General features: G+C 43.9%; 2 protein-coding genes across 6 annotated transcripts in view; both read left to right on the forward strand.

Annotated features, from left to right (window-relative positions):
* The first annotated feature begins 310 nt into the window (after window positions 1-310).
* Window positions 311-69740, forward strand: CEP135 (centrosomal protein 135). The gene is made up of 26 exons (XM_055138301.1): window positions 311-444; window positions 2942-3099; window positions 8395-8585; window positions 10502-10669; window positions 13237-13378; window positions 15090-15174; window positions 20724-20852; window positions 22140-22355; window positions 27005-27070; window positions 31071-31209; window positions 34518-34741; window positions 36970-37122; window positions 38320-38469; window positions 41643-41720; window positions 45994-46142; window positions 47149-47264; window positions 47340-47494; window positions 50213-50268; window positions 51167-51335; window positions 54152-54262; window positions 54519-54704; window positions 57085-57294; window positions 58526-58728; window positions 59835-59939; window positions 63111-63232; window positions 67446-69740. Exons 2-25 carry the CDS (start codon window positions 2987-2989, stop codon window positions 63211-63213), a joined length of 3417 nt encoding a protein of 1138 aa, XP_054994276.1. The 5' UTR covers window positions 311-444; window positions 2942-2986; the 3' UTR covers window positions 63214-63232; window positions 67446-69740.
* Window positions 69741-80829: 11089 nt separating this feature from the next.
* The window catches only part of CRACD (capping protein inhibiting regulator of actin dynamics), a 230367-nt gene continuing 167017 nt past the window's right edge, over window positions 80830-144179 (forward strand). For 2 of the 5 annotated variants that reach the window (XM_055137662.1, XM_055137667.1), the window contains exon 1: window positions 81063-81183. The gene's annotated coding sequence lies outside the window, so the exon portion shown is untranslated. Of the gene's footprint in view, window positions 80983-81062; window positions 81184-81381; window positions 81778-144179 lie in introns of those variants that run through there. The other 3 variants (XM_055137664.1, XM_055137665.1, XM_055137663.1) reach the window with 3 other exon arrangements.

Consider the following 144179-nt stretch of genomic DNA (forward strand, 5'->3'; position numbering starts at 1 on the left):
ACAGTCTTATGGGTGTCGGAGTCGGTGAGATGCACCGAGAGGCTGTCGGGGAGCGCTGCAAAGGCAGGTGCAAGGATTCGGGAGGCAACTTTCAGCCGGGCCCAGGGCCTCGCGCCGGGCTCTCGCAGAGCCCCAGGGCCGGCCGCCTCCAGGGGGCGCTCTGGCCTCGCGCCGCCCGCGGGCCGCGGCGTTTCCGGGCACCGGGACTCAGCGTCGCCCTGGCCGCCGCCATCGTCTCCGGGCGCGCTCCCGCCGCGCTGCGCGCCGGCCTCGCTCGCCGCTCCCGTTACCGGGGCAACGGCGGCGCCTCCTCCGCGCCACTCGCGGTCGTCTCTCCGCGCCATTTTCAAACTGCCCTTGCGCCGGAGCCTGTGCCGGGCGGGGCCGGAAGGAGCCGGCGAGGGGCCGAGGCCCGGGGCGATGCGGCGGCGGCCGGAGCTGCGGGTGAGCGCGGCGGCGGGCGGGGGCGGGCGGCCGGGCGGGCACCGGCGGGGCCGCGGGTCGCGGGAGGCAGCGGAGGCCGACGGGGCGGACGGGGCGCACGGGGCGGGCGCGCCGGCCCCCTGCAGGCCCCGCAGCTCCCGACACCCCCGCTGCCCGGACCCCCGCACCCCCGCGGGGCCCCGACGGAGGAGCCCCGCGGGCCAGTCCCGGGCTCCCGGCGCGCGCGGGCGCGCGGAGACGTCAGCGCTCCCGGGGCGGGGCGTTACGGACGCGTTTGTCCGGGCGGGGGGACTCCGGGGCCCGCCCGGCCGCTGCTCCTGCTGGAACCCGGCGCGCCGGCCCCCGCGTTTCGGTGAGGGAGGTGGGGGCCGGACGGCGCCCGCGGGGTGGGGCCGGCCGCGTCCGTGACGTTTTGTGCGGGGTGCGGGGGGGGAGCATTTTCACGGGTGTTGGGGCGCGGGCCACATGGGACGCTGCAGGGATCACTCCCGGCAGGGCCCCGGGGGCCGTCTCTGCGCACGGGCCTCCGTCCTGAGCCAGCCGCTTGCAGGACCAGCGTCCTCCCCGCCCAGTCTTTTAGTTTTATGTTATTATTAGTCTTTTGCGAACAGTTTTTTTTTTAAGCCAGTGGTTAACAGCGATAGCGTCCAGCAGCTTCATGTCTCTGAAAGTTGGTAAACCTCGCCACAGCCGCCACGCAGGTTCCTTCACACTGTCCACTGGACGCTCCTCCCACTGCTCCTCACCCCCCTCCCCAACACACACCCCTCTCCCTCCTCCTCCTTTCCCTCGGGTACCCACCACGTCTTCCAGTCGAGTTGCTCTAAAGCAAGTGCTTTCCCGTAGTTATCCATACTCTGCAGGGCATTGACACCGCCCCGAGATTGTTGCACTGCCTGACTTACTGCATCCTGTGTGATCACCTTCAAGTCCTGGTCATGTTGTCCCCCAAGGCACGATGATGAATTGTGGAGATGGAATTTCGCCGCTTGCACGGCGCGCACCGTATATATGTCCAATACTAGCTCTCCAGCCGGCCGGGAAATTTACACGGTGAAATGTCACTGTTCCTGTCACTGTCATTCCCTTGCTCATCCATTTGCTCCAGCGGGCACCAGTAACATCTTCAGCGTGAGACTTGTTACTTTTTTTGGCATATGGAAGAATACACCACCAGGAGCTTGCCAGGCTCTGCCGTGCGGGCGGGATACTCTTGGTAGCTTGCCGGGCTTCCCGAGAGGGACGAAGGAATCGAACCCGGGTCAGCTGCGTGCAAGGCAAACACCCTACCCGCTGTGCTACCGCTCCAGCCCACGGTGAAATGTACATACCGTCACTGTACAGTTGATCCCTGGTCACCAGAGACAGTTGACTCGAAATCCTTCGGTGACTGTTCTCATTTCTGTCCGTGTTTGATTTTTTTCCTGTTCTTGAACTTTACATAAAAATTCACCGTACAGGGGTTGTGTCTGGCTTTGAGCTGCTCAAATAACATTCTTGAAATTCATCCATGTGGTTGACATGTATCAGTAGCTTCTTCCCTTGTATTTGGAAGTAGTATTACATTGTATAAATATCTTGTAGTTGATTTTGCTGCTGTAGATGGATACTTAGGTGTTTGCAGTGTAGGGCCATTGTGGATATATTTTTGTGGGTTCTGGATATTTATTTTCATTTCTTTGAATAACTACTCAGGAATAGAATTACAGAGTTATAGGTAGAGGTGTTTTTTTTTGTTGTTGTTTTGTTTTGTTTTTATGAAGCCGCCAAGCATTTTTCAAGGTGATTTTACACTGTCAGCAGCATATAAAGATTCCATTTCCTCCAAGTCCTGGAAAACATTTGATATGGTCAGCCCTTTGATTTTTGACCACTTCTAGTATGAGTGAAATATTGCATCTCACTGAATTTCATTGCAGTTTTAATATGTCTTCCTGATAACTGACTGATGGTGTTGAGTACTTTTTATTATCATTATTTCCCTCATATCTGCCAGTTGTATTTTTGGGTCTTTTAGTCCCATTTTGTAACTGGGTTGTTCATCTTATTAGTGAATTAGAAGAGCTCTTTATATTCCATGGATAATCCTGTGAATATTTTCTTTCCTCTTGGTGAGGGTGTCTCTTGGAAGGCATAGCACAGGGAGTGGACCATGCAGTGCCAAGGATAAAACCAAGGGCTTCTGCGTACCAAGCTGTGCCCCAGGTTTTGAGCCATTTCGCTGCTTCTCTAAAAATATCCTGACTCCCTCAGATATGGGGAAATATTCCTGTGTTTCCAGAGCTTATTGGAGCTTTTTTCATATAGGTTTATGAAGAGATACTTATTTTAATGTTGCAGTATGAATATATTAAACATTGGACTGAAATATTTTAAATGTTACAAAAGTCTTAACTACTGTAGAAAAAATATTATTGCTTCATATTAGCAGAATCTTCTTAGCATAACAATAATAATAGCTACAATGATGTAATGGCATTATGCTCTTTTCTTTTAGGACTTTAATTTTTTAAAGTAGACCAAACTGGTTTTGGAAGTCAAGATGACTACAGCTGCAGAAAGAAAGTATATTAATATTAGAAAAAGATTGGATCAGTTGGGATATCGCCAGACTCTTACAGTGGACTGTTTGCCTTTGGTAGAAAAACTTTTCAGGTAAAGAAAATGCAGTACTAACAACCTGTGTGATTCTTAATTTGATTTATCTCATTTCGTTCCTTTTTTTTTTTTCTTTTTGGGTCACACCTGACTATGCACGGGGATCACTCCTGGCTCTGCACTCAGGAATTACTCCTGACGGTGCTCAGGGGACCATATGGGATGCTGGGAATCGAACCCGGGTCGGCCGAGTGCAAGACAAAGCCCTACCCTCTGTGCTATCACTCCAGCTCCAATTTATCTCATTTCTGATGGAACTTCTTACTTCAGTAGTCAGTGGGTTTTAAATGCTTTATTCGGCTGGAGAGATAGTATAACTGGTAGGGAGCTTGCCTTGCACGCACTGGCCCAGGTTCAATCCCCAGTACCACGTTTGGTCCCTCAGTCCCTCCAGGAGTGATCCCTGAGTACAGGGCCAGGAGTAAGCCCTGGGCATCACTTGTGCATCCTGACTCGTGCTGTTTGTTCTGTGTCCCAGTAAGAGATCTGCCCTAGAGAATGTCCCTTGTGTACCATCAACAAATGTGACTTCAGCTTCTCAGGTGTGAGGAACCCTGCCAGTGCCCACTAAGCTCAGCTCTTTATTTAGGCTGTTGTTTCCTTACTGACTTTCTTTTTATCCAGATGATCTGTCTGTGGCGAGAAGGTGATGTTCGAGTCTTCTACTACTTTTGTGATGCTGTAGGTCTCCCTTCAGGCCTACTAGTAGTAGTTTTATAAATTTTGCTGCTCCTTTGTGTGGTACATATATGTTAATAAGAATTATGTCTTCTTGATGTATTAAAGCCTCAATCATGATGCCTGTCTCTATCTCTTATTGTGTTTTTTACTTGAAATCTGTTTTGTCTGCCTTAAGAATGGCTGTCTCTTTTTAGGCTATGATTTGCCTGTGATTATTTTCTGACATTTTACTTTGAGCTTTTTTTGTTTGTTTGTTTGTTTGTTTAGTTTTGGGGTCATGCCTAGCAGTGCTCAGGGATTACTCCTGGCTCTGTGCTCAAGAATTACTCCTGGCCGGCTGGGGAGACTATAATATAGGGAGGCTGGGGGTCAACCCTGATTGGTCACATACAAGGCAAGCACTCTCCTCGAGGTACTATTGCTCTGGCCCCATCGTGCCTGTTTTTACCATGGAAGTTGAAGTGGACCTCCTGCAAGCAGAAGAAGGTTGGATTGTGTTTCAGGTCCACCTGTCCAATCTGTACCTTTTGGTTGATGAATTCGGGCTACTGATATATATATATGTATATATATACATAATATATAACACATATATAATATATATACATATATATACATATATACATATATAATTGTTTTTATATATGAGAGATTATTGCTATATAGGGAAGTATTGATACATATTGTTGCTTTTCTACATGGAGTTTCAGAGTTATTGTTGCATTTTTTCCCCTTTCTTTCTTGGTCTTATTTTCTCCCCTCGTACCCTGATATTTGCCTCTTAGATGGTGGTCTATTCACTGCTAACAGCTATTGCTTGTTTCTTTCTTCTAAGTATATTTTCATCCTCAGGTACCCATGGAGTTTCATTTAACTTTCCTAACTTTATTTTTTAAATTTAAAGTCAGAAGGCCTTGAGTTCATTCTCAGAGATTCCATTATTTTCTTTTCCCACATTTTATGTTATTAAGGATTTTACTGTTTCCAAGTTAGTTCCCCCCTCCCGCCCCCTTTTTCACTTTTATAAAAGACCATTTCATATTTACTTCAGGCCTGGTTTAGTTGCTATGCATTCCTTTTACTTGTGTGTTGGGAAACATGTCTCCTTAGAATCTGGATAATAGTCTAGCTGGATATAGTAGTCTTGGCTTAAGGTTATTACTTTCAAAAGTTTGGCTACATCATACCATTCCCTTTTGGCCTACAGTTTCAGTCTATAGATTTGTTAGTTTTATGGGAAGTCCTTTATATATATTTTATTTTCTCTTCTGTACTAGCTCTATCTTTGGCTTTTCCATTTTAATTACACTGCGTCTTGATGTTTGTTTGGATTTATTTTGTTTAAAACTATGAGCTTTCAGGATCTCGGTATTTGTCTCCTTCCTCAGATTGGGGAAGTTCTTGTCTTTTGTCTTCAGCGTTTCTTTCTTTCCTCAGAACCTGTAAGATGCAGATCTTGTTCCTCTTTATACTCTACTGTAAATGTCTTGGGTTTTCTGTACCCTTTTTTTTTTTTGATGGTTTCTTAAGCTTTAATTTAGTCTTTGCTCTTTTCTGTTCTGTTTTTGCCGCCTCCCCCATTGTGTTTCTTTGTTCAATTATAGTATTTAGCTCAGTGATTTCTTTTTAGATTTTTCTCTCACTTGTTAAACTTAAAAAAATTCTCTTTTGTTGATTTCCTTAGGATTGTAGCTTTGAAGTTTTCCTCAGAGAATTTAGAAAGATATGATGTTGGCATCTTTCTTAGGCTTTTATCTTGTCCTATTGATGTCAGGGATTGCTTTGTTTCTTCATTATTGCTAGTGGTCTGTGAGGGTTAAGGGTGAGCATCTGCATTTGTACAGACCTGCTTGACAATCTGGGCTCCAGTCACATTAGATGGTGACTGTGCCTCTGAGTTGTGTGGACTTGGAATTCGTGGCACAATGCCTGCCACAGCTACTGCAACCAAGTCTGACAGGCCTCAGCTGTAGCCAGGCTACTTGAGGCCTTGCAGTGTCATCCTCATAGTGACAGGGCGGGTCTCATTCATGAGTACCCAGTAGCAGCTGTCACACTAAGCTGACCTGCGGGGCTACTGGGGACTTTGCATTAGCAGTGCCTCTCAGCAACTGGCACCAGAGGTCAGATAGACGTGGGTCATTTTCTGTGATGTGACGTTGCATTTGGCAAGGCCTGTGGCACCAAGTCAGAGGGAGCTACCAGGACTTCCAGTCTGTTTGAACAGAACCTGGAGAGCGATCAGAAAGTGTGACCATCATTGCCCAGTGGCAGGCTAGTGCCAGGCTTGAGCAGGCTGGGCGCAACCTGGTAAGGTGTCATGGGGCCCCTTTATGCCTCCTGCCACAGGCCTGTGCAGCAGTGACAAGGAATTGGGGCTGTGAGTGCCCAAGGGCAGCTGAGTTCCATGTTCATGCAGACTTGGGTATCCTGGGCTTCAAGGCTTTGAGTCCTTCGGAGCCTTGAGTTGCCAGTACTGAGAGGGAGGGAGGGCTGGAGGGAGGGTCTTGGTGGCAGCAGGGGGTTCAAGGTCCCAGGCTGCCCTGCTGTGGTCACAAAGGTCTGTGTGTGGCTGACTAGCCTGTGGAGGGGTAGGAGCTGGCAGGCCTCAGCGCGGAGCATGCCAGCCGGAGCTGAATGGAGTGGAGCAGGTAGGGGTCCTGTTTCAAGACCTCCACGTTGTCAGATTCAGAGTCACCACCAGACCGGACTGTTCAGAGAGAAAACCAGCTCGTGGTTTTCTTGGTGAATAGAATCACCAGTTTTACTGGGGTAATTTCATGCAGTGGAGAGTTCTGTATCCGTGCTAGCTGTGCTCCGGGAGGCCCGCAAGGTGCGCTCCCTGCTCGCTCAGTCGGCTGTGGACCCAGAAGAGCCCCTTGGTGCCCTGGTGGCTCTGCTGTCCCCCTGGCATGAGCAGGCACTCAGGGTTCTGAGGGAGGAGGTTGCCAGGGCAGTGCTGGCACAGGCCGCTGGGAGGGTGCCTGCTGCAGCGGCTGATGCTACCCTCTGGGTGCACCTTCGCTTGCCTCCCATTTGAGGGGGTGTTGTGTGAGAATAGGACTGTAAATTGGGGGGGCCAGTGTTAGGGGTTCCCCTCCACCCCCAGGGCAGTGGAAGTCTCTCCTGAGTGCGGCTGCTTCCCAGCGCAGGGTCCCACGCTGTGCATGCCCTTCCAGCCCTGGCTTCTGGTTCCAGTGAGGCTCTTCCCGGTGGGAGACTTGGCTTCCCCGGGACAGCACCCCGGTCCTCATCAGTAGGACCAGCGGGATTCTGGGATTCATCTACATTTCTGGTGGAAAAATACCATGGGAGAATTCTAACCGAGGATCTGCCTACATGGCCATTTTGACCAGTAGTTGCTTTTTTGAAAATCTCTTAATCATCGGAAGCTCTTGTATTCTTAGATTGATGTCCCATCCGTGGTTTCAGGAGCTCCACATTGTAAAATTAGGAGTCATCGCTGGACTGGACTGTTCTAAAATTTGTCTGTTTGAACAGAATTACAAGCTTTAATGTGGTTATTTTCATGTAGTTGAGAGTTCTATCTGTCTTCCTCCCTGTCCCCTAGTGATAATTGCGTTAATAATGGCTCACTTTTGTGGCTGGGCTCTAGCCGTCACACATCACTTTAACTGGAATCCTCTTTGTAATGTCCGTTCTTTGCAACATGAACTCATTACTGGGGTTTCAAACTGGAAGTTGGAAAATTAGCTGGGAAACTTTTGGCGTGGGCCTCCAAACAATTATGATGGGAAGCAAAGAGTGGATAAAAATGCTTCTGTGGTCTTTTTTAATGACCTTCCCAAAGTGTCCGTCTTCCAGTGCACACAGCTGTTTGCCTCATGTGTCGAGTCACTTGTAGCTCCCTCAACACATACACTCTCATCTGTCTCTTTATCTGCGCACCTCTGCCTGTGAGGTCCTTGCTCTCCTTCCTCCCTTTCGCCTTGCATGGTTAGTTGTAGGGCCTGCAGGACTGTCACGTGTCACATGCTACCTAAACATGCCCAGCAGAGCATCTTTAGACTTTATTTTTCCCTCTAGAATGCAAAGCATGAGGCTATAGAGACTATGAGCCCAGGCACTGACTTTATCACAGCTCCACTGAGGACAGACTGACCCGTCATTCATTGGTCCTAAAAGTTTTGTTGGGATTGTCACATAGTAATAGATCTTTCTGACAGTCCGTAGCTTATGAGCTCCATGTCATTAAACTCTTGATTGTGTTTCTGGCTTGATTGTGTTTCACATTGATGAAGTCACTATGCCAGGTCTGTGTTCTCAGAGATAAGGATATTAGGCATTCAGTAAGGATTTGCTAAATGAACAAATAATTTTCTATAGGGTCAAATGACTAATTGGATGTGCGTGAGTGAGGAAGGAAATCCAAAGATGACTTTGTTATTTAACTTTTAACTTTTAATTTATTATGAGAAAAATTTTGAATATTTCCTGGCACCTTGAAAAACTTCTTGTTGGTTTTACTTTTATGTTTGAGCTCATTTTAATATATCTATATTTTTAATACTTTGTAGAAATATATTTTCAGTTATCAGGAAGTTAATAAAATGTTTCCTTCTATTTGTATTTTTTATTCTTTAACTTTAGTGACTTAGTTCATACAACAGAAAGTCTTCGGAAGTCAAAACTAAGTGCTGCGAAAGCTGAAAAAGAAAGTGCCAATTTTGATTTTGTTTTGGAACCTTACAAACATGAAAATGCAAAACTGCTCAGAGAAAATAATGAATTATACCTGGAACTAATGAAACTGAAAGAACAATCAGACCAGCACATTAAAGGTAAAATTCTGTGGCTTCATTTTGGATATCATCTAACGTAATAAATATTGATTAGAATAGTGTTCAGGTCTTAGTGATAGTACGGTGGGTAGGGCACTTGAGTGCAGAGCCAGGATTAATCCCCAAGCGTCACCTAGCGTGTACCAAAAGCAAAACAAAAAACAAAATAAAATGTGATAGTTTTCCCGCTAATCATGGTTAAGATACTATGGGGTATGTGTAACAGTTTCTGGAAAGGAAAATAAATTTGCATTCCATAGTTACCTAAGATTGATCCTTCACTGAAAATGAATTTTCATTTCATCAAAATGAAAATTTCTGTAGAAAATATTAAATGCTGGAACTGAAGACATGTTTTCTTTTTTTTCTTTCTATTTTTTTCTCTTTAAAATTTTTATTATTTTTTTTAATTGAATCAACGTGAGATACTCAGTTCACAAAGCTTTCATGATCGGGTTTCAGTCATACAGTATTCCAACACCCATCCTTCCACCAGTGTACATTTCCCACCACCAATCTCCCCTGTTTCCCTCCCCCATTACTACCCTCTGCCCCTCCAGTTCGCCTCTATGGTGGACACCTCTCTCTCTCTCTCTCTCTCCCTCTCTCTTTCTCTCTCTCTTTCTCTCTCTCTCTCTCTCTCTCTCTCCCTCCCTCCCTCCCTCGCTTCCTACCTCCCTGCTATCGTCCCTCCCTCCACTTTTGGGCATTATGGTTTGTAATATAGATACTTAGACACCATCATGTTTGGTCCTTTTCCCACTTTCAGCACACATCTCCCATTAGAGATCATTTCCAACCATCCGTTATCATAGTGGTCCCTTCTCTACCCCAACTGCCCTTTCCCCAGCCCTTGAGGCAGGTGAAGACATGTTTGTAAAGTGAAGTATATGTAAAGTGAATTAAGATTAAAATGAAGCCAGAGATCATTTTGCTGCTTTAATATTTCATTTTTCTGCTGGAAGTTCCTCTAGAATGATGCAAAAGTACTGGGCAAAGAATAATGGTATGTCTATCTTATAATTTCTTATTGTAAATTCTTCAAGAGTAGAAATTGTTATATGATCCCTGGCAATTCATAATCCCATAACTTCATACCCAGTTTACTGCATCAGAAATCTTGATTTATACTAGTTACACATCAGAAGGAAATATTATTCCCTTATGTATTTAGTGATCGATTTTCAATTTTATTAACAGTGGTGAGAAAGGTAATGCCCTTTTCTAGCATGCACAAGAGTCAGATGGAGCCTTTCATTTGTTTTCTTTTAAAGAGATTAATTGGTTAAGGGACTAAGGTTACGGTATCATATTGTGGCTTTCAATCTATTTTTGAAGATTTCAACCATTGACTGTTCAGTGGGCCAGTGGTTTTGACCACTGTTAAAAATGCATTATTATACTTCAATGTATTTTTATATTAAAATGTATGTATTTATATGGAAGAGTAAATATTTTTTCTTTCTTTCATTTTCTTTCTCTTTCTTTTCTTTTTAATATTTTCTGGGCCTGTCTATCAGTGCTTAGGGGACCTACAGCTCACTGCTGGCAGCGTTCAGCTTGCTGGGCTGCTGGCTTTGTACTCGGACCTGAGGATGTGGTACTGCTCTTTCCTGTGGTGCTGGGGACCATCAGGGCCTCCCAGTCAGTGTGTGTGGGGGGCGGGGGGTGCAGGGCCACAGGCAGTGATGTTTGGGAGGCCCCAGTGCTGCACTTGGTGATGCTCAGGGAGCAGTGTGGTGCCGGGGATTGAACCTGAGTCAGGCGCCCTAACCGCCATACCATTTTCCTGGTCCTTTCTTTTTTTTTGTTTTTTAAGAGTTAAGTTAATGTCACATTTTTACATTTTTTGAAATGGAGGAGGTTCTTAGCTTTCTTGAGCTGTATGATAATGTCTTGATTGTTCTCATTTCAAGAGCTGAAAACGGCACTGAAGAAGAGTGCCTGTGAAGCCTCAGATCTGAAATTTTTAAATAACCAATATGTTCACAAACTCAAGCTTATGGAGAAAGAAAGCAAGGCTAAAAATGAAAAAATTCAACAGCTTCAAGAAAAGAATTTACACGCTGTAGTACAAACTCCAGGTTAGTCTCTTCCTTCTCAAAATCAGTTTTATGAATCTAATGTTTTAAAGATATTAAAAGAGGCTGGAGCGATAGCATAACGGGTAGGGTGATTGCCTTGCACGCGGCCAACCCGGGTTCGAATCCCAGCATCCCATATGGTCCCCTGAGCACCTCCAGGGGTAATTCCTGAGTGCAAAACCAGGAGTAAACCCTGTGCATCGCTGGGTATGACCCAAAAAGCAACCAAAAAAAAAAAAAAAAAAAGAAAAGAAAAAAAGAAAACTGTTGAAAGAGGACTCTGAAATTTGTACTTTGACTTTAGTATTTAGAAAAATGCATTTGGACTGGAAGTTAGTACTGGGATTAGGGTGTGAGGTCCAAGAATGAACCCTGACCCTGCAGTGGCCTCTGGGCATTGCACAGGTGGCCCTGGAGGCCCCGCCATTGCCAGGTGTTACCCAAGAGGCCCTTAAGCGCAGTCAGTGGACCAAGTAGCATCACCGTACTGCAGGGCCCTAGCCCTGAGCTGAGTATTCCCGGGAGTATTATCTGGTTGCCTGGGTACCGCTTTGGAGAAACTCCTCAAAATTAGCCATGCAAACTTTATTTCTAAAAATCCACATATTTTATAGAATTAGAAACAATAGCTTTTAGAAATTAGAAACAAAGCAGTAATTTCTTTAGTCATTACCCTATGGAGGAGCCCCCTAAGCAGTGCCCGGTGGGCCCTGGGCTACTCCACTCAATACTTGACCAACTGAGCCACACCATCCGAGGCAAGAGCTTAGTGCTGCAGTGCTGGCCCCGCATACTGGACACCTCCAGGCCCGCACTCAGCAGCCTGGGGGCCGGGGGGCCTGAGGGCTGAGTAAACTTGGGTCTTTGTGCGTGTGAGACATGTCTCTGACCCCTGATCTATCTCCCCAGCACTTTGTCATTTTCAGTTACTTTTTCACTTTTAAGTTATCCATCCTAATATAATTTGGAAATGATGCACTTAGTTTATTTGTAGCTCAGTAGTTCTTAAGCAAGGCCCAAGAAATGATGGTTGTCTGGGCATGAAGTCAGTATAAGAGTCTCCCGTGCTAGTGACTTTGAGACGATCTTTGACATATTTGAATTTTGGGATCAGGATGTGGACAAAAGTGAAACAGGATGGACTGAATTATGAGACTAGGTAGAGCCCAAGGGATTAAGGAGTTTGGTAAGGCCAGAACTAATTCGGTCAGAAATAGAGGAGGAGAGCGTCAGGGGCATCAGTGTCCTTCCTTTCCTCTTTGGCTCTCCATTCTGGAGTGGCCCACATGCCTGCTCGCAGTGTATATTCCTTTTACTTTATGGAGTTCTCGGTAATCTCCCTTCTCTCCTGTTTCCTACATAAAGCTACTTTAGTTATTAATTGTCAGGCTTGTTTTGTGGGGTTTTTTTGTTTGTTTGGTTTTTGCTTTTTGATTTTCTCCACACCCAGAGATGCTCAGATGCTACTCCTATCTCTGCACTCAGGAGTTACTCCTGGTGGGCCAGTGGAAAGCTGGGGATCGAACCCAGGTTGACTGCGTGCACAGCCAGTGTTCTACCTTCTGTACTGTCTCTCTGACCCCCGTTGTCAGCTTTTTGTAAAGAAATATAGGTGATGATCAGAAAGGAGTTGAAGATGGTGGGGATTGTCCATTGAGATTCTGTAGAATGGGAAGAGAGGAGAACCACAGACATACTCTAGGGAAGTTTGCATTTAAGGGATTATTGAAAGGATGAAGGTGCCGAAAGAAATTGAGGAGCAATCCAGGAAGATGATCAAGACCTAAGGGAAGAACCTGGTGTGCTTTGTATAGGTGTGCAACTAGAACCAAATTAGTTCATTATTTTTAATTCAGTTTTTTATCATCATAACGTTGAAATGTCCTCAATATATAATTTGTTAAATTCAAATGATAAAGGAGTTGTGGCTTGGTTTTTTTTTCCTTAAATTTTTTGAAGTACAAATCTTAATCCCAGGCAGAAGTTCAAGCAGACACTGTTACCCATGTGGTTTGGACCAAGACAGCATGAATCTAATAAGAGGAAATTTATACTGGTTTTGAAGCTAATTAAAAAAACATTTATTAATTCAGGTTACAGCATGGTTTTAGTACAGACATCATTGTTTTAAGTATATTAATTTTGCATCTTAAGGTTGCAGTTTTCTACTCTTTGGCATTGCTTAATATGTGTATTTTAGTTTTCACTGCCGTAGGCAACTTGGCAGTTTTCTGTTAGCTAACTTCTGGGTTCATAGCAGTAAACCCCACGAAGGCACACTCAACTTTCATTATGCTAAGCTTTGGGCCCTGTTTAATTAAGGAATAAATTAAATCTGGATTCATGTGCCCACGTGTGCAAAAAAAATTTGATTTATGACTATGTCTCACTGAAATTTTCCAGAATGTATTGTTTAAAGATCAGCATATATGAGGAAGAAAGTATTTTATCAATATGTTATGTGAGCTAGAGACGCACTTTATAACAAAGGCTAACCTTGTGGAATATTAAATTCTATGACAATGTTTGGTTTTTAAATTTTTTTAAATACGGGTTTTTTTTTTAAGGTGGCAAGAAAAGAAATATTGCTTTCAGGCGGCAGCGTATGCAGATCGACGAGCCAGTCCCTCCCTCTGAAGTCAGTTCATACCCTGTGCCTCAGCCAGATGACCCCTACATCGCAGACCTGCTGCAAGTGGCTGACAATCGGTGCAACAGCAGTACTCTCTCTTTGTTGGCTTTAGCTAAGTGGCTTTCGTGCTAGCACTGCGTTTCTTAATAAGAGGCTCCTGTTTTCTTCACTGCCCTTCAGTGCCTCACACAGAACTTTGTACATTCTCTTTAAACTTTGTGACTCTGCTTCGAAAAAGCAATGCTTTCACTTGTTTTGAAACTTTGATTTCAAAATAGATGATAAATTTGTTGTTTCTGTTTGTTTCAAAATTATTGACTACCTAGCCCCTTATTTCATGGGAGTTGATGAATGTTTAGTTTCACTTGCCAAGTGATTTTTTGGGGGGGGGTGGGGGCACTCTATTATATCAGATTTATGTGTAGTGCCAGTGCTGAAGGTCATGAACACTTATAACTAGTTTTGAAATTCTTCCTTTGTGATTCTCTAGCTCTATATTTTTACTTCCCTAGATTGGAATCAGTTCTAAATTCTATTTTAATTCTTTATTGCATTCCCTGGATAAGGAACTCTCTTTTTTAAAAAAAAAAAATCATCTTTAGCTTGAAGTGGCTGTGATTTGCAGTACTGCTGATGATGGTTTCATGTGTACAAGATTCCAGCACCGCACCCACCACCCACTCCCCTCACCCCTCCCTTACAAGCTCCTCCCCTCCTGAACACTCAGTTCCTTGGACCACCTCTCCAGTAGTTTTTAAGGCTCCACTGATATCATTTCCTCTCTTTGTCTTTTTTTTCTTCTTTGAGTTTTTCTTTTCTATCAAGTTGTCATCGGTGGTATTTGTCTGAGTTATCTTGTTTGTACATGTACAGTTGGTTTGTAATCAGTCGTCCATGTACATATCTGAGTAGAGTTGATGCTTTTCCTAAACTAGATTAAGAGAAAATGTTTGTCCTTGTAGTAGCGGGGTGGGCTGTGTCCAGACTATTTATTCTACCCTGTGGAATGGCTCTCTGAAAGCAGACCTGGCTTTTATCATTTAAAGATAAAAGTGGTTGTTAATGCTTTGCAGAGATTGATGTAACATAAATACATTTGGGCAGTTTGAGAGTTCAGATAATTTAGACAAATTTTAATTCTGTTAGAATAACAAGTTCCAAAAAGTAATAGGTTCTGTGCTATATTGCTTGGAAAATTTTACTCTTTCTCAGTATTTTTCTTCTCTAAAGGATTGTAGGGGTTGGTTATTAGAAAAGGAAAGGTCAGGATCAGAAAACATTTATTTTTGATTAGTTTTGGCCATACCCATGTACTCACTCCTGACTCTGCACTTGGGGGACCATATGTAGTGCCAGGGATCAAACCTGGGTTGGCTGTTCGCAACGCAAACCCCCTACCTGCTTTCCTGTCTCTCCAGCCCAGAAAACATTTTAATCCTTTATTTTACATAATACTAGTGTGAATTTTGTACCAGACCCCCAATTTCCTGAACCATAGAATTGTTAGCATTACCTCAAAGGCAACTTAAAATCAGAATGATCAAAATAAAATAATAGATGTTTTATTGTGTAATGTTTGGGTTTCGTATTGTTTATCATTTTCAGAACGTAACTCTATGAAATTAAATCTCCATTAGAATGTGTTCTATTTATGTATTTGTTTTGGAACCAACCTGGCAGCTGGTACCTCATGGAGAAATAGGAAGTATAGAACATGAAAAAATGCATTTTGTTATTTTATATTTTGTAATAAAGGCATATAATGCATTAGCTATTAATGTGTTTCAGAATTCAAGAACTTCAAGAGGAAGTCTTCCAGTTACAAGAAAAGCTACTAATGATGGAAAGTGGACTAAGAGATTATAACACGCAGGTAGGATTCTCAGTTACTTGCATCATAAGGATTGAGAATAGGATGCTGGGATTTTATATGGATTGGTTTATATTTGATATCAATAAGTTTCTATACAATTTTTATCTTTTTCATCAAATTTCTGAAGAGTTGATAATGGAAATGGCTCAGATGACGTTAGAGCACTCGGGTCCTTCCCTCTGATCAGTTATTGAAGTGCACAGTAGTTCTTTGTTTCTGTTTTTCATTTAGGTGAATCATCTAGCTCCCCAAATGCCATCTTATAACCATATTCCTGTTTCTGTCTCACAAGGTACTTTATGGAAGTGTGTTTGCTGTGCTTTATTTTATATAGTTTTTACTCCAGATTTTTGTCATTTCTTTGAACCTGAATTTCAGTGAAAATTACTCTCCACTCTACCCTGTTCATTGCATGTTTCCTCTGCAGGCTCCACGACCCCTCAGGGCCCTTTCTGAAGGAGGAAGATGGATTACTCAGAGTTAGATCACAGGAAGCTTTGTCCCTTTATAGGTTTTGTGGTTTTCTTTGCTAAATTCTGATTTGAATAATTATAGGCTGTCTTTCTTAAATGCTAACTGAAGTTTAAGTGGGGTAATGTGTTTTTCATTTCCTGAAAAACTGCCTTTTTTTTTTTTTCTCGAGTAAAGTGATCTGCATGTGGAATTTGGGTGATAGTCCAGTGGGGAGGGAATTTGCCTTGCCCATGGCTGACCCAGGTTCGATGCCCAACATCCCATATGATCCCCTGAGCATTGCCAGGAGTAATTTCTGAGTGCAGAGCCAGGAGTAACCCCTGAGCATTGCCGGGTGTGACCCAAAACTCAAGGAAAAAAAAGTGATCTGCATGTACAAATATCGATGTAACGTATTGGTTGGTGTGATGTCAGCTTGTAAAGTGCTTTGAAGATTATTTTGGTAAAAATGGCATTTAAAAGACGTTTTAATACTATCAGTCATAAAGCTTACTTTATGGAGAAATGATCAATAACGAGTTCATGAATTGAATTTCATTGCTATTTTTCAATTTACTGTCATTTTTTATCACATTTTTCTCCAAGCAGTTAGAACATGCACTGACCATCTTGATCCTCTCAGATCAAGTATCTGATCTTAGGTGTTTGGTGGAAATAGCCTCATAGGTTCTGCCTGAAACTATCACTTTATTATGCTTATTAATCTTAGTTGGACAGTTCTGCTGCCTCTCAGTTTCTCTTTTGCATTTTTGCTCGAGTTAATTTTTTTCTCAGCATATCTTCCCATTTCTACTGTTTCCAACTTATAAGACCCTCTTTCACATACTACCTTATCTCAACTTCCTGTCTGCTTTAATATTAGCAGTATATACCCTCAGACTGTCTTTGAGATTTAATGCTAGGATTTGACCCCAGGTCCTCCTGTCTTCCAAGGGAGCTTGCTTTAATCAATTACCTTTTTTCTTTAATAAGTAATTTGTATGGCCACTTTACTTATCTTTTTAAATTTAATTATTTATTTGTTTATTTATTTTGCTTTTGGGGTCATACCCGACGATGCTCAGGGGTTACTCCTGGCTTATGCACTCAGGAATCATTCCTGGCAGTGCTCAGGGGACCATGTGGGATGCTGGGAATCGAACCCAGGTCAGCCTCGTGCAAAGCAAATGCCCTACCCACTGTACTATCGCTCCAGCCCCTTAATTTAATTTTTTTATTGGATCACCATGAGATACAGTTACAAAGCTTTCATGTTTGAGTTTCAATCATACAATGATCAAACACCCATCCCTCCAACAGTGCACATTCCCCACCACCAGTATACCCCCCATTTCAATCCTCCCCTGCCTCCATGGCAGACAATTTCCCCCATACTCTCTCTCTCCTTTTGGGCATTGTGGTTTGCAATACAGATACTGAGAGATTATCACGTTTGGTCCTTTATAGCCAGTAGTTCTTCTCATCCTTTGAGCAAGTCCTACAAAGAGATGCTATTAGCATCACTGGAGGCCCTAAGCAAGTCCTCTCTTAGCAGCCTTTCCCCCTCCATGCAAACTCCTTCGAACAGTGCCTTGCTCATGTGTGGCCCTTTCTTCACTTTCAGCTCACTCCGTGCTCTCGTGGCAGTCTGCCTTCTGCACACCCCCTATTGATCTATTAGTAATACCAGTGACATTAATCACTTGTACAAAAGTATCCCTGTAGTCTTTATTTTCTTGACCCACTTTATCGTTTTTGTCATTATTGATCATTTCTTTTAGAAATGCGTCCTTGACTTCACTTTCTTTTAAGCTTTCCTTTTATAATCTTTTAATCATTTCCTCTTTTCTTTTTCCCTCAACTTGATCTTTGAAATATTCCTATTTTCCAGAAGTCTGTCTTTGGCCCCTTTCCCTGCATGTTCTTGGTGTGAAATATTGCTGTAGATGACTAACTCAAACCTCTGCTGAGCTCCAGATCCTTATCCCTAACTTCTCACTGAACTTGATACCTTTTTTTCACAAATCTGTTTTCATTCTTCTGACTTATCTATTACTTTGGTTGGTAGCGTATATTCTGTAGTGTTTTGTTGTTGTTATATTTTTTTGGGGGGGCTATAGCCAGCTGTGCTCAAGGTTTACTCCTGGCTCAGTGCTCAGGGATCAACTCCTAGTGGGGCTCAGGACATATGGTATGCCAGGGATCAAACCCAGGATGGCCACATGCAAGGCAAATGCCCTGCCCACTGTACCATTGCTTCAGTACCACCCACTGTTTTATTTTAGGGTCCAGTCATTTCTTATCATTTTTTATCCTGCTTATGATTTTTTAAAAATTTTATTTGCCTATACTTTTATCTGTATTATTTTTATTTATTGTTCATTCATTATGTCGACATAAAAACACACCTAAAAGTACTTCCTCCATCCCCCACAATGACAACAAAGGGAAGAAAAGGGGGAAGACAAACATAAATATCTTCAATATGCATTGTGTGTATACCTCTTCTACGGACTCTAAACTCAAAACACCAGGGTTTCTTTTTTTTTTTTTTAAACCTCTACTGTTTTTTATTTATTTATTTATTTTAAATTTATCTATTATTTTTTTAATTAATGAATCACCATGGGGGTACAGATACAGATTTACATATTCTCGTGCTTGTATTTCAGTCACACACAGCTTGAGTATCCATCCCTCTACCAGTGCCCGTTCTCCCCTGATGACCCCATCATCCTTCCCACCCCCCCCCACCCTCCACCCCACCTCTGTGGCAGGGCATTTTCTTTTGTTCTTTCTCTCCTTTTAGGTATTGTGGTTAGAAATGGAGGTATTGGGTGGCCATCATATTCGGTCTATAGTCTGCTTTAAGCACATTTTTACTTGGTTACTGAACTCTTTTTTTTTTCTTTTTTTTTTTTTTTGCGGGGGAGAATATCGGGTGATGCTCGGGTGATGCATGGAGGTACTTAAAGGCTACTCCTGACTTAGGGGTCTCATCCTGCAATACTCAGGGCAACATGCAGTGCTAGGGTTGGAACTGAGGCTTCCTGGTGCAAAGTATGGTCTTAGCCCATTCAACAATTTCCCTAGTCCCCAATTTTACTCAACAACCCTGCTTATGATTTTATTTATTTCTCTGTCAATTTCTCCCTTTAGTTTAGAGTACTATTTCTCTGTAACAAAGTGCTCATTGTTAATCATCATTAGTTCCTTCCTAATTAATTTTTCAGGTTCTTCTCCATCCATGAATATCCTTGTATTTTATAGGAGGAAGTCGCGTGAGCCATTCCTGCTCTTGCAGAAGTGCCATGCTTTTCACCTCTGTGTCACTTTCTAACCCATCCCTCCTTTCTTTTCTTCGTGGGATGACTGATGAGGGTTTTTTGGCCTACTAGTTTTCACTTAACCAATTCCCACAGTCATGAATATATCTTGAAGAATAAATCAGTATTTCCTTATTTACTTTGTTACCATCTGCTATTCCTGTATTTTATCATTAAATAACATCAAACAAACTATTGGTTTACTGCTAGTTCTTCCTAAAAAGTTCCTAAAAAAATGATTTTTTTGAAAGTTCAAGATCATATTCATTGTAGTATATATATAGAACTTTGCTGAATGTTTATTGAACTGGGTGCTTGATTTTTGTTTTTAATGGGAGTGTGCACTTGCTGAAATTCTTGCATGTAGATTATGTGAAGTCACATAATTGAGAGTGATTTTTCATGACTACTATTTTCTACATAGTACATAATTAAATTCACCCTGACTATCTGTTCTTTTAAGTAATGGATTTCAGTAGCAGTTTACTCTTTTCTTTGTGTTTTACATTCATTCATTTATTCCACTTGTCTCTGAAGTAGGTCAGACTTCATTTAAAAGCTCAGTGTAGGTTTTTTTTTCTTTTCCATTCCTTCATCAGTGTTGTAATCACTGGGGATAACACACACACACACACACACACACACACACATCCTGCTGTGTGCTCCTACATTTTTCTGCTGGAGCTACTTTCTGTGGGTCACATATCTGGTTGTGGCATTCACACACTTACCTGCAGTTGTGCACTTTAATTGTGCTTGCATTTGTGCTCGGTGGATTTATGCTCCTTTATTTCTGGTGCTTCCTCACATTCTAGTTGTGCTGTTTACAGGTGGGAGTATATATTTTATCCGGAGCTCACAACGGTAGGGTGGGGGTGTCCCAATCCTTGCACGGTGGCTCTGCTCCTATATCCCTTGAGATGATACTTACCAGGGGTCCCTCCCTTTGGTTACAGTGCTCGCTCGCACACAGCTGGCTGTGGGAGGCTGGAGGTCATGTATTCTAGTCTGGGACCTTGCTCAGCACGTATGCACATCACTAGGGATTGCATTCATGACCTCATCCTTGGAGGCAGCTGCATTTTGCCAGTCATCATTCCTTGGATCCCTAATGGTTTTTATATAAACATTGCCCAACCTTGATTGTAAATTAAACAAATCTATTGAGTTGCGATATAGTAACAAAAATTATGTTGATAATTCTTCTTTGTTGTATTTTGACTTTGGGGTCACACCTAGTGGTGTTCCCTGGCTATTCTTGGCTCTTTGCCCAAAATTCACTTCCAGCAGTGCTTAAGGGAACATGAAGTGCCAGGGATTAAAACCAGGCCTCCTGCAGGGAAAGCAAAGCATGCACTTAATCTTAATCTCTAGCTCTATATTGACAGTTTTTTTTGCTTTGGTTTTTGGTCCACAACTGGTGGTGCTCAGGACTTACTCTGCACTCAGGCATAACACCTGCTGGTGCTGGGGGACCATATGAGGTGCTAGGGATTGAACCTGGGTTGGCTTTGTGCAAGGCAAGTGCCCTGCCTACCAGACTATCCCTCCAGCCCCTATATTGACAATTCTTACACTGACATTTCTTTGTTACATTTTGCTCTGCATAAATGTATTTTAAATAGTGGGTACATATTTAAATGTTAAGTTTTTATACACATTGTAAGAAACAAAATAATGAGAGTATATTTAAATTAATATGTCTGGTATTAATTATTTTGATTGAAACTGTGATTTTTTTTTAATGATAACACAACTGTATGTCTTCAGATTGAGCTAAGAGAACGAGAGATAGAACGACTGTCTGTTGCATTGGATGGTGGTCGCTCCCCTGATATCCTCTCTCTGGAATCTAGAAATAAAAGCAATGAAAAACTTATTGCCCAATTAAATGTTCAGGTAACTATTTCTGTAATTATTTCATTGACTTAAAAATTTTACGATCCAAGCTTTTATAAAAAGAACAGGGTTATTCACTGAAAGTCTTATTTACGATGGGAAAATTTGATAGTACCAGAATATACAGGAGAAATTACATATATTGTAGAATCATGCTTTTAAGGAATGCTTAAAAGGCAGGAAAATACACACTATAATGTCATGTACTTAAAAGAAGAGACTAAACTGTAAGTACAATGTAATCTTCAATTTGCTCTTTTAAAATGTGTATGGAAAAGAACTCAGTAGGCTGAGTTCTTGCTCAGCTTTCCGGAAGCCCAGGTTTGATCTTAATCCTCTGAGCACTGCAAGAACCTCATTATACCCAAAGTACTATATCCAAAATGCAACCATTTTAGCATATAATAAGTATTGTGAAAATGCCATTGAGATATTTTCATTCCCTTTCTTGTACACAGTCTTTGAAATCCTACATGGGTCACTGTCATCTCATTATTCATTGATTTGTTCGAGCGGGCACCAGTAACGTCTCTCATTGAGAGACTTATTGTTACTGTTTTTGGCATATCCAATACGCACAGGTAGCTTGCCAGGCTCTGCCGCGCGGGCTTGATACTCTCAGCAGCTTGCCGGGCTCTCCGAGAGGGGCGGAGGAATCAAACTCGGGTGGGCTGCGTGAAAGGCGAACGCCCAACCGCTGTGCTATCCCTCCAGCCCTACATGGGTATCATCTTTATATTTCAGTTTGGACTGACTGGCCTTATTTTAGATGCTCAGCCAAATATGATACCTAAAGGTTTAGAACAATATCATTATCATAGAGACTTTCTTGACCTAATTGTGGAATTATTCTCAATTCTCCCCTAGTGAGATTGGGGAGAATTTCACAAATTTCTGATTCCCTTTCATGGTTGAAAATTGTAGTCCATTAATATATATATATATATATATATATATATATATATATATATATATATATTTTCAACCATGTAGTGTTAGGTTTCCAAATCAAAACAACATAAGTTTGCAGCTGTGGATATGGCTCGGTGTGAGAGCACATGCCTTGCGTGTGTGAACCCCAAGTTTTAACCCCATGTATTACCGAGCATCACGGAGTCTGATCCATAACTTTGCAATGTCTTTGAAGCAATGCATGTTTGCAAAGGTGAATTAGTTGTGGTTCTAATTTTTCGTACTTAAAATACAGTATTTTGAAATATTTTTGATGTTTCTTATTTAGGGTAATTTTCTTGATTCTTAATCTTGTGAATTATAAATTCAATTTAGGTTGACTTTCTTCAGCAAGCTAATAAAGACCTGGAGAAACATATACAAGAGCTTATGGAAACGAAGGAAACAGTAACTAGTGAAGTTGTTAATTTAAGTAACAAAAATGAAAAACTCTGCCAAGAATTAACTGAAATCGACCAGTTAGCACAGCAGTTGGAAAGGCATAAAGAAGAGGTGCTTGAGACGGCTGATAAAGAGCTTGGGGAAGCTAAGGTAGGCAGGGATGTGGGATTGTTCATTGATGTTCTCAAGACCTAGTGAACCTGAGTATCTGCATTCAGGGTTTTTGCTGTGTTTGTTTTGTCATTCTAGATTTTCTAAGATGTTGTTACACTTTTAGATGTTTCATGTCTTTTCCAAGCTCACTTGTGCATAGGATAGCTCTCCAGATTCAGTCCCGACTTCCCTCAGAGATTTATCTCAGTTTTTCTCTGCATTGAGGAGAGCAATGTGTGGAGTTTGTCCTCTCTGTTTGAACCTATGATTCCCTGTATGTTGGTTTTTGGGGTGGCAGTGTTCAGGGGGAGCAATGTAGGTGCTGTCAAACCTAGTGGTGCTGTTTCGGGCAATTGGGACTCAGAAGACCGAGGATCAGATTCGGGGCCTCCACATGCCAGGCGAACTCTCTAGACCTTTCACTAATTAATTCCCAGTCTCCCCTCCAAGTATTTTTTCAGATTATTGTGTGTCTTTCACACTTGAAATTGGTTATAGCATTTTTGAACTTCAAGATGTGAAGGATATAATTTCTAGTCTAGTGTAAATAATTTTTTAAAAATAAAATTCACATCATTCTGTGAACTGTAGCCAGTGGGGGATCAAGGGATATGGCTTAAGTAGTGGGAGCATATGCCTAGCATAGACCCCGAGTTTGATCCCTAGCACTGCATGTACCCCTAATAGTCTATCAAGTAGACAAGATAGATAAGATGAGATAAAGGCCTGAGCACTTTTCTCTAATTGTAACATAGAGATGGGATAGAGAGCTACTTGGATCCAGATGATCCTTCTCCATGAACTCCCCACAAAATGTTATTCTGAATATCTCTTCAATAAAAAAATACATTAATTGAAGTGACTATATGGTTCAAAGTATTAGCAGTTTACTGTGAATAGTGTAAACATTACAGTAATTAGTGATCACAATGACAGATATATGCAGATGTTGATCCTTATTAAACAAAAAAGTGAAATTGTGGGCTGGAGTCATAGTTCAGCAGATCAGACATTTGTGACCAACCTGTGTTCTATTTATTCCTGGCATCTCATGTAGTCCCCCGAGCTCCTTGAGTGCATAGCCCAGAGTAACCCCTGAGCATTGCCAGGTGGGATCCAAAAAGAAAAGAAAAAGAAAAAAAAGAAAAACTATTAGATATACCCTTTTAGAAAAAAAATTGTGAGAGAAAACAGAAATTGTGAGAGAAATGCCTTTTGCCAGTCCCAGCATTTCAGTTTCTCTTTTTGTCTACTTCAGTTACTCCCCCTGCCCCCCACCTTGGTCCATACCCAGCAATGCTCAGGGCTTACTGCCGGCTGTGTATTCAGGAACCAGTAGGACCATATAAGATGCCAGGGATTGAATCTGGGTCCACTGCATGCACATGCAAGGCAGTCACCCTACCTGCTCTACTGTCTCTCTGGCCCCTAAAAATATTTTTATATCATGAGACATTGTGCCATTGGATATATTCCTTTTCTTCTGAAAAAGAGCAAAAGGCTGTTGTTCCAGGGAAAGGGAAAAAAGTTACCTTTTACCCACTCCACAAAGAGTTCCTTAAGTAGATAACTTTTATTTATTTCTGTGTTTTGGGCACATCCAGCTGTGCTTATGACTTATTCTGGCTCTGTGATCAGGGATCATTCCTGGCGGTGCTAAGGCACTATAGGCAGTACCAGGGATCAGACTGGGGTTGGCCACATACAAGGCACGCACCTGAACCTCTATCTCTCTTTGCCCTAATTTTAAGAATTTTATGTAAATTTCAGGTCACAACTGGGTGAATACTATCAGAGTTTTACATACTCTGGAAAAACTTTATGTTCTTCCAAGAGTCGGTATCTAGTTTGAAAACTGCTACTCTATATAACTAAATTAATTTTCTACATGTCATCTCCACTAATTTTTTTTAATTTTTTAATTAAAAATTAAAATAAAAATTTTGTCATTTTTGAATTTTTTTTATCTTTATAAAGTTGGACTGGAGTGATAGCACAGCGGATAGGGCGTTTGCCTTGCACGCGGCTGACCCAGATTTGATTCCTCCGTCTCTCCTGGAGAGCCCGGCAAGCTACCAAGAGTATCCCGCCCGCACGGCAGAGCCTAGCAAGCTACCTGTGGCATATTCGATATGCCAAAAACAGTAACAAGTCTCATAATGGAGACGTTACTGGTGCCCACTCGAGCAAATCGATAAACCATGGGACAACAGTGCTATAGTGCTTTATAAAGTTGTTTACAATAGTTTATTACATTTGATTTTCCAAAACCAATCCCACCACCATTATACCTTCCCAAACCTTATCGTATTTATCATATTTATCTTTAGAAATGTTTCCACCCCAACTTCCAAACCCTTCCCCCAAAGTGGGACCTAAATAGTTTATTTTGTATTGTTTGTTATGAATAATCCACTAAAAATGATCCCAAAAAAGTTTCTTTAGAGGAAAGTAGGTGAATTATTATATCTCACCCTGGAGCCATTAAGCCTTTGTGTAAGAGATTACTAACATGTTGTTAAAGGTTGAGCTTTGTGTGCTTATGTGAGTGTGTGTGTCTGTGTGTGCACACGCACACACATATATTTGCTCCCCAACATTGATTGCCTTCAACTTTACACTCCCATCAAATGCTACTCTTGGTATATTAGTGGTGTAGAGTATGAGATGTCACATGGCCGCATTTGCAGCCACATGCTCCAGGAATTCTAAAATTTTAAATATGATGATACAGCTGAGGTTAGTTAATTTTTTTCTTTAACTGGATGGTGACTTTGAGGTCCAGAGACATCTCTCTGGATATCAGCTGTGAGCATGGCGGCAATTGAGTTTTGGAGGTTTTTAGCTGCCAGGTCTCTGTCGGGGTGAGGAAGGGAACTCACCCATCCCCCTCCAGTTGCCCTGGATTAGACAGCCTGGCGTTAGGTCCGGAGGTATTCCTGTGACGTGTCGCCCCACTCATTTCTTGAATAGAAGAAAACTGGGTCAGCATAATAAAAAGTCATACATGCGATGTCCACAGCTATTTTGTGGTGAAAGACTGGAGCATTTCCTCATAGGTCAGGAACAGGCAAGGGTGTACTGTCTCACTACTTCTGCTCAACAGAGTACTACAAGTGCTTGTCAGAGCAGGCAGTCAAGAGAAAAAAGGGTATGCAAATTAGAAAGTAAATTTATATTTCTAGATATCATAATCTCATATATAGAAAATCTTAAAGATACAACAAAACACACATAGGAATTAACAAGCGCATTCAGCAAAATTGCCAGATATAAAAATAAATAAAAATTAGGTACATTTCTGTACATTAGTAATTAACAGTCCAGAAAGGAAATTTATATAAGTAGATCTATTTACGGTGGTAACAAAAAGAATGAAAAACAGCCATAAACTTAGTCAAAAGATGTTGCATACACACTTGAAACTAAAAAATGTTGTGGAAAGAATTAAAGACAAATAAAATGAATTTCATATGGAACCTTTGAGAGATCCAAGATTTTTTATGACTACTGACAACACTATTTCAAATGGAGTTCATATAGGTGTGTGGTATTGGAATCATGTGCATGGGAAACCGACCTTAGCAGTATTATAAATCACAGAACCAATCAATTAAAAAAGGCTAAAACAAAAGGAATATAAACACATTGGTATCATTTTAATTCTTCTTTTGTGACTTGAGTTTCATTGTAACACTGTATCTTTTTCTTTCCTTTGATTCTTGTATGCTCATGCACGTAGCATCCAAAACAAGATTTCTTTTTTGTCGTTGGCAGTGCTCAGGCTTGACAGCTTGTTTCAACAGAAACTTTTTTTTTTTTGGCTTTTTGGGTCACACCCAGCGATGCTCAGGGGTTACTCCTGGCTCTGCACTCAGGAATCACTCCTGGTGGTGCTTGGGGGACCATATAGGATGCCGGGGATCGAACCCAGGTCAGCAGTGTGCAGGGCAAACGTCCTACCCGCTGTGCTATTGCTCCGGCCCTCAACAGAAACATTTTTATCTTGGCATTCAGTATTCTTAGTATGGAGGATCTTGGTTGGTAACATTAGGCTGGGAGATAGCAAGTAGGGTAGGAGAATCCAAAATGACAGTGACATAAAGTGAGTTTAAAAACCAAGACACAAGAAAGTTATGTAAGTGTATAGGAAAAATGTATTTCCAAGAGCCCTTCTTTTTTTATTTTTTTTTCTATTTACAGACATAAGTGTAAGCAAACACTGTAATCACTAATTTTATGTAAAATTTTTAAAAAACATTTTATTGAATATTCAAAGCTGTTCATGACAGGGTTTCAGACATACAATGATCTAACTCGACACATCCCTCCACCACTGTACATTTCCCACCACCAATGTCCCCCGTTTCCCTCTCACCATCCCCCAACACTCCTGGCCTGCCTTTAAGCCCTTCTTGTTTCAGATAGTATAAATAGGTTCTTGGAAGTGTTTTAGGGTACAAAGAAATTGAAGAAAAGCCCTACTGCTGTTGCTGCTTCACTGAAGTTGAGACTCAGGGCTGAAACTTCACTAAGAAATGGGAATATAAACATGAAGCGTGACCTTGTCTCATTTGCTTATTTGAGAGACAGTGATAAGTCTTCTTGACTTTTAGGTGTTTACCTAATAGCTTTTTTATTCCTAGAAAGAGATTAAAAAGAAACTCTCTGAAATGCGGAGTCTTGAAGAAACAATGGGAAAACTTGAACTGGTAAGTGAATGTCATATAGAATAGCTCCAGAATTAATGATAAATTGTTATTTTTTTTTGCCATATCTGTAACAGATTATGTACACAGTACAGTAGTTATTTAAGTCTATGGCTTATTTTGATATAGTCTCAAAATAGCACAACTGTAGTTGTTAACTAATCCCAGAATTTCTGGGTTAGAGGCTCCCCAGTGGGCTTAAGGGGCCTGCTGCTCGCCTGTTGATTCTCAGCTGATTGGGCCTGCAGAACAAACTTGTGGATCTGGGACCACAGAGTTGCCCCAGTGGTGCAGGGACTGGGGGGTCACCAGGACCACGCCAGGCCCAGATGCCACACCTCCCAGGTATTATCCTCTGCCTGGCCTTTAGCAACTGTTAATTGGCTTTCTGTTCTGCATTTGCTAGTGGCAGTCAATCTAAATGGAGTCATACACTGTAAGGCCTTTCGTGTCTCTTTCTTCACTGGGACATTATCTTTAAAATCCATGCTTATTGTATATCTCTCAGTATTTCCTTTATTTGGCTGAATCATAGTCCCTAGTATGGCTCTATTCACTTATATTTTTATAATTCTTTAATATGTACAAATCAAAGTTAAAATTGGAAAACGTATTAGGAATTTTGTGTTCTGACTACTTTACAAATTGTCAGTTTACAAATAGTAAAACTTAAAATTGATAATTACTTGGGAAGGTTGTTGACTTCAATTGAAAGCCTCAGTTCTGGGGGCCAGGGTGATTGTACAGCCTGTAGGGTGTTTGCCTTGCACATGGCTAATCCAGTTTCAATCCTTGGCATCCCATATGGTCTCTGAATACCACGAGGAGTGATCTCCTGAACACAGAGCCAGGAGTTAATCCTGAGCGTTGCTGGGTGTGGCCCAAACACATACGTACCAAAACAAATAAAACAAGCATCCACCTCAGTAGGCTGAAAAGATAGTACAGTGGTAGGGCACTTGCTTTGCACATGGCTGAGCTGGGTTCAATTTTCAGCACCCTGTATCATCCTCCCTGTACCACCACAATTAATTCCTGAATATAGAACTTAGAGTAACCCCTGAGCATCACCAAGTATGGCACAGTATCACTGTATCACTGTTATCCCATTGCTCATCGATTTGTTCGAGCAGGCACCAGTAATGTCTCCATTGTGAGACTTGTTACTGTGTTTGGCATATCGAATACTCCACAGGTAGCTTGCCAGGCTCTGCCATGCAGGATGGCACAAAAAACAAAAAGCCTCTGTTCTTGAGATGGAGAGATAGCTCAGCTGGCTGGTTCTGGACCACATACTTTGTGTGCAGAAGGCCTGGGTGCTATCTCCAGCACAACATGGTCCCTGAGCCCACTGGCAGTGATCCGCAAATACCCAGCTGGGGGTAACCCCTCAACATTGCTGCCTATGTCCCAAAAACCGAATAGTAATAATTTTGATTGGTACTACAAACCTTTTTCCTAATCATATTGTTGTTTTGTGATTATCTTCAAATGAAAAGACTAGTAACTATTGTAGCATAAACCTAGAGGTAGCCACGATCTAGAGTTGTTGGGGTCTTTTTTATGATTTTTTAACCAGTCCCTTAATATTTGGGAAGGTGGACTTGCAGGCCACCTGGGTTACACCTAACAGTGTTGTGGGAGGGCATGTGGTGCTGGGGTGGACTTAGGGCCTCCCACATGAAAGGCTTGAGGTCAAGCCCCGAGCCGCTCTCGGTCCCTGTCGTCTCCCCCAGAGTCTAGGATTGGTAAAAAGAAAGTCTCCTTCAGTAGAAACTTCCTGGAAGTTATCCCCAAAATTATTATGTATATAATAGCCTGTGAAATGAGTTTTTGCTAAGATTGGAAACCAAGACTAATACTCCCCACCACCCCCAAGTTTTCTAGTTACATATACTCTTTTTTGTTTGTTTTTTTGGGAGCCACTCCTGACTCTGTGCTCAGAGGTCACTGTAGGTGGTGCTCAGATGTGGTTCCGGGGATCAAACCCTGAGTTGGCTATGTGGAAGGCAAGTGTGTTACCCACAGTACTAGCTTTCCAACTTTGTACATACTCATACTCTCTAGCTACAGTGGCATAAGGCAGAATATACAACAAATCCATTGTAATGTGTGTGCAGGTCAATGCTCAAATAATTGTTGAATTTTGTGTGCTTACACTGAACAACATATCATCATCATCATCATCATCATCATCATCCCGTTGATTGTCGAATTTCTCGAGCAGTCTCAGTAACGTCTCCATTCATCCTAGCCCTGAGATTTTAGAAGCCTCTCTTTACTCGTCCTTTCCAATGGTGCCACATTGGAGGCTCTTTCAGGGTCAGGGGAATGAGACCCAGAAACCAAATAAAATAAACCAAATAAAATAAACCTTTTTATTCATCCATTTTTGCAGGTATTCAGTTCAGGCGATTGGACAATTGCCTCAGCAGCCTGAGTAAATCTTACCTTCTCTCTTTTTATTGTTCTGAGCTATGCCCCCTGCTGTGCTCGGCGACCAGGGCCACCCTGACCATATCGTTTTGGAGGATGGACCTGAAGGCTGCACACATGCAAGGCATTATTTTACCATTTGAGCTACATCACTGGGCCCTAAGTGTTGCCTTCTTTTTTGTTTGTTTCATTGGTTGGTCATTCGGTTGGTTGGTTTGGGCCACACGTGGCAGTGCTCAGGGCTTACTCCTGGTTATTCACTCAGTGGTCACTTGTGACAGGCTTGGGGGACCATCTGGAGTGCTGGGGAGGGGATCAAAACTAGGTCAGCTGCATGCAAGGCCAGCTTCCTCTACTTCCTCTACTTCCTACTTCCACTACTATAGCTTCAGCCCAAATATTGTAGCACCCTTCCGTGGAGTCAGGAAACAGGTAAATGTTTTGATCATGTTTCACTGCAATGTGAGCTCAAGCTCCTTAAGGCCAGGGAATTTTGCTGTTTGTATGGAATATGATTCATAATGCTTGTCTTACATGGGAACTGAGTTTCAGTAATGCTGACAGGCAATAAGATACTGCTGTGACCTTTCTAATTTTTCCATTAGGGTTATATTTTATGTATTATTATTAAGATAGATACTAATGATACCAATAGCTAACACTTACTGGGCATTTTCCATGTGCTTGATGCTGAAGAGCGTTTTGCATTCATAGATTCATTCTTACCAGTGAATGAATTCTCCACCTTTGGGTACTGGTCTTATCCCCATCATGCAGGTGCGCCTGAGAGAATAATCATGTCCTGGGTACCTGTGGCAGTCTGAACATACTTTGCCTTACTGTTGCTCTCCTTTAAACATAAGAAAGCTTGTAGGACTTTGACTGTGCGGGTACATACTTATTTTTTAAAACAGGACAAATATAAAAAGAAATTCGGATGATACAATTCAGCAAGGAGACTGTTGACTTCTGAGTTATATACTATTTTAAGCACAGTGATTTTAGTTGAAGCTAAAAGTTTGTGTGTATATATTGTGTGTATATAAATAACTTTTAAATAAATGTGCTTGGGAATGATGACAAACCCTGGCCATTGATTGCACAACCTAATTTACCAAGCAGTGGGAGTGGGGGAGGAGATGGGGAGATGGAATGAAGAAGAGGGGAGAATCTTGGGCACTATCGTGGTCATGAAGGGGCAGTTACTTTGAATATCAAGACCGTGAAGATTAACACTATTATAAGCATAACTAGCACCCAAACTATAGTAAAGTGAATAAATAAATGTGTGTAGGCCAGGGAGGTAGCCCAAAGAACTGGAAATCATATCTTGTGTGCGTGAGACCCCAAGTTTGGTCCCTGGACTTCATGGCCCTCTGAGCACTGCTGGGGGTAGCAGTGGCGGCTTCTAGGGGCACTGAGAATGGCCATAGACCCCCAAACACTGCTGGGGAGATGCTCCAAAATCCCCCCAAGTAAAAATAAATGTGCTTACAAAAATATGTCTTTTAAGGGCTATAATTTTTTACAAAGTTAGAAATCTTAATTATGGTATAAAAATTTGCAGGAATTAAGTTTATGTCATAAAGAAAAGGAGAGACTGAATGATGAGCTCCTAATAAAATCAGACCTAGAAACTGTTGTTCATCAGCTTGAACAGGAGAAGCAAAGACTTTTAAAAAAAGTTGAAAATTTCACAACAACAGGTACGTTTGAAAACACGGATAACTTAAAAGTGATAGCATTTTCCTTGTGGTGTGCTGTTGTTCTTGTTATTAGATGATCTTTCATTCTCTTACCTGGTAATTACATGTTGAATGGTTGCTGTGTGCCAGAAACCTAAGTAGCCATTGAGATGAAGCAGAAAGTCTCTTCCTCAAGTCCCTTATAGGATCATTTATATTCTGAAGGTTTGGGGCAGGGAACCCCGCTTGAATCTTTTCCTGTAGAAATATATGCTTATTTTGCAACAGACTGATAATAGACTAAGAGGAAGATGAAAATAAAGCTGTGGGGAATTGAAGTACAGAATCTGAGGAGCTGCATTTTGTATCACCTTAAAGTGGGGGCATGTGCGCACACACAAACACAGTTGAAGAAACCTCCCTTTCTGCCAGGTGCTAATGTAGAATGAATTCGTTTAAGGAACATGTAAGAATTTACTTGTTACTCATTTGACAGGTAAGTTCCATCTGTGGTGTCTCAAAAGGCACAATTCTACTTTGTTGTAGTAGAATTCTGTTGTCTGTGCTATTGAGTATATGTACATCTTTGTCCAGTCATCTCTCTGGGTAGTTACCATGGACCTTTAGATTGTTTCCGTGTCACAGTGTATGGAGAGGTTGCGGGGGCAGCGGGGGAAGTGCTTGGAGGGTGTGGTGGGACACATCCAGTATGCTTTTTAGGAGCTATTCCCAGCTCTGTGCCCAGGGGTTATTTGTAGACCATATGTCCATATGTGGTGCCAGGGATCAGATCCAGCCTCCCTCATGCAGAGCATGCATTCAGCCCCTGAAGCTCTTTCTCCTTTTCTGTTGACTGTTGCAGATAATGCTGTTTTGATGTCTTGACTTGCCATGTGCTATTGTGTGCATATGGATACCTAGATCTTTTTGAATTAGCAATCTCATGTCCTCTGGATAAATGCCAAGGAGTGATAATGCAAAAATTCAACGCTTCAAGTTTTATTTTCTTAAGGAATCTTTATACAGTTATCCCTAGAGGTTAGATTGATATTTGTATGTCTTCTGTTTTTGTTTTTGGGCCACTTTTTTTTTTCTTTTTGGGTCACACTCAGCGATGCACAGGGGTTACTCCTGGCTTTGCACTCAGGAATTACTCCTGGTGGTGCTCAGGGGACCATATAGGATGCTGGGAATAGAACCAGGGTCGGCTACATGCAAGGCAAACGCCCTACGTGCTGTGCTATTGCTCCAGCCCCATTTTTGGGCCGCTTCTGGTGGTTGTCAAGAGCTACTCCTGGCTCTGTGCTCAGGGATCACTGTCAGCAGGCTGGGGGGGTATATGGGCTGCTGGGGATCGAACCTGGGTTGGCTGCATGGAAGGCAAGTGCCCCACCAGCTGTACTAACTTTCTGGCCCCTGATTTACATTTCTAAAAGAGTAAAGCAGATTTAATTTGAGACAACTAGTGATACTAAAATCAAAGGGGAGCAGGCCAGAGAGAAAGCCCGACAGGCTGGAGTATGCACGTCATGTGCCAGAGGCCCAGTCCGGGTTTGATCCCTGGTACCCCGTGGTCCCAAGGTAGGGAGTAGTTCCTGAGCACTGAGAGGTGCGTACCGAAACAAACAGAAATAGAAGAAAATGGGTTGGTGTGCTGATGTAAAGGCTCACAGTGACAAGTCCTCAGCCACATGGAAATCTGTTGACCACATTTTCCAGGCAGAGGAATGTAAGTGCAAAAGCATGGTGCTGTCAGGCTCCATGTGTCACGGGTTGAAAGGAAGCCAGTGTGCTGTTTTGTTGATGTTGTTGTTCTTGTTGTGGGGGCCACACCTGGCAGTGCATGGGGTCTATACGGTTCCAGGGACCAACCCTAGGGCCTCATACATGCAAGTCCCCAGCCCCTTAGTCTGCTGTTACATGAAGGGACTACATATAACCGGGGCTTTTCAGCATCCCTCTTCTGTATTGGAGCTCTACTTCATTTTCTTTGTTTTTGTTTGGGGTGACGTTCAGCACTGCCCAGGGCTTACCCTGGTTCTGTGCTCAGAATCACTCCTGGCAGTGCTCAGTGGACCATATGAGGTGCTGGGGATTAAACCCAGGTCAGCCACATGCAAGGCAAGCACCCTGCCTGCTATACTGCCTTCAGCTCCATTACTTCACTTACTAGCTGTCTGATTTGAACTGACTTGAACGTGTTACTAGACCTCTGCCTCTGTTTCCCTCTCGGTAGGGTTAATGATGCACCTAACCAGAAGGTTAAGATTAAGTACTTAGACCAAAGTATGAAACTTTGTAATTTACTTTGAGAAGGTCGGGGTATTTTAATGTCTTTTTTTGCATTTACAGTATTTAAGTTTAATGTTAAAATTGTGCATCTCATTATCATTTGTAGATAATGTTGCTTTTAGTGCATTTGCAAATCACCAGGAAGTACCATGTGGTAATTTATTGCTTCATTCTGTTGTGCTTGTGATCAGATAGAAACAAGAGGACTTACTGGATGTTTTTCTTTCTTTTGAGGGCCGGTCTCCCTGGGTGCTTAAGTGGCCTGGTGCCCCCTTCCAGCCATGCTCAGCCACTGGGCAGCAGTCCAGTGCAGGGGTCTATGGATACAGTGTGGGGCTTCCTGGGGGTGCTCAGGGATTACTGGGCCACCCAGCTGTACTCAGGGGCCTCCAGGGCCACAGCCAGCAGAGCTTGGGACGCCATTAGGTGCCAGGGATTGAACCTAAATTGGGCATAGTTACCTTTGTACCGTCTCTCTGGCCTCCTGAAAAATTCTTGATTTTTGTAGGACCGAGAAGATAGTATAGGGAGTTAAGATTCATGCCTTGAATGCAACCAACCTTTCTTAGATCTCCTATACCACTGGGCCTTGAAAGTATTATAGCATACCACCACCACCACCACCACCACCACCACCACCACCACACACACACACACACACACACACACACACACACACACACACACACACACACACACACACACACACGTCCCTTGAATGTGCCACTGCAGGATTGTGAATGTGGCATGCTCTTGACATGTCCACTGGATGGACTTTCAGGGCATCGCTTGGGGGAACTTCTCCCCCCAACCCCCAGTATTTGTTTTGTTATTTTCCTCTCTCTTTTCCACTCAGCATAAGTATGTACCTCTTGATATGTAGTAATAGGCAATACACAAATAGTGAATAGTTTTGATAGCTTTTTGTTTTATTTATTTTTAGTAGCTTTTTTTAATTCCAAAATCAGTGAATATAACTTGTTTGGCTATGTTTTTACATGAATATTGTTCTAAGATTTAATTACCTTAATTTTCAGAAAGAGAACTTACTTTGGAAGTTGAGAGAATGAGGCTAGAACATGGAATAAAACGTCGAGACAAGTCACCTTCCCGTTTAGATACATTTCTGAAAGGTATAGAAGAAGAACGAGATTTTTATAAGAAGGAGCTTGAAAGACTACAACATTTAATACAGCGAAGAGCTTGCTCTGTAAATTATTTTGCACGTGAAAAATTTTCAACATATAAAACACCAGAAAAGGTAATACCTCTGTGTGAGTAATTAATATGGCAAGATAGTTTCTTTATGAGCAAACATTTCTGTTTTTCCACTGTATATAGTGTAACCGTTTTTATGCTTCCTTTTAAAAAAGTCTTAATTTGTTTTCTCCAATGACCCTGCTATAGGAAACTGCATTAATTCAGAAAATACTTAAGAATAAAGTATAACATACTAATTCTTGAATGAAAATATAACATTACTGACATTAAGGAATGATGTCATCATTCATTATATGTATGGTAGAATTGCGTGCCCTTCCAATAATTGAAATTAGGAGTGCATGCTTATATAAATATTCTCCCTCTTCCTGGCCTTTAGGTTTCAGCTGCATTTTTTTCTCTCAAAGTCGCTTTTCCACATATTGCCTGGCTTCATGCCATTCCCTGTCTCTCACCATTCAGAAAGCCGAGTGTCACATGGGACAGCTGGATCACATTGAGTGCACGGTTGCCTCCCGTTTTTATCTTGCAGCAGGTGCCGTAGACATTGGAACGTGGGTACTGGGCGGGTCCATTTGTCCAATATACCACATTTACAAGTTGATAATCTAAAGAAAGATGTAGGTATGTCAGTTCTCCAGGGTTTATGAGAGATTAAAATCGGTGTATATAATTTAGGTCTTGATTGTTTTTAGTTTTACAAGTATCATTTCCATTTCTTAGATTTTCCTTTATTTTCAGCTTGGAGTGTTGGAATCCTGAAGGGTGTTGTGACCCTAACATTATTTGCAACTAGATAAAATTGGGGGATGTAGCAGTAAAGTCTTCTTTGATTTCAGACTTGTTTGAATTTGCCAGTTCTGTCTTAGAAGCACCTAGCTGCTGGTCTAGAGATTAATCATACTTTAGATTCGGCCAGTCCCAGCAATGCCAGGAGAGTGACATGGAAGCCAGAAGAGTGACAGTAGTTGTATCTCGAGCAGCCATGTCCCTTCCTCTGAAGGGAAGGCTGGAAAATTTGCCCCAGTCCAGACACCACTCTCCTCTGCTGTCACTGGGAACCAAAGTTGCGTTCCTTAATTACATAAAAAGGACGTGTGTTCTTTTTGTTTGTTGGCATCTTTCAGCCTCATCATCGACATCCATATGACAACCATGTGGTGATAATTATAACAAATGATAATGTCTGTTTTAAAATTATGCTTCAGGGTAATTGCAATTCAGAAATTCATCTTATAAAAGGGAGAGATGAACTTCAGCATATGCTTACAGAGATGTGAAAAATGTGGAGGACATGTAGCCTGAAGTTTAATTCTTATTTCAGTGTGGGCACAACTGTGGTTAATAAATAAGAAAGGTCTAGTTTTTTCTAGCAGGGCAGTAAGATTGTTTAGCAATAAACAGTAAGATTGTTTACCAGGTCACTGTCAGTGCTCACGAGAAGCTGGGTGGTGTCAGTCAGATCACAGGAAAGATCCAAGTTTAGCTCGTAGGACTCAGTTCACTTGTAACTCAGTTTTTGCTTCTTATCCCTGAGTCCTTACCATAAATCCCTGTCAAGTGGTCACTCAGTCAGTGGGGGCACATTTCTCACAGTGTAGTTGCAGTGCCTCGGGTTATGTAACTTGCTTGTCCAAAACATGGATTCCTTGATTACATCCTGGCTCCAGAATGCCTGGGATGGTCCCAGAAATCAGCCCCTTCTCTCTTTTCTTTTTAATTGACTTATGACATGCTAGTTTTAGATAGACTACATATCATATTTGTATGTATTGTGAATGATTACCATGGTAAGTCAGATTAGCGTCCATCACTGTACCTAGTAATGAGAGAGAGAGAGGGGAAGAAAGAGAGAAAGAGAGTGTGTATAACTTTTAGGATTTATGCTCAGCAACTTTCAAATACAAAACATAGTATTATGGGGGCTGAAGAGCCTGGGTTTGATCCAGTTTGTTACTGCCAGAGCAACCCCTGAGCACCGCTGAGTATGGACTCCTCCCTCCTCCCAAAATAAAATGTATTATTATTACTGATAGATCACATGCTACACGTGGATTGCCACCACAGCTTATACCTGGAAGTTTCACGCATTTTCACCCATTTGACCTACCCCACCCCTTCCCATTCCTGCTCTAATAATCTCCAGTTATTTCTCTGTGTCCAGGAGCTTGGATTTTTGTTGTTTCTTTGTTTTGTTTTGGGTTTTTCCCCGTTAATATGTGTTGTAACTAAACAAATAGTAAATTCTATTTTAAAATTATGTTTCAGGGTGATTATAATTCAGAAATCAGTGCAATCACAAGAGAAAGAAATGAACTTCAATATATGCTAGAAAGATTTGAAAAACATATGGAGGATATACAATCCAATGTCAAGATACTGACAGCTGAAAGAGATAAACTAAGTGTCTTATATAACGAAGTAAGAAATTATAAATTAGCCAGCTACTATGATTGAAAGTATATCCTTTATATCACTAATGTGCGGATTCTGTGACTTTTCTTTATAATTAGAATATTAACAGTAATGTCTATTGTCATGTTCTAAAAGAAAAGATTTGTTATTTTCCATGTATATTCTCCCTCTTTTCTAATATGTATGTCTGCCATGTCAGAGATATAATCTTCCTTTAAAATTATTGGGGAAGGGCTGGAGCGATAGCACAGCGGGTAGGGCATTTGCACGTGGCCAACCCGGGTTTGATCCCCAGCATCCCATTTGGTCCCCTGAGCACTGCCAGGAGTAATTCCTGAGTGCAAAGCTAGGAGTAACCGCTGTGTATTGCTGGGTGTGACCCAAAAAGCCAGTAAATAAATAAATAAAATTACTGGGGACTGATCTCAGCCCAACTTTGAGCCAACTTTATCTTTTGGATTCAGATACTTTAAGTTATGCTTATCAAATGGTATCGTCTCCTATTTGGATACATGGGATATTAAGAACTGACCTCGAGTGGAAAAACTCTAGGAAAGAGTAAATCTGTCAGCTTGGCCCAGTTATCAAGCCTCACCTTTCAGAGTGAATCTGAACAAAGCATAATGTCTGTTACTAAATGTGTTCTTACACTGATCTCGCTTGAAATCACACTACCACTTTAAGACACAGAAGGGTATGCAGATTCAGAGGTTAAGGTGAAAAGGCTGTTGACATTTGCGGGGAGTCTGCCATGTAAATTAATCTTTCGCTCTCCCCTTTTTTTGGGGGCTTAGGTTTCAGCTTTCTTGAGTCTGCGTGATTCCTAGTTGTCCCTCTCCAGCTGGCTTCCGTCCCTCAGTCTCCTTTACTCTTGTTTGTGTCATTACTATTATTTGAACCCTTTTTTTTTCTTTTTGGGTCACACCTAGCGATGCTCAGAGATTACTCGTGGCTCTGCATCTCAGGAATTACTTCTGGTGGTGTTCGGGGGACCATATGGGATGCTGGGAATCGAACTCGGGTCCGCCTCGTGCAAGGCAAACGCCCTACCCACTGTGCTATTGCTCCAGCCCCCTATTTGAACCCTTTTAGCCTCTCATTTTGTAGGGATGTTGGGAAGAGAGCAAAGGTGGCATAAATTTACTTTTTTTATTTTGAAGGTCGGCGTGTGTAAGTGTTACTTATATCTTAAAATTTTTTTAGGCTCAGGAAGAATTGTCTGTCCTGAGACGGTCTACCCCCATCCCGGACCCCCAGGATATTATTAGTCTTATGGAGAAGGAGAAAGAACTTGCCATATCTGATCTAAGAAAGATTATGGCTGAAAACGAAGCTTTAAAAGGAAAGTTTAAAGTAAGTATTCAGATTGTCTTCTAAAAGGTAATTTATCGGAGGGGAAAAAAGATCTTTGCTTTTCTTGTGAAGTGACTCTTGAGAATGCGCAGCTTGATCAGGGCCGGATTAATGGGGAAGGGGCCCGTTGAGACATGGTGCTTCTGCGTGTGCCTGCTGCTAGGGGCCGTCTTTGTATTTTAAACATCGAAAATATGTAGAAATATGGACTGGAGTTCATAACTCAGTATTAATTATTCTTACACTTTTCAACTTGAAGCATTCTTTATTTTAGGAATTCTCAGACTTTTAAAAAAAATTTAATCACCGTGAAATACAGTTACAAAGCTTTCATGATTGAGTTTCAGTCATACAATGATGGAACATCCATCCCCTCCACTAGTGCACATCTTCCAACACCAGTGTGCCCAGTGTCCCTCCCACCAGCACCCCCGTCTCTATGGCAAGCACTTTCCTTCTTATTCCCTCTCTGCTTTTGGACAGTATGATTTACAATACAGATGCTGAGAGGCCATCATGTTTTGTCCTTTGTCTACTTTCAGCGCATATCTCCCATCCCGAGCGATCCCTCCAACCATCATTGACTTGGTGGTCCCTTCTCTGTATCAACTTAAGCATTCTTTACATATTCTAACATGCTTTACCTGCTACATGATTTTCAGAAACTTAGCCCCTTTATATGGCTTGTCTTTTTATTAATGTGTCCTTTGAAGCACAATGGCTTTTAATTTTGATGAAGTAGTATTTATTTTTTCTTTTGGTATATGTTTGTTTCCTTTTATAATTTCTATAAAATAGTATTAATACACAGGGCACTTAGCAGTGCCAACCACATTATAAGAACTCAGTATTAATTATTATTACTAGAGTTCATAGTTTACTTGCAGTGAATAATTTTAATAAATTACTGTGTTGAAATTAGTAGCTAAAATGAAGAGTAAGAACACTTAAGTATCATAAATGTAGTTTTTATGTAATAAATTTTTGGTTAGTTTTGCCGCAGCAATGCAGTTTAAGAATGCTTCTAGGGCCAGGGTGATAGCCTAGTGGTCTGGTTACATGCTTTGCCTGTATGAGGACCAGGTTTGGTCCCTGCTTTGTATGGTCCTCCAGACCCTTCTGGGAGCAGCCCCGGAGCAGTACGCCAGGAAAGCCCCTGAATACTGCCAGGTGTGACCCCAAACCTCTCTTCTGTACTTACAAAAAAAAAAAGTTTTAAGTAAGGATTTTTTGGAACATTGTCTTCCAGAAAGTGTTTTTGTATTAAAGTAAGTGTTGAAATTACCAAGTGGGAAACTTCTGTGCAGTTGGCAGCTTTCAACACAAGCTACTAATTTATCCCTTTCCATATTCATTGAAATGACCAAGAAATTTAAAAATGGGAATAAAAAAGTACAGTAGTACTAAAATCTTGGGAAAAGTAACATTTACATTACAGTTTCGACTTTAGGAGATAGAATATGAGTTTACTAGTCTTCTGCTTAAAACAGAGCCAGCCGCCTTGATCTCTATAGTTTGCAATACAGGTATAGGTGACCATCATGTTTGGTCCATAGTCTACTTTCAGCACTCATCTCCCATCCCGAGCGAGCCCTCTAAGCATCATTTACTCAGTGGTCCCAGCTGCCTTTTCTCCCAGCATATGAGGCCGGCTTCCAAGATGTGGAGCAATCCTTCTGGCCTTTATCTCTACTATCTCTAAGGGACAGTCTTAATGGGATTTCCCAATAGCCTTCAGATAGGTAAGGTTTACAGACGAGGTCTAAGTACAGTGAGCTTGAGTGGTCTTGACCCAAGATCGCCAAGCGATAATCCCGGGAGTCAAGATCACTTTGTTTTCTCTTGAATCTGTTTCTTTCCCTCACTGTTACTCTCTTCTGGCCATTCTCTCTCCTATGTCTCTTGATTAGAGTCTCGTCCCTCTCAAATCCACATTGCACAAATGAAGTCAGAGTCATCTTTCAAAGATCTAAATCTGAACCCATCTCTAGAATTCATAAACTTTTTGAGAATTTTTGTGGTTGGTCCTTGTCTATTTCAGCGTGTAGGTTTTTTTCTCTATTTCCCCCAAGCCCTGCCTGTCTACACCCCATCATTTTTTTGAGACAGATAAATATAATTTCCTCAAACAGACAATAAGCCCTAGACTCTAGATTTTCTCAGATTTTGGCATAAGGTTTCTTTTTCATAGCAGAATATTCATGGATTTTATTTTGTCCTCTGGGATTTTATCTTTCCTACCTAGCTACAGTATCTTTGAGGTCAGAAACTATCCATTTTACTTACCACTGTATTCCACTTAATGTCTGGTGTTTGACATGTAGTAGGTACTCATTACTGTGGAATGTCTTGATGGATGAATAAATACACAGCAGCACAGTCACCCTTTCAACCAAACATAATCCAAACATCAGATGTGTTAAGTAATAAATAACTGGACAGAAATATAAATCTTTCCTAGAAAAGCTCTCCAGAATATACGTCACTTGTCTGAGACATATATGAGACATTAGTATGGGTTGGATGAGATAATATAACCAGAAAACATAGCTTTTACACTGTGCTTAAACCGCTGTTTTTTTTGCATGACCCAATGTTTTATTCTGTTTTTCTCTCATCATATTTTTCTTGATGCTTTGTTCCTCTTAACCTCTCTTGTAAGAATAACTTTCTTATTCTCTTTGTTTCTCCCTTTGTATTTATGCTGATGGATTGACTCTGATTTTCTAAACGAATCTGTACTAATCTGTTTTGTTAACACTCACGTACCCACAAAATATGAGACCCAGTTATTCTTTTTATTTTTTTTTGAGACCTAGTCATTCTTCATTTTAAACCAAAGCCTCATTTTTATAAAATGTCTAATGGTTTTCTAAAATTTTTCTGTTTCATATAAAAAATAACATTGTGGGGGGCTGGAGTGATAGCACAGCGGGTAGGGCGTTTGCCTTGCACGCGGCCAACCCGGGTTCTAATCCCAGCATCCCATATGGTCCCCTGAGCACCGCCAGGGGTAATTCCTGAGTGCAGAGCCAGGAGTAACCCCTGTGCATCGCCAGGTGTGACCCAAAAAGCAAAAAAAAAAAAAACAAAAAAACATTGTGGATTTGCATAATTTACTTAACTGATCTTACTATCTGATATCAATAAATATCTTTAAATTTTTGTTTCAGAATCTCCAGGAAATGAGTCATTATGGAAAATCAGAATTAGAGAAAACTATCGAACATTTAACAGTTGTCAATCACCAGGTAAGTATCAAATTGAGTTAGCGCCGTATTATGTTGTATGAATATTTTTTTATTTTTAATATACTGTTGGTTTTAAAAAATAAAAATGTGAGAGAAATTGTATAATATTGGTTAGGAGGAAGTAATATGAAGTACTTGGATTAATTCTGTTTCTGCCACCAATTTCTTGTATTTCAAGTTACTTACATTTTCCACTTCTCAGTTTTATTATTTAAAAGTAGGAATTTGTTAAGGGCACCAGTAACGTCTCTGATTGAGAGACTTATTGTTACTGTTTTTAGCATATCCAGTACGCACAGGTAGCTTGCCTTGCTCTGCCTCACGCACGGGCTTGATACTCTTGGTAACTTGCCGGGCTCTCCGAGAGGGGTGGAGGAATCGAACTCGGGTTGGCCAAGTGAAAGGCGAACACCCAACCGCCCTGCTATCATTTCAGCCTTTTTCTTTTTTTTTTTTAATTATTTTATTTTTTGGAGGGACGATAGTGCTAGTAATTATTTCTGAGGGACATTATGAAGCTTAAGTTAAAGATTAACGGTACGTGTGAAGAACATAGAAAAATCATTGACATGTTGTAAGCACTCAGTACTAACAATGATGATGATTTGCTCTTGTAAGAAAATAATATAGCTTTGGAGTAAAAATTCAGTTGGAGTAAATTCACTTTCATTTCTCATTGCTCTCGAGATAGGATCCTCAACAATTTAGGACGTGTCTGACAGTCTTTTTTTCTGCCTCATTTGTCTAGCTTTCATTACTATATTTTTATTGTTTTTGTCTACTGCTTCTATTTTGGGTATTGTTCTCTTCATTTATTGTTTATTCCTGCTTTTCTTTTGCCTGGTAATTTTAGACTGTGTCAAATTGCAAATCAAGGCCCCCAGGGATGGTTCACAGACTGAGCACATTGTTTGCTTGTAGGAAGCCTGTTTTGCTTCGAGTAGCTCTCAAACCCTGCTGGGTGTGGCACCCAAAGAACAAATGCACTTGTGAATTCTACTTTTTCAGTTGAAAACAGTGTGTAGTTCCTGGAATTACAGTTATGTCATATGGAAGAGGCATAATTCTCTCAGTTTTTACATTATTTAATTAATTGGAGAGGGGTGGGTGTGTCGAACCTGGAGGTGCTCAGGGCTGACTCCTGGCTCTGTCCTCACTCCTGATGGTGTCGGGGGACCATATGTGGTGCTAGAGTTGGAACTAGGATTGGCCATGTGCAAGGCAAGCACCTACACCCATCGATACTGTCTCTCTGGCCCTTTGATTTTGCTTTTACACTTCATTGGTGAGACAAGAGTAACATTTACTCTTAAGCCAATTTTATTTTACTAGTGAGACTCTTTGGATTATACCAATTTGGCTGCGCTACAAATCCAGAGGTTTTCAATAGCTTGGATGATTTTCCCCTTGGTCTTGGGCAGCTTTCTATGTGCTGAGTTCTTGGGCGCCCTTCATGACTCCAGGTGGCTCTCACTGTATGCAGCTCTGGGCCAGCAGTTTGCCGGGATCTGCCTTGCCTTCCCCTGAATCTCCGTCCTCTCTCCTGAACTTAGTGGAACCTTTAGATTCCTTCCAGGTCACCCGGAAAAGTTCTGCAGGTGATGAGCAGGGAGCAGTGATAGGGTTCATCCTCATACTTTCTCTCAGGGGACACTGCCCATTCTCGGCACTTTCTCTAGCAGTTTCCAGAAAGCGTACATGGGGAGCCAGGAGACAGCCCAGAGGGCTGAGCACATGCTCTGCATGTAGGAGACTCAGGTTCCCTGGCACTGCGTCATCCCTCAACACAACGGGGAACCATCCCTGAGCACTGCTGGGTGTACAAAAACAAATAAAATAATAAATAGGAAGAAAATGTATTATTTTATGTGCACATTTATAGATTTTTCTAACAAATACTTGTTAATATGCAAGAGAAATCAAGTCCTGAAGTTATACTACTAGTCATTCTATTGTTGCCATTCTATTTATGGTGAGCCTGTAATAAATAAAGTAGGTGCTGTTTTTTGTTTTTGTTTTTTTTTTTTCAATTTTATTATTTTTTTCTGGGTGGGAGTGTGTGGTTGTCCCACACCCTCTGCTGACTCTGATCTTCTACTTGTCTGGAAAAGTATGCAATTTTCATAGATGACTTATGATTAGTAGGTAAATGTAAGTATAGATTCAAAAATTATTCTCACCACATTATTTGAATCCTGTCCCTCATCTTGTCTTACAGTTTTCTTTGAGAGCTCTGATGCTGTTGTTTCCTATTCCTTTGTATGTGGTAAAAGTTCTAAAGATTTAAATCTTTAAAAATAAAGTTAAAATCTTTAGAAAAAAAGTTAAAAATCTTTAGAACTTTTACCACATTCCTTTGTATGTGGTAAAAGTTCTAAAGATATTTTCTCTTTACCGCTAGTATTTATTGCACAGACCTTTGTATTAAAAGGTCTTGGGTTCTTATCCTTTCTTCTTTATTTTTTCTTTGACTTTTGCTTTTCCTTTTGACCTTTTTATTGTATTCTAACTTTTTAAATTATTCTTTCTTTTCCAAGAGAAGTTTCTAGAAAGAATTGGAAACTATTTGAGTTCTGAGGGTCCCAAATACTTTTCAGCCAGTTTCATTCAATTCTGCTCTTGTGTCCAGCATACGACTCGGTGCCTCTGTGTGTTGACCTTCCAGAAAATTCACAGACTGCTCAATGGTGCTCCTCACTGTCATCCCCTTAGATGAGTGGTTCAGAATGAGATTACTTCTTCCTCCTCAGAGAATTTTTGTTTGTCCAAGTGGAGAAGAAGGTCCTTCTTATGCTTGCTAGGTAGAGGCTAATAGATGCTGCTGGACATCCTTCCATGCGTGAAGCACAGAACAGCTCTCACAAATCTCAGAGTTCCAGGTTCAGAGACTTTGCTTTAGATTGTATCTTTTTTTCTACCCACGTCACTATTCTCTCCACTCTTCAGCTTCCCCTCTTGATTTCTTCCCTGTTCTCTATCCTTATGAGTGTGTATTTTTCTCAACCACTTACTATCATTCTTGCACTGTTTCCAGTGGGAAGAGAGAAAATGTGTGTGGTCAATCTATGGTTCTAAGTACAAGATAATACGTATGACTATTTTTTTTTTTTTGCTCTTGAATTGAAACATTATTTTATCCGTAACTTTTTCTGATATGTAAGATACAGTAGTTCTAAAGGGCTTCCTCCAAGCCCTGTTTTTAAAGAATTTATCCTCCTTGACCTCCCTGTGACACCCCCTTTCCTCACTGTACATTTGTATATGTTTGTTGGCGTGGTTTCGGTGGTGGTAAGACCTCCCAGGTGTGTTCTGCAGCCGAGGGGCCGGGGCCGCTCTGCGTCTCCAGTCTGCTGGGATCCCCTGTGTTTGCGTCTGTGACTCTCTACACTTGCATGCATGAATGTACTTGTTCATTTCTATGAAATTTACTGGTTTAGTTCTAGGAGTTTTTTCCCTTATTTTACCACCTTGAAGACAAGTGAGCAATCACTTTTTCTTCCAAATTTTTTCCTTTTTTTTTTTTTCTTAAATGACTTTTTTCCCTAATGAGTTTTAGAATGAAATCTAAGTCAGACCTGTATTTTTTTTAAGTTGTTGGGGTTGAAATTTCATTGAACTCAAAATTATTTGAAGAAATTTTGATACACATGTAGTATTGTGCTTCCATTCAGAACTGTGGCATGTCTTTGTGATAACTCAGTTTTATGCACTACAGGAAAATGTATAAGTTTTTTGTGTTTGGGTCACAGTGTTTTCTGCTCTTGATTTTTAAATTTATTATGGCTATTTTGTACTTTTTAAAGATTCTCAAAATTTTTGCTATGCTAATAGTTTACTTTCTTATTGCATTACTTTCACACATATATTCATTTTTCTTTTTTGTAGTTTTTATTTCAATGATATTGAGGAAATGATAAATGATAAATGTACCTATTGTGAACCTAAAGCCTAACCTGTACTCATGATTTTACAAAGTTGTGTTTTTTTTTTTTCTTCTTTGCTTTTTGGGTCACACCCAGCGTTGCACAGGGGTTAGTCCGGGCTCATGCACTCAGGAATTAATTCTGGCGGTGCTCAGGGCACCATATGGGATGCTGGGAATCAAACCCGGGTCGGCTATGTGCAAGGCAAATGCCCTACCTGCTGTGCTATCACTTCAGCCTCAAAGTATTTTGAAATATAGCTAATATGTGTTCTTAATTTGCTTCCATAAATAGTGTTTAAGTGAAACAAAACTATATGTTTTTGTTAATTTTTGCAATTTAAATTGTAGCTTGAAAATGAAACATGTGAGTTAAAGGCTAAAATGCTAATGATGAAAGAAACAATGGAGTCGTTAGAGCACAAAGTAAATTTCCAAGCTCATAAACTTAGCTGCATGAATAGTGACTCACATCGGAAAACAGAAATGAATACCCTTAGGTAAGTTTATTGGTTTGGGTTCTGGGTCCACACCCATTCGTTCTCAGGGGCTGTCATCCTGGTCTGTGCTCTGAGGTTTGCTACTGGTGGGGAGGGGGATGGAACCCAGCCCTCCAGTATGTGCACCAACGCTTTGAGCCACCAACTCTGCCCTGTGGGTGAGTGTACTGAAAGTCCTTGGAATGTGTTTTCAGTTTGATAAGATCCAGAACCATAGCTTGTGAACCATGTCTTTGCACAGTCATTCCCAAAACGGACCTTGCGGCAGAATAATCTGGCAATTCTGGGGCTGGAGTGATAGCACAGGGGGTAAGGCGTTTGCCTTGCAGGCGGCCGAACCGGGTTCGAATCCCAGCATCCCATATGGTCCCCTGAGCACCGCCAGGAGTAATTCCTGAGTGCAGAGCCAGGAGTAACCCCTGTGCAGCGCTGGGTGTGACCCAAAAAGTAAAAAAAAAAAAAAAAAAAGAAAAAAAGAAAATAATAATCTGGCGATTCTGAAGAACATGAATTTGGAGTGATCTGGAGAGGTTCCTAACCCCAGAGGTGCTCAGGGTGGCTGGGGGACATTCCGAAGGTCCTTGGCCCTTATGGGAGCAGGCCTGATGGTGGGGTGCCGGCTTATCAATGCAGCTCTCCCCAGGCCTGGCAGTGCTGGGCGTGGGGGAGAGGTGGAGCCGGGAATAGAACTTGGCACTATTCCACCTCTGAACTACTTGCTGGCCCTCTGGAGCGAAAGGAGGTGCATGCTGAGTTCCAACCCTGCAACCACTCAGCGACGTAGGCCCTGGGCAGTCCCAAAGCACTGCTGGGTATGGCCCCAATGGTACCCCTCGTGCCCGAGCAACTGTATCTTTGGGCCCTAGAATGGAGTTGTCCTGCTTGGGTGACTGTCACCAAGAATGATGATACCTACCCCTGAGCACTGCCTATGAGACTACTCCCCTCAAAATGTATTTCTGCCAGAGTAAGAAGTACTGTTTGCTTCTGCCTTCTGATTCCTTAGGATAGTAAATGAGCAACTGCAGCGGTCACTTGATGATTACCAGCACCGACTCTCCATCAAAAGAAGTGAAGTTGAGTCAGCTCACATGCAGATTAAAGCACTGGAAGAAAAAATAAGTAAGTAATTTTTACATATTGTTTTTTTCTATTTCTACGCTGCTTTGTCTAACGCAGATGGCTTCTTATTTATAGGTCAGCTGCATCTTCAGATGACGTCACAGAATGAGGAGGCTCATGTAATGAAAAAGACCATTGGTGCTATTGATAAAGAAAAGGACTATCTTCAGGAGACTGTAGATGAGAAGACAGAAAAGATTGCAAAATTGCAAGAAAATCTAGCTAATAAAGTATGTGTCTCAAATAGAATCTAGAATCTGAACAGAGAGGTTATTTCAAAATGCAGTTCCTTGAAAGCTTTTTCTTTAAAATTAGAAGTAGACAGAGTTGCTCATTACCTCCACTTCTATTTAAGTTAGTGATAGAGATTAATAATTGGTAATAGAGATAGTAATAAATTAGCAAAAAGTACCTGTTGGAAAAAAAGTGGGATTGTTATCATTTGCAGGCGATAATATATAGAGAAAACCCTGAAAATTTTATTAGAAAGCTGTTAGAAATAATGATAGTCACAAAGCAGTGTTTATAAAACCACTTGGTTAAATTATTAGTAGCATTTCTATATATAAACAATAAACAGCAAGAAGAAATTAAGAAAATACTCATTCACAGTTATGTCCAAAAGAATTAAGTTTTTAGGAATAAACTTAGCAAAAGAGGTAAAAGACCTGACTCCTAATAACTTTAAGACAACTTAAATTACTGTTCAAAGACATAGAATGAGGCATTAAGACTTGAAACAGCATTCCATGTTCATGAATAGGGAGAATTTGTGTGGTCAAAATATCAATTTTACCAAAAGCATCATATAGATTTAATGCAATCAAAATTCCAGTGATTTTTTTTAAAGAAATGCAAATGCATAATTAATATGGAATCATAAGATACCTCAAATAGCTGCAGTTCTTAGAAAAAAAAGAAAATGGAAACACCGTGTTCTCTGACCAACTTGCAAATCTATGGCAAGTAAAACTGTAGGGTTGGAATACAAATAGATACATGGAGCAGTGTGTAAACTGAAAACCTGAACATAAATCCTCACATTGATGTATATAATATGTGATAAAGGATCAAGACCTCACTGTGGACAGAATCCTCTCAAACAAGTGATGTTGGATAGCGACACTTATGAGAATGAAACTAGGATACTTACCCATGTGCATAAATTTCAAGTGGATTCATGATGTCATTGTAAAAATTCCAAACCATAATGTACATAAAGTGAAATGTTCATGACATTATGTGACATTGGCACTAGAAATGTTTCTGAAGTCTTGATGCCAACATGAAAGTTAACAGATAAAAATGAACAATTGAGAAGTCTAAGAGATAATGGAGATAAGGCACTTGCCTTGCATACAGCTGTGTAGCCAAGACTTTGGTTCAAATCTTTAGCACCACATATGTCCCCCTGAGCACTATCAGGAGTGATCTTTGCACAGAGCCAGAGCTTGGAATAGTCTTGAGCACCACCAGATTTATCCCAAAAGAAGCACACAAAAAAGTAAACAACTGGGACTCATGAAATTAAGCTTTTGTACAGCAAAAGAAAATATGGACAGAATGAAAAGACAGCCTATGGGTGAAAATATTTGCATATCATACATCTGATAGAGCAATAGTATCCGATTTTATCCAGGTATACATGAAGCTCACAACTTTACAACAGAAAAAAGTCAAGCAATCCAGTCAACAGAGACTGAAGATTTGAATAAACACTGACGAGGATGTGCAGATGGCGAGTAGGTATATGAACAACATGATGATCATCACAGGTTATTAGGGAATGCAGGTTGCTGCAAGGAGATGCCATCTCACAAGGGAGCAAAGCATCAGCAAGTGTGGGAGATGGCGTAGGGATAAAGGTTTATTATTGGGAATATGCATTGGCACAACAATTTTGGAGCATCCTCAAGAAGCTGAAAATAGAGCTATCATATGATCCAGCAATCCCATTTTGGGGTTTCAACCAGAAGAAAATGGGAACATTAAAATAAAAAGTTCTGTCCACTTCGATGTTAACCACAGCGCACTTATAAAAGGTAAAATATGGATGCGCCTGAAATTTTCATCTTAGATGATTGGATAAAGATAATGTATACTTATACAGTGGAATTTTATTCAGCTATTATAAAAGATGAAGTTTTGCCATTTGCCAAGAAGCAGAACTATCTCAGGATTACGTGAAGTAAAATAAGTTAGAGGAAGAGGACAAATATTGGATGGTTTCACCCATGTCAGTAACAGGATATGAAAATGATAAGCAGACAAAACAAAAACCAATGCACAGTGTCAAAAGAACTAAGATTATCTGAAGTGAAAGAGAGGTGGAAGGAAGGGGAAACAAAGTGAGGGGTGTTGTGTTAAAAAAAAAATTGACTTCAAAAGTAACTGAAGGTAAAACCAAAATAACTGGTCTTATTTCTCCACATAAGAGTTCCTAATACTCAGGAACATAGTCCTATTATATTCACATTTTATTTCTTTCAATAATTTGAATCTTTAAAGTTCTACTCTTTGGGGAGCTGAAGAGGTAGTACAGCTGGTAGGGTGCTTGCCTTGATGAGGCTGGCCTAGTTCAATCCGGAACCCCATATGTTCCCACAACCCCCACTGGGAGTGAACCCTGAGCACAGAGCTAGGACTAAGTCCTGAGCACTCTGCGACCGAAAACCAAAAATAAATAAGGAAATAAAATTGTATATTTTAGAACATGTTATCAGATACATTAAATTCATGGAAGTCATTCAAGTTCATAGGGTGGGTAAAAATGTACCAATATGTGAAGTATAATGACGCCATGGAAATTAGCTTACCTGGACCTTAATTTTTATAGTGCAGTTTGCATAATTGGATTTGAAATATATACATGCATTTAATTGTACAGTTTTTAACTAAAGAGTTTTTTACATGAATGGTTTGAAATCATATTTTTTAAATTTCTGTAGGACAAAATTCTTGCCCAGATGACAATAACAATTGGAGAATATGAATCTTCTCTGAAGTAAGTAGTCAGCAAAGTGATTGCCTTTTAAGCAGTTTGCAGTAGATTCAAATATTTTGCAATCTGGCAAGTGGAAATTTTTATATCAGTTTTTCTGATCTTGCCAATAACATTGTCTCAGTCTTTTGTTGAAAATGTATTCTTTCCTTTCTCTCTAACCACGTGTAGTATTATTAGTTATGCTTTATACCTACTTGCCCTTTCCACTGTACTTACCCTGTTTGTGCCCTAATTATCAAAACTTAATATATTCTACATCTAAGCCTACTTAGCACATTTGAAAAATGCTGCATTTTGTAGCACTGCACTGTAGCACTGTCATCCCTTGTTCATCTATTTGTTCGAGTGGGCACCAGTAAAGTCTTCATTGTGAGAATTGTTACTGTTTTTGGCATATCAAGTATGCCAAAAACATACTCGATATAAATATAAGTAGCTTGCCAGGCTCTGCTGTGCGGGCAGGATACTCTCAGTAGCTTGCCGGGCTCTCCGAGAGGGGCGGAGGAATTGACCCTGGTCTGCCACGTGCAAGGCACGTTGCACTGCCCACTGTGCTAAAACTACATTTTGTACTCCAAGAAAATGTTGGTATTTTTTATACCCATTCATACGTGTTTTTTATATAGTAGTGAGGACTTAAGTACTAACTAAATATTTGCCAGTTATCAAGTTTACTCCTAACTCTTGAAAGTTTTACTCTTGGAACATTTTATTGTATAGCTTCATTTGCATAGAAATCGAAAATACTTGCTTGACCTGTATAATCAGTGTCTTAATGGCAGTCATTAAAATTTATTGTCCTCTTAGTATACTTAACTCAGAGGACAGCAATTGTCTTTTAAATAAACCAAATGCAGAAAGCATTCTTAATTTTATTTCCACGTCACTCACATAACAGCCAGCTGAAGGAATCATTAACTGATCGAGAGTGTGAGATCACCAGCCTGCGGTGCCAGCTTGATGCAGCTCACAAAGAACTTGATGATGTCGGAAGATGTAAAGAAGTGTCTTACAAGGAAGCCAGAAGATTACAGGAAGATCTGGCTACAATGGCAAGAGAAAACCAAGTATGAGCACAATGTGTACTTAAGCTTTATGAGTTTTACAGTGTATTCATGATTACTGAGATCTAAAGTACCCAATACACATTTAAAAGTTTGATGGTAGGGCTGGAGCAATAGCACAGCGGGTAGGGCGTTTGCCTTGCATGAGGCCGACCCGGGTTCAATTCCCAGCATCCCATATGGTCTCCCAAGCACCGCCAAGAGTAATTCCTGAGTGAAAAGCCAGGAGTAACCCCTTAGCATCGCCCAGTGTGACCCAAAAAGCAAAAAACATAAAAAGCTTGATGGTAATGTGGTTTAGAGTAGTGCTCTATTTTGGTGGTTCTGCAGGTTAATGGCACACTGGAACCATGTGAACTAACCTAAAACTACCCGAGCCTGACTCTTAGCCCTCAGACATGGTTCTGGTGTCATTGTCAAGGCAATGGGCTGGCCCTCAGCAACTGTTACTGGGAATATTAGAAAGTCATTAGGGTTGTCAAAAGCTCTTCTGGAAATTCATTTAAGAAGGGAAGTTTGAGAGCTTTGGCTGCATAGGACAGTTCTAGTGGATGCAGCATTATCACCTACATTTTTTTGTTGTTGTTGCAAAAAATTCTGAAGTTGGGAGCATGGTATTCTCTGTGGTTGGAATCATTGTCACTTCACTGGGTGAGGACCTCATTGTCACTGCTGGAGCAAATTGCAGTGCTTTACTTTTAGAGACTTATGATTTAATTATTCATACTTTCAGTGGTTTTGAAGAGATACATCTATGAGTATTTAATACTTAAAATGCCTTAATTCTGCATGATACTGGCTAGTATATTAAAGGATTATATCAAAAAGTCTAATGACTTTTCTATATAAAATATTTTATTAAAAGTTAATTGCATGGGCTGGAGTGATAGCACAGTGGGTAGGGTATTTGCCTTGCACGTGGCCAACCCGGGTTTGATTCCCAGCATCCCATTTGATCTCCTGAGCACCACCAGGGGTAATTCCTGAGTGCAGAGCCAGGAATAACCCCTGTGCATCATCACCGGGTGTGACCCAAAAAGCAAAAATTTTTAATTTAAAAAAAAAATTTGGGGGGGGTGGCTGGAGCAATAGCACAGCGGGTAGGGCGTTTGCCTTGCACGGGGCCAACCCGGGTTCGATTCCCAGCATCCCAAAGGTCCCCTGAGCACTGCCAGGAGTAATTCCTGAGTGCATGAGCTAGGAGTCACCCCTGTACATTGCCAGGTGTGACCCAAAAAGCAAAAAAAAAAAATTTTAAGGGCGTTTGCCTTGCATGCGGCCGATCCTGGTTTGATTCCTCCATCTCTCTCGGAGAGCCCAGCAAGCTACCAAGAGTATTCCACCCTCACGGCAGAGCCTGGCAAGCTACCCATGGCGTATTCAATATGCCAACAACCAATAACACAAAGTCTCACAATGGAGACGTTACTGTACCTGCTTGAGCAATTTGATGAATAGCGGGACTACAGTGCAGACAGTGCTAAAAAAAGTTAATTGCAGGTCTGAAGCGATAGTATAGGAGTTAAGAGACTTACTTTGGATGTGGGGCTGGAGCGATAGCACAGCGGTTGGGCGTTCGCCTTTCATGCGGCCGATCCGTGTTCAATTTCTCCTCCCCTCTTGGAGAGCCCGGCAAGCTACCGAGAGTATCAAGCCCGCACGGCAGAGCCTGGCAAGCTACCTGTGTGTATTGGATATGCTAAAAACAGTAACAATAAGTCTCTCAGTGAGAGACGTTACTGGTGCCCGCTCGAACAAATCAATGAGCAACGGGATGACACTGACAGTGACTTTGGATGTGACCGACTCTGTTTCTGTCCCCACCACTTATTCCTCCAGGCACAGCTGTTTATGGATCAAAAACTAAAAATATAACATTGAAAATTTCAGTTCTATTTTGTATAAAGTATATTGCTGATGTATACAATTTTTAAAATGCAACCCCTGGGCATAGCTAGTCTTTGAATGCCAGATCCGTGGTCAGGACTAGTGTGAGAGACCTGTGATGATGCGTGGCTGAGAAGTCCACTCGAGGGACCGGGAGGTAGTACACAGTGATGCGTGCTAGGCATGCCCAGCCAACCCATGTCACTTCCTGGCACTACTTGGTCCCCCAAGCACCGCCAGGCGCAGCCCTGGAGGCTCCCAAGCACCCAAGGGTAGCATTGAGGCCCCTGAGGACCACCATTTAAAGACTAGCCATGCTCAGGAGGTGCATTTTAAAAACTGCATAAGTCAGCAATATACTTCATACAAAATAAAACTGAAATTTTTGATGTTATGCTTTTAGTTTAGTTTTTTTTTTTTTACTTTTTGGGTCACACCCAGCGATGCACAGGGGTTACTCCTGGCTCTGCACACAGGGATTACTCCTGCCATTGCTCAGGGGACCATATGGGATACCGGGAATTAAACTCGGGTCAGCCACGTGCAAGGCAAACGCCTTACACGCTGTGCCTTCACTCCAGCCCCTGTTTTTAGTTTTTGATCCCTAAATAGCTGTACTTGGAGGAGTGAGTGGTGGGGACAGAAACAGTGTGGTGCAGGTTTCCCAGCAGTGCAGCGCCTCTGAGCAGGGTCGCTTCCTCACACCCTGGGGCTTATTCTGCAGCCAGGTTGGCAGGAAATTACTGGTGAGGCCCCCAGTCCTCTGAGTACCATTTCAGAGATCCACAAACACAAGTCAGCATCAGCCAGGGAGGACGTGTGAAACATCCTTTCCTCCTCTTATTCCTCAAAGGGAGCTATGTGAACATAACTGGAATACATTGAGTACTGCATTCATTTTAGATTTGTCTGTATTTGTTTTTCATTTGCAGCAAATCACATTGGAATTGGAAGCAGCAATACAAGAAAAAGAAGAAATGAAGAGTAGAGTTCATAATTACATAACCGAGGTGTCACGATGGGAAAGCTTAATGGCTACTAAGGTGAGGAGCATTGCTTGGGTTGGAGGAAAGGCTGTTCATAAAATTTATCAAAATTCCTATATTACTATCAACTTATGAGAATGGAGGACTTTCTCACTGTCGTTTTATATTTCCCCATCCATATTACTTGGCATAGTACTTGCCCAAACAGCTGATGTTTCTAAATTGAACTAAAAATCTCGATCTGAATATGTTTATGAGTATTTCAGAGACTGACAGTTACTAATGTGGAAACAATTTGATTACCCTAAACCAGGAGAAAGAAAATCAGGATTTGTTAGATAGATTTCAGATGCTTCATAACCGCGCTGAGGACTGGGAGGTGAGAGCCCATCAAGCCAAGGGGGAGAGCAGTTCCGTCCGCCTGGAGCTTCTGTCTATCGACACAGAGAGGAGACACCTTCGAGAAAGGGTGGAGCTGCTGGAGAAAGAGATTCAGGAGGTAACGTGTTCGTTTGCTTAGAGAGACATTATTTCATGGAACAAGCATTCACGGCTAACTCTTTTGAAATGAGTTAAGTATTGATAAAATCAAACTCATAATTGGACGGAAGCGATAGCACAGTGGATAGGGTGTTTGCCTTGCACGCGGTCCACCTGGGTTGATTCCTCTGTCCCTCTCGGAGAGCCCGGCAAGCTATTGAGATTATCCCGCCCTCACGGCAGAGCCTGGCAAGCTCCCTGTGGCATATTCGATATGCCAAAAACAGTAACAACAAGTCTCACAATGGAGATGTTACTGGTGCCCACTCGAGCAAATCAATGAACAGGACGACAGTGCTACTCTCTGGACCATAGAAATTAAATAAGTTTCATAAAAATTCTATTACTTTTTTATTATTACTATGGTAAAATATACATAGTGTCAGATTTGCCATTTCAGTCATTTTGAAGTGTCTAGTTTCTGTATGGGTTGTAGCTTTACATCGTTTCACAGACTCTGCCATCCATCCATTTCAGAACAGACTGAATTACCATGAAATACGATGTTCTGTTTATTCACTCATCTGTCGGTAGACAGCTCCTATCACTGCTTCTTGGGCCCTGGGGCTGACTGGCCGGCCTGTCTGGCCGAGCATCGCTGGACGGTCTCCGGGCCTGCTACACACCACTCAGAGGACCCCAGTACTTTTCTTTTTTTTTTTTTTTTTTTTTTTAAATTTTATTGAATCACCATGTGGAGGGTTACATAGTTCTCAGGATTATGTCGGTTATACAGTTCTCAAACACCCTTCACTTCACCAGTGCCCATCTTCCATCACCAACCCCCCCAGTATACCTGCCGCCCCCTCCCACCTCCCCAGTCCCAACCCTTGCACATGATATGTTTCACTTCGTTTACGCCTTATTTCGATTACATTCCATGTTTCAACATACAACTCACTACCGTTGTTGGGGTTTCCCCCAAAAAAGAAAAGCAGTCCTATTGCCAAGGAGGCATTTGATAGTTCTCCATTGCTAAGAATATAGAGATATTAAGTCCCGCTGTTTGTTACATAGTTTTTCTTTTTCCCCCTTGCCCCGCGCCACCGAGTTCACGCCTGTTTTAGTAATCGCCACGCTGCCTGACAAGGGAAAAAAAAACCGAAAAGGATGGTTATTTCCCGTCATCAGCAGGCGTGGGGCTCTGGCTTAGTTGATAGACTTGTAGAGTATCTGCAAGCAGTCTCTGGAACCGACGGTCTTGCGCTGGTGTCGGCTCCGGCTCGAGATTCCACCAGCGTCCCGCTGTTCCTTGTACATAATTTTTCCCCTTATATCCCATTCCCACGCCACCAGGTCTGTTTGCTTAATGGACATCACACTGTAGTTGATGACACACCGAGTTTCTTCCCGAGAAAGAAGAAAATTTCTTCTCAGCCGGCGTGGGGATATAGCTTAGTTCAGTCTAGTGAGATGGCTACCACTTTGATTGCCTTCAATATTTCAGCAACAGACTTACTATTAGGATCTCCCACAAAAGTCCGCCCCATTAGAAAGGAACCATTACATATTGCTCATACTAAGATGACATTAAGTCGCGCGGCCGCTGCCGCGGCCGCGCGGTTTTGGGTTTCTGTATAAAGTCCAGGGAAAGTACAACCAGAAATAACATCACTATAAACTTTTACCCTTTTATGGTGCTCATAAGATGGAGAAACCTAGAGAGAGGCTCGGCGTCTCCGTTTTGCGCTCAGGAAAACCGCGGCCCCTGCGCTGTGTTCAGGAGGGAGGAGTTGAGAGAGAGACAGGTTAAAAGAATTGGGGGATGCCCGGGTCCCACAGCTTCAGCACGCCGTGGGGTCTCTGGTCCCATGCCGGAATTAGTTCAGTGGGCTGCTTGGGGTCCGAGGGCGCTCCCTCGGGCCCCTCCATCATGCTCCTTCCACAGCCGGGTCCAAAAGGAAGCACACGTGGGGGAGGTGGGTTTAAGTATCTAACTGCGGTGGGCGGGGGTCGCCGCCCCCGCCCCCTGGGGACTCCCGCAAGCGCGCTCACGTCCTGTTTTGGCTGAATCGGCGACTCCGTTTTGCGCTCAGGAGAACCGCGGCCCCTGCGCTGTGTTCAGGAGGGAGGAGTTGAGAGAGAGACAGGTTAAAAGAATTGGGGGATGCCCGGGTCCCACAGCTTCAGCACGCCGTGGGGTCTCTGGTCCCATGCCGGAATTAGTTCAGTGGGCTGCTTGGGGTCCGAGGGCGCTCCCTCGGGCCCCTCCATCATGCTCCTTCCACAGCCGGGTCCAAAAGCCCCAGTACTTTTCAATTTAAAGTTTTGGTCTTTTTTTTTTTTTAATAAAAAGAAATTTTTGGATTACTTTAACTCTGAACTTATTTCTTTTTTAGCATATAAGTGCACATCATGCTTATGAGTCTCAGATCTCATCAATGGCAAAAGCCATAGCTACTTTAGAAGAAGATCTGAGGAATCAAGAAAATGAGAAAGCAACAGTAATGAATGATATGGCGTCTCTTAGGGAACTTTGCATCAAGCTTGACTCAGGCAAAGATCTGATGATCCAGCAAATGAATTCCAAAAACCTCGAGTTGGAGAGGGTGAGAAGTTTAAAGATATTTCCATAAGACATTCTTTATTGAGCCCTAGTTTGATTAACTTTATCATATACTATTTAATACATTAACTGTTCTGTTGAGTAGTTACTATTGATTACAGGATTTTGACAGCCAGATGTAATTACTAGGTTCTTTGCCAGACATGTTTGGGAGTGGATAGTACTAAGGGGAATAGGAGTCTTCTAACGATAGACTAGAAGCATATCTGAGTACATTCTTTTATTGGGGCCGGAGTCATAGTACAGCGAGTAGGGCACTTGCATTGCATGTGGCCAACCCACGTTTGATCCCCAGCATCCCATATGGTCCCCCAAGCCTGCCAGGAATGAGTCCTGAGTGCAGAGCCAGGAGTAACTCCTGAGTACTGCTAACTCTGCCAAACAAGCAAACTAAAAACTCAAGTATATTTTTTTTCTGTTTGAAGGTAAATGCAAACAATTGAGCAGGTCATTGATTCCTAAATGAAAGCGTTTTCCTGATAAAAATATAATGGCATTTATTTTAAATGTACCTAATTTTAAAAAGCCTAGTTAGCTGGAATTTCCCATTCCAAAATTGAGATATTACTTTAAACTTAAAGTGTGTGTTCTTAAACTTAGATATTTCCTGTTGGCACTCATTTCTTAGTTCTTTTGTTTTCAGGCTAGCTGAGAAGCACCCTACTTGGCTTGCTTTGCAGTCTGAGTACACACGTAACGGGTGTGGACTGGCAGGAGCTCCCTGCTGATGGGGGAGCCACATTTTAGGATTTTATGTTGAGGATCTCTTGACAAGGTAGTATAAACATAAAGCAGTTAGAGGGGTTGATAGGTCTGAGAGTCGAACAAGCCCTTACTAAAAACAGCAAAGATTGTTTTGAAAATAAGATTTTTTTTTTATTTTTGAAGAATTGATAAAAATCTTTAACTTGGGGCTAGAGATATAGTACAGCAGGTAAGGGCAAGGCGCTTGCATTGCACATGCCCAACCCGGGTTTGACCCCTGGCATTCCATACGGTCCACCAAGCTGTATCAGGAATAATTCCTGAGTGCAAAGCCAGGAGTTACCCCTGAGCATTGCATGGTGTGACCCAAAAACTTAAAAAAAAAAAAAAAAACTAAAAAACCTCTTTAACTCATACCCAGAATAAAGCAACTGACAGGTTCATAGCTCTGCGGGTAATTTTTTTTAGAGTATAAAATTATACTGAAATAATCTTTGTTTTTCCTCTAGCTTGTGGCAGAATTGGAAACTGTAAAATCAGAAGCAGACCTGTTAAAAAAACAGCTGTCAAATGAGAGACATACAGTTAAAAATCTTGAATCATTGTTGGTTTCAAACAGAGATAAAGAATTTCAGTCTCAATTAAACTCCCACGAGAAGGAGACAGAAATCCAGCTACTTAAAGAGAAGCTAACTCTTTCGGAAAGCAAACTGTAAGTGTCATACATCGGCTTACACAAGGAAGTAGCTGGTGAAAATTGTTTCCCATTTTGTGGGGAGAGAAGGATGGATGAGTTGCAGGTGGTACAGATCTAAAACACTTCTGTGCCTGCTGCTTTGGGGAACTCGGGAGTCAGGGTTTGGAGAAACTGTTTGGGGAGCTCAGTATCTGCAGCAGTACCCATGGAAGGGAAAGATCGAGCACTAGGAAAACCCCGAAATTTGAGGACTGTTAAGAAGAGCTGGTGAAGGGGAGGTTTTGGTGCTGGAGGACTTGGCTGTCACACACTATAGGTTAGGAAAAACTTAGAAATGAGACAGCCTTCAGGAGTGTACGCTCACCTTTCAGGAGTATAGCTCAAGGAAGCGAGGAGAGCCGGAGTAGGACAGTACAAGTGGAGAAATAAATTTTTTTAAAGGAGATAGAAATGATTCTCCTCAGGCTTGCTCTTCAAGCCCATGTTCTCTCTTGAACACGTTGTCTCCCTTGCTTGCATATCTCTGTGGTTTTTTGCTTGCTCTTGCCATTCTGGAGAAGTGGTGCGTGTTCTCTCTCAAATACTGTTCCTCTCTTTCACTCCTCTGACATCTCTAAGTGAGCTCGTCAATAAAAACTACCTTGCTTCACTTAAAAAAAAAAAAAAGAGATTCTCTTCAGAGGTAGGGGGCAAGAAGAGCCAATGGAGACGCTTCTCATCTTGGTGTTTCAGTTCTTGTCTTGTGCCCATGTTGTCTCCAGCATTGCCACGCTGCCTAACACACAGTAGGAACTCAGTAAGTGCTGAAAGAGGTGAGTGAAAAAGAAAACCTCTGATAGCGATAAACTCCAGAAGCTTAGTGTGGCATTTTTCCCACAGAGGGTCACCAAGACCCACAGGTGAAAATGGCGCTGATTGAGAGCCATGGCAGGGAGACTGCGGGCCGGCTGGTAGGGTGGGGCCGCAGGAAGGAAACAAGGCTGGAAGGGGTCCATGGTGGGGAAGAGGATGAGGGAAAGTGGTTTTGAAATTTTCATTCTTACCTCCATTATGTTTATTTTTAAAAGCAGAAGCCTGTAGCACTGGACTCTGGAACATTTGTTATTTTATGTGTTTTTCAGGAGTAGTCAGAGCCGAGAGAACACCATGCTTCGGGCTAAAGTGTCACAGTTGCAGTCAGACCATGATGTTATGAAGAGGCAGATTACAACTGAAAAATTTGAACGGTAAGAAACCACTTTTAAGTTTTGTCGGAATAAATAATATAAGGTAAATTTGCTCCGTGCCGAAGGGGGCAGGTTGGGATTGAGAGGGAAAACGGGGATGCCGGTGGAGGGAAGGTCACACTGGTGCTGGTGGAGCACTAAATGCTGGAAACAGCTGTGTAATGAACAGCTTTGGAACTTACAGTGTTTTTAATCAAAATAGTTTAAAAAAGTAAATGTCCATCTCAAAAGAAAACAATTTTAATATTAGACTTTTTATTGCTTCCCTAGCCTATTTAAAAAATAATATGGTTCATGCATATGCTGTATGCTGCCTGAGCCCATGTGCTGCTTGTACCAGTGTGGCCGAGCAAATGTGCCTCAGCACATGTGTGCCCACATCTCCCCTCTGGGGATGAGTGTTTTCATGCCTCCATAGCTGATGCTGGGGTGTGTCCAGGGGCTCTCTCCATCTTTGGAGAAGCCCGTGTTTTCTCGAGTGTGTTGCTCTCTCTTTCACTCTCTCTCCCTCCTTCCCCTTCCAAAAAACCTCCAAATAAAATCTGTTTTTACTTAGAAAATTTAATAAATAATAAAAATATGGTATGTCTTAAAAATAACAAAAAATAATTTTAGCATTATTTTGTGGTGACTTTTTCCCCCAAAATAAAGAGATACTGCGATAGTTGATATTCCAGCAGTAAAGTAACAAGTCCTTATTGGATAAATATTTTCCTGCAACAGAATCGGGTCATTGTCATTGGTGGTGGAAAATGTACACTGATGGAGGGATGGGTGTTTGATCATTTTATGACTGAAACTTAGTCATGAAGGCTTTATAACTACATCTCATGATGATTCAATTGAAAAAAAAATTGGGTCATTTTTCAGAGTCTATAGTTAGGGAATCAACAAACTTATAAGGATTTTCCAAGATGTCCCAGTAGGAAACTCCAAATACAAATCATCATAAAAGTGATCATCATAGGTGCGATTAACAGATACTTTCCAGATTCCCTGTTTGTTTGTTTGTTCATTTGGTTTTGGTTTTTAGTTTTTGGGCCACACCTAGCAATGCTCAGGGGTTACTCCTGGCTCTGCTCTCAGGAATTACTCCTGGCCGTGCTCAGGGGACCATATGCAATGCCAGGGATCAAACCTGGCTTGGCAAGGCAAGTACCCTACCTGCTATGCTTTCGCTCCAGCCCCAGATTCTCTGTATTTCTAATTAACTTTACCAGTAGTTTGCTATTACATATATTACAGAACACCCAAGTCAAACCAATAGTATATAGCAGAGCCAAGTGTAAAAACCCAGATAGATCTCGAAGTTTAAAGTCTTTGCTCTTGACCCCTGTCAGATATTCCCTACAGTTTGATTGTTTTTATGTGGACATACATTTTGATTCATTTGCTCTATTATAGGAAAATTTTTATCCCCAAGCATTATATACAGCAATAAGAGCTTCTTTAATAATACGGAAATTTACTTTGCAAATCTATTGTCAAGTTACTATCCTTCCATTACTCTTTCCTAGTATATGATTACTGTCAACTCCCGAGGTTCTGTTCTCTAGCAGTGAGTAGTTAGACTGTTGTCAGTTTTTAAGTTCTCTAATTCTTAACTGTTTTTATCAGTACTTTTAAGTGATGTGCTGTTTGGAATTCTGAGAACTAAGTCATGAAAGCAGTGATGTTAGTTTCTTAGAATGAGCAGACCTGGTTTCCAAATGTGCTAAATTGTACGTGTATAATGTTTTTCTTTTCTTCTTCCTTTTTTTAATTTTTTTTTTTTTCATTTTTTTGGGGCCACACCTGGCGGTGCTCAGGGGCTGCTACTGGCGGTGTATGGGGGACAGTTCATTGCTGGGGACCGAATCACGGTCGGCCGTATCCAAGGCAAGCGCCTTAACCCCTCTTCCCGTTATTCTCTCCGGCCCCTGATTTTTCTATTTCTTAATGGTAATTCAGGTTCTCTTCATGCGCCCTAACTTAGCCTCTTGGTAGCCTGGGACAGTGTCTCGTAAGTGGGTGCTACTTCTCTGTGGGTTGCTGGCACCGTGGCGGGCAGCATCAATAGCAGCGTGTGCAGTGGGGCCACTTTCTGTTTGTTGGCTTGCAGGAGGTAGATTTCCAGAGTGGGTGGGCACTAGTCTTGGGGTTATTTTTCTGAAAATGGGGGACCAAAGACTAAATAAGTTGGGAATCTCTGGCCTAGCATTATAAACCCCTCACATTCTTTCCCTTTTTTTGATTTTGGACCACACACAGGGACACTTGGGGGTCACGCCTTGGTGGCTTAGGGGACCAAGCCCTGCTAGGGATCGAATCAGGGCCTTCTGCACACAAAGCACATGATCCAGTCCAGAGAGCTCTCTCCTGGCCCCTTCCCTTGCCCTTGCTCCCGGACTAGCTGACTGCTGTCACTGCACCTGAGCATCAGCTAAGTCGTGTGTTTTTAAAGGGGCAGTATCACTCCCACCAGAAAGAAGGAAGAAGGTAGATTGATACACTAGAGAAGGTGGAAAGGAAAGCGAAAGGAGTACATCAGTCAGCTTTGAAAATATGTACTCAGTGAAGTGACAAACAGACAAGGTCCCAGAGCTTTGAACAATCGTTTTTGCTTTGTTTGTTCTAAGAAAAAAAAGGTTGGGTGGGGGGCAACACTGGCATAGCTAGGTGTATGATCAAACCCAGGGCCTTGCCACATACAACGTATATGCCCTGCCTACCACTGAAATACTACCGGTCATAGCCTTAGCTCTGAGAAGTCTTTTTTTTTCTTTTGGTGGGGTGCACACTGTCTGCTCAGGGGTTACTTCCGGGTCTGCACTCAGGAAGAATTACTCCTAGCGGTGCTTGGGGGACCATATGGGATGCTGTGGATTGAATGCCACATCAGCTATGGGCAAGGCAAACGCCCTGCTTGCTGTACTATCGCCCTGGCCCCACTGAGCAGTCTTATAGGCTGTGTTCTCTTAGTAGAAATCTGTTATCCACTAATTTAAAATTTCTACAAGAACCTAGTATTTAACCTGAGTTAAATCCACTTTTAAGAAACACTAAGTAGAAATCACCAATCAGTAATGACACCTAATATTTGTATTATTTTTTCTTATCAATGTTGATTAACTGCGTTTTGTTTTCTTTACGGCTCTTTTATATATTGACATGTGTGATCTTGACTGACAGAGAGCGGGCAATTCAAGAGATGCGTCAACTTGGTCTTTCAACACCATCCCTTAGTTCCACTCTGAAGTCACCTTTGCAATCTCCTGAGCATGTAAAAATATGAATGAATAATTATCAGAAAGGTATGTATATAAAATCGGAGAGATAAAATTAATCTCTAGTTATAAGAATTCAAAAAAATAGCTTTCTGTGTGGGGAGAGGAATAATTGCTTAGGAAAGCATTAGGAAAACTTCCTGGCATCATGAACTAGTTAGCATTTTTGTGGAAATGGTTATGTGTGTGTAGACAATTGTGAAAGCTCTCTCAACATTCATTTATGCATTTTATTGTACATAGATTATACTGCCATTAAAATCAGAGAAGACAGTCATATAGAAAATATATACAACACGATGGGGCCGGAGCGATAGCACAGTGGGTTTGCCTTGCACGCGGCCGACCCGGGTTCGATCCCCGGCATCTCATATGGTCCCCCAAGCACTGCCAGGAGTAATTTCTGAGTGCAAAGCCAGGAGTAACCCCTGAGCATCGCTGGGTGTGACCCAAAAAACAAAAACAAAAAAAAAAAAGAAAAAAAGAAAATATATACAACACGGAGAGATAACATAGGGTACTATTTGCTGAAGTGCCAAGTTCAAGATACAAGTAATAGATGATGAAAAGATGGTTAAGGGCCTAGAAATATGAATGCATGGAATACAGTATACTCGATAGTATAGGAATAGCAAGTAGCTGAGGAGTAGTGGCGGAGAACATTGTAGAACACAGAGTGGCCACAGGAAGGACTTCGAATGCTGCTGTGGATTGGAGGGTCTGCTCTGTATGAGATGTCGGGAGGCCCTTCTCCACAGGAAGAGTACAGAGAGGGTGAAGATGCAGAAACACTTCCCGTTGCTTAACTTTATGTGCTTTGAGCATCGTTGGAGAGCACAGAGAGCCGGGGAGACCAGTTAGTGGTATAAAGTGAACAGTGCAGTCAGCTCAGGGCCAGTATAATAATACTGAAATCTGGGATAGATTTTAAAGTAGGTTATACTATACATACTGAATAGTGCCACATCTTAGATACACAGAACAATGGATTTGCACCAACTCACCATACTCTGTGACCTGCATCCAGATCAGTGGGCTCCCTTCGGGTTTTAGTTTTAATTTTTTTTTTTTTTTTTTTAGAAATAATGACATTTATTTAAAAGTAGGAGACAGATTCCCCAGCCAGGGAGGAAGTTAATAGTGGATAAAGTTCTCTCTTTAGGTTTTTAAAAGTAACTGCCTTTTACTATTAAAAACTTGGCTCATTGTAGACATTTTGTAACACTTCTCAGCGGTACAATGAGATTCATTCCTACTGCTTGGTGTGTTGTAGGTTGCTCAGTGAATGTGTGTGTCTGTTACGTGAACTCAAAATCATACCAGCTAAGCCACATGAATGCCAGCTTGGAATTTTCAGTCTGGCCCGTTACAAATAGAGCTGTGGTGAGCACTACCATCCACAGATGTTGTTGAACACATGTGCCAGTCTCCCATCAGGAATACTGTCACAGGAGTGAAATTGTCAAGTCACCGGGCAGATGCAGATTAGTTGCTAGACATGCAGTTTGTTCAAACTCGAGCAGATGTTGCAAAAATGAGTTTTCCAAAGCAATTGTCAGGACATACTCCATATGCGTCTCCAACGGGGGGAGGGTGGAAGGGAGAGAGTTCTGACTCGGTGGAGGTGAGAATGAGTGGGAAGGAAGCACGAGTTAGCCCAGCCTTGGAAAGATAGCTGACCGGAAAATGCAGGCTGGACCAGAGTTGTTAAGATGGACTTTTGAAAAAATTGCATCTCTGCCTCTCAGTGAAAGTATATGGAGAGATGATGCATTTCCATTTCCGCTGGGACCCTGTTCGGGAGCTCAGTGCTGTTCTTTAACATGCCAGTGCCGCCCAGCTTTATTAGCGGTCACGGGGCTTCAGCTTAAAATTAATTCCTGATTGCCCCACTTTTGTTTGTTTGTTTGTCTGTTTGATTGAAATTTTATTTTCCTCTTTCACTTAGAGGACCTCTTCTCAGTGCTGGCTGCAATCATGGTATCTTTACAACTTTGAAGCTTCTGCATTAATTTGAATGTGATTAGGTGGGGGGGACTCAGCGTTTCATTATAAAGATTTATGAGAGTTGTGGCACATTTCCTCCTGCTTGACTTAGAGCTGCATTTTAACATCAAGGATTAGAAGATTAGGGTGTGGGGGTGCCATCTACCCCGATGCCTAGTTTATAAGTTAAACTTCATTGAAACGTAGCCTTACCTGATTGTTCACATATTCCCCATGACTGCTTTTCTGCAGTGGTAAAATTGAATGGTTCTGACACAAACTGCTGTCCTTGAATCTGAAATATTTGCTGTCTGGTCTTTCATGCCAAACTCTGGAAAACTCACCTGTACACCATGAGAAAATAAGAGATGGAAAAAGCAAATACTTGATTCGTTTACTAAAAGTAGGCCTGATCTTGTTGACCCTCAAGAGGATCTGGGGGTTCTCAGGGATCCCCGGACTGTACTTCAAGAACCATAATATAGAACTTAGTGGGTTCCAACAGGAATTAAGGCCTTGATATTTAGAAAATCTTTTTTAATTGTATAAAATAAGCATAACATGGCATCTTAATAATTTTTCCTAGTGTGTGACTTGGTTGCATTGAGTCACGATGTTGTGCAGCCATCACCACTATTTCCAAAACTTCCCACACCGCCTTCCAAAGAAACTGTACCAAGAAGCGATAGCTTCATTCCTGTGCCCGCCTCACCCAGTCAGTCCTGGAGACTGACTTGCTTCCTGCGCATGAAATTGCTTATTCTAGATCTTTATATCATTGGAGTCCTACATATTTGTTCTTTTGTATCTAATTTTATTACAATGATGTCTTCAGGGTTTGTACATGTTTAAAATATATCATTACTTTTACCTTTTAATGCCTGAGTAATACTTAATAGTAGGCATATGTATCCTGTTTTGTCTATTTATTATTGATGAGCATTTTGTGTTACTTCTGCCTTTTCAGGTGTAGTGAAAATTTTGCTGTGGCCATCAATTAGCAAATCAGTCACTTTTCATTTAATTATTTTTTAAATTTTTGGGCCACACTTGGCAATGCTCAGGGGTAATTCCTGACTCTGCACTCAGGAATCATTCCTGCTGGTGCTTTAGGGGACCATATGGGATGCTGGGGATCGAACCTGGAGTGGCAAAGCAAGTGCCCCACCCACTGTACTATTTCTCTAACCCCTCACTTTTAATTTTAGAATTCAGAGAAAGTAGCAGTTTGAATTTTAGTATACTTTCCATTTATATTTAATTTTTCATAAGCAGACACAACATAGATACTCATGTATTATTGTGAAATGTTCATAATCAGATTTTTTTCCAGGTTTTATTTTTGTTTCATTTGTGTTTCATTTCCCCGGCCCCCTCCCCCAGCCCCACCGCCCTTCTTAATGTTGGTGGAAGCACTTAATTCTTATAAAGAGTATTTTCAGGAATGCCATTTTAAAAATAGAGATCTGGTAGTTCATCACACAGATGACCTATTTAATTACTCTGTGGTGAGACATGTACTTTTTTGGGTTTTGTTTGTTTGAGGCAGTACTCAGTGATGCACAGGGGCTGTTCCCATGGTTGTGCCCAGGGGTCATTCCTGACCGTCCTCGGGCAGCTATCAGATGTAGGCAGTAGCCCCTGCCTCCTGCACGCAGGACAGTGCGCTCGGCCTGTTGAGCTGTCCCTCCTGACCTTGTTGCTTTTTTTTTTTATATCAGTGTTGGGCCTCTCTGATAATTTCTTCTTAACTATGCTTTTGTAGAAAAAAGATAATATACTTTCTTTCTTGGGGCAGGAAGGGGGGGATATATTTCATATATATGTGTACATACATATAATTTCTTACTGTTTCCATTCTGGTATATTTTATATTTAATGTATGCATTCTAATTGATTAGAGAGCACATAAAGTCAAGGTATTTGGTTATGGCATTTGTGTATAATTTTATTAAATATTATCATCCCTTTTGAATTACTTTGATCAGCATACCATATTCCATTCTTTTCACTGTGTAGGAGTCATTTAGTTCCATGTGCTTTGATGTCCTTTGATGATAGTTTGAGGAGAATATCTTCTTCTTAAAGAGTAGATCAGTACTTTAATAGATATTGAAAGAATTTAATTGTGAGTAAAGGTTCTGTCAGAAGTTACAAATTTAGTTTAGCACACTGAATTTCAGGTTTTTTGTGAATGTCTGAGTAATTTTATTGCTTTTTTTTTCTTAATCTTTCTTCCCCCTCCCTTTTTCAGAATGGATGACTTTTAATGAGTTGGTCTTATGGATTTTTAAAAGGACAGAGCAGTAATGAAATATTTCAAGTACTTGTTACTGAAAATCATGAGCATTGACACAAATTCTACCTCTGTCAACTTTTATTTAAATCAATGATTATTTATGTAAAAAAATTTTAAAGAGCTTTGCCTATGTGTGTATATTTCCATATATATGACAAAGTATGTATTAACAGTGCTAACTGATATTGTATCTATATTTTTATTATTCCTGATTTAAATTCCTCCTAAAAGTGTGTATACTGTGAATTAATAGAATGTTTTGTTTACATTATGATTTAGATATTTTTTTATTGAGCCATGATATATGTATGTAAATATTTACTTACAGCATATGTTTTGAAGTGTTTTTAGTTTGATTTAATCCCTCTCTGTAACCTATATCCTTAATGCATTCATAAAGGACTATGAATTTCAATTCTGTCTTTAAGGGGAATATATTCAGCTCTGCTCTTACAACGGCAAATATCTTAATAATGATTACCATATATAATTTATTGTTACCAATGAGAAGAACTCTGATGTAAAGGTTTACATATCATATGCACAATTACATTATTTGGCTGGCACATGAACTCTTCACATAATGCAAATTGTATCAAAGTCAAACTTAAATGTAACAAAAAGATGGAATAATTTTCAAAAAAATACCTCAAATTTTGGAGTATGAACTTATATGGAATAGAATGAAACATTGTATTAAAATGCTAGTACACCTTCAACATCAGTTTTGCTTTTAAACCAGTGTACCAGCCTTTCAGATTAGTACTAATTGTTGAACTGGGGCATATTAAATAGAAAACAGCTTTTTATGCTGAATTTCCAGTTGTCCTTTTAAAATATAGTAACACTGTTGTCCCGTTGTTCATCAATTTACTCAAGTGGGCACCAGTAACATCTCCATTGTGAGATTTGTTACTGTATATGTACAATAAAAGGACATACGAAATAGAATGCCAGCTGCAAAAAACTGAACCACACACATTTGGCAAAAAAGCTATTATTAATAGATTTCATTATTATTGTAAAAATACTTAAAACCTAACATAAGCAAGTGGAAGACCAACTATTTTAATACGTGGAATTAAAGCGTGGAATACATCTCGCTTCCTCCTTTGGTTTAATAAAGTGACATGTGCATGTACCCGGAAATGGGTCCTGCTCTTTTCTAAAGTTGATCTGCCATGTATGTTTAGGTTATATTCTGTGAATTAATGTATTACTTGGATGTGATGTGACTTACTTTACCACCATCTTTGTGATGCTATATATTCTGTCTCCTTTGTGTGAACAAACACCTGTATTATACCTTAACTACAAGAGAAATGGGACTGCTTGCAATTCATATGGAAAAAATTTTAATAAATATATGTAAATAAAATTTTAATATTTGTCCCACATTTACCCCCAAAGTAACAGCAAGGTATATTTTGATACTTGTGTGTTTTCCTATAATTAAAAAGTGTGTATCTCCCCATAATTATTTCAGTAACCATGATAATATAATTTTTGAATTCATTTTATTTTAAAATATTGAATGTTCTGATCTTTCAGAGATGTTCTTAATTTGTCTTAAATAATTTGAAATTATGGATCTTGACATAGATTTTCTAATAAACTTTACAATTTATTTTCTTTCTTACAATTAGTTTTTTTTTAAAAGGATATGAGTAGTCTCAGTACTATTAAGTAACATTTGCTCAAATCAAGATTTCTGTGGAGAGGCATGGGTAAAATTCTGAACACGAGTACCTTTAATTTTAAAGACTTTGTGGTTTTTTTACATGTTCGTCATTTGTTTATCATTTTTGAAGAAATGTCTATTTGGACTTTTAATCTTTTTTTTTTTTTTAATCACAGTGAGATACATAGTTACAAAGTTGTTCATGATTGGGTTCCAGTCATACACTGTTCCTATACTCGTCCATTCCCCATTGTACATTTCCCATCACCATTGTCTTCATCCCAATCTGCCTCTACAGCAGGCACTTTTCTTCTCTGTCTGTCTGTCTGTCTCTCTCTCTCTCTCTCTCTCTCTCATCCCTGCCCCCCCCCCGCCCTTTTGGTACTGAAGGTCATCATGTATATCCTTTCACCTACTCAGCACTCAGTTATTGTCCAGAATGATCATTTTCGACAGTTTGTCATCGTGGTTCCTTCTCTGTCCTAACTGCCCTTTCCACCCCACTTGTGGCAAGTTTCCAATTGTGGGCCAGTTCTCCAGGCCCTCGTTTCTATTGTCCTTGGGTAATAGTCTCCTACTGTGTTTTTTATATCCCACAAATGACTGCTAGCATTCTGTGTCTGTTCCTCTCCTTCTGATCCATTTAACTCAGCATGATACTCTCCGTGTCCATTTCATTTATAAGCAAATTTCATGACTTCATTTTTCCTAGTGATTGCATGGTATTCCATTATGTAGATGTACCATAGTTTCTTTATCCAGTCATCTGTTCTCGGGCACTTGGGTTGATTCCAAATAAGAAGCTTCTGCTCCTCAAAAGAAATGCTGACCAAGATAAAAAGACAGCCCACGGAATGGGAAAAAATTTTTACCCAATACCCATCTGATAAGGAATTAATATCAGAGATAGGTAAAGCACTGGCAGAACTTTATAAGAAAAAAAAATGCAACCCCATCAAAAATGGGGAGAAGAACAGAAACTCTCTCAAAGAAATAGAAATGGCCAAGAGGCACATTAAAAAAAAATGCTCAACATCGCTAGTCATCAGGGAGATGGAAATCAAAACAACAATGAGATCTCATCTCATACGACAGAGACTGGCACACTTCAAAAAGAACAAGAGCAACCAGTGCTGGCACCAATGAGAGGAGAAAGGGACTCTCCTTCATTGTTGGTAGTAATGCCTGCTGGTTCCAGCCCTTTTTGAAAATACGATGGGCATTCCTCAAAAAACTAGGAATTGGGCTTCCTTATGACCCAGCGATATCACTTCTGGGAATATACCCAAGGGCCCAAACAACTGCAGAAAAGCCATCTGTACTTCCGTTTCACTGCAGCACTATTCACAAGGACTTTATTTTTAGTGGTTCAAAATAAAAATAAATAATAATGAAGTCAAGTATCATTTCTAATCCATCTCCAAAAGTGGTTGAGTAGGTGTGTGTTTTCGCAAGAGCTTTTTGTTGGAATCGTGAATTGCCACTTGCACCTTCCTGAGATTTATCACACATCTCAGCCCCTCCCCTTCTCCCCAATTCTTTGGAGATTTCTGCACCTGGTTTCTTTTTCTGCCATTAGTTGTATCATTAATCTCTTTCTCTCAGTATCTCTTAGATCAAGGGTTTTTGACAAGGTCACACATTGGTGTTAGCTGGAAAATTAAAATGAAAAGTCCGTATCTGAACCAGAATCTCCAGAAGAGAGATATGATTTTATGTCTATCTAAAGTCTACATGTTTATGTAAAATATATTTCTATGTATTTAAATATATTTTATATATTTAGATTCTCCAGAGCATCATTTTTCAATTTTTTTCCCACTGTGGTCCCCGTTCAGCTTTCTGTCCTTTCGGTGGCACTCCTTTCCTGCAGTTGGTCCCCCCAGTCTTGTGCTGTGAACCCCACTATTGACTTGACTTTCAACTGTGGCCCCCTTGGGTATTCCATACAGCCCCCCAGGTTGAGAAGTGCTGCTCTAGAAGATTCCAGTGTGCTTCCAGTGTTTTAAAATACTAATATAGAAACGGATTCACACTTTAATTTCTTGATCCACTGATAATAGGACTCACCCTCTAGTTGGGAAACACTTCTGACAATTTTGTCTTTACTTCTAAAAACTCAGCTTCTAGCATCCTCTTTCTCATGTTCCTCCTTCAGCACCGCAGGTAGGGCGTTTGCCTTGCACACGGCCAACCCGGGTTCCATTCCTCTGTCCCTCTTAGAGAGCCCGGCAAGCTACCGAGAGTATCCCACCCACACGGCAGAGCCTGGCAAGCTACCGTGGCATATTCCATATGCCAAAAACAGTAACAACAAGCCTCACAATGGAGACGTTACTGGTGCCTGCTTGATGAACAACAGGACAACAGTGCTGTCCTAAAAACTACATCTGCCCGGAGTTGACTGTCACATATCTCTGTCAATAAATCGATCTCACTTCTCTTTTAACATATTTTCCTGATCGCTCCTATTCCTTTGAACTGAAAACTCAAATGTCATTTACAGCCAGCCACTCTGCATCTGTACCTGAGCAGCTAAACATGACTGGAGTGGGGGGCGGGGGGAAGAAAATAAAATAAAACACTATACGCTTTCCTTTTCCACTTTAAGATTATACCCTAAATATTTACACATTTTTTTGTGGGAATATAAATTGGGTGCAATGGAAAAGTTATGCATTTGAAGATAAGAGCTGAGGACTTTGCAGAGGACATCAGATAAAGAGATTGCATGCCAGCAGGAAAAAGATCGCTGGGCCCGAGACAAAGGCCTTTGTTGTTCACAGCCCCGCTGGCCGCGGCACAAACGTCATGCTTACCTTGCTTCCTGTGATCCCACGTCCCATAGGGCCAACATGAACAGACCCAAATGAATCCTAAGCACGCCAGGTCCTGTGAACGGAGCTCAGGGAATCCATCTCTCTCAGGGCTTGCAGTTAGCAGGCCTCTGACTGTGCTGGAGGGAGACTCACACCCTTCTTTACGGCTGCTCATTGCCAACAGCAGGCCGACGGGTGGCCCCGGTGAAGATCAGTCAGGACCTCACATTCTGGCATTGTTTTATTCCAAATCTCGGCCTTATTCTTGCCCTCAGGAACCCTGCCCACAGCAAGGATAATCAGGAATGCTAGCAGCTCACGGCCCATTGACCGCCCCTGACCTTGTGTGTTATTAGGCTTGAAATTTCAGGATACCATCACCTGCACATGGAAACAAATGAATAGTTGGTCTAATACACCATGAATTAAGGCAGACATCCACAGGATCCTAGGCAGCAGGAAGACTAACCAGTATTGGCCTCCAACCTGGCTGCACAGTGAGAAGCCCTGAAGGCTGTGTGGGTGTTCCTCTGGGTTCATTCAACTTGGGTTAACCTGCTCCCTCGGGTCATTGCCAGCAGGGGAAGAGACGAATCTCCAAATAACAGTTAACCCATGATGAGGAGGCTGTCTGTGGCCATCTCCCCTCACAGAAAAATTAAAAAGTGTCAGGTCACTCCAGTTTGGGGTGTCATTAAGCCTGATAATAATTGTCATCACTGTCATTGTCATCCCGTTGCTCATCAGTTTGCTCAAGCAGGCACCAGTAACATCTCCATTGTGAGACTTGTTGTTACTGAGTTTTTTTTGTTTTTTGGTTTTTTTTGCATATCAAATACACCACGGGGAGCTTGCCAGGCTCTGCAGTGTGGGCGAGATACTGTCGGTAGCTTGCCAGGCTCTCCAAGAGGGGCAGAGGAATCTAACCTGGGTCAGCCGTGTGCAAGGCAAACACACTACTGCTGTGCTATCACTTCAGCCCAAGAATAATTATCGTAAGAGAAATAAATCTCGAAAGAGATCAACAAGTGGCCAAATATCTCCTGGATCCCTCCCGAACAAGGCTGAGTCATTTCGGGTAACCCCGGAGAGGGGCAGGTGAGCCTCCATGCCCACCCAAACAGAGTCCCAGCAGCCGAAAACCTCCACACTCCACAATCACCACTTTGCTCCCAGCCGGACCCCACTGCTCAGATGAGCCTCATCAAGAAGTTAATTTGTTGAAAAATTCAGGTATGAGAGTTTCGTGATCAAAATCTCCAGCTTTCACAGGGTCGGGGGTGAGCTGCCTCCCCCCATATCCCTGTGCTTCTGGAATCCCATCAGTCATGCACATGCCCCAAATCTGCCAGTCATTTAAGCATTTAACTCCAGCTGTATCACCCCGTTATACATTTTGGACACCCTGGAGCATGCAGCTGTGATTTTAGCCCTGTGATATCTTAAACTCTATAGCACTGTTGAACCAGGGAAAGCACACCAGAGTGGATGGGTCGTAATGTAGAAAGGAGCCAATCTCAACTTACAAAATATTAACACAGAAGGTTTAACCCATAACACCTTAGCAACCTTTTATACAAGGGCTTAAGGGCTCTATGGTGAGATACAAGAATCTTCATTAACTTCTCAGGAAACATTTTTTGATCATTCTTTTAGAAAATTATAATAAGCAATGTAAAATAAATTATTGAGGGCCTGCTACGGAAGCGGGCTCAAGGGGTGATTGGGAAAATTGGAAATAATGGTGGTGGGAAGGTACAATGGTGGTGCGATTGGTGTTGGAGTCTGTAACTAAACTGATGACAATAGTTATATTTTTTAAAAAAAGAATCATCTTTCCTCCCCGCCCCAATGAGACCCTGAATCATCGCCCACGAATGGCCCCTACTGATCAAGCTGCTTAATGGCCACGATTCCAAAGACTCAGAAACAAATCTCGGAACCCAGCGGCTTTGGGCAGAAGTGCGTCCAGACTTCACATTAGGTTATAGCGCTGGGCCGTTCCACGCCTATCCCCCTGGCGGCTTGGTGGCCGCCATCTTCCAGAGACCAATGGACAGTCAGATATGGGCCAGCAGTGATGATGAGACACTCGGGGCCTCACGGGATGGGGATGGAGCTGGCCCTTTCCTCCCCACCCCAATGAGACCAAGTTGGCTACCCACGGACGGCCCCTCTGGCTACTGATCAAGCTGCTTAACGTCCATGATCCCAGAGACTTAGAAACAACTCTCGGAACCCAGCGACTTTTGGCAGAAATCCCCCCAGATTTAATTATTAAAATTTAAAAAACCCAAGCGGCTGCACAAGATGATATGCTATTCATAATCAGCAGTAGAAAACAAATTGATGTTGCCTTTTTGGCAGATCTGAGTTTTGGGGGAAAATCCCAAATAATAGTGGTGGGTCTGGTGTCGAGATATTGAATGTAATCAAAGGAGAGAGAGTAATGTGGAAATCATCTGCCACACAGGTAAGGAGAGGGCGTGGAATGGGGGGTATACTGACGGGTTTTTCGTGGTGGAAAATGTGCACTGGTGAAGGGATGGATGTTTCATCATTGTATGACAGACTTAAACCTGCAAGCTCTGTACCTGCTCTTACGGTGATTCAATAAATAAATTTATTAAAAAAAGAAAAGAATCATCATCATTATATTGTTTTGGTCAAGAAATATGGGCCCTGCTACTAAGTAGTGGCACAAAAGTAATACATGCCAGAACCCAAGGCTGCTTATCAGAGAGAGAGAGAGAGAGAGAGAGTGTGTGTGTGTGTGTGTGTGTGTGTGTGTGAGAGAGAGAGAGACACACCCCGTAATGTTCAGGTTATTCCTGGCAGTGCTCAGGGCTTACTCCTGACTCTGAACTCAAGGGTCACTCCTGGTAGGGTTCAGAGGAACCATATGTTACGCTGGGGATCAAACCTGGGTTAGCTGTGTGCAAGGCAAGTGCCTTACCTGCTGTGCTGTCACTCCAGCTATACAAGAGTTTTTAACAAGATGTTATTCTGTATATTTGAACATGTGCATGGCAGGTCCATGTGCCACTGGCTGCATCAGGCCAAGCAAATGGCTCAGGAAGGGCCGTGCCCACCTGGGTGATTCTGGCTTGCAGCCCCTGTGGACCAGCACGGCCCATACAACAGGAGGGCCGAGCGCCAGCCACTGCAGTTTCTTTCCTTTAGCACCATACAATCTCTTGCTAGGCTGCTATGTAGGGATCTCTGCCAGGGACAGAGAGAGCATTCATGGCTATTATTTTGGGTTCCAAGGATGCCAATGGGGCTGGAGCGATAGCACAGCGGGTAGGGCATTTGCCTTGCATGAAGACGACCCAGGTTCAATTCCCGGCATCCCATATTGTCCCCGAGCACTGCCAGGAGTAATTCCTGAGTGCAGAGCCAGGAATAACCCCTGAGCATTGCTGGGTGTGACCCAAAAAGAAAAAAAAAAACGAGTATGCCAATCAATGGCTTGCTGATAAAAGGCTTTGATAGAATGCCCAAATGAAGCTCAAACTTCTCTAGCCCTTAAAACATCCACATCAAGGAGTGTCGGGCAGGGCGAGGGAGGGGGCACGGCTCATCAGCAGAGCACTGAGGAGGATGCCAGCAGAGTTTTCGGTGCTCTCATGGGAGGAAGGCACCATTCAGAGAGCTTGTTTCCGTCCTCAGCCTCTAAATGTCGCTTAGCTGGCGGGACAGCTGGGGCCCCACTTCTCTCCCGGCTCTCACCAGCCCCTCGGTTAGAGCATCCACTCCGTGTACCCAACAACTCCGCTCATCGCTCCCCCCCGCTCATCCTTCCTCTTCCAGATGGTGCGCCCCTCAGCAGCCTGTGCTTGAGAAACTTTGCCCAAATGTCACTTAATTTACAAATATGCTCCCATGCTGTGAATCATATTGGCGGGGCGGGACAAGGGGATGGGGGGGTGGCGGTGCACACTCAGATGATACTCGTGGCTCTGCTCGGGGATCATTCCTAGAGATGGTTTGGGGGCCATATACAGTGCAAGACACTGTACTGGGGTCAGCCTGCTAGGCAGGTACCTTAGCCCCTACTGTACTATCTCTACAGTGAATCATTTGTTCGCACTCTTGATAGCATTAGCACAAGAGTTTTAAATTGTTGGTGTACTTTCATTTTTCTTTTCTACTGTTGCTTTTGGTGGCATATCTAAGAAATCATTACCTAAACCCAAGGGCACGAACATTTACTCTTATTTCTTCCGTTTTTGTTTTTGTTGTTGTTTGGGGGCCCTACCTGGTGCGCCTCAGGGACCATGCTCAGCGCTGGGGCTGAACCCAGCCTCCTGCTTGCCAAGCTAGCGTCCAGCCCATTGAACTGTCCTGTAATCTGGCCCTTCGTGTGCAGTATGAAAGTGTCAGCATCGTTTTCTCCCAGCTTCATCCTTTTGCATGAGAATAATTGTCTCTAGATGCTTCCTTTGTGTTTGTATTTACCTAATCTATTTTCCCCATATTTTATTTTTGGACACTGGGACAACTCATTCGAACTGATAATATATGTGAAATACAATAGCTGGCCCAGTTTACAGATTTGAGGAAAGGTAAAGTGAAGTACTCTACCGGAGATGGGAAGCCAGCTCTGTCGTTACCGTAGGTGTTCACACTTCCATCCCGAGTCACTGCCTGCCTGCTGAGCCACTTCAATATGCCCACCTGACTCACTTTTGAACCCTAAAATTCACAACACCCCATCCCTTAGAATGTCAGAAGGTGAGCTCATGCCCAATAGAAACTCTCCAAATGCTGGTAAGAGGCTGCGCAGATAATCTAGGGGGTAAAGTTAACCTTGCATGCAGACCACCCACATACAATCCCCAGCATCACATCTGGCCCCCACCAGGAGTGATCCCTGAGCATAGAGCCAGGAGTAAGCTCAGTAAGCTTTGAGCACCTCTGGGTGTGGCCCTCAAGCCAAAACTGCAAGAAAAATGATGCTAAATTTTTGTTTTCTGGGACAGGAGAGATAGTACGGAGGGTAGGGTGCATGTCTTGCATGTAGCCAACCGAGGTTTGGAACTCAGCACCTCATATAGACCCCAAGCAGGCCAGGAATAATTCCTGTATGCAGAGCCAAGAGTAGCCCCTGAGCACTGCCGAGTATTGCCTGAAAGCAAAGAAACAAAAACATACGTGTGTGTGTGTGTGTGTGCGCGTGCGTGCATGATCACATGCCAGGATCAAATCCAGGGTCTTACATATGTCTATGAAGCATGTTCTCTCTCTCTCTCTCTCTCTCTCTCTCTCTCTCTCTCTCTCTCTCTCTCTCTCTCTCTCGTTTTTGGGCCATACCCAGTGGTGTTCAGGTCATACTCCTGGCTCTGCATTTAGGGATCACACCTGGCCAGCTCAGGACAATATGGGGTGCCAGGAATCAAACGCAGGTGCGCCCCACGAAAGGCAAGTCCCCTACTCACTGTACTATCGCCCTGGCCCTCAGTTTGCTCTCTCTCTCTCTTTTTTTCTTTTTGGGTCACATGCAGCGATTCTCAGGGGTTACTCCTAGCTTTGCACTCAGGAATTACTCCTGGCGGTGCTTGCGGGACCATATGGGATGCTGGGAATATAACCCGGGTCGACCGTGTGCAAGGCAAACGCCCTACCCGCTGTGCTATCGCTCAGTGGGTATTAATAATATTTATTAAATTGCACGACAAGACAATATGAGAAATGCAAAAGAGCCACAATGAGTCAAAAAACAGAAATGATAATAAAATTGGTAAAAATAATAAAATGGCAATTAATGATTATATTTCAGTCACTGTATCACTGTCATCCTTGTTGCTCATCGATTTTGCTCAAGCGGGCACCAGTAACATCTCCATTGTGAGACTTGTTGTTACTGTTTTGACATATCGAATACGCCATGGCTAGCTTGCCAGGCTCTGCCATGTGGGCGGGATACTCTCGGCAGCTTGCCAGGCTGTCCGAGAGGGGCGGAGGAATCGAACCCAGGTCAGCCACATGCAAGGCAAATGCCCTACCCGCTGTGCTATCACTCCAGCCCCCATAATTACTCTAAATATTAATGGTCTTAATTTACCAACTAATGGGCATAGAATGGCTGAATGAAATTTTTGTTTATTTTTTAGGCCATACTTGGCGATGATCTGGGGTTACTTCTGGCTCTACACTCAGGAATCACTCCTGCCAGTGCTCAGGGGACCTTATGGGATGCCTGGGATGGAAACTGGGTTGATCACATTCAGTTTGTTCATTTTCAAGGCCAAGGTTGTAGAGCAGACATGGAGGGTTCTGAAGTAATTGCAACGGACAGTAATGAGCCTTCCATACCCCAATATTTATATTATTTCAACTTTTTCTATATCTGCTTTGTTTGGGGCCCATACCTGGAAGTGCTTAGGGGCTACTCCGAGCTTTGTGCTCGGGACTTGCTCTAGGTGGGGCTTTCAGGGAGCCCCTGGCCTCCTGTGTGCAAAGCCTGTGCTCAGCCCGTTGTCTGCTCTTGGTACCTTTTGTGGTAGTGTGTGTGCATATGTGTGTGCTTATATTTTCAACATGACTTTTCTTTGCATGAGTGATATTGTCCCTCTCAGTTTATCAGTCTGTGTCCCCTGGGAAAGATGCACTATTGCATTTCTCGCCTGCTCTTGAAGCCACGTGGGGTGGCGCCAAGGGAAAGAGGTGGCGAGCAGGTGTGGCAAGAGACCCCGAAATTCTCAGTCCAAGCTTGCGTCCCTCTTGTTCCTGAGTGGGACACACTTCATCACCCCCTGCACGATGTGATGTTTTAGCAGCATCTCTGGTCTTTACCCACTAGATGCCAGTAGTGGCACCTGCCAACCAGTTGTGACAATCCAGAGTGTCATCAAACGTTGCCAAGTGTCTCCTAGAAGACCAAAGCATCCATGATGGAGAATGACTGGTCTAAATATACCATTTTATTTCGTATATCCTTTCCTCCCACCCCAAGACAGCAGTGAAATGGCCAGGTGTCTTTTTTTTTTTTTAATCCCTGTATTGTTTTTCTGCCACACCGATGGTGCTCAGGACTTACTCCTGGCTGTGTTCAGGGATCACTCCTGGTGGTGCTAGAGGGCCGTGTGGTGCCAGGGACTTCATGCAAGTCTAGTGCCTTAACTCCTCTACTATCTCTCTGGCCTGTCCATTTTCCCCTCTCTCTTTTTTTTCTTTTTTAAATGAGGGTGGCTGGAGCGATAGCATAGCGGTTGGGCTTTCGCCTTTCACGCGGCTGACCCGTGTTCGATTTCTCTGCCCCTCTCGGAGAGCCTGGCAAGCTACCGAGAGTATGGAGCCTGCACGCCAGAGCCTGGCAAGCTACTCGTGCGTTTTGGATATGCCAAAAACAGTAACAATATGTCTCTCAATGAGAGACGTTACTGGTGCCCGCTCGAACAAATCGATGAGCAATGGGATGACAGTGACAGTGACAGAGGGTGGGGGGCAATGCTCAGTGATTCTGCTTAAAGTACATGTGACTTGGGGGATCAAACCTCATCTTCCAGGTTGCAAAGCGTACACTCAGCCCCTTGAGCAAATGGGATACTCAGCTATAATCCTTTAATATGAGCAGAAATTTGCCAAAATTTTTTCAGTTACTTTAAGAGTGCATTCATTAGGGTGCCTTTCCTTGCCAACATTAAAAGACAGTAGACCCACTCGTGATTAATGTATATTTTAATTTTTACAAAGTGTGTTTTCATGCTGTTACACAATTGTATCAAGAAAAAGAATGTATATTCTACATAGGGCTTGGGCTATGTCGATAATTTGACCTGTGAATTTTTGGCTCTGGAAGCTTAGGTTGTTTTCGGAAAAAATCAAGAAGATGTTTGTTTAACTCTTTATAAAACTCTTATTCTTATTTAGAAAAAAGCAGACAGAGTTTGGTTTATGTGACCACTAAACACAATGCACAATCATGCTTCCTGCTGGTTCATTAAAACCGCTTAGCTCTGAAAATCCACTTGGATATGGTAACATGCCTGGGGCATTCCTAGTATCTGGGTTGTTCCTTCCAAATCATTACACCTGCAGGAACCCAGACCTGTTTCCCACATCAGGGTATCAGATTCAGTACCGAGCACTTTTCAACTTTGGCCTCTGAGATTTTTTTGCTTCAAAAGTCCTGATTAGGGGCCGGAGCGATAGCACAGCGGGTAGGGCGTTTGCCTTGCACGCGGCCGACCCGGGTTCGATCCCCGGCATCCCATATGGTCCCCCAAGCACTGCCAGGAGTAATTCCTGAGTGCAAAGCCAGGAGTAACCCCTGAGCATTGCTGGGTGTGACCCAAAAAGCAAAAAAAAAAAAAAAAAAAAAGTCCTGATTAATTACACTAATTTATTATTGTTACTCTCCTCCTCCTCCTCCTCCTCCTTCTTCTTCCTTATTATTATTATTATTATTATTATTATTATTATTATTATTATTACCATCTTTTGCATGGACACGGAACAAAAGGGATAGAGTATTCGGCTCCGTGTTTCCCTGAGGCCACAAAGGGAAAAGATAACAATTTTCCATTAAGCATCGATCACGAGTTAATTTATAGCTGGGGACAACAAAGCCCCGAATGTCAATGTCACTCTGCTCTGATGAATGGCCACCTCAGCAAAGCAATTCCGAGTCTTTCTGCTTCCGTATGGCAACTTTTCGTGTGTTTGTTTTTGTTTGGGAGGTTCTTGGGGGTCACTCCTGGCGGGGCTCCGGGGGACCCTAGGAGGTGGCTGGGACAGAAGCCAGGCTGGCCTCGCGCGAGGCCGGTGCCTTAGCACCCCGTCCTCCCCTCCCCTGCCCCCGCCCCGCGCAAACAACTTGAAATTTATTTGACGTCCGGGGCTCCCGGGGCCTCGGGTGCTGGGGCGCAGCGGCGCGACGCTCCGGAGCCCGGGTGGCTCGTGCAGGGACCAGACGCCGGCTCGGGCCCCTCCGCGGCGGACACGGGCGGGCCCCGCGCCCCCGGCCCACGCAGCAGCGCCCACGCAGGTAACGGCGCGCGCCGCCACCCGGGGGCCGTCCCCGGCGGCGGGGGGCGGCGGCGCGGGTCCGAGCATGTGACCGGGCGGCGCGGGCCGGGGCGCAGTGCCGCGCGGCGGCGGCGGCGGCGGGCGGCGCATCGGAGGCCGCGGCTGGGGCCGCTGCGGAGGCGGGTGCGCGGGGCAGCCGGGGCGCCCGCGGGGACCTCAGGTGAGCCCCGAGCCGGGCGGTGGGGGGCGGCGGGCGGGCGGGCTCCTCGGGGACCGACGGGACCCGCGCGGGCGTGGGAGCTCGGGGGCCCCCCGCCGCTCCCCGCGCCGCGCCCCGGGCCCCGCCGTCCGGGCAGCCCGCGCCCCCCGCCCGCGCCGCGGGGCTTTGTTTAACCTCCGCGGGCCGTTCGCGCACCCGCGGGGCGTGGGGCGGGGGGTCCCGGCTCGGAGGAGCCCGTCGCGGGGAGGCGGAGGCGAGACAAAGGTTTCCCCTGTTTACTGCGGGCTGCACGCCGCCGGGACGGACAGCGGCTTCTCCTGCGCCGCCCCCCACCAACGCCCCGCGCCAGCCCCCCGGGGGGTCTGGCCGCGCTTTCCCCCCCACCCCTGGTCTTGCACCGGCCCTGGTGTGCGGAGCGCGGTGGGGGCGAGACCCCGGGACCCGCCGATCGCCTGCACGCGGTGGGTGGGGTGTCGGAGCTTTTATGCACCGGGCACGGTCAGGAAAACGCGGACCCTCGCGCTGGATGGGAGATGTGCTCAGCGTCGCGGGCATTTTCCGAACTGGGCACGGAGGGACGAGGAAGACGCAGCTGTAAGGACACAATCATTCGGTCCATGATGGAAAGGGGAGGAGGGCTGTGGGGAGCACCGCCGCTAAGTATGAGCTCGTGTTGTGAAATGTTAATATAATCTGGTGCAGGTGTGTGTGTAGGGGGCGGGGGGGGCGGGGAGAGTGTGTTGGGGTGGTAGTAGGGTGTGTGTGTGTGTGTGTGTGTGTGTGTGTGTGTGTGTGTGTGTGTGTGTGTGTGTGTGTGGCGGCGATGGTGGAGAGGGAGTGGTTAGGATACAAAGGATAAGGCAATTTTAGTAAAAGCTTCTTAGTAGATACCCTGTGGCAAATTTTCATTTCATTAAGTTTTCCTTAAATCAATGTTCGTCCGTAAAAACCACCTGGACTAGTGGTGTTATGTGTAAAATAACCAACAATTATTTGGCATTATGTGTGTCGGGAGGGGGGGAATCGGAAGACAGCACTCACTTTTGAATAATTAAAAAAGTCAACAAAGGAAGGACATTCTCTCTGTTACCTCCCTTATTCTAAGAGAAACATTCCTTATTCCTGGTTCAATCTAGGCAACAGAAAATTGCCTCTAAGAAAACGCAGTTTTTTTTTTTAAACAAAAGAAACATGGGCGGGGGAACAGTTGCATCTTATAAGATGTTATGTTGCAATATGGATTAATTCAGCTCAGAAATATAAAGGGAGAGAAAAATAATGCTACTAGGTACTCTTTCCAGTATTATTAAAAATGTTATCTAAATAAGATAAAAGAAAAAGGTGTTATCTTATTTTTCAGTCTGATATATTAACTTTTGATATTGAGAAACTTAAATTGAAAATTCAGGGAACTTAGCCCAGGGACTAAGAGACAGTCAGGGGTTAAGGAGGGAGACCTTCCTGGGTGTGGCCCTGGAGGTTTTATCACCCCACTCTCCTGCCCAGCACCTCTGGGGGACCCAGGTAATCCTGACTCGCCAGGGCCCAAGTAGCACCCTATCTTTGGTTCTTGCATTGAACTGCTGACCTGGTTGATAGGATCACTGGAAGGGCCCTCGGGCTGCCTGACACCCTTGGGACACCCCCTCCTCTTCCTCCCCTCCCTCCCCCAGCCCTGCCACACACCCACATACAATAAAAGAATTTAGCACAAAATTTAGAGCCTGGGAGAGGATAATACTGACCTGCATCTAGAGTGCACTGTAGCACTGTAGCACTGTTGTTCGTTGTTCATTGATTTGCTCGAGCGGGCACCAGTGATGTCTCCATTGTGAGACTTGTTGTTACTGTTTTTGGCATATCGAGTACACCATGGGTAGCTTGCCAGGCTCTGCCGTGTGGGCGGGATACTCTCAGTAGTTTGCTGCGCTCTCTGAGAGGGACGGAGGAATCGAACCCCGGTCGGCCGCGTGCAAGCAAGTATCCTACTCGCTGTGCTATCGCTCCAGTCCATCTATAGTGTATCTATAGGTAATTGATATAGAAGCAGATTGTTTTATATAGTTCTTTCTTACACTAAGCACTATAGTTGTATGATATTGCTAGAAAAAGCCATATTTTAGTTTTCCTATATGCGATTTTCGAAAAATTTATTGGTATTAACATAAAATTCTCTAGTATAAGTGACAGTTTTCTCATTCTTTTAAAAAAATTTTGCATTCTTATTTGGTAGGTGTTCAATAAATAGTTTGATTCATTTTTTTCAGGGGAAGTTGGGCCACACTCAGCTCTGATCAGGGCTTATTCCTGGCTCTGTGCTCAGGGATCACTTCTGGCGATGCTCGGGGTGGTGCCAAGGATTGAACTCAGTCAGCTACATGCAAAGCAAGTGTCTCGCCCATTATACTCTGTCTCTGGCCCAGTTTTTTGTTTGTGGTCTGGGGCTACACGTGACAGTCCTCAGGGACTGGCCTTGTGCTCAAGAGATCACTTCTGGTGGTGCTCAGAGGACCGTATGTGAATCAAAGTGGGGTTGTGGCCGAAGCAGTCACATTTGAGGCAAGTGCCTTGTCAACCTCTACTGTCTCTCCAGTCCTCAATGAAATAGTGACAAAGAATGAGCTCTCAGAAAATAAAATACAGAAGAGAACCTGCATCCAGGTGGAGTTGACTTACTTCTTTTATTTTAATGAACATTTACTGAAGGCCTACTGTGTGTCAAGAGGCCATGCAGAAAGTTTCCAAATACAGGTTTTAAAAAAAAAGCCTGTTGACCTTCCTGTTTAGATCCTATTTAATGTGTTTCTGCGAAGGGTGGTGTCCTGTGGGTGGTATAGAGACCCTCTCATGTAACTGTGTCGCACAAGAGAACTTTTCACTGGCTGGCTGTACATTTAGTTTTTCACAATGGCCTGTGGGGACCCAGGGCAGATAGTATCACTCCCGTTTTGTAGGTGAGGAAATCCAGACGCAGCGAGATTAAATGACTTGCCAACTCCTTGCCACCAAAGCAGCAATGCCAGGGACAGAAGCTGGCGCCCAGGCCACTGCCTTCACCTCTGCGTCACACAGCCTTGTCCAGAATTAGCTGCCTTTCCAGAAACGCCTGTGGGGTGTCTTAGCTTTCAGTGAGGCCTGCTCTGAGTCTACCTTTAGAATAACTCTTGCAAGGACAAGGTCTGTTTTACCACACAGAACTTGTGAAAGGGTTCAAGATGCCAGTGGTGAGGGTCAGGTGACTGAATTCCAAACTTGGACCCGCTGAAGCGCATTGCCACCAGTGACGCCATCTCTCTTCGTTTCAATGTCTGTAAACTGGGATACACTGTCATACCGGCCTTTAGAAACCTGGGAGAGTCTCTTGGGGCTGGAGCGATAGCACAGCGGGTAGGGCGTTTGCCTTGCACGTAGCCGACCTGGGTTCAATTCCCAGCATCCCATATGGTCCCCTGAGCACCGCCAGGAGTAATTCCTGAGTGCATGAGCCAGGAGTGACCCCTGTGCATCAGAGGACCCCCCCCCAAAAAAAAAGAAATCTGGGAGAGGCTTAAATGAGGATATGTGTATATATGCCTAGAGTAATGTTGAGCACAAACTAAGTGCTTTGTGTTAGAGCATTTTTGTTCTCACCAGGTGAGGTGGTGGTTTTTCAACTTTTGAGGGATGTATAGGGGAACAAGAGATGCACTTTACAGTGTTATCCAGTGTACAGAAACCTTCAAATGTTTTTCAAATGAAACTGATAGTTTAAGGGGTAGATTTTTTTCTTACTCTTCTTCTTCTTGGTAGGGGGTATACCTAGCAGTGCTCAGGGATTACTCCTGGCTCTGCACTCAGGAATCACTCCTGGTGGTGCCTAATGGGATGCTGGGATTGAACCCGGGTTGGCTGTGTGCAAAGCAAGCACCTTACCCGCTGTACTATAACTCTAGCCCCCACAGTAGACTTTTTATGTGTAATCATTCATCTTTTGGGTTTGTATTTGCTCCCACATTCCTTTAGAGTGACTGTTGGTAGTGCTTGGTAGGGGACAGTATTCAATGTCTGGTATCGAATAGGGGTCAGTTTCGTGCAAGGCAATGTTCTTACTTCCTCTACTATCTCTTTGGCTCACTGCTGTGTTTTGGGGTCACACCAGCAGTGTTTGGGGCTACTCCTGGCCCCGTGCACGGGGTTGCTGTGGTGAGAGGGAGCATGCGATGAGGTTCTGGGACTCTTGCTCGCAAAGTGTTATTCCAGCCCTCTCCCTGGCCTTGCAGTTCATTCTTATATTTCTGTTCAATTTTATTTCAGAATGCTGGTTGAGATCCACTAAATGATTTCCCATCCCCATCATGGGCTAAGGCTTATAGTTTGAAAAACACGGATGTAAAGGCTAGTCAAGCTAAGTGCCTTAAAGAGAAAATTTTATTCTTAAATCCCTATATTTTTCCTTTGGATGACTTGCAGCTTCACTTGGCATTTAAAATTATACCGCAAATTGATTCTTAAACATTTCTTTTTGTTGTTTGGGGGCCACACCCTCTGGTACCCAGGCGCTTCTGCTGGCTCTGTGCTTGGGGGGTGCTTCCATTGGTGCTGAGGGGACCTTGTGGTATGAAGATCAAACTTCTTGTGTATAGAAAGCATGTGTTTGGCCCGTTGAGCCATTTCTCCAGCCCCGGACGTCTTTTAGTAATTGCAGTCACATATTTCGTATTTATCATAGGTGAGGTCTGTGCTAAGCAGCCTATTTATATATTGTGTCTAATGTAGTGCTCACAACCTTGGAAGCCTTGTAAGCTGACCTTGTGTTTCCATTTGATCAATGAGATGAGAACTCAAAGAGGTTTGATGAACTTTCCCCAGGCCGTAAAGATCAAGCAGGAATTCAGACTGATGGAGCCCAGGAGATAGTACAGGAATTGAGGTTCTGACTTTGCCTGTGCTGACCTGTTTCAATCCCTGGTTCGGACCCAGGTTTGTTCTCCAGTGCTGCACATGGTTCCTGAGCACTGCCACAGGTTATTCCTGAGCACAGAGCCAGGAGAAAGATCTGAGCACGGTGGGGTGTGACCCCATAACAAACAAAAACTTGGGAATCTGAACTGAGTTCTGTTCGACCCACGGCTGTGTGCTCTCTTCCGCCCCGTGTTCTTCCTGGGTCCCGTTACAGTCATTTCTGAAGATGGCTTGCTGCTTCTTTTAGGTAAATTTGAAGGCAATATTGGACATTTACCCCTTGCATCACATCTTTTGAAAGTTCTTTGAAGGGATCCAGATGAAGATTTTCAAGATAGAAAAGTCGGAATGTGTACAGAGTAGAACAGTCATTTTGACTTTGGCTTGTCTTTGATGTAAATATGTTGGAGTAACTCCTCAGGTGTCTGTGATACACAGTTAATTATCAGTCTTATTGAACACCCAAAGGCTGAATATAAATTCAGGAGACACGAGACTACTAAGCAAGTGTAAAAAGAGTTCATTGTGGGAGGATGTCGCCTTCTGTTAAAGCACAAGATGAAGACTTAAGAGCTACAAAGAGTACTTTATTGTGTATTGATTTGTCTCAAAATCACCAGGCAGTAAAAGTAATTTATTTTTGTAAGGTACTTGCAGGAAAGCCACCATTAACTGCCATGTTAATTTTTGTGGTAAAATAAATTTCTAAAATTTTGCAAGTATTTCTAATATTTGTGGCAATGTTGTAATTGGGGGAGGGGGCTACTTCTGGTACTTCATTCCTCTTTTAAAATATTGTCAGAGAGGGGAAGAGAGAGAGGGAGAAGTGCCTGCCAGAGTCAAGCTGGGGGAGCTGGCGGGGGGGGGGGGCGGGGAGTAGTTGTGGGGTGGTGGGAGGGAAAATGGGGACATTGGTGTTGGGAAATGTACACTGTTGGAGGGATGGGTTGTTGGAATACTGTATGACTGAAACCCGATCATAAATAGCTTTGTAATAGTTTATCTCACAGTGATTCAATAAAACAAACAAACAAACAAACAAACAAACCTCCCTTTTTCTCTAATTTAAAAAAAAATTGTCTGAAAAAAAGAATGTTTTAAGGTACCGGGCTTAAGGCTCTTATTTTGTATGCGAACTGAACCTGGTTCCGTACATGGGAATGAGAATGATTCTCCCCACCCGACCCCCCGACCCCTGCCATGGCATTAACGTGCGTGCACTCCAGGTTTGATCCCCGTACCCCATGTGGTCTCCGAACCCAGCCAGAACTGATTCCTGAACAGAGCCAGTAGTAAGCCCTGAGCACTGCTGTGTATGGCCCCCAAAACAAACAAACAAAAAAACAAAGAAAAGACTAATCTTAATCCAACAGATTAACTATCTACACACACTGTTAAGAGTTTTTAGGGGCCAGAGCGATAGTTCAGCAGGGAGGGTGTTTGCCTTGCACGCACCGATACTGAGTTTAATCCCTGGCATTTCATTTGGTTCTCCCGAGCACCACCAGGAGTAATTCCTGAGTGCAGAGCCATGAGTAAATCCTCAGCATGAAGGTGTGACCCCCAAATAACCACAAACAAACAAAAAAGAGTGTTAAGCTTGGCTGAAAGAGATAGTACAGGGAGTATACAGCCTTGCCTTGTATTCAGCTGACCGGAGTTCAATCCCCAGCACCACATATGGTCCCATCAGAGCTAAAAGCCATAAGTAAGCCCAACCCACTAAGTCTCCAGTTCTGCTTAGTCTTTCCAAAATGGGTCACTTTTATAATCTTAGTTCTTAAAGAATGTGATGATAACCTGGACAAAGATTAGCACTTCCCTGGTGTGTTTTGAAAATGTTTATTAGTAATTTTTTTCCTATTGAAATTACAGTGACTATATTGACTCACTTATTGTTGGATAAGAAATTCTCATCATTAATTTAGTACTCAGAAATGATCGTTTTCCTTAGGAGTGTACCCATGTAGTGAGTGTTCGTTTTGTTTATTGATATCTGTTTGGCACAGGATGGATTGGTTTTTGTTTTTGTCTTTTTGTTTGTTTGTTTGTTTTCCTTTTTGGGCCAGACACCGTAATGTACAGGGGTTACTCCTGGCTCTGCACTCAGGAATTACTCCTGGTGGTGCTCAGGGGGCCATATGGGATGCTGGGAATCGAACCTGGGTTGGCTGCATGCAAGGCAAACGCCCTACCCACTGTGCTATTGCTCCAGCCCCTTGTTTTTGTCTTTGTTTTGAGCATAAGGAAAGTGCCAGTTCTTGAATAGTCACTGTAATTTGTATAATCAGGCAGTAGCCATTACATTTGGCTCATGGTAGTTTTATGCATACTTTGTCCCAGCACCACACCCACCACCAGAGTGCCCACTTTTCTCCCCCAGTGTTCCTGAGACCCCTCTCCTCACCCCCGGAGAAGCTCAGTTCTGTATTTTAGATACAGTGTCGATATGCAGATTTACTGCAAACCGCCCTTAACCCTCAACCATGACCTCCTCCATGATCTCCTTGAACACTGGCACATTTTTTACTGTGATTTTTTTTAATGCTGTGATTTGCTTTTTTAAAAAAAAAATTTTTTTTTTAATTGAATCATCGTGAGAACAGTTACAAAGCTTTCCAGTCTAAGTCTCAGTCATACAATGGTCAAACACCCATCCCTCACCAGTGCACACCCTCCACCACCAAGAACCCCAGTATGCCCCCATCCGACCCCTCCCCCATCTGTGTGGCAGATGATTTCCACCTTACTCTCTTTCCGCTTTGATCACATTCAATATTTCGACAAAAGATCCACCATTATTATTTGGAAGTTTCCCCAACATTCAGTCCTGCCGAAAAGGCATCATTAGATACTTTGTTTTCTATTGCTGATATGAAGAGCATTTTTTGATTTCTGATATTTTAGTAATAAGTCTGGAGGTATTTCTGCCAAAAGCCGCTGGGTTCCGAGATTGGTTTGTGTGCCTCTGGGATCATGGCAGTTCAGGAGGCAGGAGCTCTTCGTGGGCTGCAACTCGGGACCTCGTCGGGGTGGGGAGAAGGATCAGTTCCATCCCCTATCCCGTGAAGCCCCGAGAGTCACGTCACTGCAGTCTCATAACTAGCTGTCCAATAGGCTCTGAAAAGGTGGTGGCCACCGAGCCGCCGGGGAGAATAGGCGGAAGGAACAAACACCTTTCCCCACCGGGGTGGCACAGCGCCATAGTTTGATGCTCAGTCCAGATGCAATTCTGCCAGAAACCGCTGGGTTCTGAGGTTGGTCTATGAGCCTCTAGGACCATGGTGGTTCAGGAGCCAGGAGCCGTTTGTGGGCGGCAACTGGGGGCCTCATCGGGGCGGGGAGAGGTTTACTGTGATTTTTTTTTCCAGAAGTGGGGTGAGGGGGTGCACACTTGCTGGGGTTCCTCCCTGGTTGGTGCACAGTGGTGCTGGGGGATCATGAAGTGTAGGGGATTGAACCTTGGTCTTCTGCATGAAAAGCATGTGCTCCAGCTCTTGGAACTACTGAGCTCTCTCCCTGGCCTCTACTTTTATATCTATATCTATATCTATATATCTACATTTACATAGCTATGTCTATCTAACTTTTTAGTTGGGAGGAGGGTGTACTCAGCACTGCTGGTCTTTTTCCTGGCTCTGCCTCCAGGAGTCATGCGGTGCTAGGGTTCGAACCCAGACCTCCTGCCCGCAGAGCCTGTGCTTAGCCTCTGAACTATCTCTCCAGCCCCTCTGCTTTTATCCTTCTGTGAAAATCCTCAGGGATAAGGATAGCAGAATAGTGGAGATGTTCACCTACTGTGGCTCTGAGGTAGGCACATTTGCGTATTTTAGATTTATACATGCGGCCTGGTTTCCACAGATACACAAGAAGTGCAAGAGTCGAAGACTGTTGTTACCAGGGAGGTAGCGCGAGGGACCACAGCTACTGCCGTCCTGGTTTCAGTCCTCGGCATCTTGTGGTTGGTTCCTGGAGCCTCCGGAGCAGTAAGCTGGGGGGTAGCTCCCCAGTGTCACTAGGTGTGACCCCCAAAACCAAAATAAATAAAACTAAAAATTAAAAAAGAAATTGTTTCCACACCCGTAGTACTTGGGAGCCAAGAGGTTTAGCCTTACACTCCTACTCCCACTTGTGTGCTGCCACTTGAGCCACATCCCAAACCTACCATTCTGTGGCTTGAGCCTGTTGAGCTCTTGATCTCGCTGGCATGAGGCTGGCTGTGAATTATTATTTTTTTTCTTTTTGGGTCACACCTGGCGATGCACAGGGATTACTCCTGGCTCTGCACTCAGGAATCACCGCTGGTGGTGCTCAGGGGACCATATGGGATGCTGGGAATTGAACCCGGGTCGGCCGCGTGCAAGGCAAACGCCCTACCTGCTGTGCTATTGCTCCAGCCCCAAGAGATTGTGAATTCTTAATCCACAAATTTAGAAAATAGCCTTGGGCTGAGAGAGAGATATGGGCATGTGGGAGCCCAGGTTTGATCCCGGGTACTGCATGATCCTCCAAGAGGAATCACCCCCAGCGCCAATGGGTGTGACCCTCCCCCCAATAAAACAAAATAAAGGAATAAATATAGAGCCTAAAGTAATTCTTTAGAAATAAAAACCTTTAAGAAATGTCAGTATATTGTGGTCAAATGTTATGAAAAATATTTAAAACAAATAGAAACCATATAAATAACTTAAGATTTTATATTCTAGTAAGTTGGCGGGTGAAAGGGTGATTCTATTTATATCACCAAAAATGGAAAGCATGGAGAGCTAGGAGAAGGGTTTAGGCCCTTGCCTTGCATGTGGCTGACTGCAGTTCAATCCCTGGCACCATATATGTCTCTTGAGCACTGCCAAGAGTGATCCCTGAGCACAGAGCCTGGAGTTATTCCTGAGCACTGCTGGGTGTAGCACACCTCCGTCCCCTTCCCATCTCAAATAAGCAAACAAACAACAAAAGCAGAGGACTGAAGCTCAGTGGTAGAGCACATGCTTTGAATCCTGGACTCAATCTCAGATGCTGGAAACAAAATAGAAGAAACAATTTTCAATCAAAATGTGTTCTCCTAGGAGAGGGTGTAGCAGCAGAACACTTGCCTTCTATACAGAAGACCTTGGATTTGATCCCTGGCTTGGGAAAACAAGAGCAAAAAAACAATGTGGAGGGGGCTGGAGCAATAGCACAGCGGGTAGGGCATTTGCCTTGCACCCGCTGGCCCTGGTTCGATTCCCAGCATCCCATATGGTCCCCCAAGCACCGCCAGGAGTAATTCCTGAGTGCAGAGACAGAAGTAACCCCTGAGCATCACCGGGTGTGAGGCAAAAAACAAAACAAAACAAAACAAGAAAAACAACGTGGAATCTTGACAGTATTTTCCAGTTGTTTATAAAATTTTTCGCTAAGTACACATTGGGGCTTCAGTGGGAACTTTGCTAAGCTTGCCTCTGAAGCTGCTAGTTAGACACCGAGTGCTTAGGAAAAGACACTGAACAGCATTCCTGATACGTTTGGGGAAACACTGAAATCAGAGAAGGAAGTAGCCCTCCTACTCGAGACAGGTTATATTGGAATAAAATGCAGGGGGTGATCGCAGTGGCTGAGAGGGATTATCCAGAGACAAAGAAAGGCTAAATTGTTAAAAAGGTGCTGGGCTTTTTATGGGGAAGGGAAAAACAGCCCCACCCACCTCGTACCCCTGGGGGAGGGGTTGCTTGGCACCAGGGGGCCAGATGAAGGGAGGGCAGTGGAGAACGGTGGTTTTTGTTTTGTTTTGTTTTTGTTTTTTACTTAAAGCTCAGGTAAATTGGCTTCAATCAATAATCTGAAAAATTCTCATATGTGCTTGTTAACCTGTGGTTTCCTCAGATCCCTGAGATCCGTGTTTTGGGAAGAGCCCAGCTCGGGCCCCATTGTCCAAACGGTCTTGTGGGGGAGGGGAGAGGGGCAGCCCCCTCCCGACCCCTGCACAACTGATGTTCACAGGCGGAGCCAGCAGAGCTGGTAAGACCCGTCTGCCAGATTCCAGGCTGCCCTGAACAATGCCATTAACAATGCCATTCAGGATTGTCCTCAGGCTGAAAAGTTCTTAGTCCCCTTTCAGTGACTTTTCCTGCACTCCAGTGTCATTGCAGCCGCCACCTGGGCTTTCCTGGCAAGGGTTGACGGCGCAGCTGCCCAGGCGGGGTGGTGATGGGTTAACTGTTCTCTAGAGTTAATGAGGTCAGGGTCACGGGTTCAACTCCTTGCAAGGCGAGTTAGCTTCCCTTTGTTCTCTGATCTTCTGTCGTATTCTTAACCCAGACCGGCCATCTGGCCAAGGCAGATCAGGGCTCACAAAGGGACTAATAAGCAAGACCGTGTGGGAGGAGCAGGAGCCGCTCGAATCTTTCTCAGCGGCCGCGGAGTAATTAGAGGAACAATTCCAGGAGCACGTGCAAATGTGCGCTGTAGAGCATGATGGTAATAGGCGGACGATAACTAACGTCCTCAGATACTGGTCTTTGGAGCTCTGCTTTGAACCATGTTTGTTTCTCTGGGGTTACATTCCCCCCCCCACCCCGTCCCCCCTCCAGGGTTTCATACAGCAGTTGTACATTGTCTGGAATGTTCTACATCGCCCTCTAGGTTTGTAGGATAATGACTGTAGGAGGTCAAACCAATTACTCAGCCCAGCTCCATGGAATGAAAAAACAGTAGTGAGAAAAGAAAAGTTCCATTTTGAATGAAACTATTTCTACTAATAGTTTCTACCCCCGGCTCAGGAATCACTCTTGGCAGTGCTCGGGGGCCCATATGGGATGCCGGGGCTCAAACCTGGGTCAGCCATGTGCGAGGCAGCAGCCTGCCCGCTGTACTATCTCTCGGGCCCCTGAACTGTACGTATTTTGCCTCAGTTGAGATGAGTTTCAGTTTCCAGTACATGCTAGTGAGCGAGAGAGATAGTGCAGGGGTTAAGGACTTGCCCTGGCTCAAATCCTTGGCACTGCATTTGGTCTCCTGAGCACTGCTAAGAGTCACTTCTGAGCACAGAGCCAAGAATAATCCCTGAGCACAGCTGGGTATGGCCCAAACTCCCTGCTTCCCAATACGCACTAGCTTTCAGACACTTAGTCTTAAAGAAGCATGTAGAGTATGCCAGTAATCTTAAAATATTGATTACATGTTAGAATAATGTTTTAACTATGTTAGACTGACTAAAGCATTTTAGTCTATTTCTTTTTATTTTGAAGAATATATCTACAGCAAGCTTAAAAATGCCAGACATGGCTCTTACATTTGTGGCTTACATTGTATTTCTCCTGGGTATTGCAGTTTTAGACCAGACCCTGATTTTACAGATGACAGGCGACGGTTCAGAGGCTAAGTTCCGGGGCTGAGTTCTATTCATTGCCTAGAATGGCTTTCTCTGGCAATGGGTTTGATAGCCAGGAAGAAGGAACTCTGGCCGGTTGGAGGACCGTTTAGTGCATCCTGGTTGCAAAGTCTATGCACCATGAGTCATTGTATATTATACCACTCTGTGTGTGTGTGTGTGTGTGTGTGTGTGTGTGTGTGTGTGTGAGAGAGAGAGAGAGAGAGAGAGAGAGAGAGAGAGAGAGAGAGAGAGAGAGAGAGAGAGAGAGAATGCTCTTATATCAAAGGGAACTTTGTATCATCTATAGTGTTGATACAAACTCAGTCTTACCTTTTTTTTAGGTCAGAAGTCCTAAAGCTTTGCTTAGTTCTGAGAAAACACATTAAAATGCCAGACATTGAGCATTGTAATATTGTAATTCTGGGAACTTTAAAACATATTCCTCGTCACAGAGAGTTCAGATATTTTGAAGGAAACTTGCTAGACTCTGCTTCAGGGTTTCTAGATTGAATTCCTTTGGGAAAGAGAAGGTGGGGAGAGGGAGAGGGAGAGAGGCTTAGCTTGTGTTCTGAGAGAAGGGGCTGTTAGTTTTGTCTGTTCCCCATCAGGGTTCTTTATCATTATTATTATTATTATTTTGATTTTTGGGTCACACCCGGTGATGTTACTCCTGGCTCTGCACTCAGGAATTACTCCTGGCGGTGCTCAGGGGACCATATGGGATGCTGGGAATCGAACCCAGGTCGGCCACGTGCAAGGCAAACACCCTACCTGCTGTACTATTGCTCCAGACCCCCACCAGGGTTCTTATGCCCGTGGAGGAGGGGAGGCCAGACTGTGGCCCCAGACTGTGGGCTTCCTGTCAGCTCTGCGAGCCGGGTGGACTCAGAGAGTCCAATGCGCTCATCGGCAAAGATGAACAGGAAGAAAAGCGAGAAGCCTGTTGGTTGTCTGTTATTTTTCAGTAGAGACTTTTTTCTCCCTCATCTACTAGGCAGCTCAGATGAACACCTTAAAGACATGCACTTTACGTGGCTTCCCACCTAATCTTTCTTGCCAGGCCAAAGTTTTGAGTCACTTCCATTTGTGACTTACGACATTATGACAGATGAAGATTCAGTGAGGAGAAGTGACAGCTGGCCTCTGCCGGGCAGCCTCTCACCCCTCTGTCGGGCTCCTCTTGCCTGGTAGTAGCAAATGAGGCCCAAGAAATGTCCTTTTTCAGTGGGGGCTGCAACTCATACCGGGTGAACGAAGAGAATAGCTTCCGGGTTAGGCCTGGGTGCGCAGAAACAAGATTACCATCTCTGTGCTACTAGCTTTGAATAAGTCACTGTGACCTGTGACCTGATGTTGGATGAAATGGACCGTGTCCTTCCTGTCCCATGCACCCAGTTGGCCTCTGGTCAGCAGACGGGTAGTGAGCACATAGTGAGAGTATACCGCAGGAGCTGGGCTGTGGACACAGCTGGAAGAGACCAAGGTGTGAGGGTAGGACTATGATGGCAGATCTCAAGCCATTTCTTTTTTTTTTTTTTTGCTTTTTGGGTCACACCCAGCAATGATCAGGGGTTACTCCTGGCTTTGCACTCAGGAATTGCTCCTGGCAGTGCTTGGGGGACCATATGGGATGCCGGGGATCGAACCCGGGTCAGCCGCGTGCAAGGCAAACGCCCTACCCGCTGTACTATCGCTCCGGCCCCCTCAAGCCATTTCTAACTTATGTTGGCGTTTCTAGTTTGAGAACAGGAGGCAGCACTTTCACATTTTCTTTCTCCCTTGGGGGAAGGGGTGTTGGGGTGCTGGGGCCATACTCAGTGGTGCTTAGGGGTTATTCCTGGCTCTGTTGCTCAGGGGTCACTCCTGGCATTCTGGGTGGGGGATGGAGATGGGAGCGGAGTCAGCCACTTGCAAGGCCGCTGCCTCTCTCTCTGGCCCATCATTTTTACGTTCTTACAGGACAGATGCACTGCAGTTTGTGTTCTCCTGTCCTCTAGCTGATGGTGTGTGCTGGGGTTAGGTTGCATTTCCCCAGGAACCAGTTGTTTCCCTTTGGGTCACTGGCAGTCATCGCTGGTCTGCTGGGAGACTTGCTGCCACATTTTCAGCACTTTCATCCTGGGAGGGTAGTGCACGGCCCCAGCATTCCCGCCTTTTGTTCCTGCTCCTGCCCTGGAGACCAGGCACGGTGGCGCCACTAGCGGGTGTGCGCAACTCACCATGTGTTAAAGGAGAAAGACGAGGCAGGATGTGACCTGTCTGTGGCGGCCGGTCTGAGCGCTCTGGGAACGGACAGGAAGAGGGGATGGCTCTGGGAGGGATTAGGAGAGAGCACCCAGAAGTGGTGTTTGAGCGGGAGCTTGGAGGATGGGTGGAATTTGAATGGAAGGAGAAGGGTCAAAGGGGGTTTCAGAGGCAGGAAGAGGGGGTAGGGAGGGGGCACACAGGAAAGCCACGGAAGGGAGAGGTGGCAGGAATGCTGGGTGTGCAGCAGACAGAATAGAAAAGTGATCAAAGTCCAGAGAGACCCGACAGGAATGTGGTAGTTTCTAGGTGACGGGGGTGGGGGGGGGGAACTACTGAAGTTAGGGCATGGTGGACTTGCCTCCACTTTGGAAGGAAGAAGCGCGTTAAGGCCTAGTTCTAAGGCTGACTTTTTCTGTGGTAATCTGTGGGAAAAGTCTCTTGACTCTGTAGGACCAGAGGTGACATCGGGACACTTAGTGGAGGGTTGTGGGAACTTTTGGTGGTGGTGGATGCGGTAGCTCTGGACATTAATAGTATAAAGTTAACACTGTGGAAACCATAATACCTGAACTACAATTTAAAAAAAAATTTAAGAGTCCTCACTGGGCCTCAGTTACATGTGTAAGAGAGGAGGGTTTGCACAAGAACTAGTCAGTGGCAGCTGAGACAGAGAAGGGAACTCCTAGTAGAGGATGTCGGGAGGACCCACTCAGGTTGAAAGCTGCGTGCCAGAAGTAGACTATAGACCAAACATGATGGCCACTCAATACCTCTATTGCAAACTACAGCATCCAACAGGAGAGAGAACAAAAGGGAATGCCCTGCCACAGAGGCAGGGTGGGGTGGTGGGGATTGCGGTGGGGGTGGTGGGAGGGATACTGGGAACATTGGTGGAGGAGAATGGGCACTGGTGGAGGGATGTAAAGGAAATGCAACATGCAAGTTCATAAGTTTGTAACGGTACCTCTCAGTGATTCACTAATAAAAATTTTAAAAATAATTATAAAATTAAAAAAAAAAGAACTAGCCAGTGGGCCCACATACACCTGGCCTGCCCTGGCCCGGGCAGTGTTGGTGCTGGGAGCCAGAGCCAGTGCAGAGGGGCATAGAGTGAAGGATGGGAAGGACTAGAATGTCAGGTTATGAAAAGTGCTTACGAAAGCTGAGAAGGAGCGAGAAGTGGAGTTACTTCTAGAGAGAGTTGCCAAGAGAAGTTTGGATGATGGAGACACAATCAGAAATATTTAAAGTCTCCCAATCTCAAGCTGGAGTTAGACTTAAAGGAAAAGCTATGGGAGTACAATTTCTTCAACACTGACCAAAATGGGTTTTCAGGGGCCGGAGATATAGTACAGTGGGTAGGGCACTCGCCTTGCCCATGACCCCATCAAACTGATCACCCCGGTTTGATCTCCTGCACCACATATGGTCCCGAGTCCTTCCATCTGTGGTACCAGAGTGATATCTGAGCACAGAGCAAGGAGTAAGCCCTAAGAAACACTAGGTGTAGTCGAGTCCTTCCTTCCCAGATAAATAAAACTGGTTTCTGCAGAGATGTTGTTACTTTTTGTGTTTGTGTGTGTGTGGGGGGGTGCAGGGTGTTGACACCTGGTAGGACTCAGGGGCTACTCCCAGCTCTGTTTGGGGGATGCTCCTGGTGCTGCTTGAGAACTCTGAGGTGCAGGGTCTTGCATCTAGGCCTCCTGCGTGCAGAGCTTTTGCTCATCCATAGTCGAACAAGTTGCTCATCCAACGCTCCCATCCATAGATGTTATTCTTAGTTTTAGTTAGTTCCACCAATATGGTTCTTGATCTCTTTAATAGCTTGGCTAAGCACAGAACCACCTCCCCTGAGGGGAAAAAAAAATGGCTTCTTTTGTTTTTTCAGACAGTGCCATTGAATTTGGGATTTGAATCTCGCCTTTTCCCCTTAGCATGTTATCCCTCTCAAACCTCGTGGCCTGTGAAAGGGGGAAGATGATGCTGAGCTTAAGAGAGTTGTTCAATATATTGAATAGCTCTTCTACATAATTTTAATCTGAATTAAAATTAAGTGGGTGCTCTGGGGCAGTTCTGTTTTAATTAGAGTTGGAATGCATCTTAGGAGACCATTTCTGCTAGTTATAATCAGAGCAGTGGCATTAAGATTTTTTTCTTTTTACAGACTCATTAATAGATTGGGTCTAGCCTGAGGGCTTCAAGATATAGTTTGTAGATGATTCTTGCTGAATCCAGTGAAAGACTGAAAAATGCAGGTTTTTTTTTTTTTGGTTGCTCCAAGCCTTTGGGGATGTCACGCAATTGAGCTGTGTGCTTTAAACCCCAGCATGTTCTTTCTATGAGATACTAGGTGACAGATCTGAAGTTTATTGAGTACTATTCACATCTTTGTTTGTTTGTTTGTTTGTTTTGAGAGGGGACCACATCCTGGTGGTGCTTAGTGGCCACACCTGGTTCTGCCTTGGATCACTCCATGAATGGTGTTCGGGGACCTGGATTTGAACCAGGGTTATGGCAGAAGCCCCATGCAAGGCGAACACCCTAACTTTATACTCTCTTTGGCCCAGCCTTTTGTTTTTTCACAGTAGCTTTCCTGATAGGTGTGAAGTGATATCTTAATGTAGCTTGATTTGCAACTGTTGGCTTTGCTGTGGTTTTGGTTGAGAGGGCCACACTCAGCGGTGCTCAAGAGTCACCCCTGGAAGTGCTCAGGGAGTCGCATAGCATGTGGTGCTGGGAATTGAACTGGGCTGGGCTACGCGTAAGGCAAGTGTCTAGTCTTCTGTGCTGGCCTCTGGCCTTGCTCCTTCGAATGATGAGTGACGAGCACCCTTTTATGTGACTGGTCAGCCCTAGATCCCTTATCTTCTTTGGAAAAACGTCTATTACAGTCCTTTGCACCCTTTTGAACCTACTGGTTTGTTTTGTGTGTGTGTGTGTGTGTGTGTGTGTGTGGTTGAGTTTTAGAAGTTCTCTGTATATTCTGGATACTAAACCCTATATTCTACAATTTTCAGGTACTTTCTGCTATTTTGAGTCTGATGCCCTTTTACTCCATGGTCAGGGTATTTTTATATGTGACATTAAAAAACTTTCATGAAGTCTGACTTTTTGTCACCTATGTCTTTTGTCTTTGATGCTATATCCAGGAAATAATTGCAGAATCCAGTGTCCTGAAGCCTTGTCCTATACTCCTATACTTTCTTTTTTTTTGTCTTGCTTTTTGGGTCACACCTAGGTGATGCCCAGGGATTACTCCTGACTCTGCACTCAGGAATTACTCCTGGCGGTGCTCAGGGGATCATATGGGGTGCTGGGAATACAACCCGGGTTGGCCGAGTGCAAGGCAAACGCCCTACCTGCTGTGCTATCGCTTCAGCCCCTACTCCTATACTTTTTTCCTAGAGTTTTGGTTTGGTTTTGATCTTATATTTTGGTGTCTTCTATTCATTTTGAATTAGTTTTTGATTATGTTCTTATTTGAGTCTTACTTAATTCTTTAGCGTGTAGATATCCATTTCCTTAGCACCATTTCCCCTTTGAATGGTCTTGACACTCTTGTCAAAAATCATTAATAAACCCTATATGTAAGGGTTTATTTCTTTGCCCTGTTTATTTATTTACTTATTTATTTGTTCATTAAAACATTTTTAATTTTTTAAATTGAATCACCATGAGGTACACAGTTACAAAGCTGTTCATAGTTGGGTTTCAGTCATACAATGTTCCAACACCCATCCCTTCACCAGTGTACATTTCTCACCACCAATGTCCCTAATGTTCTCCACATGCCAACCCCCAAGCCCCCTGGAAGGAACTTTTCTTCACTCTCCCCTTCTTTCCTTTTGGTCTTGGCTCTGTTTAATCCATTAATGCGTGTATCTCTTTATGTCAGTACAAAATTGTTTTGATTATGATACCTCTGTGGTGTTGAAATCAGGAAGTGGAACTCCTCCAGTTTTGTTCTTTTCAGGAATTTTTTGGGATTGTGATCCCTAGTGAGTCCATATTAATATTAGAATTTATGTAATTGAGATTTTGATAGAATAAGAGCTTGTATTGATTCTTTTTTTTTTCCTCTTTGGGTCACACCTAGCAATACACAGGGGTTACTCCTGGCTCTGCACTCAGGAATTACTCCTGGCGGCAAATGCCCTACTCACTGTGCTATCGCTCCAGCCCCTTGTGTTGATTCTTTACCTTGGTTCAGGTAGTATTATCATTGCTGAAATATTAAATATCCCAACATTATCATGGCATGTGTTACCACTTATTTCTGTCTTTAATTTTGTTTTAGGAACATATTTAGTACATTGTACAAGTCTTTTAACTCCTTGCGTAAGTTTTTTCCCAAATATTTTACCCTTTTTGGTGTTACTACAGGTGGAGTTTTTGTAATTTCCTTTTCAGATTGTTTATTGTAAAACTATGACTGATTTTTTTCGGAGTTGATTTTATATCCTGCTCTATTTTTTTATGGTGTCCATAAAGATTTTTATTTATAAGATCATGTTGCATGCAAACAGATCATTTTACTTTTTCCTCTCGCATATGGGTACCTTTTTCCTTTCTTACTGCTCTTGCTAGATATTCTAGTGCCACATTAAATAGTTATGAGCTTTCAGTAGATTCCAGAATTTCAAAATAGTTATGTCAGGCAAACTCTGAAGAGATAGAATTCATGAATTTTTATTTGCTGCCATCTTCCCAGAGTCCTCTCCCCTTTGGTCATTCTTTTTTATGGGGTTATTGGTTTTTTTATTGTTAAATTGTAGGAATTCTGTCCTATGTTGTGGGAATTAGACATCAGATAAGCGTCTTGTAATATTTTCTTTCATTCTATGGGTTGTCTTTTCATCTTCTTGATAGTTTTCATGTTTTCTTAACTATAATAGTTATACATGAATACAAATAATGAAAAAAAAAAACAAGTAGCAAAAGCAAGCTGGTAGTAGATGGGTAATATGGGCGCTGTATGATGAAGTCTCCTGAGTAAAGAGAAGAACAATCTCTGAGGCACATTCTGGACTCAGGTGCCCACTGAGAGTTTGCAAGTGGTCCTTCTGGGAAGCAGTGGCCAGACCATGTGTGAATCCTGAGAAGGGTCGGGTTTCCTCAAGTTGGGGCGCTGGACAGTGAGTGGAGTTGGGGCTTATCATTTATGCATTACCATGCTGGTAGCACCCCAGTCCTGGCTTTCTGATGTCTCTTCTGTCTGTCTGGATCCCGCATTGATTCTCTGCTCAGTTGGTTCCTTGACTTTGCCCTGCCATAGCACCCCTGTGTGAATTAAACATTTTTCTGTCTCTGCATTTTTTCTGGCGTGCTCTTCGTGGTGCTAGTGAGAGAATAAAGAAGATCTAGCCACCGAATGATCTAGAAAGTAACCTGATATGCTTCCACTCTGGTTATTTTTGGGGGTGGGGAGGGTGGGAACAGGAGTGTGTATTGTAACTCCAGCTACAAGATGTTTTTTGATGATGAACCTTTGATTGGCAACTCTTAGATCCAGCTTTGTTAAGAAATTGGCCTTTTGGACTGGAATTGCCGTTGTTTTGTTTGCACCCTGAAACTTCACTGGTATGCTCAGGGTTTTCATGGTCAAAAAGAACAAAATCACCTTTCCTGCTTTCCCCACGATATTTCCCACTGTAGACTTCTCTCAGTATGCCTCCCATTACTTAGAACAATGGATTAAAATACCCACAGGTACCTCTTGGTGCTCTCACTGGGCAGACTACTTTATTTATTTATTTATTTATTTATTTTCTTTTTTGGGTCACACCCGGCGATGCACAGGGGTTACTCCTGGCTCTGCACTCAGGAATTACCCCTGGTGGTGCTCAGGGGACCATATGGGATGCTGGGAATCGAACCTGGGTCAGCTGCGTGCAAGGCAAATGCCCTACCCGCTGTGCTATCACTCCAGCCCCTGGGCAGACTACTTTATAGCTTTGTCGAAGATGAGTAAGTAAGCCATAAAACTCAGAGATTTTCAGTCACTGTTATACTCTGATAAGTGGAGAAACAGCTGGAGAAGATACCATGAAAGTTCAAGAAGTTATTCCTTGACATTAATTTGAATAATGGAAACAATAAATTCTCTAGGAGAATGAAGGTCATGAAGAAGTTTAGAAATAGCAATTTCCCTCCTATCCTGTAGAGGGGCAAAGAAGGCAGCTGACAGGCTCACCTCTGCCACATGTGTCACAGAGAGGAGGAGTGTGAGTAAGAGTTCCCTTTCTTTGCTGAGATCAATTCCAAGTGTAGTGGGCCGTAGCTTTACATGGCAAATATCACAGCAGGAGCAGAGCTATCCGTCACACTTACCTCCCCGCTCCGGGAGGCCCTCTCCATTTTCAAAAGGGAATATACGTTTCTTGACCCCATTATTATTCAGGTAGATCCAAGCAGTATGGAATTTTGGTTTTGTCCTCTTGCTATTTTTATCTTTTTAGAGAATAAGTTTTGCTTTTAGATATAGGTTGACTCTTCTTCTTAGAATGTAAAAATAATTTCATAAAACTCATTTGCTGCGATGATTTGGTGATTTTCTATTTTTTGTGATGATAAATTTTTTATGGTGATCGTTCACATATGACTTTGTTCTGTTTCAATCTTATTTATAAATACGTTTTCAGGATGCAATATTTGAATTTGATTGAGTTGACCTGTATCCTTTAAAAGGTCATGAGGAGATGATTATTTCCTTACAAGGCTGTCTATTTTAGAGTTTTAGAGTTATACTGCACCATGTAAAATTTCAGTATGAAGAAGTAAGCCATTTCTGTACCTAGCCTCAGGTTATAGTCTCGCAGCATATATATACATATATATGTATATATATGTATATATATGTATATATATACACACATATATATATACATATATATAGCTGCCTTCTTTTAGCTACATTGAACATATAAGCATCTGTCCCAGAGCTAAGAATAGTTTATGTAAGTTCAATATCATGATATATTTTTTTTTTTTTCTCGTGGTGGTGGAAGTCACATGCTCTGCAACAGAGCTACAGTTCCCGACTCCTTTTATTCTGTGAAGAATCCACATAGAAAATGTAGAAAGTGGCCAGATTGTGGGAGCAAGTGACTGCTGGGGGCTCTGCTTGGGTGGGCACCAGGCTGACTCATGCCTCTCTCCCCCCAGGCCTGTTAAGCCTTGTGCAGGTCTGAGATTAATCACAGCTTTTGTTCTCTTTTGCGATTTATTTATGGGTCTCTGAAGTAAGGCCGGTAGTAGAGCTTGCATGGTGGTGCTGGAGTTGGTTCATGGGGGTGACTGCCAGTGCTTCCAGGAGTATTGGGAAATGGGGGGAGGTAGCTCATTCCGACTCCGAGAAAGCCTGAAGATTTCAGTCACAAAACCCACATACCTGAATTTTCAGCAGATTATATCATGGTGAGGTCCGTCCAGCGACTAGACTAGAAATATTAGTGAGAAAGAAATTTAATTCAATTGTTAAGCTAAGTCAAGGAGAAAGCAATAAGCTCTTAGATGGGATCTCGCCCTTGAGCGGATCTCCTACTGATCTAGAGTGCTGAACCTCCAGATGAGATTTTGTCCTTGAGTTAATCTCCTAGAAGAATTTCCCCTGAAGGAGGAACTTTTACATCTGTTTGTTGTTATGATAATGTTCACCCCACCTAAGTGTGCCCCCACCTTTCATGATTTCTGTATAACTAATGCTGTGAGACTTGATTCCCACCCAGTCTGTGGCTGCTGTTGACCAGCTGCTGAACATACCTGTGCTTGAACTCCCAGGGGTGGCCCATGAACTGCTCTGTGCTGCAGTCTCTTCAGCCTCTCTCCTCTGCCAACAACTTGTAGAGTGCCACAACTCCAAGTTCACCTGTGAATTATTACTATAAGCTACCGTGGCATATTCTATATGCTAAAAACAGTAACAATAAGTCTCGCAATGGAGACGTTACTGGTGCCTGCTTGAGCAAATCGATGACCAATGGGATGACAGTGATATAGTGATCACAGTGATTATTTCTATTATTATTTTTATTTTGAGGCCACAGCTGGCAGTATTTATGGGGCCTACTCCCAGCTTGGTGTTTGGGGTTTGCTCCCAGTGGTGCTGGGGGAATCATGCAGTACTGAGGGTGGAACCTAGGATACCTGCATTCTAAGCATGTACCCCAGACCATTGTTGAACTACCTTTCCAGTTCCTGGTATGTGAGATTTTTTCTCTGACCTCTGATCTATCCAGTCATGTGACTCTTTCTCTTCCCCCGCACCCTTCCTATTCTCTAGCACTCTGTAATGAGTGGGAGTTAGTGTGCTCTAGCTACTGAATCTTGATGGTGTAAGGAGTGGAATACTGCTGATTTCTAGTCTTCCTTGTTGCAGAACAGAACTTTCTGAGTAAATACAGAATGTGTGTGTGCGTGTGTGTCCTGATGAAAAGTGTACAGTATGTGTGTGTATGTTGACTTTGAAAACTGTACAGTGTGTGTATACATATGTGTATGTATACTGATGAGAGCTGTACTGCGTGTGTACGTGTGTGTATGTGTACATTTGGGTTCCTAGGGAGAAGAGAAGAACTATCATTTTTGCTGGGGAGTTGTCGTGGGTGATTTCCTGCTAGAAGTTGTGTGTTATGTCTGCTATGGCCTTTGTGGCATTTGCCATCATTCATCACCTGTTTATAAAGAGACTTCATATAAAGTTATAAAGAGGCTTTCAAATTAAGTCTCTTATGGTGTCAGAATTAAAATAGTTGGTATGCTTGTCTTGTTTATGCATTCAGATATCATTTGGAAACCCTTTTTATTCTCAAGTTTTTGCGCCAGAATAAACTTAATATAACTCAGGAAAAGATAAGATGAATTTCTCGCAGTGTTGTTTGCCCATAGTAACTGGTGTCTTTCCAGAGATGAGCTTTTTTTTGTTTCAAAACCTGGGAAATACCAGAGCTTTCTTGGTTAAAGTAACGAAAGATCAGGACCCTGTATTAACCTCTGCTCTTCTATCTAAAGTGGTATTTACTGTATCAAGAAAAGATCTAACTTGTTTTCCTCCACCTTGTGATGGTAACAAATTTTGATAGTTCATGCTATATTTACTTCTGTTATTCTTTAGAAAGTTTTAATATTGGAATCGCTGGATCCAGATGGAGTCAGAGCTCTGGTTAAGGCTCAGAGAATGAAAAAAAAAAACCCATGGATTTTGTGTGTTTATACATTCACTCTTTTAAGTTTTATGTGAGCTTTTCCATCTTGTGTATCATCAGCACTCATCAAAACTTTGAGTGAACAGATGCATCGCTTTATATCATGTTTTTGTAATCGCCACGGTACAAACTCCTGTGTGGGTATTGTCCCAGCAGTAGAGTCGCTGCATCAGCTGGTGACTCTGTATTTACTGTTTTGAGACACAGCCAGATATGTTTCCACAGTGGCTGGACTGCTTGAAATCCCCACTCGTGGTGTGTAAGGACTCTAATTTCTCCATGTTCTTGCCTGCTGTTCTGGATTATAACCATGCCAGTGGCTGAGAAGTGATCTCTCAGTGTGGTTTGGATTTTCCTGAGGCTAGTGGTGTTGAGCATCTCTCAATGCTCATTGAGGCTTATGGGCTATTACAGGCCTTTTCCAAAGAAATGACGTGAGGGCTGGAGAGGAGGGTTTGCATGTTGGAGCTCCAGTTTAATCCCCTGCATGGCATGGTCCCCCAGGCACCACCAGGAACAACTCCTGAGCACTGAACCAGGAATCATCCCTTAACCTCCACTGGGTGTGGTCACAGTTCAATGTTCTAGATACATGCCCCTGATTACAGAGGTAATTTGTAAATATTTTTTTCCTCTTCTCTCAGTTTTCTTCTCATTTTCTTGAAGTTTTTATTTTTTATTGAATCACCATGTGAAAAGTTACAAAGCTTTCAGGCTTAAGTCTCAGTCATACAATGATAAAACATGCATCCCTTCATCAGTGCACATGTTCCACCACCAGTAGACCTCTCATCCCCTCCTCCCCGGCCTGTGCGGCTGATGATTTTCACTTTACTTTCTCTTTACTTTGATTACATTCAATATTTTAACAGGAAACTCACTATTATTATTTGGAATTTTCCCCCAACAATCAGACCTGCCAAAAAGGCATCATTTGTTTTCCATTGCTGAGAATGAAGAGCATATGAGATTTTGGATTTCTGGTATTTTAGTAATTAAGTCTAGAGAAATTTATGCCAGAAGTTGCATCATTGCAAGCTTGTACCTCTGTTTAGTGGGCCTTTAGAAGATGGTGGTCGCCACGCCGCCGGGGAAAGGAAAGGCCGAAAGAGAAAAACCTTTCCTCTCCCTGGGCGGCATGGGACCACAGCTTAGTTCACTGTCTAGAGGCATTTCTGCAAGAAGCCACTGGGTGCCGAAAGTAGTTAGTTGGCCTCCAGGATCATGGGCATTCAGGAACGGAGGAGCCGTTCGTGTGCGTGCAGCTGCTCGGGGTCACATCTGAGCGGAGAGCATTCTTCTCATTTTGTTTTTGTTTTTGTTTTTGGTTTTTGTTTTTGGGTCACACCTAGCGATGCACAGGAGTTACTCCTGGCTCATGCACTCAGGAATTTCTCCTGGCCGTGCTCGGGACCATATGAGATGCTGGGAATTGAGCCCAGGTCGGCCGCGTGCAAGGCAAATGCCCTACCCGCTGTGCTATTGCTCCAGCCCCCTCATTTTCTTAATGGTGCCTTTGAAGCACAAAAACTTTAAATTGTGATATAGCCAAATTTGCCTATTTATTTGTTTGTTTATATAGTATTTTGGGACCATACCTGGCAGTGCTTATAGTTTACTCCTAGCTCTGTATTTAGCGATCATTACTGGTAGTGCTCAGGGGACCATATGGGATGCTGGAACTCTAAACAGGATTGGCTGCATTCAAGGCAAGCACCTTAATTCCTGCACTGTCTCTTGCTTATTTTTTGTGTGGTGCAGGAATTGAATTTAGGGGACTCATACATGCAAGGCAAGTGCTTTACCACTGAACTGCATCCTTGACCCTGTGTGTGTGAGTGTGTGTGTGTGTGTGTGTGTGTGTGTGTGTGTGTGTGATATTTTGGAGTCATATTTAAGAAACCATGGCCTAATTATATTTCTTGAAGATTTATGTCCACGTTTTCTTCTAAAAGTCATTGTTTTTGCTCAGATAGTTAGTAATCCACTTACTGTGTATTTACTTAGTTTAATCAGTGATCCTATTTTTTTGGTTTTGGGTCACAGCTGGTGGTGCACAGGGCTTACTCCTGGCTCTGTGCTCAGGAATAACTCTTGGTGGGACTTGGGGGACCTAGGTGATGGGGTGCACCCTGGTGGGCCATGTGAAAAGCAAGTGCCCTACCCACTGTACTGTCTCTCCAGCCCCAGGTCAGCGATCCATTTTAGTTCACTTTTTTTTTCCTTTTTTGGGTCACACCCGGTGATGCTCAGGGGTTACTTCTGGCTCTACACTCAGGAATTACTCCTGGTGGTGCTCAGGGGACCATATGGGATGTTGGGAATCGAACCCAGGTCAGCCGTGTGCAAGGCAAATGCCCTATCTGCTGTGCTATCATTCCAGCCCCTTAGTTCACTATTATGTATGGTGCAAAGTAGGGCTTAGGCTTCGATTTCTTTTCTTTTTACTTTTCTTTTCTTCCTTTTTTTCTTTTTTTTTTTGCATGTAGCCTCACAGTTGTGTCCTGCACAGTTAGTTAGTTTGTTAAAGACTATTATTTCCCTTCACTGAATTGTCTTGATCCCTTGTTGAAAATCAATTTACCTTAGGTGTGCGAGTTTATTTCTGGTCTGTCAATTCTGCTGCATTGTTGTGCCCTTACCCCCGTGCCAATATCCTCTCTTAATTAATGTGACTCGGTTCCTCTTCTTTTCTTACTTAAATTACAGAAAGGAGCCCTTGAATTGTGTGCAGTGGCATTGTCTCTTACTGGATTAGGTAATAAAACCGGTGGGAAAGGCACAAAGCAAACACAAGTGCAGTTAACCTTGAAAATCCTTGGCAAGTTGCAGTGATGGCCATCAGGCCTGATTTTTCAGTGGTTCAATGCAACACAGTTTGGGGGTTTGTGTGTGTGTGGTGGGGGGGAGGCCAGAGTTACGGAGGCTCACCTGGCGGTGATGAGAGGACCCTGTGTGGTGCTGGGGATTGAACCCGGCCCAGCTGAGTATAAGGCACAACACTCTCAGCAGCTTCGTTTTTTATCTGGTGGCTTCTTTGACTGTTGAAGGATTGGCTTCTATGGAGCAGATCTGCTGAATGACAACTACCTAATTGCCTTTCCAAGGGGAGGATGAGCGGCGAGGCAGGCGTGGCTCCATTTCCAGGCCTTCTCTGGACTGTGCGTGACTGAAGGCTGGGAGAGCCCCTTGGTCTTCACCCCAGAACCCGCAGAACCCCACTCCGGGCCGTTGCCACTCTCCGCCTCACTCCCTTTGCCTCCTGCTTCTTCCTTGGCTTTTTTGAAAATACAGTTAGTGAGGCGTGGGCCGTAGAAAGTGGGGCTGCTGTGGCCCCACGGGGAGAGGCAGAAGAAGAGGCCTGAGGCGCTCCCGATGCACTGTCTCGAGGTGTTGGGGAAGGAGTCATGTTGGCACGGAAAGGGAAGAAGGTCCGTGGATGTGGCCTCATGGTAGAGCACCTGTCTTGTGTGTCGGGCGCCCTGGGCTTCATCCTTAGTGCCATCCTATGTCCTCGGTGGCGTCCCCTGAAGAAAAGAACAACAGCAACAACATTCCCTGCAAGTGAACTGAAAGGGAAATAAGAATTTGTCAGACGAAAAGCTGAGGGGTGGGGGGAATTACCCAAAGGCGACAATGTGTGAAAATACCTGCTCTAAAAATGAGGATGTAGAGGCCGGAGTGATAGTACGGCAGGGAGGGCATTTGCCTTGCTTGCAGCCAACCCTGGTTTGATCCCCGACAACCATATGGTCCCCCCGAATACCACCAGAAGAGTAATTGCTGAGTGCAAAGCAAGGTGTTTCCCAAAAAGCAAAAAAAAGAAAAAAAGAAAGAAAAGAGGATGTCGGTGGGAAAAGCACAAGGAGTGTTTCCTCGTCATTCGTTGGTATTTATTGTTGTGGAATCATGGGTAGGCTTATCTTTTTCAGAACTTCTTTTAGTATTGTTGCTTTATTGTTTTCATAACCCAGAACAAAATTCCTATGGCATGTACCATAGCATTAGAGTGAATTAACATTGTTTCTTGTTGTCTATATTTGTTCTTAATTTAACATCCAGATTGAAAAAAGCTAGCATTGGGGCCAGAGAGATAGTACAGGGATTAAGATACTTGACTTGCAAGCAATTGACTGTAGTTTGATTCCAGCACTGCATATGATGTTCTGAGCACCTCCAGGATGCACCCCTGAGCACAGAATGAGGAGTAGGTCTTGAGAAGCACAGAGTGTGGGTCACAAACATTAAAATAAAATACAGGGCTGGAGCAATAGCACAGCGAGTAGGGCGTTTGCCTTGCACTCGGCCGACCCAAGTTTGATTCCCAGTATCCCATATGGTCCCCTGAGAGCCACCAGGAGTAATTCCTGAGTGCAGAGCCAGGAGTAACTCCTGAGCATTGCCGGGTGTGATGCAAAAAATAAATAAATAATAAAATAAGAAAAGCTAGTATTTATTGCCCAATTAACAAATTTGTTCTAGGTTTTTAGGAGGGGACACAGCACAAGGCAGCATATGGTGCCTTAATCTATAGACGCTCACCTTCCCTCCCGCCCGAGTCTCCCTGACTGGGTCTTCTTGGGATCCCAGGGCAGACCGAAGTGTATGGAAAGGCGGTTCTTTTCGTTTAGCTGAGCAGAGACTCGGTTTATCCTGGATGCAACAACCTTGGTGCGCTCAACCAAGAAGGCTAGATGAAACTTGGGTCCCAGAAGGCCACGGGGGAGAGCAGATGCCGTAGAGATGGGGGGAAGGAGCCCTGGGCCCTGGGAAGCTTTGCAGGGCCACAGCTGGAGCCGGCCCCAAGGAGCAGGTGAGGTCCACGGCTCTGGAAGTGAGGTCTGAGGGCACGGGGCCGCCCTCGGAGGTTTCTTTGATGTGGAGCCCAGTTGGTTGCCAGGATGGGGGCAGCGGTTCAAAGGCAGGCTGGGCTCCGCACCGGAGGCTTTTCCAAGCAACTCTCCAGACAGGCTGAATTGCCTCTTCAGTTTCTTCTCTGGACCTCAGGGGCCCAGGCTCGGAGGGCTTCTAAGGAAGGATGTCCCTTTCGGATTTTATTTGTGGAAAGAAGATTGAAGGCACTTAACAAAACAGTTTCTCACTCGAATCATTACACTTTATATTTTTTCTTTCCCCCACTAAAGGATGTTTCTCTCTGTTCCTTTTTTTCCTCGTAAATGAATGTTTATTTTTATTTTTTTTCTGGGTCAAAACCAAACTAATCTTTTTTGTCTTTAAAAATGTCAGCTCCACGCTGTTGACAGTGCTAACAGATGTGGCTTCCCCCTCCCACCCCCCAACTCCCATCCCCCCGGCTCCAGCAGGCCCGTTAACCCTCTTGAACAGGAAACAGTTTGAAGGATCCAAAATGAGAGGGAGCAGCTTGAGAAAGGATATTGGAGATGGAAGTCGCCGCCTAGAGTTCCCTGGTTTCTAATGGCATAGAATTTGTGTGAATAGCTGAGTATTTACTATTTTAAGTTTCCTTGCAGAAGTATGTTAAAAGAAAGAGTGATTTAAAAAAAAAAAACTGGGAGGAGTGATTCCACATGGTAGCATTTGCTGGAAATAGGAGATTGTAGTTCTGGGCCCAAGTGCTATTTTTTTCAAATATGGTTTAACCAGTTCTAATTTGGAAGCGTGTATCATCTTACATCAGTCGTAGGCTGCCAGACACACTGGATGGGCTTGTAAGTCGCCTCTGATTTTCATTCATCTTAAGCCCTGGCATGGCACAGGACTATTGATCTATCACTTCTGCTTAAGAGCTTATGCATAATTTTCTTATCTCTTACTCTTTTTTTTTGGTGGTGATGGGGTGGTGTTGGGTCATACTCAGCTGTGCTCAGGGATCATTCCTGGCTCTGTGATCACGGATCATTCATGGTGGGTTCAGGGACTATATGTGGTGCCGGGGATTAAACCTGGGTCAGCCTCTTGTAAGGCAATGCCTTACCCTCTGTACTATCTTGCCGGCCCCAGTTTAATTGTTTTTCTTTACAGTGCTGTTACCTCTCTCTCTCTCTCTCTCTCTCTCTCTCTCTCTCTCTCTCTCTCTCTCTCTCTCTCTCTCTCTCTCTCTCTCCTGTCTCTTATCTCTCTCCACCCTGCCCCCACCTCCACTCACACACACATAATATATGGGGGATTAAAGAATTCTTGTTTTGTTGGTCATAGAATTTCTGATGATACTCAAGAGTGGCTCCTACTTTACGGACCCTCGTTGGAGCTCGAGTACTGCCTGTGCTGTGGTCTCAGGCCAGTTTCCTCCAAGCTAGAATTAGAAAGCGAGGCTCCCTCTCTCATCAGCAGAGCATTTCAGTGGCGTAATCAAGGGAGACAGGACTTCAGGTCTATTGTGTTTAGGGCCCCTCCCTTTCATGAGCATCGACCAGGACACCAGAGAAAGATCCGGATAGAAAGGGAAAGAAGATGTACACGATCTAAGAGAGTGAGGGGGCAGCAACCCTGAGGACATGCACACCCTCAGTTCTGCATTCTACATCACTCGTTTTTTTTTTTTTTTAATTTTTTTTTTTTATTGAATCACCAAGTGGAGGGTTACAAAGTTCTCAGGATTATGTCAGTTATACAATATTCAAACACCCTTCCCTTCACCAGTGCCCATCTTCCATCACCAACCCCCCCAGTATATCTGCCGCCCCCTCCCACCTCCCTAGTCCCCACCCTTGTACGTGATAAGTTTCACTTCATTTACGCTTATCTCGATTACATTCCATGTTTCAACACACAACTCACTACCGTTGCTGGGGTTTCCCCCCAAAAAGAAAAAGACAGTCCTATTGCCAATGAGGCATTTGATAGTTCTCCATTACTAAGAATATAGAGATATTAAGTCCTGCTGTTTGTTACATAACTTTTCTTTTTCCCCCTTGCCCCGCGCCACCGAGTTCACGCCTGTTTAGTAATCGCCACGCTGTCTGACAAAGGGAAAAAAACCGAAGAGGATGATTATTTCCCGTCATCAGCCGGCGTGGGGCTCTGGCTTAGTTGATAGTCTAGTAGAGTGTCTGCAAGCAGTTTCTGGAACCAAAGCTCTTGCGCTGATATCGGCTCCGGCTCAAGATACCACCAGCGTCCCGCTGGTCCATGTACCTAATTTTTCCCCTTATTTCCAATTCCCACGCCACCAGGTCTGTTTGCTTAATGGACATCACACTATGTTTGACACCACACCACGTTTCTTCCCGAGAAAGAAGGATATTTCTTCTCAGCCGGCGTGGGGATATAGCTTAGTTCAGTCTAGAGAGATGGCTACCATTTTGATTGCCTTCAATATTTCAACAAAATACTTACTATTCTTGTTAGGATCACCCACAAAAGTCCGACCCATTAATAAGGAACCAATACATATTGCTGATACTAAGATGACATTAGGTTGCGCGGCCGCGGCAGCGGCCGCGCGGTTTTGGGTTTCTGTCTAAAGTCCAGGGAAAAAGTTGAAGGAGAGAGAGAGAGATTTCCGCACGGGGGACCTGGCGGAAACTCTCAAGTCACATACTGCAGGTTGCTGGTGGGCTGCTGGTGTCCCAAGCAGCTCCCTCCTCTTCGTCAGTCATTCTGGGGGTGCGGGCGCGGAGAAATGGGAAAGCCCACGTGGCTGCACTCTCTTTAAGTGTCCGATGTGGGCGGAGACCGGTACTTCCCCGCCCTCGATCCCCCGCCAGCCATTCGGGTGCGTCTCTCCATTTTGTGCTCAGAGAAGTGGGGTAGATGCTGTGCTGTGCCCAGGAGAAGTTGAGGGAAAGAGAGAGAGATTAAAGAAAAAAAAAAAAGAGAAACGCCGGTCCCCCGCTCGGGGGACCCGGCGGAAACTCTCAAGTCACATCCTGCAGGTTGCTGGTGGGCTGCTGGTGTCCCAAGCAGCTCCCTCCTCTTCGTCAGTCATTCTGGGGGTGCGGGCGCGGAGAAATGGGAAAGCCCACGTGGCTGCACTCTCTTTAAGTCTCTACATCACTCGTTTGGAGATAAAGGGACATGCTCAAGGCAGCTGTCGGGAGCTGAGAGCATTTTCCTTTGTTGTAGTTACCTGTGGGAGTGACCCTGAGATGCTGACCAAACCCCAGTGTGCCCAGGTCCTTTTCCGATGCAGGAGAACTGCCTTTATGCTACTCTTTTCTTTCTTTTTCATAGAGGATCTTTAACCCGAAGTGTTTCCAGGGTGGAAAAGGCTTGTGCAGTTTATTAGCTGAGCACCAGGTTGTATAATGACCTGGCATATACGGTCACTCGCTTTGGTGAAGTAAAGAGACTTCAAAGAAGTAAAGAAAGAAAGAAAGGAATTCTTTCTTAATGGAAAAAGTGAGAAATTAACTGTCAGTTGGCTGTGGGAATAATCACATAAACGAATACCCAGCGTGTATTTCAGACCAACGTTGAGTTTTTGGGGGGTGTGTGGGGAGGGGCTCCCAAGTGTCGCTCTGGAGCTCTAGGGGTTTTCCTGTGACTTGTGGCCCTCAGGGCTGTCTGTTCAGCTCAAGGGCGGAGGATGTGCTGCCCAGACCCTGCAGTGCCAGGCATATCTGGGCCACCATTGGTGCTGGGGGTCTCCAGGGCTGCATCTGGTGATGCTTAGAGGGGCCACGGGGTCCTGGCCATGAAACCCAGACTTCCTGCATGCAAGGCATGTGCTCAGCTTGCTGAGCCCTGTTCCATTTGAAATATTCCCGACGTGTTCACTACATTGTCTTTTGAATTTGACTTTAGATTTCAGTCCTGTCTTCAACCCTCCAGGCAGATATTAAAGTAAAAATTGTATTAGGAAAATAGAATTGGGGGTTGGAGAGAGCTTAGCGAACTGGAATACATACCTGCAGGAGACCTGGGTTTGACTACAGGGTCCCTTGAGCACAGAACTAGGAGTAGCCCCTGAACACTGCTAGGTGTGGCTCCAAAAGCCACAAATTAAAATAAGTAAAAAAAAACCAAACAAGTAATATTACTTGTTTTTGTAATATGATAAGTTTCAGGTATGCCTCATTCAACATGAACATGTATAAATGCTACATCAAGCTTGTCACTAAAAGTTCAGTTCTGTTCCTCACTGTACAGTTGTGCCTTTTAAACGGATTTATTTCTCCTTGTATGCAAATTTCCCTGGGAATCAAGCTAGTGAGGCAGCTTCTTTGCAGAGGGAGATGTCACCTTTCAGGCACACGGGGGGGGGGGGAGGGGGGGCGGCGGGGAAATGCCCGTTTATTTGATTGCCCGAGAAACAAGTGACATAACTTGCCGGAGGGGGCAGCCCCCAGCAACTCTCGGGATTGGCAGAGGGAGGTGGGAGTGAACGCCAAGTGCCTCCTATTCCTCTGTGACTGTGTTAAAAGCTTACAGTCACACTTAACCGACAGCCTCGTCTGTTTTGGAGTTCCCTTAGGCTAAGAAATAGTACGAGACTCGGTGCTCGCCTTGGGTGCAGCAGACCCCATTTCATCTCCAGCACTGCATGTGATTCTTCAAGCACTACGTAGTATTGCTAAGTGTGGCTTCCAACTCTTCCTCTCACCCCCACTCCCCCCCAAAAAAAGTCATCCAAAAAACCCTTGGTCCATATTGGAATGTGCTGATCAGCTGCATGCAGTCTGCCTTGACCCTTGAGCTATCTGCCGGTTTTGATCTCGATGTTTCTCTCGAGTCCACTTCCTTCCCCTCCCAATCACTTAGCAAGCCTGCTGATCTTAGTTCATGTGTTTCTCCTCTGTTCAACGCCTGTGCTACCACGTCACTAAGCCACATTCTCATTACTGCCCTTCCAATTCCACTTCCTTTTTTTATTTTCCAGTGCTGCCCTCCAGAAATCCATCATTCTGCCTGTCACCATATCTAAAATTCATACGAGTTACTGGGTCTCCCTCCTTACAATGCCTCAGCAGGAAGCCATCACTCACAGGACAAAACCCCAGCTCCTTAGCATGCCATCGTGGGGCTCCTCCAGCGCTCCAGACTGTGTCCTGACACTCCTTGTTCACTTCACTTTTCTACTTGAGTCAGACCGAGTTTGCAGAGCTCCTTGAACATTTCATCGCCTTTGTGTGTGCCTTGTGCTGCTCCCCAGAGTTCCTGAAAAACTCAGTTCCGCTTGGCTCCCACGCCTGTGCTCCCCACTTGTGCTGCAGTGATGTGGCCGGTCGCTCTGCCAAGGCAGTGGAGTCTTGTTTGTTCCTCATTGAATCTCAGGTCTCCCACTTATCCCCGATGACAGCTCTGAGCCGTAGACTGTGCATGAGGAAGCCGAAGCTTAGAGAGAAGCTACCTAAATACCGTGCCTGGCATGTGCAGCTGGTGAGAGTCAAAGAGCCGGGAACTTGCCAGTACTCAACCATGCTCATCCGTTAGACACCCAGGACGAAATAATAGTCTGTGGTCACTGTACATTTAAGACAAGCTCAAATTAGTGTGTGATTTTTAAATTATTATTATTATTTTTTTATATTAAAAATTAATATCTCCACTTGGGAGAGCCTGGCAAGATCCCCATGGCGTATTCATATCCCAAATACAGTAACAATAGGTCTCATTCTCCTGACCCTGAAAGAGCCTCCAATCATTGGGAAACGAGTAAGGAGAGGCTGCTAAAACCTCAGGGTTCAGTGTAATAGAGATGTTACTGGTGCCCCCTCGAGTAAATTGATGAACAACCGGATGACAGTGATACAGTGATTATTATTTTAACTGGAGTGATAGCACAGCTGGTAGGGTGTTTGCCTTGCATGCGGCTGGCCCAGGTTCGATTCCTCTACCCCTCTTGGAGAACCTGGCAAACTACCAAGAGTATCTCGCTCGCACAGCAGAGCCTGGCAAACTACTGTGGCATATTCAATATGCCAAAAACAGTAACAACAAGTCTCATGATGGAGACGTTATTGGTGCCCACTCAAGCAAACAATGAGCAATGGGATGACAGTGATACAGTGAAACACTTGAAAAAAAAAGACTGAATTTAGTATCAGGGATCTGGGTTAAACTACTGTTGTAGACATTTCTACCTAAACTGATTCATGCCAAGACTCTGTCTTGCACCCATCAAATTTAAAGTGGTTATGAGTCGAGCAGGCCATAGATTGCATGCGGAAGTGCCTTGTGAGAGCTGTGTAGACATGACACCACTTAGCTTTTCATCGGGGTTTACATGCAGGAGACCCCTCGGAGGGCACTTTCTGGCCCATTGTTGGTAGTTTCCCATAATCGACCGACCTCAACTTCTTTACAAATGAAAGATACTGTCCTCTGCGTTCGCAGGAGAAAATGAATATTTGGTTTCACCAGCAATGTGTGGCATTTAGAATGTCCTGTTTTCACAAGTGTTTGTGTCTCGAAAAGCTTCTGCCTTCACTTGAAGTAAGCTTGAGTGTGCCAGGCCGAAACTGGGTCACTTTCCGAGTGAAAGCAGCTTATATTGCTGCAGTCACAGGACTTCCTTCTCCCTCCTTTTGTTAAGCTATAAACAGGATGCTGTCCTCCCGGTCACTGCTCTGGGGCTGCTTTTGTTACCTGAGGGCTCACTTGCAGCTTTCCCGACCCCCCTCCCTTCCCTCCCCCCCACCTCTGTCACTTTGCTTCATAGAATGTTCGAGACGGAGTTGCTGCCCATGGGCATTGCATCCTGTAGGGAAACTAGCTCCCGGCATACAGGGATCATTTGGGCTGAGTCGTTCTGGCCCTTTAGGTGAGCGAATTTGATCATTTGATTCATTGAGCGAATCATGATCTGTCTTCCTGGCTTTCCAATTGAACTGTTCCAGGTGCCTGCCTATGAAAGAAAGGTCTTATTTCATGGGCTGATAGAGTTTCAACCTGTCCTTCCTTGGGATAAACATGTTTTGAAAGACGGATCTTATATTTACTCACTCTTCACCTTAAATTTTCATCTTGAAACAGTCACATTCATTTGACAGATACACGGAAGGACTGATCCAAAAGGTAAATTTCAAGCTTGAGTTACAGGCACCTGCAGTGAATAGGAGGACAAGGAAAATACGGGGTATGAAGGAGCTGGGCCGGGCGACGGTGGGGTCACCTGCAGCCATGCCCCTGCATTTTAAGGCTCCTACCTAGCAAAACAGCCACCCACCCAGTTGGTTCCCATTGTGTGGAAGGTGAGAACTTGCCAGGTGGGAAGAGTTACTGCTCTTTTCCAGGAATCTTTGACACGGATGAGGAAGGAAGGCCAAGGAATTTGGGGGTGTCTAAGTAGATGGGAACGTGCAGGAGCTTTCGGGGTTAATAATACGCTCTGGAAGGGGAGAAGCCACAATCCGAGCAGGTCGGAAATGAATCTGATACGAGCGTGGATACCAGAGATGGAAAGAAAGTTCTGGTAGCATCTGGGTTTCTGGTTAGAGTTCTTGGTGAGATCCAGTTGTTAATCCCCAGAACAGAATCTTTGCAGTTGAATTTCCTTATTTTTCTTCAGGTCGCTCGGGTTGAATTTCTGTTGTGTGATACCAAAAATTTTTTGTTGTTGTTGTTTTACTTTTTGGGGTCACACCCAGCAATTCTCAGGGATTACTCCTGGCTCTGCATTCAGGAATTACTCCTGGCACTGCTTGAGGGACCGTATGAGATGCTGAGGGTCGAACATGGGTTGGCCAGGTACAAGGCAAATACCCTACCTGCTGTACTATCGCTCTGGCCCCGAGTTATTTTTAATTTTTGTTTTTGTTTTTTAATACATAGATAAGCCGGGGACCTAACCCAAATTAAGGTATGAGGGAAAGTCATTTTTCTCTTGTAACATATCTCTACAAAGTGTCGTGATTATTGGTCAGAATCCAAGGATAGCCACAGAGGATCACTTAACCCATAGAGTAGCCAGAATTGATTTCTGTTTCTCCGTAGGACACATTCATTTAGAGGCCAGCAGAGTGCCAGGGGTTACTAGACTCTAGAGGAATAAAAGTATTTATAGCGCTCTGGGTCTTGAGGAACTCGGCTCTCTGTGGAACCACTTGCTGCATGGCCATAACACTGTTCCTCACTCCAAACTCCACTGTGAGGGGCTGCTTAGACTCAGGCAGGCTGGTCTAGGAAACTCACTTGCAGCTGACCCAGTTCCGGTAGCAAATGTGTTTTCTAATTTGTAGGGTGGAGGTTTTTGTGTCCTTTGACGTGAGCATTAATGCCGCAGCTATTAGTGCCCTTATGTGTTGGGCACTGCGCCAAAGTCTGCGGTGATGGAACATTAAGTCAGAGTGGGGAGGAGGGGCAACGGGCGGTGAGTGAGGAGAGGAAGAGGTAAGTGAATGGGAGATGCGTGCCATGAAGAAACAGAGGAGGGTGGGGTGGAGGTGACTCGGTAGGGAAGGCTGGACTAGAGGGGAGCTTTGCTGATGAGAAACTCAAGGAAAGAAAAACGCAGGTTCCTTCTGGGCCCTGCTTCTTCCTTCTGTCTCCTCGGAGCCGGAGAATACGGGTCAGACTTGAGCCATGAGAACAGTCTCTTTGCTTGACGTGTTTCCGTGCTATGGTCTGAACCCAGTCTTGGACTAACTTCTGAGTCAAAGGCGCTTTGAGCACTAGAGGTGGCCAGTTCAAACTAACGTGTGGGCCAGAGGATGACTGAAATGTAATCATGAAAGTATGTGTCTGTAAATGTGTCTCACAGTGTTGCATTAAAAAATTTAAAAAAATTGGGGCTGTAGTGACAGCACAGCAGGTTTGCACACAGCCGATCCGGGTTCGATTCCCAGTATCCCATACGGTTCCCTGAGCACTGCCAGAGGTGATTCCTGAGTGCAGAGCCAGGAGCAACCTCTGTGCATCTCCGGGTGTGACCCAAAAAGCAAAAAACAAACAAAAACAAACAAACAAAAAAAACAAGAAACAAAGCGTGGGCCAGAGAAATAGTACAGGAGGTAAGGCCTTGTGTGCGCCTACGCTGCTTTGAATCCCTGGCATCACCTGTGGTCCCCCAAGCACCACCAGGGGTCACTCCCGAGCACAGAGTCAGGAATAGCCCCTGAGCACTGCTGGGTGTAACCCAAACCTCCCCATCCTATCCCCACCGCTGAAAACTCAGAAGGTTCTGTGAGCCTACAATCTATACTGGATTCTGAAAACTCCATTTAGGAAAGGTATTACAGGGGCCAAAGCGATAGTAGGGTAGGGCATGTGCCTTACATGTGGTTGACTCAGGTTCGATCCCTGTGCCCTGTATGGTTCGTGGGTCCCACCAGGAGTAATCCCTGAGTACAGAGCCAGGAGTAAGCATGAGCATACCTGGGTGTGGCACAAAAGCCAAAACCAAACAAAGGATATGAAAATGCTCAGTATTTATATAGTGATTATATAGCAAGTAGAATTTTTGGCTTACTGGTTATAGAAAATATACATTTTATTGGTTTATTTTTAATTTTTATTATTATTAGGACTTTGGGCTACACCTGGTGATGCGCAGGGTTATCTCCTGGCCCTGCTCAGGGATCATTCTTTTTTTTTTTTTTTTTTTTTTTTTTTAATTTTATTGAATCAAGATGTGGAGGGTTACATAGTTCTCAGGATTATGTCGGTTATACAATTCTCAAACACCCTTCCCTTCACCAGTGCCCATCCTCCATCACCAACCCCCCCAGTATACCTGCCGCCCCCTCCCACCTCCCCAGTCCCCACCCTTGTACTTGATAAGTTTCACTTCGTTTATGCCTTATCTCGATTACATTCCATGTTTCAACACACAACTCACTACCGTTGTTGGGGTTTCCCCCAAAAAAGAAAAGCAGTCCTATTGCCAAGGAGGCATTTGATAGTTCTCCACTGCTAAGAATATAGAGATATTAAGTTCCGCTGTTTGTTACATAACTTTTCTTTTTCCCCCTTGCCCCGCGCCACTGAGTTCACGCCTGTTTAGTAATCGCCACGCTGCCTGACAAGGGAAAAAAAAAAAAAAACGAAAAGGATGGTTATTTCCCGTCATCAGCAGACGTGGGGCTCTGGCTTAGTTGATAGACTAGTAGAGTGTCTGGAAGCAGTTTCTGGAACTGAAGGTCTTGCGCTGGTATCGGCTCCGGCTCGAGATTCCACCAGCGTCCCACTGTTCCATGTACATTATTTTTCCCCTTATATCCCATTCCCACGCCACCAGGTCTGTTTGCTTTGACGACACGCCGCGTTTCTTCCCGAGAAAGAAGAAAATTTCTTCTCAGCTGGCGTGGGGATATAGCTTAGTTTAGTCTAGAGAGATGGCTACCGTTTTGATTGCCTTCAATATTTCAGCAACAGACTTACTATTCTTGTTAGGATCTCCCACAAAAGTCCGACTCAGGGATCATTCTTGATAGGTCTCAGCGGACTATAAGGGGTGCCAGGGATTGAACCCAGGTTGGCCGTGTGCAAGGCAAATACCCTACCTGCTATATTGTTGCTCCACCCCCTGTTTTAAAATTTAAAATTTTAAGACTTTGGGGATTCAAGGCTGGAAAGAGTATAGGGATTAAGACTCTTGCTTTGAATGTGGCCATCCCTGGTTCATTCCCTGACATGCATGTACTCCCCTGAGCACAGAGCCATGAAGCACCCCAAAACACCACCGGGTATCACCCCATTTTGGAGTCACACACAGCAGTGCTCAAAGGGCTACTCCTGGCTCTGGGCTCAGGGATCACTCCTGGTGGTGCCAGGGAACCATCTATGATGCCGGGGATTGATCTGGGGTTTGCTGCATGTAAGGCAAGCACTATATTCTCTACTAATTTCTATCTTCTAAAGGTTTTAGGGGCTACACCCAGCACAGTGCTCAGGAGCTACTCCCAGCTCTGTTGTGCACGTGGGGAAATGTTCCCAGCAGTGCTGGGGAACAGGTACCGCTGGTCCCGGGCCACCCACACATGGTCTGTTCTCTGGCCCTTCCCCTCTTCTGCGTGTGATGTCACTCCATCTTCTTCTCTTTGTTCTCCTCCTCCTCTCCCTCTCCATCTTTCTCCTCCTCCCTCTCCTCCTCTTTCTCCTCCTTCTCGTCCTTCCCCTTCCCCTCTTTCTCCTTCTCCTTTCCTCTTCCTCTTCTTCCTCCTCCTCCTCCTCCTTCTCCTCTTCCTTCCCCTCCTCCTTATCCTTTCCTCTTCCTTTTCCTTTTTCTCCTCCTCTTCCTTATCCTTTTCTCTTCCTCTTCTTCCTCCTCTTCCTCCTCCTCCTCCTCTCTCCTCCTCCTCCTCCTTCTCCTTCTCCTTGTCATCGTCATCATCATCATCATCATCATCATCATTCTTTTCTTCTACCTCTTTCAGTTTTTACTGAACGAAGCTGAGAAATATGTGAGTGAACACAAGCTTGGAAGCGCAAGCAAGCAGAGACATGGAAAGAGATGTGTTCGCGTGACAACACGGGCTTGAAAGGGCAAGCCCCTTCATTGTATTTCTATCTTATTCTTTTCATTGGAGGTTTCTGAGTCTGGTATGGCCTGATGAGAAGAATGAGCCCCATTTACCAATGGTCCCATTCCAGCAGGCCGGACCGGTTGAGTCCTGTAGACGGTGTGCTTGAGCCGCAGGCCCCCTTCCCTTCCTGAATTCGGTCCCTGGTTAAGCAGGACCAAAGCTCCATGCACAACATTGAAAGGCTTACTTAGATTTTAATCACATTTTATGTACAAGTCCTATTTACTGAGTCCAGTGGTAGAAAACTGTTCTGTTGGTACCTGAGGTATGTAAACATTGTTAGCAAGGGGTGGGAGGTAGTTCGAGTGAGAGAGAGCACTTGTCTGAGTTCGGTTCTCAGTCCTGCCTGATCCCTGGAGTACTGGAGATGCTCCCTGAGCACTGCCAAGGGTAGCCCTCTAAACAGTGATGCTGGGCGGAAAAAAGGTCCAAATGACAATGAAAACAGAATTAGTTGACAGCTCTCTGTGTCTCTGTCTCTGTCTCTTTCTCTCTCTCTCTCTCCCTCCCAATTACTACTTGTGTCTTGAGTTCAGGGGACCGTATGTGGTGGCAGGGACCGAACCAGTCCGAGCGGCATGTTGGTGAGCTCCCAGTGCCTATGGACGGTCTTCCCTCTCAGAGCCGAAGTTTCTGTTTGCCGAGACGGGGGAGACTGTAGAAGGAGCAGGTTGCAGAGGAAGAGCCAAACGGCGTGAGAGACCATGAGGCTGAGGTGTCCTCTAGGCCAGCACTTCTCACCTGGGGGCATATGGCCGCCTGTGGGTCTCCGGGATGTTACAAGGGGCCACAGGTGAAAATCCTATAAATGGGGGTCACTCCCCGCCCCCGTGGACAGGGATCCCCTGGAAGGAAGCAAGGCCAGAGTGGGGGCGCCTGAGAAACTCTGTCCCGGTGCCTAGTAGAGAGGCTAGAAGGGGAGAAACACCCACGGCCGGAGCCCAGTGGTGCAGTCCGGGCTGGGGGGTCCAGGTTGCAGTCCAGCGGGGGTGTGGAGCGGTGAGCCCGGAGCAAGCCGACAGCCCGTGAGTCTACATGGAAGGGAAGAGATTTGGGGACTGAGCCTGAGGCAGCTCCGCACTGAGTGGCTTGGGAGGTGGTGGGGGAGGGGGGCTCGGCTGACCAGAGTCTCCGGGTGTCAGGGGCTCTGCAGCCACAGAAAACAGGGCCTCGGGACAGGAGGAGCCGCGGCTTCTTCGTCCCGGGCTACCGAGAGGGCAAGGGAGCTGGGCCCGAGCACTGGAATTTGTATCAGAAGATTAACAGACCAAGGGCAGAAGCAGGTCAGTGGGTGCTGTGAGAGGTGGACTGGGCCGAGGGGAACAGTTTTGGGGTCCAGCAAACGAGTTATGTCGAAAGTAGCACATGAAACAGCTTTTAGAGTGCGTGGAACAGAGAAATGGAACAGAAACCATCAAGGTAAACAAGGGCCAATAATGTGTGTTTTATGCTTTTTTTGCTTTTTTGGGGGGAGGGGAGTCACACCGGATGATGCCCAGGGGTTACTCCTGGCTCTGCACTCAGGAATCACTCCTGGCGGTGCTCAGGGGACCATGTGGGATGCTGGGAATCGAACCTGTGTCAGCTGCGTGCAAGGCAAACACCCTACCCGCTGTGCTATCGCTCCGGCCCCAGTAATGTGTGTTTTAATGTGGGAAATAAAGTGTTCATGTCTCCCTACGTGTGCTTAAGCTGAGTGGGAGCATGAGTGGTGTAGGAGAGAATGCCAAGTTTCAGGCGGAGCAATAGTACCACGGGTAGGGTACTTGCCTTGCATGTGGCCAATGGGTCGGATCCCCGGCACTCCAGAAGGTTCCCCTAGCCTGCCAGGAAGGATCCCTGAGCACAGAGCCAGGAGTAAGTTCTGAGCAGAGCTTGGGTGTGGCTGCCTCCCCTCCCCCAAAAAAGACAAACAAAAAATGTATCTAGTCTTCCGCTCGAGCCTGGAAGAGTGGACAGGACCTGGAGCATCTGTGGAGGTACTGGCCCCGGGCAGGGAAGGGGACACATTGCCCAGAGCGACAGGAGGGGAGTGGAGCCACCCACCTGCCCGATTCCAAGTCAGTCAGTAGATGCAGGGGTGACAGCTTGGAGACTTTGTCTTCTGATCGATTCTCCCAGCAGCAGAGAAGGAGGGTTTGTGTATGTATGGGAAAGGAGTGGGGGCTAGGGGGTCCCTCACGACAGTTCGAGAGAAAAGGCAAGACTTATCTCTACTTATCTGGGCAAGTGAGGAAGGGTCAGTGTATTAGAGCTGCCAGGGACACTGGGCTCTGCGGCTGGAGGCTCAGGACCCAGACAGGAGGCCATATGCCCCCGGGAGAGAAACGCTGTTCTAGAAGATATCTCAGCCTTAGTATATCTAACCGTGACCAGTGAGTCTGAGTCTATCTCTCACCGTATGTGAGAACATCACGGGTCCAGTTGTGGACGAGGGAAGGACTGGCTGTAACGAGGCTTGCTGTTCTTTTTTCTGTTGTTATTATAACCCTCCCGTCCCCCAGACTGGAGTGATAGCTCAGCGGGTAGGGCGTTTGCCTTGCACACTGCTGACCCGGGTTTGATTCCTCCGCCCCTCTCGGAGAGCCCGGCAAGCTAGTGAGAGTATCCCGCCCACACGGCAGAGCCTGGCAAGCTACCCGTGGCGTATTCAACATGCCAAAAACAGTAGCAAGTCTCACAATGGAGACGTTACTGGTGCCCGCTCAAGCAAATCGATGAACAGCGGGATGACAGTGCTACAGTGCTGTTATAACTCCGTGATTTACCAAGTTGTTCGTTAGACAGTGGTTTCATGCATTCAATGTTCCAATCCTTCCTTCCACCTGTGTCCCCAGTTTCTCACCTTCCACTCCAGCCTGCCCCTTTAGCGCTGCTTCATATTACTGGCTACAACACAACGGTAAATGGAATTATCAAGACATATATCCACAAAAGTCAAATTGTAATCGTTGTTTTATCTCACTCTGGTGTTACTAAAGTCGTTGTGTGAGGATTTACGGGGCTGGTGGTGCTAGCCGAAACTTCTGTGTTACCATTTTAACACTCATTGAGCTTGGCGGTCTCTGCCGTGTTCCCATCAGCCTTGCTATGATCCTACTTGGCTGACACGGCTATGAAATTTGGAGGTGTCGAGCGTGCGCTCCAGAATCTTCGGGGCTGGAGGATTTGGTGGCTTGGCGGCTCGGTGAGGTTCCAGTGTGGAGCTGGGCCCTCCTCTGCCCGAGGTGCGGGAACGCCGTGCCTCCAGGCCGAAAGGGCAGTTCTCCCGCCCACCCCATTCTGAGGAGGACCCAGAGTTTTCAGCTGGGACTCAGGGGTTGCTTCAGTGGCGTCATGTTCTTTTGGAGATTGCTTATGGAGCTGGGCTGTTTCTCTGCCAGCAAGGTGGCAGGGGCGTGGGGTGCTGCTGGCTTTCCGGTGGGGGGAGGACTGGGAGAATGGGGGGCTCCACCCGCCCCCATTCCACGAAGGCTCCAGCGTTTTCAGCCTATCATAGACCAGTCCCACCTAGAAAGACACAGGAGCCTGCTCTTCTTTTCGAGATTAGTTGTGGAGAGGCTGGCAGCCTGACAGGGGAAGGGTGGAGTGAGCAGGAGGCCAGGGAGGGGAAGGCACGTGGAAGGAAATGATTATTGAGACAGTGAACTGTGGCTGTAGGGTGGCTGAGAAGCCTAAGACCAAGGAACAGCGCTGGTGAGAGAGGTACGGTCTGGGGGGGGATGGAGACTGTGTATACACGAGGGGGCGGTGGGGAGAGAAGCTGTCGCGAGTGACTTTACATTTCTGGGTTTGTTTTTTCTTTTTTTTGGCTTTTTGGGTCACACCTGGCAATGCACAGGGGTTACTCCTGGCTCTGCACTCAGGAATTCCTCGTGGCGGTGCTCGGGGAACCATATGGGATGCTGGAAATCGAACCCGGGTCGGCCGCGTGCAAGGCAAACACCTTGCCCGCTGTGCTATCACTCCAGCCCCTGGGTTTGTTTTTTTCATGTGTATTAATTCAGATATTTTGAGGGGAGGAGTCCTCTAATGCCCAACCCCCACCCCAAGGCAATATATTTTTTTTAATTGAATCACCGTGAGTTATAGTTACAGGCTTTCATGTTTGAGTTTCAATCATACAATGATCAAACGTCCATCCCTCCACCAAGGATCCCTCCTCTATTCCTCTATTCCAGCTCATGAGGCAGGCTGACAACCAACCGCAGGGCAATCTTGATGACACCTGATGTTGTGGACCTGACATTTAGTTGCCAGGGCCCTGTGGACTGTGTGTACTGAAGTGCTGGGGGCCATCAGGGCTATACCCAGGGGGGCTATACCTAGGGGATCCATGAGGTGCTGGCCCCCCAGTCCGGGTCCTCACATCGGAAAGCGTGCACTCGAGCCTGTGAGCTGTCTCCCCCTGCCTGATGTCACAGTTTTCTTGGATGAATTGTATTTGATCTCTTCTCCCCCTCAGTTTGTTAATATACACATTAATACTTAATTTTCTCTAGGGCTGGAGCGATAGCACAGCGGTTGGGCGTTCGCCTTTCACACGGCCGACCTGTGTTCGATTCCTCCTCCCCTCTCGGAGAGCCCGGCAAGCTACCGAGAGTATGGAGCTCGCGCGGCAGAGCCTGGCAAGCTACCTGTGCATATTGGATATGCCAAAAACAGTAACAATAAGTCTCTCAATGAGAGATGTTACTGGTACCCGCTCGAACAAATCGATGAGCAACAGGATGACAGTGACAGTGACAGTGAATTTTCTCTAAAGGAACTTACAATGATTTTAAAAAACGCACACATATCTCGCTTTATTTTTTTTCAATATTTTTAAGACATAAAAGTCTTGTCAGATTTTGCTGACCCTTAAAAATACCTTTTTTCCCCCCAAAAAATGTATTTTCAAAATGCAATGGATTACATTTTTTGGATTGAAGTGCTTTAAGCCAGCTTTGTCCATTGACTCATGAACTTTTTATTGCAGCAATGTAGATTACATAGTAAAGTTTCTTTTGAAATCGGAGATAACTTGGTCCCTAGAACATAATGGGGAAAACAGTCAGGATTTCATGAAACTTTCTGGTAACATTGCATGATAAACTCTGCTAGTGGGCAGCTTATAAAATTAGTCTAATGGTGGGATATAGTGAAAAAACTCAACGAAATGAATGCCTCACCAAGAATACTTTGTCTGGCTAAACTCTCACTCAAACCCGAAAAAAACGATACACTATTTCACGGATAAACAACAGCTCAGGAACTTCATAGACTCAAACCAAACTTAAAAGAAGGACTAAAGGGGCTACTGTAAGATAAAATTAGTCTAGATTTCCCTCCTTATTTCCATGTGTGAAAATGTGATAACTGAAGTTTTAGATTTCCATATTTGTTGATATAAGTTTAATGTTAACTCTCAATGTGTGTATACCAGCAGTACTTCAATAAAAATGTAAGTAAATATTGTTATAGTCTAAGGAGATTCTAAAAATGTGATCAAAAGAAGCATTAATTACTGAATCTTATTCTGACCTGATCTTTAAGAATAATTTTAGTTGTCCTAGATTTAAAGGCACTGTTGCTTCTTATTTAATATCTGATATAATTAACACTTTTTCCATTTAATAACAAGAACTTCAGGTGTCAACAGGCTAATTCCCAGGGGTCAAAGCCTGTTTCCCAGGAGACTGCAGCACTTAAACCTGATGCGGCTACCAATTGCTGTTCTTTGCCAGCGTAAACAGCTTGCGTGCTCTGCTGAAATCGCTTTGTGAAATACGTTAAATGAAATAAAGTTGGCGTAGAATAAAGACCCTTCTAATCTAGGGGCTGGTCAGTTCCACTTAAAAGTGGTGGGTTACTATAGACTTCTGCCCAAATCATTCAAGTTTGTTTTGAGAATTTGGGGCTTTAACCTTTCTATGATGATGATGATGATGATGATCATCATCATCATCATCATCATCATTATCATCTGTCACTGTCACTGTCATCCTATTGCTCATTAATTTGCTCGAGCGGGCACCATTGTGAGACTTGTTACTGTTTTTGGCATGTTGAATACGCCACGGGTAGCTTGCCAGGCTCTGCCGTGTGGGCAGGATACTCTCGGTAGCTTGCCAGGCTCTCTGAGAGGGGCCGAGGAATCAAACCCGGGTCGCCTGTATACAAGACAAACACCCTAGTGCTGTGCTATCACTCCAGCCCCATCATCATCATCATCATCATCATCATTATTTTCATTTGAGGACCATACTTAGCAGTGCTCAGGGATTACTCCTGGGTCAGTGCTCGGGGGCTGACCTTGGCAGTGCTCATGGGGCATGGAGACTGTTTTCAGCAGTATTTGGCTGCCATTGTGGGCCCAGTGGCTCGGAATTCCAGCCAGTGCTATTACCCAGGGCCCCAGAGTGCTGGGACCACTTGGGCTGTACCGAGGGTTGGTTGTTTTTTTTTTGCTTTTTGGGTCACACCCAGCCATGCACGGGGGTTACTCCTGGCTCATGCACTCAGGAATTACTCCTGGGGGTGCTCGGGGGACCATATGGGATACTGGGAATCGAACCCAGGTTGGCCGCATGCAAGGCAAACGCCCTACCCGCTGTGCTATCGCTCCATCCCCCGAGGGTCGGGTTTGTCGTCTGTTTCTGTGATTCCCAGGGCCTTGGCATGGTTTTGCCTTCTTGAAGCCTGCCTCGCTTTCCGGGGACTTACAGGCTCCAGAATCTGAGGGGCTCCCCGTGGGTGAGCAGACACAGAGACATCCGGGGGCCACGCCGGCGGAGTTCAATTTGTCACTCGCTGGGCTAAATGAAGTGAGCAGTGAGCTGGAACTGGGACAAAACGGCCAACTGCACACCCTACAGTTCTGTCTGTGGCCGTTGACTCGGAAATGCCACGGCTCCACGCGCAGATCTGCTGTCTGTCGGAGGGCTCGTGTGTGCTGAGTTTGGCACTGCACGTTTGTGCTTGAAAATTAGTTGTGTCATCTTGTCATGTTTTTTTTCAACCAGATTGTATCTGGAAGATACAATCACTGTATCACTGTCATCCCATTGCTCATCGATTTGCTTGAGCGTGCACCAGTAATGTTTTATATATATATATATATATATATATATATGTATATATGTATATATATGTGTGTGTGTATACACATATATAATATAATATATATTATATAATTATTGAGAGTTTGGTGTTGTAGAGATAGTGTAGATGGTAAGGCTTTTGCCTTGCATGTGCTGACCCAGGTTCAGTGAACTCTGGGACCACCCAAACTCTGCTAGGCGTCTAGCACAGAGCCAGGAAAAGCCCCTGAGCACCAGCCAGGGTAGCCAAACTCTCACACTTCCCAAAATAATTTTTTTTGCTTTTTGGGTCACACTTGGCGATGCACAGGGGTTACTCCTGGCTCTGCACTCAGGAATTACTCCTGGTGGAGCTCAGGGGACTATGTGGGATGCTGGGAATCGAACCCGGGTCAGCTGCATGCAAGGCAAATGCCCTACCTTCTGTGCTATTGCTCCAGCCCCTCCCAAAATAAATTTAAAATGAGTTGTAATTATTTAATTTTTAGATCAGAAAGCATCCACGTGGCTTGAAAGCATCTACAGTTATATCTAATCATTGATTTACTCACTTTTAAAACACTTGATATAAATTGTTGCTTGTCTAATTAAGATAAAGTGACATTTCAGTAGCAAGGAGTAAACAGAATTAGAATTAGAGTGGTTAACGATTTTAAATTGGTGAGTTTAGTATTTTTCCTACCTTCTCCCACACTCCTAGCCATAGGATGATTTAGGGCTTTTTTCTCTTGTTATGGGCATTTGCCTTGCACTCTGGCTGACCCAGGTTCGATTCCTCTGCCCCTCTCAGAGCCCGGAAAACTACCGAGAGTATCTCGCCTGCACAGCAGAGTCTGGCAAGCTACCCGTGGCATATTCGATATGCCAAAAACAGTAACAAGAAGTCTCACAATGGAGATGTTATTGGTGCCTGCTCAAGCAAATCGATGAGCAACAGGATGACAGTGACAGTGACAGTGACAGTGATGGGTTGAATTATATCTCCACCCCAAAGTTTGGATGATGACGTCCTAACCCCCAGTATCACAGGACATGGCTATATTTGGAGATAAAGTCTTAGCAGAGGTCACCGTGTTAAAATAACGTTATTTGAGTGGACTCAACGCCCTAAGACTGGAACCTTCATAGAAGAGATTTGAACACTGACACACAAAGAATGAAGGTTGGGGCTGGAGTGATAGCACAGCGGGTAGGGCATTTGCCTTGCATGCAGCCGAACCAGGTTCGATTCCCAGCATCCCATATGTTCCCCTGAGCACCGCCAGGGTTAATTTCTGAGTACAAAGCCAGGAGTGACCCCTGTGCATTGCCAGGTGTGACCGAAAAAGAAAAAAAAAAAGAATGAAGGTCCAGGGAAGTGATGGTCAAGGAGAGACGCCGCTGAACACCCAGTCCTGCTTCCGCCACGACCTTGACTCTCAGCCTCCGGTCTGTGAGAAAACAATTTCTGCCGTGCAGCCAAGCCACCACCCTGGCCTTATTGTGTTATAGTGCCCCTGGCGAACGATTTCTGCTTTAGGTGTGAGCAAGTAAATAAGACCCCAAGGTTTTAGAGGGAATAAATAAATACACATACTTTAAATTTTGTTGTTTGTTATTTGGCTAGATCCACAATGCTCAGGAATAAGTCCTGGCTCTTGTGGGGTTCTAGGGATTCCAGCTGGGTTCAGCACGGGGAACACACGTGCCTTACTTCCTGCACTTTCTCTTTGGTTCCCAATGCACCTATTTAAATTTTTTAAAAATCTTTTTGGTGTGGAGGCCACAGCCAGCCGTGCTCAGGAATCACTCCTGCTGGTGCTTGGGGAAACCGTCTGGGATGCTGGAGTTGAACCCAGGTCAGCCGTGTGCTAGGCAAATGCCCCACCTGCAGTACTATCTGACCCTCCACTCAATTTTACTTATAAGATTTATCTTTGTTTAAGCAGGCTTGGTTCTATTTTATTTATTTCTACTAGATGTAGTTTCCCATGTTATGAATATACTACATTTCCCTATTGCTGACATTTAGATTTTTTTCTCTTGCTGATATTTAGGTTGCTTCTGGTTTGTTGAAAAATGCTGTGCCATGAATATTCTTATATACATTTCCTTGTGTGTATGTGTGAAGGTTTATTTAGGGTATCTGTCTGTGGGTGGAATTGCTAAGATGTAGGTTATGCACATTTCCAGTCTCCCCAAAGTCTGCCAAATTGTCCTAAAAAAGTAGCTGTACTCATTTACACTCCCGCTTAATAGTACGTGTTCCGGTTGTTCCACATCCTTGCCAGCAGGGATTTTTGTGCCCATAAAATGCATTTTTATTTCTCATAATATGAGTGAATATCAGTTTCTCTTTCATGTTATTCACCACTGGAGGCTTTTTTTGGGGGGGGATATTTTTGTGTGACCTTAGTTAGAGCGTAGGGGTGATTCCTGACTTTGTTCTTAGGAGTAACCACTTTTGGTGATTGGGGGATCATATGGGGCACCAGGGTCAGCAGGATGCAAGGCAAGTGCCTTCCTCTATTTCTCCAGCCTTGATGTCAGTCGTCAGACGGATAACTTTGTCAGAGTGACTCCCAGTTTTGTTGTTTCTGGTACAGCAGTAGTCCTGTTTTCTGATTGGACGGATTGCCCTTCCACCTGGCCGATAAGAAGAGTTTCATTAGTGAGAGCCGGAACATTCGGCATGTGCTTTTGTTATAAATGCATTTTCTCAAAACCTGAGCCATCATCTCTCTCTAGCAAACGCTTCTACTCTACTGTGTCTCGCCATAAAGCAAAACTGCCCGAGTGTCTGCTGCCTGGGCCCCTTCAGACTCTTTGGGGTCCCTTGTTGTCCTTCCTCCAGCCTCACTGTCCTTCCTGGGTGGCACTGTACTCCTTTCTTAGGGACCCTTCTCTTCCCTCTGCCCGTAGTTCTCCGTGCCTGGTGCATGAGTTCTGAGGTATCGTTTCCTCAGGAAGATCACCCGAACTCTTCTAAGCGTTATCCCTTCCTTTCAGAGCACTCATTCCGGTCACAGGTTTAGAGATAACTGTGTGAGTATTTATTCAGGTCTTTCTTCCCCTCCTCAATCTTGGGGTCCCATGAAGTCAGGGACTGCATCTGGTTTAGCTCAGTAGTTCACCCCTGGCTTTTAGCAGTGTGCCTGACCTGACATGTGGTTGCATCTCCGTACACATGTGTGGGGGTTGTAGAGATGGCTAAATGGGCGGGAGTGCATGCTTTGCACTTGGGAAGCTCGGTCTGATCTGTCACCACATAGGGCCCTGAGCACCAGGAGTGACCCCCGAGCTACAAGCTGGGGGTGGCTTCTGAGTACCTAAAACCAAAATAATTATATATACATAAATATACATGTATATATGCACATATATGAATATATACACATGTATATACATATATATGAATTCTTAAAATATATTTTATTGTATAAATTTTATTTATGTATTTATTATATATAAGATTATATATATTTAATATATTTAGAGAGATGTTAACAAAGGATAAGGCTCTTGCCTTGCATATGGCTGACCCGGGTCTGTCCCCAGTACCATATGGACTCCTGTGTACAGAGCCAGGAATAGCCCCTAAGGCCTGCTGGGTGTGGCCTGAAAACAAAAACTAAACCAAACCTTGTGGATTGTCTGAAAAACTCATCTTCTGTCTCCTGTCTCTTGGGAGACGAAACTGTCCCTAATTGAACTTACCCATCTCCATCTAAGTCTAGCCTTACTCTGTGCTCTTTAGGAAAAGAATAATGCCAGATGGGCTGCTTTGGAGAGTTAGTTATACACCTCACAGGATATGCATGATAGGTAGAAGAGAAGAAACAGAGAGGAAAATTATAAATCAGACAGAGGACGAATTCTAGATCAGTAGCTGTCTGATGAGGTAGCTGTTGGAAGGGGTGTATTGAATTCCTTTGAGGGTTTGCAGTAGAGCATGCTGGCCCGGTGAACTTCAAATGGAAGAGGGTAGGACCTGTATTTGGATTGGCCGCTTCTAGTTTATCAGTGCATTATTCCCTTAGAGAAAAAAAAACTCCGAAAGGATCTTGGTTGGGCCTTTTCATCTAAGATTCTGGTTTGAAGAACTTAAAGAGGGCACTGTATTACTGTCAGTAGCACTGTCGTCCCGTTGTTCATCGATTTGCTTGAGCGGGCACCAGTAACGTCTCCATTGTGGGACTTGTTACTGTTTTTTGGCATATCGAATACGCCACAGGTAGCTTGCCAGGCTCTGCTGTGCAGACACGATACTCTGGGTAGCTTGCCGGGCTCTCTGAGAAGGATGGAGGAAATGGACCCAGGTTGGCTATGTGCAAAGCAAACGCCCTACCTGCTGTGCTATTGCTCCAGTCCAAAGAGGGCATACTAAAAAGAAAAATAATTATTAAATTTTTTTTAAAAAATTATTTACAAAATCAAATAAATTAAAATAAAAAAATGTTTCTTCTTTTTTTTTTCTTCCTACAAATGGCTTCCTATTTTTGCACAGTGCGGTCGTGTGTATGAATAGCCTCACAGTCACGGACGGCACTATTGGCATCTGGGCCGTGAGCTTCTTTGTCCAGTTAGATATTTTTCAAGTTTGGTTTGTGGGCCTGCCCAGCTCTGTACGTGGGGTCAGTGTGGTGCTCGGTTGAGAACCAGTGCCTCCTGCATGCACCTGATCTCCTGATCTTTTGAACTATCTCTGAGGCTCAGAAATCTTGCTTTTGAGTTTTCGATTCCATCTTTTATAATCTTAGGACCTGAGTATAGAAAAGCAGGCATCTTTACTTTTTTGTAATCTTGTCCAAAATTCTTAAAACATTCTGTGGCCATGATTCTTTTGTTATTCTTAATTCACTCTAAAAAATAAATTGTCTTGGATTGTTCGCTTAGCAGCAGGTAGAAAATACATTTTTGTTTTTAAACCACACCCAGCTGTGCTTGGCTTACTCCTGGCTCTGCCAAGGATTGAACCTGGGTCTGCCACATGCAAGGCAGGTGCCCTCTCTGCTGTTCTCTTGTTCCAGTCCCAGAAAACACATTTTCAAGGTCGATGAGAATGAAGTGTCAAGTTTTCTTTTAACTTGGGTATGTTCTGTTGGCAAAGCATTAGGAACTTACTCCACAAGCCTCCACTTTCTTCACAGGCTTAGGAAGAGCAGGTTCTCGGTGGGACCCGCTCCATCAAACTCTTCAGATTCACTGAAGGCTGAGACCTTTGGTGCAGCAAGCACTTTGAGGAGCACTGGCGTGAACAGAATAGAATTACCTGTTCCCATATGTCTTTTGTGTGTAAAATGGAAAATATTTGCTTAGAGTAAATCATTGATCTTCCAAATGATTGTTCAAGGTGGATAAGAACAACCAATTATAAAAAAAAAAAGGACAGTAAAATCACAAACTTATGCGCCTATGGTGTTTAATGTGGTCAGACCAAAGAACGCACTTAAACCTGTGCTCATTATAATGAAATAATAACACCTATCACTAATCTTTAACTAAAGATTATGCCCGGTGAGGGCTAGATGAGGTAATGGAAGAAAATTTGTAGATTTAGAACTTGCCTCCCATATAATAAGCGGTATGATAAGTATTGACTCTTATTATATTATCACTGCTACCTCATTATTTTACTATAGCAAGCCTGTTCTGTCCTTTTCAGTGAAGAGATAGCATCGGGTCTAGCCATTCCTTACCTTTGTCTTCTACCAGAATTCGCGAAATTTTCATCTGTTGCTAACATCTGATTCTAAACAAAGATTCTTCGAATTATTCATTACATATTTATTTCAGTGATTTATACTCCCTTCTTGTCTTGTCAACTCAGCAAATCCTTCTCTGGGAAAATCTGATTGCATCTTCTTGAACATTTGTCTAAAGGATCGGCCTTTGGCAACATCATGAAATTGTTGCTTTGTTCTTTGCGATTCTAGATCATCCTTTCTGCGAGCTCAAGCTTCCTTCGGGATTCTTCTTTCAACTCCAAGCACTTATCCTCATTAAACCGCTTTGGGGAGAGTCCCTGGGTTTGTATTTAAGTTATTTATTGCGCCATAGTTCCTATGTTGACGGATTTTCAGTCCCAGCTGAAAGCGGCAAAGGACATTTTTCTGGGCACCATCCTTTGTGAATTCCAGGCAGGGACCTTGATGAAACCAATTGTCCCTGCAAATGTGAGCTGCTTGTACCTGCCAGGCTTCTGGTCTTTTTATAATCTAATTTGTTTCCTGGCTAGCCTCCTTCGAGCTAACTCCTTTCTGTCCTTTAGACTTCTGCAGGAGCTGGGGAAGGCCCCGGGGACTCTCGGGATTAGAAGCTGTAAACAGCTGAAAGAGCAAGAGGAGACATGGGTCCCTGTCCTAAGAGTGGATCTCCCTCTAGAGAATTAGAACCCTGAACTCGGGAGACTGAGCTTTGAACACTCATCCCTACCCAAGGAGATTCCTCTGTTCTTGACCCTTCGGACACTGTCAATCCGAATAGAACACTGGGGGTATTCAAAGGTGGGCTGAATTGATTTATTCTAATCTGCAGACCTTATCAGTGTTAGCTCTGTGACAATTCTCATCCGCCATATGAAAGCTGCTTTATAGTCAGAGCAAGTCACTGAGTTCTGAAAGCAAATAGCAAGGCTGGCTTATCTGAACACGGTGAGGGAAATCATTATTCTCTTGCCTCTTTCCTCTCTGTTCTCCCGCAATAGCCTGTTTGTAATAATCAGATCTCGTTTGGGTGGTGCGAGAACATGAGAATATTTAATGAACACCACCGGGCTATGTTGGTTGTCCTGGGAGAAAAGCACAAGTCGTTACTAGAAAAGTACCAGGCGGATCGAAGGTCAAGTCCCAGTTCTCTCCAGCCCGTGGCACCTTCCCATATTACTCTCAGGTTTTGTGGAAGCCTCTTACCTCAGAATATCAGCCTTAGGGACAGGGCCGGATCCCGGTCCTTGTGGAATCCTCAGTGACTACACTGTGCCTTGGGATGAATTGAACTGAATGCATGATTACAACTTTTGTTTTTATTTTTAATTGAATCTCCGTGAGATACAGTTACAAAGCTTTCCTGTTTGAGTTTCAGCCATATAATGCTTGAACACCCATCCCTCCACCAGTGCACATTCTCCACCACCAGTATAGCCCCTGTATACCCCCCACTTACCAGCCCTCCCCCTGCCTCCATGGCAGAGTTTCCCTCAGACTCTGTACTTTTGGGATTATGGTTTGCAATATAGATACTGAGAGAAGGGCTGGAGCAATAGCACAGTGGGTAGGGTGTTTGCCTTGCATGCGGCCGACCCAGGTTCGAATCCCAGCATCCCATATGGTCTCCGAAGCACCGCCAAGAGATAATTTCTGAGTGCATGAGCCAGGATTAACCCCTGTGCATCACCGGGTGTGACCCCCTAAAAGAAAAACAAAGCAAACAAATAAAAATATATATGGATACTGAGAGGCTATCACGTGTAGTCCTTTGGCTACTTTCAGCACACATCTCCCATCCCGGACGATTCCTCCAATTATCATTGTCTTGGGCTGGAGCGGTAGCACAGCGGTTGTGCATTCGCCTTTCACGCGGCCGACCCATGTTTGATTCCTCTGCCCCTCTCAGAGAGCCCGGCAAGCTACCGAGAGTATGGAGCCCGCATGGCAGAGCCTGGCAAGCTACCTGTGTGTATTGGATATGCCAAAAACAGCAACAATAAGTCTCTCAATGAGAGACGTTACTGGTGCCCGCTCAAACAAATCCATGAGCAACGGGATGACAGTCATCACAGTGATCATTGTCTAAGTGATCCCTGATTAAACTTTTTACATGAAAACATCCGTTTCAATGAATAACCCCTGGAGGCATTTTTCATACGGAAGCTATCCAAAGCCTCTCCTATCAGTCAAAGGTATCAGGGCCCGGGGAGAGAGCTCAGGCGCCAGGGGCACAGGCTGTGCAGTGCATGCCGCCCCCTCCGCAGTGCTCTGGAGACCCTAGCACCACAGGCACCAGCAGCACAGCACTGAGGGGCCCCGACACTGAAATATCTGGTCTGGTTGCTGAGTGTCGCTGGCACCAGCTCCTGGGCCCCCTGAGCACTTTTCTCAGGGTCCTCTGCTCCCACAAAAATATATTTGAGTCTTATATTATTAATTTCTTTTTTAGGCTATTTCAAGGTAGTACCTTCTGCCTTTCTATTCCTCATGCTTGTCAATAGGTGACAGGTATTATCTCTGTTGTAGGGGGGCAGGACAGAGGGCTGCAATGCCTACAACATACTTCAGTGGTTTCTGCTCACGTTTCCTTTGCTAGAAGTTATTTCATGGCTGTGCATAGCTGCCAGGGAGCATGGAAGGATATGTGTTTTTGTTTTCAGCATTGGCGGGATGATGGAGAAGAAATTGTAATGTTTCGATAGTCAAATTGTGAAATTAATTCCAGAAAATATATCTACCTTGAAGCATTGGGGTGTGGGGATTGGGCGACCCCGTAGTGCTGAGGGGTAAACTGGGGTCACCTGCATGCAAGGCAAGCCCCATAATTCCTGTACTGTCTCTGCGGACCATGATTTGTCTTTCTATTTATCTAATAGCAGATGCAGAGTTTACTTTTATGGGGTTTTTTGTTTGTCTTGGGGGCCACCTCTGGTAGTGCTTGAAGGAACCATATGTGATGTCCGGGATTGGCCCTGGGTTGGCTGCATGAAAGGCAAGTGTTACTATCACTCCAACCCTGTTTTTCTGTTGTTGTTGTTTTTGTTTCAAATAGGTCTTGTGAACACTATTTGTCAGCTGTAGGGAAAATAGAGTCAGTCTTCTCAGTGTTCTTGTTTAAAAAATATGAACAAGGACCATCTTTTTGTTTGTTTGTTTAGGCTACACCCAGCGGTTCTCAGGGCTTTTCCTAGTTCTGTGCTCAGGAGTGAACCCTGGTGTTGCTCGGGGCCCATATGTGATGGCGAGGAATCTAACCAGGGTCATGATTGATGCAGCTGCATGCAAATACCGTCCCACCTGTGCTGTCTCCCTGGCCCTACGCACCATGCATTAGAATGCCATGAATGGGAGGTCAGACATAACCATGTTCCAGTCTCACACCCCCAGGAAAGTGTCAGCATCCTTCCATCACTCCACCAGGGTCTCAAACTGTCCCCCACTCCCACCCCCTTGGCAGGCTCAGGGTTGTTCTCACCTGACAGAGAAAAATATGACTATATATGCACCCCTTAAAGTTGAATAAGGTGGGTTGGAGCAATAGCACAGTGGGTAGGGCGTTTGCCTTGCACGTGGCCCACCTGGGTTTGATTCCTCCATCCCTCTCAGAGAGCCCAGCAAGCTACCAAGAATATCCTGCCCTCATGGCAGAGCCTGGCAAGCCACCTGTGGTGTATTCGATATGCCCAAAACAGTAACAAGTCCCACAATGGAGACGTTACTGGTGCCCGCTCGAGCAAATCAATGAACAACTGGATGACAGTGCTACGACAGTGCTAATATTTTATAAAATCACAGCATAATTTCCATACAAATAGAAAATTTATGTGGTCTGTAAAATAAAGCAGATTTGTTTAAAAGATCAGAGTCTTAGAGTTGGCTGGTCCATAAGGTAGCTCGGTCCCATCTAATTTATACTGAGGAAGTGAAGATTCGAAGAAGTTATAAAGCGAAAAATTCAGGCACACTTGGGTCATAAACTTCTCAACTCATGGTTACATACACATTAGCTGTCTCCAGCTAGTAATTTTAAGAGGGATGAGATAGTGAGAAGCCAGCAGGGTACCCTCTCCGTAGGATCTTCTGGGCTGGCTAGAAACAAAACGATTGTACACAAGGCATAATGTTTGGCACTTAGGTCTCCAGAACTGCCAACTTGACTTGTTTATGTCTCCCAGACTTGGTGTTCTGACGGGCCTTCTCTGCTCATTGCCTGGTTTCTACAGTCATTGGAATTCCTAGGTGACTACTGGGATACAGTGACCCATTTTCAGAATCAAAGAGATCAGCTCATCTGTCTCCTGGCCAGTCAGGGCTAGGTGCTTGCCTCTGCTTGTGCTCTTGAATAATTGCTTTAGCCCACAAGCTTAGTCACTGTCTCTGCAGTACCCAAGGTGATAATATGGTATTCCCGTCCTATCCTGTACGAGACGATGCTATGTTTTCTTTCTCCTATGTCTGTGCGCATCTTATCCAGTTCCATGACATTATGACTCCTGATCTTTGACTCAGGACTGTGATGCTGGTGCTCTAGTTTCATAATAGATTAGGCAAAGTAAACGATTGTTTAAAAAAAAAGTGGAGCAAATGTACCTAATCTGCTTTATGTGGTACAGAGACAAACACATAGGACGTTAGAAAGGGATCTTTGCTTCAGTAGATTATTTAAAAGAAGGGAATATTTAAAAGGTTTGGTGCAGCAGTTTCAGTTCTCATTGTCAAGTTAATGAAACCTCTACCCTCATTTTTTTTTCTTTTTGGGTCACACCCGGCAATGCACAGGAGTTAATCCTTGATCTGCACTCTGGAATTACCCCTGGCAGTGCTCAGGGGACCATAGGGACCATATGGGATGCTGGGAATCGAACCTGGGTCAGCTGCATGCAAAGCAAACACCCTACCCTTTGTGCTATTGCTCCAGCCCCTACCTTCATATTCTTTTAGCCTTTTTACTGTACGTGAACTTGGTGCAATTAAGAAGCATGTGCTGGGCCAGAGAGATAGTACAGGAGTTACAGTGCTGGCCTTGTGTGCTATCTACCGCAGTTCAATCCCTGGTACTACATATGGTTCCTTGGGCACCACCAGGAATGATCTCTGAGTACAGAGCCACAAGTAAACCCTGAGCATTTCCAGCAAAACCCAACCTCCTCACCCTTAAAAAAAAAAAAAGTGCAAGAGCCAGAGCGATAGTACTGGGGTAGGGTGTTTTCCTTGCACATGCTGTACCTGGGTTCGATCCCTGGCATCCCATATAGTCCCCTGAGCACTGCCAGAAGTAATTTCTGAATGCAGAGCCAGGAGTGAACCCTGAGCATCACCATTGTGACCCAAAAATCAAAAAAGCAAAACAAAACTTATGTGCCATGGTGAATCTTCTTTTTCACTCTTTCTTGTGACATTTTAATTTTTTTAAGTTTCTCTCCCAAATGAAATGTCAGTAGTTTATGACTATTGAAACTGCTTAACCAAAGCTTGCACGCTGTCATTTGCTTCTGTGCAACTGACGAATTTTCATCGCTCATGGCAGTGGGACTTGTCTAATGCTGCTATGAAATGTAGCCACCCCCAGGGGCTAATTATCAGCTGAACCTGAAAGGGCTGTAGGCATCATCTGACCCACCTCCTTGTCTTGTACAGTCCAAATGGTCTTCCTTCCTATTCTGCTTGCCCCCAAATTGTTTGCTCGTCCCTTTGTGTTTATTCATTTGTCCACTCATTCGTACTGTTTACTGTTTTCTCATGCTATGTGTGGTGTTAAATATGAGTTTATATAACAGAGTGGGAGACTAACACCCAAGAACTGTAGAAATAAGTACCAGGAGGTTGACTCCATGGCTTCGAGGCTGGCCTCACGTTCCGGGGAAAGGTCAACTCAGAGAAGCGATCACCAACTACATTGTAGTCGAAGGCCATGTGGGGGAAGGGAGTTGCGGGCTGAATGAGGGCTAGAGACTGAGCACAGCGGCCACTCAACACCTTTATTGCAAACCACAACAGCTAATTAGAGAGAGAAAACAGAAGGGAATGCCTTGCCACAGTGGCAGGGTGGGGTGGGAGGGAGATGGGATTGGGGAGGGTGGGAGGGACACTGGGTTTACGGGTGGTGGAGAACGGGCACTGGTGAAGGGATGGGTTCCAAACTTTGTATGAGGGAAGTATAAGCACAAAAGTGTATAAATCTGTAACTGTACCCTCACGGTGATTCTCTAATTAAAAATAAATAAATTTAAAAAAAAATAAAAAAAATAAATAAATATGAGTTTATAGTGATGAATAGAATGCATTCTTTGGCTTTCAGGGCCTACAAATCCAAGGAAAGACACACACCTTTGTATTGATGTGATACAGTTTGATTAATGGAATAAAGGAGCCACAAACTGTGGACATTTTGAGGATACACTGATTTATTCTGCCCAAACATTCTCATTCATTGCTATAGTGTATATGGTGTATTTTGTAATCTCTGAAGTTATATATATATATATATTCATATATATCACTGTCACTGTCATCCCATTGCTCATCGCTTTGTTCGAGCGGGCACCAGTAATGTCTCTCATTGTGAGACTTATTGTTATTATTTTTGGCATATCGTATACTCCACGGTAGTTTGCCAGGCTCTGCCTTGCGGGTGTGATACTCTTGGTAGCTTGCCGTGCTCTCCGAGAGGGGCAGAAGAATCGAACACAGGTCGGCCGCATGAAAGGCAAACGCCCTACTGCTCCAGCCCATTTATATATATAATTGAATAAAATTTAATTTGTATTAAATTTAATACAAAATTAAAATATGAAATGTTTTATATGTATATAAATCTTGTTGGGTTTTTTTTGCAAGGTTACTTAGTATCTAAAATAGGAAAAGAAACTTCTCAGTTAAGTCCTTTTATATAGTGACATTCGTGCACACCTAATCAGGAATGGGCTCTGTCTATTTATAATTATTATAGAGTGAATTGTTGCTGTCCAAATAAAGAAATATACTGTATATATGCCAGTTGTTGAGAGATGAAAATAGATTTTTGAAAAACACACAGAACAGTCAGAATTTATTAAGTTCTTGCCATATGGCAAGAATTATGTTAAGAATCCCCTTTGTGGTCATCATAGTTGCTAATCTTTATTGAGAGCTTTCTCTGCTGGACACTGTGCTAAAAAAAAAAAACCACCTCACAATTGTAGCTATAATATCCCCATTGTGCAGATAAGGAAACTAAGGCCTAGAGAGATCTCATAATCTACCCATGGTTTGCCAGCTCCTGCGTGGCAGTTAGATCTTCGAACTTTGTATTACTTTAGATTAAAAACTGACATTAAAAATAGAAACTTGCAACTTAAGATTTTGTACATATTTATGAAAAGGTAAAAAAAAATTAGTTTTGTTTGGGGGGCCTCACCCAGTGGTGCTTGGGGCTACTCCAGACCGCTGATGGTGCATTGATCATATGTGGTGTTGGGGATTGACTATATGCAAGGCAAGCATCGTACCCTCTGTACTACCTGTCCAACTCCTAACAAGGTAAAACGTTTAAGGACCAATGTGAAGCCAGGGCCAGTGAGATAGTCAGCGAGTAGGGCTTGCCCTGCATGTTGTCCATCTAGGGAAGATTTCTGGCACACATATGGCCCCCAGAGTAAGCCCTGAGTACCACCAGGTGTAGGTGTTGACACCAAAGCCAAAAAATAAAGTAAAACAATGTGAAATCATATATCTTCCATTTCATTCTTTGGCTTTTCTCTTCCAGTGACACATACTCTTGTAATCAATCTTTTTTTTTTCTTTTTTTGGTCACATGTGGTGATGCTCAGGGGTTACTCCTGGCTTTGCACTCAGGAATCACTCCTGGTGGTGCTCAGGGTACCACCTGGGATGTTGGGAATCGAACCCGGGTCAGCTGTGTGCAAGGCAAACGCCCTACTCGCTGTGTTACCGCTCCAGCCCCTCTTGTCATCAATCTTAAGGAACCCCTCACTTTCCATTTTCATCTCTCAACAGATGATTTCTAAACCTGTATCAGCAAGACCTACCGCTCCAGAGCCTCTAACCCTGCTTCTGAGCTCTCCCGCCACACCTGCATGTGGTGGTCCCCTAGGCATCTCGGCACGGTGTGTCTGAAGATGAACGTAGGAGCTTCTCATCTGTGTCTGCTCCTTCCATTCCAGAATTTACTGTAGCATCGCCATCGCGCCCGTCTGCAGAGGATGAGCGTCCCGACGCTCTTCTGCCTTTCCTCCACATCTCAGAGCAGACTCCTCTCCAACCTGGGATTTTTACTGCCCGCAGTAATTTCTCTAGAACTTTTGGACTTCAGGGCTGGAGAGATAGTACAGTGGGGAGGGAGTTTGCCTTGCCTGTGGCTGACCTAGATTCAATCCTTGGAATCTCGGTATGGTCCCCGAGCACCGGGAGGAGTATTTCCTAAGTGCAGAGTCAGGAGTAACCCCTGAGCATCACCAGGTATGTCCCCTAAAGAAAACACAAAAACAAAACATTCTGACTTTAGGATGTTGTGGTGAAATTCATAGGTTTCATGTAGATAAAACTAGTCAAAAGTGATTATCTTGCTTGGATATGAAAAAAAGGCAATGCTAAGTCAGTGTTTGCTGATTATATATTTGAACTGTAGCATACAATCACAATTCCGTCTTGATTTCAATGAAGGTAAGATTTGGACTTTATGTTGAGTGACTTTTTTTTTAAAAAAAGCAACTATGGCCAGTGAGATATTAGAGACATCTATAAAGTACTAACCCTTCTGAAGCCAGCCTCAGAATTCTGAGCCACCGCAGACTAGGTGCTTGGACAGATGTAAAACTGGCCGTGCCCCTCGCTGGTTTACATAGAGAATGTATGTTTATTAGTGGTAACCAAACATAGGCTTTGAAGTGATTCTTACATATGTGATTATTAAAACCTGACATTGCAACCATTCTTTAGCATTTTGACTAAAAATACTTTTGAGGGGAGGAGAATTTTATCACTGACATTGTTTTGAACACATGATGCACTGTAGCACTGTCTGTATCACTGTCGTCCTGTTGTTCATCGATTTGCTTGAGCGGGCACCAGTAACGTCTCCATTGTGAGACTTGTTGTCTCCATTGTGAGACTTGGCATATCAAATACTCGAGCGGGCACCAGTAACGTCTCCATTGTGAGACTTGTTGGCTCCATTGTGAGACTTGGCATATCAAATACGCCACGGATATGAGAATATAAAAGAAGAATGAGTTTTAGTCTGTTTATCTTTTAAAATTCTCATCAAACAGAACCAGGCCTGAGCTCAGTCCTGATACCCGACCCCAACCAGACAAATAGACACATACATTCTCATAAACAGTATTGCCTTATTGTCTACCCTTACAGCAGACTACTTCCATTGTCCTTGAAACACCCGAGATATTTTTAAAAAATTTAATTGATTCACTGTGAGATATAGTTACAAGCTTTCATGTCTGAGCTATAGTCCCACAATGATCAAACACCCATCCCACCACCAGTGCACATTCTCCGCCACCAATGTCCCCAGTATCACTCCCTTTCTCACCCTCCCACTGCCTCCATGGCAGACAATATTCCCCATACTCTCTCTTAACTTTTGGGCATTATGGCTTGCAATGCAGATACTGAGAGATCATCATGTTTCATCCTTTATCTACTTTCGGCATGCATCTCCCATCTGAACCGATTCCTCCAAGCATAATTTTCTTCATGATCCCTTCTCTGTTCCAGCTGTCCTCTCCCCGCTCTCTCGTGAGGCAGGCTTCTGTCTATGGAACAATCTTCCTAACCCTTCTATCTACTGTCCTTGGGGAGACACCCCAAATCTTGAGCTGTTTGTTGGGGTTTCCCTTTCTCATTCCCATTGGTCATGGCTTGCACTGAAGAAGAGCAGGCTCTGTGCATTCGCCCAGGAGTTGCTGCTGGGGAATGGGGTCAGTCATTTCCCTCTATTTCCTGTTACCTGCTGTTTTTATCTGATTCCTGTATCTCGGGAACACCGGCCATATCACAAAAACCCTGCCAGAGGAGACAGGAGGTCATGTCTGCTTTTGAAACTTGAGCTTTATTGTGCTTCAGAGCCTCCACAGTAGAGG

Source organism: Sorex araneus, chromosome 5 (assembly GCF_027595985.1).
Source record: "Sorex araneus isolate mSorAra2 chromosome 5, mSorAra2.pri, whole genome shotgun sequence".
NCBI classification, from domain to species: Eukaryota; Metazoa; Chordata; class Mammalia; order Eulipotyphla; family Soricidae; genus Sorex; species Sorex araneus.

Bases quoted from the DNA above. Each gene is read 5' to 3' on its own strand.
- CEP135 (XM_055138301.1), top strand. From the start codon at position 2,987: ATGACTACAGCTGCAGAAAGAAAGTATATTAATATTAGAAAAAGATTG. The intron at 15,175-20,723 runs GTAGGATTCTCA...GTATGTCTTCAG, and splicing joins TAAGAGATTATAACACGCAG to ATTGAGCTAAGAGAACGAGA. The intron at 22,356-27,004 runs GTAGGCAGGGAT...TTTTATTCCTAG, and splicing joins AAGAGCTTGGGGAAGCTAAG to AAAGAGATTAAAAAGAAACT.